The sequence below is a fragment of the Lepisma saccharinum genome, chromosome 17 (genome assembly GCF_977018435.1).
Source record: "Lepisma saccharinum chromosome 17, izLepSacc3.1, whole genome shotgun sequence".
In the NCBI taxonomy this organism is placed as follows: Eukaryota; Metazoa; Arthropoda; class Insecta; order Zygentoma; family Lepismatidae; genus Lepisma; species Lepisma saccharinum.
The window spans coordinates 65,946,287-66,090,465 of record NC_139245.1 but is presented as its reverse complement, the minus strand read 5'-3'; positions in this window follow the sequence as shown (position 1 = coordinate 66,090,465).

The window sequence follows — 144,179 nt, the reverse complement described above, 5'->3', positions numbered from 1 at the left end:
TTCAGGATGGAAAATGTAATGTTATTTAAGTTACGTGTTGTTTGTTCTTCAGTGACACCTAAAACATTGATTATTTGATTTCGATAAACTAAAAAAAAATATACAATTACGTTAAGTAGTGATGTAGTGCAGTACTGTAACGAAGGAGAGCGTTTAATGAGTTCAAATTGCTAAGATTGGTAATTTTATGTCCGTTCCTTCGTAATGACTCTTGTCAATCCCCTCACCACCATCTTACCATGCGTCTAAAACTAATAGTAATTCGCTAATTAACATAAATAAATTGTTATTGCGACGAAGGCCGATTCGATAAGAAACTACTAATAAGTATTTATATAGTGAGTAACAAACAAAAAATTCAAAACCTCATAATGATCTTTAATTCCTCACTGCTTAGTATTTAAAATGTTTGTCTTCTTTGAACAGAAAGTACGAGTATCAGATATAACAAACTTTCCGCACTAACTTTGCAATATTCGAAACCACCATTACAGACTTCGCTCTACGTAACTTGATTCCGCGCATTCCACGCGGCATGTGACTTCCTCTTATCTTCGAAATAACTTTCTCTTACCATTTCCTTTCCTCTCGTGAAATACAGATACCAATGTTAACTTCTTAGCACCAAATATGTACTCCTGAAAGAAATCCTGCCTTGGTGGAGAATCAAACCTACGACCTCCCTCGTAAGAATCAAGCACGCTACCTCTTCTCCAGGTAGCTCATGTTAAAATTTGCTACCAATTTGAAGAAACCAATTCACACATAATGTCATATCTATAATTTCCTCATGGCAATTTTCATGAGGAAACGAATTCAGATAGAATCGAGAAACGCTGAAAGGGAAAAATGATGAACATGTCTATTGGCATTTTGTCATATTTTGTAAATTGAGTAAAAACTCCGTGTTTTGAACAAGCAATCGTTTAGTTACGAAGTATTTTGTTGTTTGTTTAAAGTAGGAACAGGGGAGCGAAAAGGAGTCATTTGAACCAGACCCCATTTGACGAGAAACTTCAGCTTTTTCCGAAGACTGTATGAAAAGAGACAGGAACGTATGAAATATAAAATATGTGTGAAATTAAAACAATGGAAACCTTGAAATATAATATTAACGAACTTCAAACTATAAAAAACATATTTTCGTGGTGGAAAACTCCAAGTCATTTCCGAAATATGAACTTGATGTTTTTCTTTGTTATCAAGTGCAGATATGGGACGATATGATCCCGCATCAAGAAAATTTTAAGTAAGCTACCTCCAATTAGTTTCAATGGTCATAATTACTAATTAGGGTCCGGAATTTGATGAAAAATCAACTTTTTTCCTGACCCTTAAAAACAATGTTAAACCTGATATCATGTCCGTTTCCCTTCAGTTAGAGCCGGAAAACACTTCTTATTTTACATTTTTTTGTTTTGTTTTTGCATTTTTCTGCCATTTTTGGCTTTTAGTATATTTGTCAGTATTTTTAACAGTTTTTGTTGCATTTTTACTTACTTTTTAAATTTATTTTTCTCCTCCGCTGTTGTTTCGTGCATCTTAAATGCAATTACTAGTAAAACTTACATATTTAGATTTCTTGACGAGTTTCTTTTAGCAAATTCACCATGCATCGAAAATACGGTTAATGGAAAAGCATAATATTATTCTTAACTGAAATGTTTGGCAATGGATTAAAATACTTTGTGTGAAGATCTACTTTGAGGTTCTTTTTCTGGACACTATTTAATCTGTAGTTTTAAAGTAAAATTAGTCACAATATTAAATGCAATTATACTCTGGTATACGCGAAGCAGAACTGTATTTTCGGATGCTGGCCGACTACAGTATCATAGAAGGCCCACTCTGAAAGGAGATGAATTGGTTGATTTGGTGTTTTAAGTCAACTTTATGCATAGTAATTCTAATCGGGACTGGACCTACAGTTTAAAGTGGGATCCGAACCGAGTGCATAAAATAACGTGAACCGTGTGGTGTAGGGGGATCGTTCGCTTATGGAGTGGAAGCTCATGGGTTCAAACCTACTTCTTTGCAAAATCTTTTTCGGGAAGTAAACTGCTTTGAACGAGAATCTTATCTACGTTTCTTGGATATTACCTTTGTTATTTATGTAATTTATGTCCAGCATTTCCGGATGATGAATGTTCTTAATATCTGTTAATTTATAACAGCTGAATAAAAGGAAAAGTATTTCCTAAAATCCTGCCAATCACTGAAAGATTAAAAACATTAGTAGAGGCATGCACAGGGGCGACGATTATGGAGTGTGGACGGACAGATGACCCAGCACTATGCTAAACATTATCTACCAAGGGAAAGAAATTGTCCTTGCTCTCCTCCCTCCCACCACCTTACCCCATCAGTTTTGAAACCCAATTGCCGCCAGTGAGCATGCATCGCATAAATATTTACAGTAATATCATATAATATTCTATTACGTTATTAGAACACTTCGTACTCGGTAAATAAGAAGGAAAAAATAATTTGGAAAGGGTGGGATTTGAACCTGCGATGTTTCGACCTTGACGAGAACAAAGAAAAAGAAAGTGCTGTCATCTGACCAACTACTCCAGGAGATTGCTAACAGAAAGCTCAGTAAAACACGTTAATCTCAGTTGAAGCAACATTTTGTCGGAGTTCCGAACCATTTTTCGACAAGAACCAAGGAAAAGACACACTTTGCAGAATCGTTTGATGTTGTGCAAAGTATCTTTACTAAACATTTCGCATAAAATCATCATAAATTTGCCTTCTTGCATTCAAATGTGACCGCAATTGTTTCCAGGTGGATGAGATCCTGTTCAGTGTTTAACAGTGTACATACATTTTCCTAATTTCAAATTCAGAACGAAGAATCTTGAAATATTTTTAACATTCGTATTTCTACTTAACATTTTTTGTCTAATAATATATTTTATTACTGCTTTAGGGCATATTTACTTTATGGAATGTGAAAGAATGAAAAAATAATCACAAGAGCGTTTCCATTCAGGAAGAATAAATGTTGCAAAGTTGGCTACGCTTAGTTGGCTCTGAAGCGCTATGCTGCCAAATTTACGAATTCCGGACTTTGAAATTTTTCAGGTCGGTCAAATAAGATGTTGCTAAGTATACCAAAGAAGAATAACGAAGTACGCTTCTGTAATGAATTTAGGAAGCTTAATGCGATTGCAGAAGAAGATTGCTATCCTTTACCTCGTATAGATGATATCATACACTTTTTGGGAAACATCAAATATATAACATCGTTAGATTGTCGCTCAGGTTATTGGTCAATTCCGATCAAGAAGGAAGATCGCCCCAAGACAGCGTTTATCACGGGTGACGGATTCTTTCCTTGGAAAAGAATGCCATTCGGTTTACATCGATCTCCAACAGCTTACCAGAAATGCATGGACCAGATTTTCGCGTCCATGAAGTGGAATAGCCCCGCCGCCTATGTGGATGATTTGATAATCTTCGCAGAATATTGGAAACTATGGTATATTGTTTGTCAGAAGTTTTAAAGAGATTAAGATGTGCTAATTTAAGACTATCACCCACCGAATGTCATTTTGGTTACTTTGAAACAGAAGTGTTAGGATATATCAATAGTAGAGAAGGAGTTAAAACAGATCCGAAGAAGGTACAGGCAATAAAAGGAATTCCTGAACCGAGGAATGTTACTGAAATCCGCAGATTCTTAGGAATGTGTAGATATTACAGACGATTCGTCAAAGATTTCAGTCGGCTCGCACAACCTCTTACGAAGCTTACAAGAAAAGATCACGAATTTGTATTTGGAGAAGAACAAAGAAAATCGTTAGAGAAGCTCAAAGAATGTTTGATGAATGCGCCTGTATTAATACCTTTTGTACCAGGTATTCCTATAGAATTACACACTGACGCCTCAGAATCCGGAATAGGTGTAGTACTTTGTCAAAGTAGGCCGAATCCAAAGGATCCTCATCAAAGAAGAGAATTGTAAATCCTATAGTTTATGCTAGTAGGACCATGAATGGACCAGAGAGAAATTACTCAATTGCTGAAAAGGAAGCATTGGCAGTAGTGTTCGGAATCACACACTTTCGAACATATTAAATAGATCAGAAATTCACAGTAGTCACCGACAGCCATGCCATATGTCAGTTGAAACAATGTAAAGATCTTGTAGGGAGATTAGCAAGATGGGCAATCAGATTACAAGAATATAGCTATGACATTGTGCATAAGTCAGGTAAATTACATTGTGCACCAGATTGTCTAAGTCGCATCCCATCTACTTCATTGTCAACTCAAGAGAGAGAATACATAGAAGAAGGAGCCATTGTTGCAACCGCCCAAGTCAGATGTATGAAAGACAACCCAGAAAATGAGATAAGAGATATAAGGAAGTTACAATTAGAATATCGAGTGGTAACACAACTAATAAAAGACAAGGAAGCCGATCCAGATCAATTAAATGTACGATACTTAGAGATCAAAGATTGTATACTGTATAGAAAGTTTGGTGATCAATATCTGTTAGTTGTATCGGAAAAGTTGAAAGGAGAAATATTGAGAGAAGCCCACGATTCTCCTCTCACCGGAGCACATTTAGGAATAAGTAAAAACTCGTGGAAAAATCACGGAGCGTTATTACTGGCCAAATATGAAAAAGGAAATCATTTCATATGTGCAAGGATGTCCAACGTGCCAGCAAAGGAATCGAAATGTTGGTAAACCACAAGGTGTATTACACCCGATACCTATTGGAGAGCCATTTGCTCGTGTATCAACAGATATATTCGGACCATTGCCCAATTCTAAAGGTTTTCAGTATGTCATTACTGCGACATGTTACCTTACTAACTGGATAGAAGCAAGATGTTTAAGAAGTACAACCGCAAATACAGTATCAAAATTCGTTTTAGAAGATGTAATATGCTGACACGGATGTCCTCGAGAGATACTCTCCGATAGAGGATCAGTATACATGGCAAAAATAACAGAGGAATTAATGGAACTCATGAAAGTGAAACATGTATGTACCACCGCTTACCACCCACAGACGAATGGTAAGGTACAGAGATTTAACGCAACGCTAGCCCAGATGCTAAGTAAGTACGTTGAACATCATCAGAAAGATTGGAGTGATTATTTACGATTGTGTGTTTTCGCTTACAATTGTTCAAAGGTAGATCAAATTGGTTACTCACCTTTTGAACTGGTATACGGAAGGAAACCTGTATTTCCTTTAGAGACTATGGGAATTGAGTCACTCAAGAAGCGAGACCCTACCGCCCACACAACGCATCTATCTCAACATTTGGAGGAAATACGCCAAATAGCTAGAAAAAGACATGAACAGAGACAGTCATATGACAAGAAAAGGTATGACGAGAAAGTTAACGACGTACAATTCGTCGCAGGAGATTTGGTGTTAGTATACCAACCTGCGCATAAAATAGGCTTAACGGAAAAGTTAAGGCGAAAATGGAATGGACCATGGGAAATTTAAGGTATCTAGGAAATAACGTATTCCATGTAAGAAAACTAGTAGGACAAAAGGAGATGAACGTCAACATTAGACGTTTGAAGAAATATTATTCGCCGAACCAATGGTAATTACACTTTTAGTGTGAAAACAGTAAAGACCAAAATCACAACGACTCAGAAATGTAAGAAACTCATCCTTAACACGCATAAATTTGCACCTTCTTCAAACGAAATGCAAACTAGCGTTTAAATTAAAGATAATCCGAGAAACTCTAATACTTTACTATACATAAATGGAAGGAATGTATGTACATCTTTCATTGTATATCTCGTCTTCATTTTCATATTTTCGTTAATTGAATGAACTGGCCATTCATTTAAAAGACAATCATTTCATTCATCATCTGATCATTCATTCGTTATTTCTTTTCAAATGTATTAGTCGACGAAAATATATATTTGCTATCTCTTGCAAATCATACGTATATCTTCGCCTACATCAGGATTTATCTTTAACAGGTTCTACTTAAAGGAAAAAGATTGACACAGTTTATATCTTCACCTGAGACACGTTAGAATCTACATCCTGTTTCTTATCACGAAGAGCAATAAGAAGTTACGTGAGTTAAGAAACCTCATGAGTTGTGTCACCAAAAAGAGTGTTTGCATGACCTCTTATTTTCAAGTGTTTTGTTATCAATATCTGAATCTGAAAGAGTGTTAAGCGAATTGAATATTTTTGAAGTGTTATTAATACTAGACGCCGTCAGAAGACGAGTGCGAGAAACGATAAATGAAATCTTAGTGGAAACATTTATTGGTTATTCTTTAAGAAGAATATAGGACCAAACGCTTTTGTATTCTTAGCGCAGAGTCTTTGTTCCTCTTATTTGCTATTTGTTAACTATAAAGTTAATCCACAGATTAGTGGTGGAATTCAAGAAATCCCATATTTAGAGTGGGGTAGATTATTGCTTAATGTTAAGTGAAATAAAGTAACAATTCTATCAGAGTGGAGAAAGAAATACGGATTGAATTGGAAATTATAGGTTACCACCGAATCACAAGAACATATTAGACTTGGTAGTTTACCACTTTCCACTGAGAAAAGTACTAAGACATAAGAACCAATGTCAGTACATTACTTGAAAAAGTACCCTCATATTCCTCTAGAATTAGAGAATAGAAAGATTAAGTATTAAGAGTTTTTACTTTATTTCTTCGACACCAACAAATTTACCGTAGAGCAAGTGTTAGAAAATAAAAGTATTTCCAGATTTGAATTGGTCATGAATGACATACTTGCTAAGGTTACAGTAATAAACTTTGCAGATGTTTATTACGCACTAACAAGAAGGTTGTCTGAATTGTGCACACCGTATGGCCCACCACCATTAGTGCCTATACAAACTGTACAGGGAGTGGAACAAAACCACCTAGATATTTTATCTCAACCATTTAAGAAAAGGAAGTTAAACCAATGAACCTCCATCTTATAGCTGTTTTACAGGATCGAAATAAGGTACATTGTCCTTATTGTAAAATAAGTTTATTAGCCGAATTCCCAGATTTCGGATATAACAGATTGTATTGTCTGAATATTAATTGCTATAAATTTCAATAGTATGTGCTAAGACAGGAGAAGGATTACTTATTTAAAGCACCTGCGAGACTGCAAAATATACAAAAATATTATCTGGGTAATATCAAAGAGTTTTGTTATAAGAGTGTTCAAAAGTATACGACCTGTCCACCATTTGACGAAGAAAGAGCTTGTCATTTTCGAAAATGAGTGAATACATACCCAGAGATATGATAGTAGCTTTGAAAAGGATAATACCTTTTAGATACTGGACAAATAAATGGAGAGTGTCAATCATCGAAGTCGACAGGCTTAGACTGCCGTACTCTTGCTACCCACACAATCATCGATCAATAAGTTATACTACAAGACAACACTTTACTTTAACCGGAGAACCGTTAATCAAGATGAAAAAGGTCATAGTTAATGAAGGTGAGAATCCATTTAAAACCTTATATATATATGAATTGCGTAATATAGTTCACGGAGATGAAACCCGCATAGTACAATACTTTACAGGTCTTGAAAATGGTGTCTTAAGCGATCAACATCCTAACTTAGAGTTGAATCAACCAGGATGTCGTGTTATTGATATTTGTCTGCTTGTAAGGGACTATGGCGAGAGAACACCGAAACTGAATTTGTTTCCATATAGAAAAACTGATCAAGGACTTGTGTATCAGGGAGATGAGTAACAGTATATTTTTCTTCCTCCTCAGACACAAACCCAGAGAACCACAAGATTTTTATGGCTTTGGATCTTTCAAACCCCGACATATGGACTTGGATATTCGAAAACGTCTACGATCTTTTTAACATAGACCACTTACTATTTAGAGGAACTTCTATGATTAAAGAAGGGACATTAATCGAATGGAAACAATTTTTGACGCTAATATTCAATTTGCCATACTACATGGAATTGACATAAATGCCTTCCTTAAGAAAGTTGCACGTACTACAAAAGAATTTGTATTAGAGAATTTTCAGAAGTATGGTAGTACATGGTGTTTGCATCTATTTTTGATGGAGAAACAAACACTATCAAGTTGATAGCTCATATAAACACCGAGATGAAATTTCAAAATTTAAAGTGAATTAAAGGATTGTAAATTGTAGCATAGATTTCAGAATGGATTGTGAAAATACTTATGAAGCCCAACTCGATCAACAATTGAGACGACACGCTCAGCATGAATTATAACATTTACACCAGGAAACTATAACCATTAGTGATTCTAGTGTTAGTACTTGTTCAAGTGCCACAAATAATGAAACTTTACCCTCAGGTATCACCTATAGTGTATTTGAAATTGACTTAACTTTAGTCACTTCTAGCCCAAAACCATCTTCAAGTAAGGAGACTGCAACAATTTTAGATTCATCATGTTTTGATCACGTTGAGCAGTGATGACCCTTCTTCCAAAGGAACAATCTCAATTTCTTCAGAGGACGAGAGTGATGTTGTCGAAGTCACTTCTAAATGTTCGACCTTGTCTATCAAAACTCTCTCCTCCAAATTTTCTGATGACTTTGATTTAGGAGGAGCCCATAGTTCGATTGAATTACGGCAAGCCCAATTGGATAGAACAGAGAAAACTGAAAGTACGGAAACGGTTAACGACGGAGCAAGTAGCAGTAAAGATATTGCAATCTCAAAGGCAATAGAAAACCCAAATTTGTCAGTAGCAAATACCATAAAAGTTAAAGATATGTTAGAAATAGCTAGTCTTATTCATAAATTTATGAAAGGCCTTTTAAGAAATCTTTCATAGCTAGGGAGAATAAACATATTACATATGGAACAAATATTTTGCCTATAGTCATACCAGAATCAATTCAAGGGAAATATGTACTTGAGAGACATTACATTAATTATATTCGTTTTGGTTTAACCTTGAGACCAGATAAACAGACCGAGAAATGTGGTTAAGACAGAGTGCCATCCAGTTGGATGATTATATACAATGTAGTATTAGGATGTATGATGACAAGTGGAAATTTACCTGCCATTTTGATCCGACCATAGACAGGCTAGGATTTTACAGTCTGCCTAAAATACCATACCCTGTTGAATATACTAGTTGGATTTTGAAAGCCAGCAATGAATTGAAGTTATATAAAAGTAACTAAGTACCCTAAGACTTTAAGCTAATGTTCTTTACGTGTAAGATTTACTAATCTTGTACAAATAACTAATATGTTTTATTTTAGTCTTTCTAACCACTTTCAGAATTCTTAGTGAACGAATTGGTATAATTTCCAAAGATACCCATCAACCAGCGAGACCCAGATGAAACCGAGCCTGAAGATGTCACGTCTATTCTTTTTGGAAGTCTACTTCGGTACACTGGTAACTATCTGTTTCCAGTTTAGTATCAGGAGGATATTGAGATATAATTAGTGGAGTAACGATGTATGAAGCGACCATACCTTTAGTATATGAGAATGTTTTAGTTAAACCTAAAGATATAGAATCCAGTTTGTGGAAAATCTCAAATTCAGAAAGAAGTAATTTATGTACCCAACATGAAGAAACCGATTCATTATTTTCTTTCATTGATGAAGCCATAGGTGAGCTACAAGAAGCTTTTCTTGCTCATATAAATAAGTCATCTTTAGAATTTCCTACAGACGAATACTTTGAAAACGAACAAGCTCGTAAGAAACGAAGACTTCTACTATTTTTGGGAGATTTCCTTGGATGGTGTTGTTCAGTAGCAACAGATAAAGAAATTCAAAGTTCTAAATTGGAAAATCGTAAATTAAAGGAAGCAATTTTACAGATCACTAGAAGTTTGAAAACGTATTATAGAGATATCGTATCTATTCGACATGGTATAAAAGATATGGTTAAACAAATAAATAAATCATTAGATGCAGGTGAAGAGAAATTTGAACAAATTCGATCATTAGAAAACTTTCATTTCACTGAATTGATGAATATGTCACAAAATTTGCAATATAAAGGATTGTTAGAACAGATGAGAATGATGTTATTTCATAAGATTGTGTTAAATCAAGTAATAGAACAAGAGTATAGAGAGATTCAGAACGCATGTTTTCATAATACTCTACCCATGACATCTATTAAACCACCAACGTTAAGATATGATTTGCTAAACATAATGGATAAAGTATCGAAGAAAGGTTTTACATTAGCTATCCCACTAAATAAATTAAGTCAATATTATAGTCTTCCAATTACCCAATGTAACTTCTCAGACACAAATGTAGTTCTTCTTATCAAGATCCATATAATTAGGATAGAAGACAGAGTGTTATTAGAACAATTTCAAACTGTACAGTTTAGATGGCATAATTCTACATGTATATTGCTACATTCTACTAGTTATGCCACCACTACAAGTACCAGTGTTAGAATGTTGTCAGGAACTTTCCTTTCAACGTGTAACCCTCATACTGATAAGTTATGTTACTTACTACGTTATGGACACGATGCTGTAATAGACACCAGTTGCCCACAGAAAATTAGAGAGGGAGCTACCATAGAAGAATTAGCGAAAGTCTGTACATTCCAATGTACTCAGGGAAACCCAATAGTTATTTTTATAGTTAGTTATTTCACCAGATAAGTATGTGATAACAAATGCATTAGATGAAATTGAAGTTACATGTATTGAAAATAAACGTAAATTTCCTACTCATGGAAATCATCCAGGAGCTAGTGAGTTAAATTTACCATGCACATGTTCTGCAAAGATTAGTGATGAATTATTCATCCCTCAAACTTTCCCTTGCTCAGATAACGCTGAGTCAAATTTTCAAATATCTAGAGTAATTCTAGCCAGTTGGTCTCAAATACCCACCTTAAAAGTTCAATACATGAAGACTAAACAAGAAATGCTAGAGTTCAAATCATTTCAGGATTGTTTAGATAGTAATTGGACACAGAAATTACCACACATCTATATCAAACCTACAACTGAAAATCAATCTGTTACAGATAGAATAGACTTGTTAAATGAAGTTGAAAAGTTAGTTACCAATATAGGAAATGATATTGTACCTTCAGATACAACAAATAATTTAATATTTTATCATTGGAATGGAATTATTTCAATTCTACTGATGTGGTGTACTTTTAAATTAAATCGAACCAATCGATTAGTACAAAATGTTGCTATACCTATGAGTATGATACCAGTAAGTCAGGTAAAAGCTCATGCTTATGAACTTACACCAATCGATGAAATTGCTGTCTACATATGTGTAGTAATAGCATTGTAAGTCATTGTAGTCACATTTTACTTGATATGGATTACAACTTGTAAAGAGATTAGAGAGTTTAAGAACAGAGCAATGATAAGAGCAAAATGTAAGGTCAAGTCTCGATGAAACAAGAATAAGATTTCGTAATCCAAATTTTGAAGGAAAGCCTAGTTGTATATCATTTGAAACTAGTGCTAATCCTACTATTGAATCACAACATTTACAATTACATTCATCCTGACTATTTACATCTGTATTTCTTATGAGTTTTTCAGTATTGTCAGCATTTAAATACCTACTTATGTAAATTCTGGTTTACAAATAGAAGGGTTAAGCTCTCCTATATAATATGAAACATCATTACCTTAATATATGAAATGACTATTTCGATTCAACAACCACATGTAATTGATTGGGAGAATGTAATTTCACATGTAGGTAATCATACCTTCAATGCCGATCCTCTTACATATGGTTGGCAATATTTCAGAGTTGAAAAATTGCATGTCAAAACCCTTTTTGTAAATAGAGAAGGTTATAACATTATAAGAAGTAAGATATATGATTCACCAGCTTTGTCATGGTTAACTTTTAAAACACTATGCATTTGTACTAATGAAAACCTAATGATATTGATTAATTCATGTCAACAAAGAGTTGTTCATCCAAAGTTAATTTCATTTGCTAAGCTTCAACAAGATTTGTTGGAAGTCCAACCAAAGGTCATAAGGACTAACCATTCTATAAGTATAGATGTTAATAACTTAGGTCAATTTTAAAAATTACCTCTAGTAGAATGTACAAGGTGATCCAAAAATTCCGCCCCTTTTCAATTGGCTACTGCAAAGCCAACACTGGCCGGCGCGCGATGGCGGCAGTGAAGCGTATTCACGAATAGTGGGAGAATCAATTGCGATGGAGAAGTGGAATGTGCAAGACCGTGTTCGCGCGGTAGAGCTATTTATAAAAAGCAAGTCCATTGTTGCAACCCAACGAGCTTTCCGCCGACTAGGCCAGCGTAGAGACGCACCGGACAAACACACCATACGGCGCTGGGTAGCGAAATGGCACGTGAAGGGTTCAGTACGACACAGGTCGTCTCCTGGACGACCCCGAGCTGTAAGGACACAGGAACACATCAACCGTGTGCGGGATGACATCCAAAGAAGTCCACGAAGATCAGTGCGCCGCAGATCGCAAGCATTGCATATGACGTATGGCAGTTTACATCGCATTTTACACTTGGATTTACATACACGAGCGTATAAGGTGCAAGTAGTGCAAGCAATGACCGCAGCCGACAAAGTGGCACGTGTTCAGTTTTGTGACACGTTTCTCGACACGTGGGCACAAGATGCACGCATTGTCGACAACCTTCTGATGTCTGACGAGGCACACTTTTTGCTATCGGCGTCGGTCAACAAACAGAATTGCCGTTTCTGGTTTACAGAAAACGCGCGGCGATTGCATGAGCGTGAGTTGCACAGTCCCAACTTAACCGTGTGGTGTGGGATCAGTACATCAGGAACCATACTTCTTTCGCGATGCCACTGGTGCCACGTGTACTGTCAATTCAGAGCGTTATGTGACCATGCTCCAAGACTTTCTCGTGCCGGGGCTCCAACGCCTTCCTCTGATCACATGGTTCCAACAGGACGGTGCAACGGCACACACGGCCCGTGTGTCCATTGCCAAATTGTGCGACCTTTTTCCCGGCCACCTCATTTCCCAATATGGCGACGTGGCTTGGCCGGCACGATCGCCGGATCTGACGGCAGCTGATTTTTTCTTGTGGGGATACCTGAAGTCCAGGGTCTACGAAACCCGTCCAGGAACGATCCAGGAACTGGAGGCGAACATCCGCCGTGAAATCGCTGCTATTCCGGTTGCTATGCTGGAGAATACATTGCGGCGTAGCTTCGTGGCTCGGCTTCATGAGTGCTCCAACAACGGTGGTGCTCACCTGAGTGATGTTACATTCAAAACTTAAGTGAGACGTGATGTGATGTGACATTCACAACCTGATTGACATATCTTGTATCAAACTCCCATGTCTGTGCAACACTTCTGTCCTTGTAGCTTGCAATTATTCGCCTAAATAAAGTTATACTCACCAATTGAAAAGGGGCTGCCTTTTTGTATCACCTTGTATAATATCCAAAAGCAAAGTATTGTTTGCTATCAAAATTCCTATAATCTGAAACAAAAGATATTTAATAAGTTTTTCTGTAAAACAGATTTATTTTAGGAAACAGGCAGAGATCTGTTGTTTGTACAATGAAGATATAAATGTAGCCTATGATGATAACTCTAAGAGTTTATTAACAACTGAAGGTGATATTGTTAAATATAGTTTATGTTTCGTGAATACGAAACATGGATTTTTATGTAACTTTGAGAAGTGTATAATTGCTACCATAACACGAAATGTACAGTCATGTTCAAAAAATCTGTCGCATAGATTTTTTCTAAGTCCAAAGTCTTACGAAATTAGGTCGGTAGCTCTGAAACAAGGAAGTGTTGTGAAATATACGTTCCTCCAATCAGAGTGAAGTTCGATTCGGAGGAGCAGGAGGCGTGACTCACGGTCTTGTCCACAGGAAGATCAACGAATGCAGCAATTCCAAATATGATATAACGTCCCCATTGGTTTAATATTGTTTCAATAATGCGAATCGGCAGAAAGATTGCGCAAAAGTTTACTTGCCTTTAATCGTTTCAAATTAGTATTAAATTGTCCAAATTATAGTTCACGAGCTAAATATAATGTATTCATGTATGTGTTTGACAAACATCGCTAAAAGAGGGAACCACAGCTGAAAGAAAATATACAACTTGTGTTATTGAGGTCAAGAGTTCGTTTTAACATCACATTTTGCACACAAACGCTAATCACGACTCGGGATACATTTAAATTGGAATCTGAAACATTATGCGACCTGACTGGAACTCGGAAGAGGACACACTGTTTACAAGACGTCGATACATTACCACTTGGTTTGGCGAACGACAATAATGATGAGGAGTTGTGGGAGTGGGAGATGGGTGACGGAAAGTAGAAAATAAATAGTATTTAATGTTATATTTGTACACATACAAACCTAAGAAAATATTTATTTTGATACATGTGTGTGGGGGTTGGGGAAGGGGAAAAGAGAGGGACAGAAATATATTGGGAGAGATGGGACGAAGAGGTGATTGTGGAAAATGTTTTATTTGACGTTCAGTAAAAAAAACAATCAAATCAATGATGATTATCTTATAAATACCATATTTAATGTAAATTTGTTTTAAAAATGGGGGCGGGGAGCTGTTTCTTTTACGTTCAGTGCAGGATAACAAGTAGAGACACAGGTCTGTAACTGTAGGTCCAGGCCTCATTAGCCTATCTGTGTATAACGTGGATTTCGAATTCAGTAGAAAATAACGTCGATCTAGTATTTTGGATTTTAGATGCGTTGAGACCACTAAAATTTCCAATTCTTATAATAAGAAACGTGTCCTCATATTACCATTTTGAAAGAGAGAGAGCTAATTGTATAATCTTTCGTTGCTCGTTTCAAAGAAGACTAATTCAAATAGTAACAATGGGAACGAATAAAGATTACGAAAAGTTTTTGCCACCGTGGGGATTTGAACCTACGACCATTAGAGTGACAATCCAGTGCGATAACCACTACCCCACGAGTTCGTTCCTTCATGCAGCATGATTATGAGTTAAGACCAATTCGTTCAATATGCATTAGAAATATAATCTCCACCCGCCTCTTGATAAAGAACACACCCAAACGCTCCTTTGTAGCAAATTAAATAAAGATGTTATGAATGTCACAAAACATTTAAGCAAAATCTAATATAATTACGAAGCAATCGTTTTACATGTATAGGCTACAGCTTCGTGAATTGAGGTTGTGGTTTGACTGTAATTGTAGGATACCCCATAGGTATCGATAAGCCATGGCTCTAGTGTGCACTAAATTGGTTCATTTGTAGTGACGTGCTCAGGAATTTGTAAAGAGGTATGTGAATATAAAAATGTGTTAATGCTAATTTTTTAAACAGTGAACTCATAATTTAATATATCTCTGTCCATCTCATTATTTCACTTAGGAACTAATTAGTATTGCAGGAGTCATACTGAAGAGAAATCTCACGTGACAATGACGAGAAATTAGATTTACGGATGGAATAGTTTTCATATTTTAAAACCTCGAAGGGTCTTGGGCTATCTCCCGACTGTCAGTCTCCCTTCCACAACCCTACCTAGAGTTCTTTTTAACCTGTTAACGAGGTGACGTTGGTCAGCACGTCGAACCCTCAGCCGTTATATAAGATATCTGAAACTAGGTTACACCAGTCACTCGTAGCTCCCCAATTTCCTCACGATGGTGGGTTGCCACCGGTGCTATACAGATAACAGGCCGAGAACCCAGGACGACTCGAATCCATGCCGTCCCGCTGCAGTCGGATTTCAAAGCACAGAGTCTTAGACCGCACCTTTACGGAGGAGGAGAGTTTTCATATTTCGTTTCTTATAAATGTCGACAATACATTAAATATATTACGCACCAAAAATTATTTTTAAAAAATAGCCCGTTCTATAAGAGATTCGAACCTTCCATCTTCACTCAACTAGGCCGCTATTTTTAACAATTTTCCATTTTCTCACTCAATAACCTTCGTTGAACGTTTATCTTAAGAGTAGTTACCAATATTGTAAACCGTATTAACCTACCAGCTGTCTATCACAAATGTACTTTACAACCTGGAGTAGATTTTAATATCTGCAATTTAGAACGTGATTTTCGTGGTAAGTATTTCTCTACCGTCTACTATAATAAATAAATCAAAGTCTACATATCTCATATTTTGTAAATGCGAAATGTCATCGTTAAATATTACAAACTATTTCTTATTCCACCGTTAGTTACAGATTTAGCCACAGCATTCTGTAAACCAGCGTGAAACGTGTTTCCCACTCTTGCAAGGTCAGGTGAACCCTTATCAGTTGTATTGGATGCCTGTGAACATGTTACTTCATACGTCATGGTACTGTGGTGGATATCTTCCCCTTTTACCTTGAACGGTAGTAATCCCCGACTGGGCACGACGAATCAATCACAGAAAAGCAGACTGTCTACTAAATCGCATGCTATGTATTATTTCGAGCTCCTAGGTTTTGGAAAGTGAAATAAAAAAAAGTATGTAACATTAATTCATAATGGTTGACTTCTTTGGGTATTATTTCATGACTCTTTCCTACTTACTCCAATGAAACTTTTGTCTACTGTTTTCAGTATATCAATAGGTGTTTTGAAACATCTACTGTGTTCAGATTTTCAAAAAGATATAAATACAAAAAAATAATAAGGGGGTATGAAATTAATATTTACAGCCAAATTATTAAACTTAACATATTATACACTATACTGAATAAATTATTTTCACTTGCAGTTTCTCTACTGTACTGGTTTCAGTAGAGATGTTAAGATTTTTAAATTTGAATTACAATTTGTGTGCCTTAAAACTTAGGGTATTTTACACCCGACACGCTATACGGGGTCCAGCCCCTTTTCAATACAAAAATAAAAGCGTGTCTGAAAACTGAAATATCCTTACCTGGGTTAAAAGCTGAGCCTGTAAAGCGACAGATAGTCAGCACAAATAAGGACAACACACACACAGTCCTACAAAGATTATTCTAACAGTAGGTCCAGTCACCAGAGACTCGTTATTCTGCAAAATGCAGTTCAGGGTGTACTATATGGAAGTGAGGTTGGTTTAAATTTTAAATAGATATAAAAACAAATTGTTAGTGAGGAAGAATAAAAAGATATATTTACAGCTAACATGCTGAGCTAAACACACTACAAGGGTGTAAGGGATGACCTTCTACGAAGTATGTACACCCAATTGTTGCTTCCACGTAGTATACCCTGGACTTCAGTTTGCAGACGAACGATGTTCAGTCGACTGGCCCCATGGCCAGTATAATTTTCTGTGTTCTCCTGTGTTTGGTCCTTGTGGGTGCTGAGTGCCTCTTTACAGCCTCAGCTTTTAACCGAATTCAGAATATTTTAATATTTTAGTTACAACACGACGTTACAGTTATGTTATTTTAGTTCAAATTCAAACACACTACATGCAGTTGAATTGAAATTCAAATTCAAACAAACTATATGCAATATTACATGTAGTACTGAAGAGAATATTTCACTTGTAGTTCCTCAACTGTAATTACACATTAGGCCTACTGAAAGTGTTCAGTAGAAAATCATTGATTTTGAGTAGATTTCCGAGAGACACGGTAGAGTACTACAATTGATAACAGTAGATTCTGTCTACTGTAAACAGTAGAAATTACGTAAGTTTATAACGACGATGAGAATGAAACAGAGGTAAAAACAATGATAATGAAATAAAGAAACGACCTTAAGCAAACAGGAACGTAGAATATCTGGCAGCGAGACGCAAGAGTTGATCAAGCGACTGTAGCGTCAAATTTAACTTACAGCACATAATTGATATTTCTACATGAGCTCAACATACAAGTTACATACAATGAGAAAATTGCATTGAGGTTACATCTCACGTGGAGTGATGAGAAAGTCAAAAACATATTCTGAAAAATTATTTTCAAAATTAACATTGAAAAATCATTAGAAAGGAGTGTTATTTTTTTAAAAAAATATATAACATTTTTATTTCTTTAAATTATTAATTAAATACAATACTTAGCTGCTGTATATAATAATAATAGGGGTAATCAAACAGAAGTCAAGCCTATAATCTTCGGCGTGTAATACTGATAGCTTATCACCGAACCACTTTACCATCATAAAAAAATTGAAGTTTTTTTTTCGGAAATTACTGGCTAGTGCACGCTGGAACCTTGCCATACGAATATCTACCCTACCACTACAAGAAGCCACGTCCCAACCTCAATTCCCGAAGCTGTAGCCTCTACATGTAAAACGATTGCGTCGTAAATATAGTAGATTTTGCTTAAATGTTTTGTGACATTCATACCACCTTTATTTCATTTGCTACAAAGGAGCGTTTGGGTATGTTGTTTATAAACAGGCGGGTGGAGATTATATTTCTAATGCATATTGAACGAATTGGTCTTAACTCATAATCATGCCGTATGAAGGAACGAACTCGTGGGGTAATGGTTATCGCACTGGGTTGTCACTCTAATGGTCGTAGGTTCAAATCCCCACGTTGGCAAAAACTTTTCGTAAGCTTTATTCGTTCCCATTGTTACTATTTGAATTAGTCTTCTTTGAAACGAACAACGAAAGATTATACAATTAGCTCTCTCTCTTTCAAAATGGTAATATGAGGACACGTTTCTTATTATAAGAATTGGAAATTTTAGTGGTCTCAACGCATCTAAAATCCAAAATACTAGATCGACGTTATTTTCTACTGAATTCGAAATCCACGTTATACACAGATAGGCTAATGAGGCCTGGACCTACAGTTACAGACCTGTGTCTCACTTGTTATCCTGCACTGAACGTAAAAGAAACAGCTCCCCGCCCCCATTTTTAAAACAAATTTACATTAAATATGGTATTTATTAGATATCATCATTGATTTGATTGTTTTTTTTACTGAACGTCAAATAAAACATTTTCCACAATCACCTCTTCGTCCCATCTCTCCCAATATATTTCTGTCCCTCTCTTTTCCCCTTCCCCAACCCCCACACACATGTATCAAAATAAATATTTTCTTAGGTTTGTATGTGTACAAATATAACATTAAATACTATTTATTTTCTACTTTCCGTCACCCATCTCCCACTCCCACAACTCCTCATCATTATTGTCGTTCGCCAAACCAAGTAGTAATGTATCGACTTCTTGTAATCAGTGTGCCCTTTTCCGAGTTCCAGTCAGGTCACATAATGTTTCAGATTCCAATTTAAATGTATTCCGAGTCGTGATTAGCCTATGTGTGCAAAATGTGATGTTAAAACGAACTCTTGACCTCAATAATACAAGTTGTATGTTATCTACTATGTTTACGAAGCAATCGTTTTACATGGAGAGGCTAAAGCTTCGAGAATTGAGGTTGGGACGTGGCTTCTTGTATTGGTAGGGTAGATATTCATATGGCAAGGTTCCAGCGTGCACTAGCCAGTAATTTCCGAGAAAAAAAACTTCAATTTTTTTTATGATGGTAAAGTGGTTCTGTGATAAGCTATCAGTATTACACGCCGAAGATTATAGGTTTGACTTCTGTTTGATTACCTCTATTATTATTATATACAGCAACTAAGTATTATATTTAATTAATAATTTAAAGAAATAAAATGCTATATATTTTTTTAAAAAAATAACACTCCTTTCTAATGATTTTTCAATGTTAATTTTGAATATGATTTGTACTAGGAATAATAATGATCTAGAGTTTTACAAATTTAATGTTTCAACTCAAGCCTTTGTAGGAAACAGAGATTACAATCGTACTTTACGTATTGTATGTAAAGATATTGAATTCAACTTTCAAGTAGAATTTCAATATGGAGTTACTTTAATCCATTTAGGTTGCTCATGTCATATTAAATATGATGAAAGACTTCATATTCGAAGTACTTTCCCTCGTATCTTACCTATAGATACTACAGCAAGTATAAATCACTTAGTTCCATTAACATGGACAGATATCACAAATGAGAATGTAACTATACATTACTTATGTCATAATGAAGAATGTCTTATAAACTTAAGAAATGCTAGATACGAGATATGTGTTCTCTTATGGTTATCAATATTAATCTTACAAACTTATCTAATTATATTTTACTTAATATGGAAAGTGTATATAAACACATGTGAATATAAGAGACAAAAGTCTCATAGTGAGAGAAGGTTAAGAGTAAGAAATATGGATATTTCAAGACCATTACCTTCCTCACCATTTATTCATTTTGAATCTGAGAGAAATGATGAATAACCCATTCAGATAATGAATCCTGCAAATGAACCAGGATATATCACTATGGACCAAATTTAAAGAGTTATAAGTTCTTACGTAGTGGCCGCGGTGGCTCAGTCGGTAACGTGTCTGACTACCATGCTCAAGGTCCCGGGTTCGATCCCCGGCCGGTTCAAATCCGGGAACTTTTCTAACGGTGGAAGCGGCCCCGGCGCCCACCCAGCGTCGAATAACATGGGTACCTGGGGGAAACCCTGGGGGGTAAAGGCGGTCAGGGGCGTGATGCTGATCACATCACCCCCACTCACGACCGGATCAAGAAAGTGTGGGGCGTTACCCCCACACCCCCTATACGCCTTCATGGCGTGGTGCTATGCACAGGGGAACACTTTACCTTTTTATAAGTTCTTACGTTATGAAGTATATATGTGTACCAATAGATTGTGTATATGTTCCTTTGTACAGGATGCGAACCTGTCAATGTGTTAAAAACTTGTTGAGTTTTGCGAACTCCATTGAAACTAGAAAACTCAGATATATCAAAGAATCAGTTGACAGTATACTGTGTAGTGTTATGAGTTAACAGTGCCCGAACAATTCCACAGAAATTATAAACAGTGTTTATCACAAAATCATAAGTCAACTCATAAGGTGAAAATAGTGAAAGTTAAATTGTGTTTCCGAAAGGAAAAGACTGTGCATAAAATACTTTTCATTCTATATGTTTGTGTATAAATATTTCAAGTGTATATATACGTACAAGTGTACTAAACGTCACATATATAAGTAATCGTTTAACATGAACTAAATACATCAATATAATCATTATAGTCAATATAATAATCCTATGTAATCAACTCAATATATTGTAGAGATATGGAGATTATTAAACCGAGAGAACCTCGTCATGATAATATTTACGCTTGTTTATTTCCTGGAATTGTCTGACCAGCGGGCGATCCCAAGAATGCGCAAACTTTGTAACTTCAGTGAAGCAATGACTGAAAGGCAAACGCGTGGATCATTTGTCTCATCGAACTCAGATTAGTATCTGATTACACTTGGATTACTCTACAGCACATTACAACTTACTAAACTACGACGACGGTACACGTAGTTACGGCTGTATAGGCATGCAGACTGTCGCACGGGATCGCTCGGATCAGTGAACCAAGGGTCACTGTACCAAACCGTGGCATCAGTCACAATTCGATCTGCAAGAAGCATTTGGACAAGAACATCATTCACCTACCAGGTATGAACAAGCGTAAATAACCTTTAAATTCAACCTTCCATATCTCTCCCCTCTTAATCGGAGCAGGTTCAACTGACAAGTACAATTAAGCTCTACCTAAAATGTATTACTGAAGCATCCCTGTGACCTCAGATCCCAGGAAGGACGAGATTACAACATGGTGGAGTTGCTTCGGGCCCTTTTTGCAATTGAGTACCCTTCTGTACAAATTGCTTTGGTAACATTAGTATAAGCCGGAGACACACTAAACTCGTTTATTTTCAAATAAAAATCATTGCTACTTACCTCATATGCATACCGGAACATTTTTCAAGCTGGGGATCACTTTTTCCCATGAAAAAGCGTTATTTGTAACATTATAATCATTTATTGGTTGTTGCTAATTCGGCGGGCAAATCTTGACTCACGTTGTCTGTCGTCAGCTGATGTGCAGTATCGTCACCTGATGTGCAGTGTTTCCAAACTTATGAACCGATAAATGCCGCACAAACTATTCACAAAAGGTTTTTAAGCGAAAATTGAGGCTAGACTCTACTTTACGACCTTATCTGCATGGTGATTGCTTCTTTGCGTTCGCGGTGCGCGATCGTGGTGCGGCACCCGGCATCTCTTCGGGTAAGTACCTTTTTCTTTTTACACTTTCTGTTCATGATAGCCCCACTATCCATTCACGGGGTCGAGGTATGCCTACGAGGTTAGGCTAGGACTGTTAGGTTAGGTTCCATTAGCACTCATATCACCCCTAAATATGTGCTTCATCATCTAAAAAATTCCTCAGTACGTTCAATTACGCATATCCGGAAAACATCGGTTTTTCTCGATTCACTCCATCAGGAAATATTTTCCTCGCTTTGGTATTTACGTTGTTGAATTCCTTATAAAATAAGCTTTCCAACGATATATGACACGTATTCCTTAGGAAAAGGACGTAAACTAGAGTGTTACCTTATTTTGGAAAAAAAACGCTCACACGTCATCTTGTAAAACTTACCGCGTGGTTGCTAGACTGACAGGGGGTTACATGATCGAACGCACGGAACATTTGATTCACGTAGTCGACGGTAATGGCGGCACGAGCTTTCGTACAACGGAGATGCATGAATGACGAAAAATACCTTACTTACAGGCCAAATAAGTTGCACGATTCGAAAAAACAATTTCCCCGGCATCAGAAAGTCCACAAGAACGCAATTCCGTAAGTACTTTCTCGTCTTTTCTCCTGTAAATTTTAAGAAATCCGTCTCCGGCTTATACTATCGTTACCATTGCTTTAAATTAAATTAGTCTCCCCCTCCCACTTTGGGAGCATTTTTGAAAATAAAATTTTAGTAGTTACAATTTCATACTCCCACAGTACGCTTAAGATGCGTCAGAGCCAGTGACAATTTTGTATATTACCCTATGGAATACAACACCTCTTCTCTTTTTGTCCCGAGTCCCCCCACAAAATCTAGTTATTTTGCTTAATTTTCATCCTGTACGTATTTAAGCATCATTCGCACAGGAATGAGAACAATTGCTTATATTTATTTCACAGACGACATATTAATGGAATAAATAACTGCATACCACTACTTTCATTTATTCATTGGTCAGCACGACGAACTTTAGTCTATGAATACGTCACAGATAGCATTGCACGAACACCTAGATGCCTCCCTCGACCAAATCATAGAGTTAGCTACTGCAATTACGGCGAATCCAGTAAAATCACAACCTTTATCACCAGCCCTCTCCTCTCCACTAACACGGTTAGATCTGCTAACATAAACTACCCTCAATGCTTACTAGGATTAGAAACGCCCAGCAGAACCCGACACCAACCCTTAGCAAGCATCCCAACAAACGTTCCTACTACCTCTAACAATACTAATAGCTCTGATAACGTTACCGTAGAAATTCCCACCACTAGCATGGCCAATCCAACCCCAACTGCGTTATATCCGACACCTTTTAGCGGAAATGACACCAAGGAAGTCGAACCCTTTTTCCTGAAGATAGCAAATATACCGCACGCCGCGGGATGGTCGGAAGCAAAGAGAAAAGAGATGTTGCCTTTATTTTTGACTGACACAGCTTTGACTTACTTCCACGATATACAGAAACGACCTAACTTTGCAGACCTGACGTATACACACATCAAAAATGAACTATGTACTTTGTTCAAGGGATCTTATCTCTCTGCTGAGCCCGTCCAAATCGTTCTAGCGAGAAGACAATTAATTACAGAACCAACTCACACCTATGTTATTGCTAAGAAGGCATTAGTACAGCAATATTTCCCGAACGCCACTGAAGAACAGACTCTACCCTATATAATCACGGGACTGCGAGCCAAATACATTGGTTGTTTAACTAATAAGCACTTTGCCAAAACAGAAGAATTAATAGTTCACCTACAAAGTTTCGAACGCCAACAGTTATTGATTAAATCCCGTATGATGGAGGAGAAGTATGAAATTGATCAAGCCATAGCGCAAGCAAGCTTTCATCAGACATTGACCCAGGCGCCACTTCACAGCTGTTCTAATGCACAGGTTTACTCCCCCCTCCCAAGTAATCCGCCGATTTGTAGCATATAACCAGAATCCAACTTTTCTCCCCCCACACCCCGCTCATCAAGTCCAAAGTCTGAAATCAACTCTCGCTCCCGTTCTTCCCTCCCAGACAGTTTATCAAGGACACAATTTCTCCGCTCCACAGCCTGTCGCGGCCTCTTAACCAAGTTCCGAAAATCCCCACTGCATGGCACCACCAGCTGTGGCCAACACATGCATAATACTGCCTCTGGTGACGATGTAATTAAGCTTTCGCCACAGATGGCAAACATAGCCCTGCATTCACGGGAAGAATCATTAAATTCGAATTCCCTCCTTGCCTTCTGCTCAAATGTTCTGGAATTCGCGAAAAATGCTAATCAGAGCGCACATGATAGAGGTAATAGAGTTCAAAACAAGGAGAATAATAACTTCCCTTTCCTACAGAGGTAATTATAGGGCTAATCAAAGAGGAAATTTAGGTCGAACTCTCGAGGCCAATTTAAGGGTAGTAATAGGTTTCAACGTCGAGATCAGACTCGAAATATGTTTAATCGCGACGATACAAATCCATCGGCCTGTACCTTCTGTGGTCGCTATAATCACTCGAGCGATAACTGCTATTACAAACCACAAAGAGATAATAGTTTAAATTAAAATCATCTTTGACTTGCAGGAACGAAATCGAAGATAATGGTAGACTAGACAAAGTTCCTATCATTGAGAAAAATGGCTTGTATTATATCAATAGTAGCATACAAGGGAAAGAAGTAGATTTACTTATTGATGTGGGTTCCCAAATATCAATTTACCCCTCCCACCTCTTACCTACCGAAAGAAAAACCTACAAGGTAAAGTCCACAATCCAAGGTGTGTCCGGATCAAAACTGAGTGTGTCTGAAATTGTAGTACTTCCTGTCATAATTGGAAAGTATAAAGTTTCGCACACGTTTAGAATTATAGATTCAACAAATGTCCCTCCCCTTTTTGGAAATGACTTTTTGCGAACACAGAGGAGCTAGATGTCGTTAAAGGAAAATAGAATAACTCTTCATCATTTAGGACGTACTCCAAATTATAGTATTTTGAGGTCAAAGTACAAAACTCACCAGGTGTCGCATGACATATGCAACCAAATTGAAAATGCAAATGTGTATACGGGGAAAGCTACCCTTTCAAACACAATTCAGTTAAGTCCACGATAAAAAAAACTTATATCAATTTTAAAAGTACCACTACTACACCTAACACCCCTAAGCCTGTACTACTTACCCCATCTGCTTCCCTTATGACTCAGCATGCAGTAGTCCTTCCCAATGCTACAGTAAACCCTCAATCACCTGTCATTCACATACACAATCCTACTGAAAGCAAAATCACTTTGGACACTAACACGATATTAGGCGAAATATCGACATGTGAAATTTTAAATGACGTCACTTCCATATAGGAAAATAAAAGCGAAGATGTCGCATTTTTATTCGCTTGTAATGAAAATAGCACAGTAAAACAACATATCAGTGAAAGTCAACAGAAATTTGACCCTCCCTCCTCACAGTTAACCCTGATATTCCACTAGAAAAAAGAGAAAAAAATACTAAAGCTCGCATACACGTATGCAGAAATTTGTCTCTGGCCAGGGGATAAATTAACTAAAACTAATGTTTTGGAATATGACATCAAGCTTACAGATGACACCCCAGTGTATGCCAAGACCTACCCTATACCCTTTCATTACAGAGAACCCATGAAACAGGAAATTCAGAAATTACTAGACCAAGGTGTTATAGAACGCTGTGAAGGAAGTCCCTATCGACACCCAGTCTTATTAATCAAGAAACACAATGAGACTTATCGTTTTATTTCTGACCTCCGCGCTTTGATTGAGGTCATAGCTCCTATTTCATTGCAATCCCCAGATATCCCAACCATCATGGCAGAGATGGCTGGTAAGAAATACTACTCCATTTTGGATATGTCCAGTGCATTTTTTCAAGTTGCATTAACAGAGCGTTCTAAGGACATTACCGCCTTCTCCTTTAACTATCTTGGTAGTTTTAGATATGCTCGGTTATTCCAGGGATTGAAAACATCCCCCGGTGTAATGAACCGCGTAAGTGAGCTTGCCCTTAGTGGAATAGACTGTTCAGAACTTTCTGTTTATACTGATGACATTATTATTTACAGCTCAAATCTCCCACACATGTTTAACATACTGGACAGAGTGTTTCAAAAGTTAAGAAAAGCATCCCTTAAATTGTCAACCTCTAAGTGTAGGCTAGCCTTTACTGTAGTGAAAGTCATCGGTAACTTGGTATCTCAAAAGGGAATTAAGATTTCAGAACATATTCTTAAAGCTATTTTGGAATATCCCACCCCTAACACCAAACGTAAGCGTCTTAGTTTTCTAGGACTTGTAAATTTCATTCGGCGATTTGCGCAAGGATTTTCAGGACCGACAGAATGTTTATTCAATCTTCTCAAAAAGAATGTCAAGTTTGAATGGACTGACAAACACCAGAAATATTTCGAAACACTGAAACAAATAACTTCAGCCCCTATCCTCCGCCCTTATGACCCTAAGCGCCCCTCATATGTATTCATAGATGCAAGCGTAGAAGGAGTTGGCGGAGCGCTGTTAAAGTCTGACGAAGAAGAAAATTTACATCACTGTCCTTATTGTTCACGAGCCTTAACACCAACAGAGAGAAAGGCTGACACATTTTCTTTCGAAATTGCAGGTGCATATTATGTTTTGAAAACTCAATTTTTTCTTATGAATCAACGATTTGTGGTTCTCACAGACAACAAAGGATTATCCTATCTTCGTTCAACTAAACAACCTAGTTCTATTCTGGGAAGAAGAGCCCTTTGTTTTCAAAATTTTGATTTCGAAATAAGGCATGTCAGTGTCAGTAAAAATGAACTTCCGGATGCACTTTCCAGTGCAAGCTTACCGCTTCAAAAGACTAATCCTGACAATAAAAATGATGATGATGATGATGATGATGCTCTATTCTTTCATCAAGTATTTCATACGCAAGCAGAAGATTTTGATATTTGCACAGAACAACGTAAAGACCCCTATTTAAGAGAGAGTATTGACATTTTGGAAAACAAAAATCAAGCTAGTAATCCTAAGCTAGAAAAACTTTTTCTATTCTTATGTACTCAAAAATAGCGTCTTATACAGGACTAATAAAATCAAAGCTGGTTATCGGGATAGACTTTGTATTCCCTACGCATTAAGAAATCAAGTTTTCGATCTTATTCATGCACATAAAATGAATGGAAGTAACCAAGGCGCACAAAGGTCATATTATTTAATGCTTATGCGCTACTTTTTCCCGAATATGAAGAAATTTGTGTATGATAAGGTTCGACATTGCATCCCAGATCTCAAAGAAGCCACAAGGTTCTAAACCCCATACCCTCCAGACATTTCAACCTGCCCAAATTCCTTTTCAACGAGTTCATCTTGATGTCTGTGGACCTTTAGTCTCTTCTAAGACGCACAAATACAAATATTTTCTATCAGTAGTTGATAGTTGTACTAGATACGTCATTACATCTCCTTTGGTTAATCATGATGCACAAAACATAGCAACAGCTTTAGTTGAGAAAATCTTTCTAGTACGTGCCCTCCTGGAAACTATTTATTTAGGTGGTTCAACACCCAATTCAAGTTTACTTTTACGGGAGTTAGCTAATATTACAGGCGTATAACTAAAATATGTATATACTTGTGCACATTTCACGAATGGGCTAGTTGAGAGTTAATTTAGCTACTTAAAGAAAGTCATGAGAGTTTTTGTGTTGGAGAAGGTTTCGTGGTGTGATTAGTTAGCTATGCCACGTTCAGCTACAATATTAAAATCCATTCTGGGTCACTCCAGAGTCCATATTTTACTTTGTTTGGCTACAACCCAAGGATCCTAGTAGACGCAGTCCTTCCTTCGAATCCTGACAATGTCTCCCAGACAAACGCACACAGACTTGAACTCCTGACAACCATACGTAAGACAGCTCATGACAACTTACACAAACGTTTCGAACAACAGAAACAGTACACAGACCGCACTTCTAGGCAAATACAGTACTTACCAGGCCAACATGTGTGGATCCTAGATGCCAGTCCGATTCCCGGCGTGTCAAAAGCTTTTGCGTCCTCCTATAAGTACAAAGGAACTATTCTTCGAGAAGTTAACGAGAATTCCTATGAAGTTACTTTCATCGACGGCAGGAACAAAGAAAAAACCGACACGATTACTGTCTCTAGGCTCAAAGCCCGCTACGACTAATGCCATGAAAACCCCACTAACATATACAATAACATTCATTAACACTCCACTCCGTTATCACTCTCTTTAGCCTCCTCGCTACGTATACGTACATTGCACATGCTAACATCCCATGATCCAGCATTTTCCCACGCTTCCCCCCCCCCTTCTTCACTTCCCGTGCTCGCACTGCACTTCTGCATCAGAACGAACTCATTTTTATTTTAACAAGCCCAGGATTACAGAATACTATCCCAATCGTCGGAACATTTATAATAAATCCCTAATTAATAATAATTAATAATTAATTTCTCCTGATATTTTAATGTTATTTTATAATTTGCGATTATACGCATAGTAATAGTCAGAACATATCACTTAGCTGATTTAACTCATAAGTACTTAGCGTGTTTATGGTTCTAACTAGCAAACATTTTATTTTTTTCCCATTTGCTGGTACACATACGCTTAAATGAAAGAAAAGAGAACAAAGAAATAAAGAAAGAAAGAACTAAGAGAGAACAAGATGAACGATTTAAAGAACAAATGAACTGCGTAGAACTTGCTGAACTTTTGGCTTTTCGCCATAGCAATTTTTTTTATTTACGCTCAGGTGTAACGCTAACTGCTTCTTTGAAAGCTGCAATGCACTAAATATGTTAACAAAACATATAATATATATAGGCAAATGTTCTCACTCTCTCCTTTAAATTTATAGTTCAATTATTCATAGCATACAACATGGTGTAGCTCATATCCAATGAAATTAAAACCTACTCTCTTTTTCCATGAACTTTTATATAAATCTATTACTTATTCTTTTTCATTTATTTTTCAATTTTTTTTTTGGTTAGCAGCGAATGGAAGGCGCTTAATCCTTTGCCCACAATACATGTAAAATTCTTGAAATTATTTTATATACGACATTTACACATATTACAGACGGAAATGTCTCGTAATCACTTAGTGCGTTCTATTATCACTGAACTCCCCTTTCTTTTCTCATTTCATTCCCGGCTAGTCCGGCTATTCAACCGACTCCCCCCCCGTTGCCCCCCTGCGAAATTTCCCCTATAAACCTGTCATTCATAAACAGGTCCTCTTAAAAACTGTTCGCCGTCACTTCGATCAGATCATTAAGTATTGTAGAGTATTTAGGTAATACAATCAACTATATAATCATTGAACTATATACTAATCAACCATATATCTATCTTATATCTATATACTATAGTGTTACCTCCAGTGAAGGGTTAATAACGGATCACACAAGGTGAAAGGTTAATTAAATGTTTTATGGATAAATATTCTTTAAGTCTTTAAGTTTAATTTCTTTCTTTACATTTTTGTTTGACTTTTGAACTTCACAAGATAGAGTGATGGTCGTTGTTTCTCTCTGAAGAAAAACATAAATCATCAGTTCTACTGATTACAGTAGTCAATCATGAGTGTTCCAGGAATAGACCCTGAAACCCTCATACAACTCATGATAGCTGAGGATGATCCATATGTTAGATGGCATATAAATAAACAAGTAAGAAAAGCCAAAGATCGACGAGAACATAAATTGTTCACAGCATACATAATGCAAAACCCAATTATGTCAACCGACAAATTTATTTAATATGCGTACGATAGAGCAAATATTTTCTATCGATACGGAGAAAATGAACCAATTTGTCAGCCTTTTAAAGCAAACGTAGCAGCATTTTGCTTTAAGTAAATGTCGAAAGACAAAAGAGAGGAATTTGTTATATCAACATGTTTCAAAATGTATTTTTAGAGTTGTAGAAGAGTACCATGAAATTCTGGTACCACAAGATTACAATGGGGTTCAATAGCTTTACATTGTTATGTACGGCAGAGCAGTCCTTCCCTACATTAATTGCATATTCACATGTATCTGAAACAGAACCTAAGCCCAGTTTGCTTAGAGCTCTTCTTACAGGAAATAGTGTAAGAATCTCATTGGATCCCTTTGATCCTTGTCATACAAAGAAGAATATGTATGATGCTATGGAATTAGTATCACTTACTTTTTGGTTAGATTATACTCATAAGTATGATCGTGAAAACTAAGGGAATTCAAGTTCAAGTTCAAGATGGCGCCCAGTGCAGGTTGTGCGAAATTTGTAGCTCCGTTCTTTATCTGTTTTGGCTAGTACTAGTGCGAATTTACGTAGTGGAAAAGTGTTTTCCGCCTTGTGAAATTGCAGTAAACGATGGGAATATGTTTGGAGATCAGTTCTATGACAGATACGTGAAAACTCTGAGTGCTTTTCCAAAGCTTTGTTCTCTTCGAGGGGCGAGCGCGTGCAAGGACGCCTCGCCCGGGACCTCCGCCAGGAAGTGCGTGCTCCAGCACCTCTTCCTCCTGCTGTTGTTACACGGAGACGTCGAACTTCAGCCTGGACCAGGGACATCTATGGGGATAACAACAAGTGATACTGCCTTTCACCTATATTATCAAAACGTGCAGAGTCTAAAGAATACGTTTTTGGACTGTGAATAAATGACGACTGAGTTCTCCGAATACGACTGTGTGTGCTTTAGTGAGTCTTGGCTCAATTCTGATATCTCGTGTGTTGAAATTCCCCTCTATGAGCAGTTCGATGTTTACCGTAAAGATCGTGAAATGAGTAGTGGTGGTGGTGTAATGGTGTGTGTGAACAAGAAGTGGCACAGCAAGATACGATTGGATTTACAACGAGACTGCGAATTACTCTGGATAGAAGTAAGTACTATCCACCGTAGAAAAAACTTATAGGTTGTTTCTATCGGCCTGATAGGCGGAGTCCCAAAGAACTCTTAGAGTGTTGCTACGATTCCACTTTGGCAGCTCTGTCCAGCCACGAAGTTATTTTGTTGTGGGGATTTTAATATGCACATAAAGTGAAATAATCCTGTAATTGGCATACCAACCACTGGAGACGAAGACTGGTTCATAGACAATTTTATTCATGGACTGGGTCTTCTTCAACACAACATGTACAATACGAGAAAAGATAAAAACCTTGACTTCATATTGTCCTCGTTTGAAACCTGTGACGTCACGCCCTCTTTGAATCTGCTTCAGTCGGACCACGAGTCGCTGTGCTCTACTTTCAAAATCCCGGTGAAAGCGGGAGGCTCCCCTTCTGCACCCCCCAGGTATAAGATTCCGCTGTGGAAGAAAACGACGTGGGACGCCGTCCGTCGAACCATTGACCTTTTCAACTGGAACCTGCTTTCCGAAGGGTCCGTGACCGAGGCTGTAGAACGTTTTACAGACGTTATTCATGACCTAATTCAGGACTATGTGCCTGGTTACATTCAGGGGTGAAGAGTGCACGTGGAACAACCGAAAGCTCATAATTAGATATAGCTTCTGTGAGATCTGCAGTTGGTCTAGACTTTGCAACTAATAGCAAACTCATAAAAAATGTACGGTCATCCTTTAGCTGCAATACCTTACACTGAAGTTTCACACTTCCTGATTTGCCATTACTATTAAACATGTTAAGCTTCAACTTCGTCATTTTTGACCATAAATTAGTTACATTATTTTGTGTGCGAGTTTCAACAAACTTGGCATAAGCTCCCTAACCAATGACATTTCTGTCACAAACATCTTTCTTAATGCTGTCATTCATGACAGCCTTTGTCTAAAAATTTGTGGGATCTGTAGATGTTACTTTAAAAACATTGCCTTACTTCTCTAGCACCTCAGCAAAGTTTATTCACATTACGTTCTTGAAGATGTAAAAATGCGTTTTGTATCTTCATGATCTCCACCACGCTTTTTGGAAACAATACCTGCCGTTGATTTGCAATCTCCAGCAAGATCATCCATAACAGGTGCAATTTAGAAGAATCTTGTTCTGGCTGATGGTATTCGTGTTTTCCCAATTAATACTCCACCCACTTTCATGGTACGGTTCATATGTTCTGGAGCATGATCTGTCTCTATAGCACAGAAATGTATGTTGTTTCTATTCACAGCCCAAGTGCCTCTTGAAAACTCATGGAACAATTCTGGATTTGTTTCCGGAAGAGCTTGAATCTCTGCCAAATATAGTGTAATCATGCGAGCAGAGTGATGCTTGTCATGTGCAAAGAAGTACTTGACTAATACATCAAGGGAGGATATATAAAGTTGCCAATCAGCAGTTCCAACAGACTTTATAAATAAACACAAGCCTATCACCATTTCGATATACAGCATCACTGCCTTTGCATTTTTAACAAATTTCAATTTTTCATCAAACACTTCAATTTTTCGATAGATATCTTTTGATTAAAGAACTTGCTTAAATTGCTTCATTGCTTTCGTTATGGACTATCTTTTCCAGTACTACTGCTAAATGCGCGTTGAAGGTTTGTAAATGATCTTTGAATCTCATCTCTTAAGGTTGGGTTCTGAGTCTAAAATTCTTCCATGTACTGTGGTAAGATTACTGGACAATTATCAAATGTGCTTCAGTTCCTCTTTTCACGTATTTTTTAAGAAGAATTGAACTTGTTGTTGTAGATCCATACAAGCCACTCCGAATCCAGGCAATATCTATTCCTCTATTCTCTGCAAAACACCAATACACCTCAGTGCTGCCATTACTATGTGCAGTTCACCTGGTCTGAGCACAATATGATGATGGTAACTTCTCCCTCTTTGTAGCTGTTTTGCTGCTATATACAGACTCATTCCCAATGTAATCACTGTTTTCCTACCATTCCCCATTACTGCATAATTAATGTTCTGAGCCCAAAGTAAAACGCTAAGCAGTATACTCCATTCTGTTTATGGTGCGTGAGTCAGTGGTGCAACATGTACTCTGGTTTTTAGTAGTACATTACTCATGTCGGGATTGTATGTGGACCACGTAGGAATCAGGTTAACTGTGCATTCAGAACTGACTAGCAATATCTTCAGTTGAAGCATGTACATTTCCTTAACAACTAGATTGTCTTTCATTGATGAAAAACTAGTATAAGTTGGAAATTTTGGGGTTGGTGTGGTTGGCGTACTGCATTCTTTCAATAATGTTACGCAGTCTGGAATTTCTGTTATGGCTCTATCGTTTGATGATTTGATCAAATGTATAGCTGGTGAATTATCATCTGGTTCTTTCTGTTGATAAATGGCAAGGGCAGTTCATTGTGTGGTATTCTCCCCATCTAGTGTATCCTCCATGAAATCCACGTTGTCCGCTGCGAAGAAAATATATCTGTCCTTGATGATATCTGCCGGCACTTTCACTCCCGGGTTATTTCTGATATCGTCTATTATCATCTCAGCTCTTTGTGTTTCACATCGTCGAAATCGATCGTATCCAATTGACAGACCATAACCATGCAAACGCTCAATGACCTTCTTGTTCCGTCCTTGCCTTGTAATCAAGGGGTCCCGGTTTCGATACCCGGTGGAGGCACAAGTGGTTCGGATCCCACTTTAAACTGTAGGTCCAGTCCCGATTAGCCTTACTGTGCATAAAGTAGACTTAAAACACCAACGCAACAACAACAACAACAACAACAACCTTCTTGTTCCTTACAGATTGGTGAACTATTATCCTGTAGCTACTTGATGAAGAAATTACACGTGTAGACTGAAGAGTTGTAGTTCTTGTACATTTCTCTTGACGCTCATTATATGTTATGGATATTGCAGTTTGTGATATGCTCATGACAGCCTTGTTAACACTTGATTGCTTACGTTCTGAAGACATATGTTCAACAGTACCAGAAATAAGCCATCTGAAAACAGAATACACTTCTCGTAGCACATATTCTTCTATTGCTTCTAATGATCCTGTGAATTCCCACTTCTTAGCGTTCATTATAGACTTACGAAGATAACTAGCAGCATCATACAAACTCCTCATAATCAAGTCGAAATCTTCATCATCATTCTTTAATGTCATAGAAATATCTCATCCATGCTTCATACTAATACACGAACGTTTTCATAACTGGTTTGCACATCATGCAATACTCAAGGAACAAGTTTTTAAGCACTCTTGAATCATACATATTAATTCAATCTCTGATGCAGCTTCAGGTTCTGTAGATATATTTGGTGCACTGGTATCAGGACATTGTAGTAAATGTGTCACAATATTTGCCCAGCACGGCAAATGGTATCTATTGTCGATAGCGTGACCATCTTCAGGGTTGATTGCTGTATTGAGCTTTATCTGGAGAGCTTCATTTTCACTTTAGCACTATAATCACACAGGCTTTCTTGAACATGATCAACCGTAACCTTTCTGAGGGAATTTGCACGTGTCTAACCACCATTTCAGAAGAAGCATTCATCTTTGTTAAATGGAATACAATGCGAACGTGTTAGTCTTGGTGTGCTGCTTTCGGTCACAGTTGGTGTTTGCGTATTTTGACTTTCATAGCGCATTTACATACGCTCCAATTGTCCCTTGCGAGTGACATCTTGATAACAACTTCGGTTACATGATGCCCTGTTGTCTGCCAGCATGGCAGCAGTAATTCCACGTAGACGAATATGAGATGATACATCCTTCACGTTTTCGTATTCAGCATTCTCTTGCACACTTTGTAAAACCTTTTCATGTGTGGTAGAGTTTGTGATTAGTCCCTCTGTTAATTTCTGTTGACATATTATACACAGTGCATAGTTGACTTTTATTTTTAACCTCGTTTCTGGTTCACTTAGATCAATCTGAAAAATAAAGTTTTTTTGAATTTAATTATGCATTACATGAGCTTGTTAAAGCTTTCGAAAATAAATATGTAGAGTTACCCTAGTTTGTACACAATTCACATTATTCCTAATAATCATAATTGTATAAACTGCATCAAGAAGTATTCAAAGCTTTGAAAATTTGTTGTAGTCGTATAAATAATGAAGATATTGCTGTTTCGGTGAATCGAGTTGTCGGCCATTTTGAATCACCCCCACGCTCTGCACAATTTTTGGGAATGGCAACATCCATATTCGTTTTCCTTGTGCCAATATCTTTCAGAAAATCTAACTCCCATTATTATACCATAAAAGTCCCACGGGAAACTACATGCTCCCCTACTATAGCCAAAGTAGGCCCTTTAATCAATCGACCTTGTACAAGGTTGTCTGCAGAAGGAATCAACCTCCTCTACCCATCCCTCAATTGACGTCGGATTCCATTTCTCGACTTGCTACATGTTTATTTATACAGATTTAAAAATTTTGGACATTTCAATTATAAAGAATTTGAATTTTGTTTACTGTCACGTGTCGTAATTATGTGGTTTCCTTCCTGGATGAATGTAGGTCGTCTTAATCCCTATCCCTGGGTGAGAACTGGTGCTTCCAACTGACCAGCCGAAGCAAGAAGCGAAGTGTTGCTAATTCGGATCTCCATACCCTGGAGATACGACAGGTGGCACGTTGCATTGAATTATGAAAACAATAATTTAATCCAGGTTTTTATCTTGAAAGAATACGAATAAAATAAATGCGAATATACGACTGAAATCTGCCTAACATGGCGGTCGTTACAATGATATTAGACATTATTCTACATACAGTAATTTTAATTTAAAAGCTAGCATATCTGATAGAATCAACAGGACACTAAGTAATCATATGTCGAAACAGTTTAATTTGAGGATAACTATATGTGGGTAAACATTTTATCTAATCTTGTTCATAATTACAATAACTCTATACATAGAACCATACGTATGAAGCTTGCTGTAGTAACTAAATCTAACGAATGTCAATTGATTTATACTCTTTACTGTCCTAAATATCAACATACAACCAAGAACCCCAAGTACAAAGTAGAAGATCGAGTGTGAGATAGTAAATTGACACATCATTTTGAAAAGGGTTTTACTAAAAATTGGAGTACAGAGTTCTTCTCTGTGGTTGATGTCTTACCAGGGAACAGGCATGCATATATAAAAAAAGACAATTGCATTGAAATAATGAAAGGGAGATTTTATGAAGAAGAACTTAGTTATACTGAATAAACAGATACATATCTTATTGAAAATGTATTACGTAAAAAAAGCAAAAAGTTATTAGTGAAATGGCTGGGACTTCCAGAGAAAAGTTGGATTACCACAGACTAAATAATTATATGACAATAACATGGAATGTGGTAAGATCTTTGCCTGATTTACTTGAAACTAGAAAGAAAAATGGTTAGTTGCTACCTAACAGTATTAGGTGTCTCATTGTAGGTCCATCTGGTTGTGGAAAAACTGCACTACTTGTAGGTAATTTTCTGCTGGCTCATAATTGGTTAGACTGAATGAACAGACAATTGTATGTTTTCTCAAAAAGTTTGGAACAACCCAAATACCAGCAGCTTATGGAACTGTATGAGGTACTGGGCATAGCTACCTTTATAAAAGAAATAAAGCCACTTAATTATTGTTATGAAAACTCAGTTGTAGTTTTTGATTATGTAAGTTTAGAAAATCAAAATGAAATTCTTATTTTTTTACAAAAGGTTGACACAGGGGAATAGACAGTTTTTATCTGGCTCACATATTTCTAAGATTCCCAAACAGTTACTTCGTGATAATACAAATTTAGTTTGTCTGTTTTGTCACTACCACAAAAATCTTAAACATGCATATAATGACTATGTAGGAGGAGATTTACACTAAAGTCAATTTCCAAAATTTTGTTTTTCCTGCTGTAACAAAGATGATTTTGGATTTGTGACAATCGATATGAATCAAAAACCAAACATTGGAAAATATAGAAACAGACTTCATAATTTAACGAATCATTATAAAATACGTTGCGACGTTATAAATAACCTATGAGAAAAGAGACAAAACATAAATTTGAAGACAATTTAAATTTAAATTATGTGACTATCTGGCTAAAAGATTTAAAGGCTGGAAATCTGAGAATAGTGGATACTATGAACAACATAAATGTCATGATCAACCAATTATTGATGCTATCAGTGGTCTTGGTAGAGAAATTAAGGGTGTTACAGAACAAAATAAAAATCTCATAAATGAACAAGTGCCTCTTGCCTCTATAAATTATGCAGATTTTCCTCCTACACCATTAACCCTTTCACCCCCAGACAGAGAAACGTGAAAACCCTCTACATCCCAGGTTCTAATGTAAAATCTTCAATAATAAAATCATTTAATATTCCATGACAAATATTACCTGAATCTTCATCCCAATTAATATTGTATTTCTTTGAACTTTGTAGCAAGTTCAGTAATAACCATAATATGTTTTTGTTTTTATATACTGAGTTATGTAATAGTACATAAAGAAATAACAATACATAATAAACATTATATATAATATATATTGTATTATAAATTGCGTCGTTATTCACTCGTAGCTACACATTTTGTAAATATTACATTGTTGTATGGATATGCATAACATAATACATATAATATATAAACAAATACATATTAGTATACATAAACGAAGTAGTGAGTAGTACAGCAAGTCCAGATGAAAACTTCCTACTTATTCTTGTCCATTCTCTAATTCTTTGTTGTTTTTTGAAGTTTGTGAAATGTTCAGTGATAACGATAATATAATTTTTAGTATTTATTTTTTATATTTATATATAATAATCTTGTATAATCTCACATAATGTAATAATAATATGTAATAAAAAATATATATATATTACACATAAAAGAAATACATTGTATTACATATTGTGTCTTTACTACTTGTAGCTACAAATTTTGTAAATTTTACATTGTTATATGGATAACATAATAAATATAATACATAAAACAAGTACATAGTAGTACAACAGGTCGAAATGGAAACTTTTTACTTCTTGTTGTCCTTATGTTACTTAGCAAAGTGTTTCGGAGAGCATGAAACAGGTTTATCTGGCAAAACTTTCCACCCATCATATGATAATGGCGTCTCTTCTTCATCTTCCGAAATGGATTCCGAAGATACGTCATATTTTGTAGAGGCTCCAGAATTGTACGGAATATAGTCTGAATCACTAGAATCACTAAAATAATTCATTTTCGGAATGAAAGAAATCAACCGTCCTTTCGTCAACTCTCAACAAATAGGCACAACAAACGCTCGTTGCTTCTTTCCATATATGGTCATAAGGGGCGCCACTGTTTCACACACCTGCTGGTTATTACGGAAGGCAACAATAGAACCTTAACGGTAGAGCGTTCCAGAAAGGATTTTCCTTTTCCCTGCCTCAAACCAGATACCCACCTTTACGAAGAAAACAATACACTACTAACACATCATACGTGATGTGCTTGGTCTGCACGACCATTCTCTCAACACATCATACGTGATGTGCCTGGGGGTGAAAGGGTTAACTAGTATTCATAATCCTCTAGTACTCCAACAACCACCTACTAAGGCCATAGGAGATTCAGAAAGACATGAATTAGATCCCATGGCAACAGATTACCTGTACTGGGAAATTTGATAAAGATGAAGTGTTTGGATTATATCCAACCATGGACCCTAATGAGGGAGTAGTTTTGAAAATTGGAAAATCTAGAGTTATATTTCAAGGGGATGATGTAAAAGTCAATTTGGCTTTGCCAAACAGCTGGTCTAGATATCCTGGCACTGTAGGACTGTGGGATCTCATCACTAAGAAATATCCTAGAGATTATACAGATGAAGATTACTAGAGATACTCAGAAATTTTAATACTGTCTGATGCTCTATACCAAAACAATGTTGCTAGTAAGAACAGAGTTAAATCTAGCAATGGAGAGAAATACAAAAATCTGATTAAACCTATATGGAACCAAATTAAAAATGGTAGAGGCATTAAACACTGTAATACTCTACCCAAAGAGTTTGCGTGGGTGTATGATTTGAGGAAACTGATAGATAGCTTGTTGGTCATAGCAGGAAAAGAAAATGCTGACAATAAATAATTCTATCATGAAAAAAGTAGGCATTGTGGATATGATGAAACTATCCAATGTTATTGTAAATGACACTAAAGACATAGGATACTAAATTAAATTTAAAAATACTCTACCTCCCAAATTCTGGAAGGGTCAGGGTTTAGTTAATGACTTTATTAAAAAACTTCCTTTCGAAATGCTCTTTCCTGGTTACCACTATTGTTGTCCAGGGAATAAACTAGAACAAGGACTGAAGCAAGGAAACAAAGGACTTAATCCTTTGGATACAGCTTCTAAAGACCATGACATTGCATACAATACTCACAATGACCTTAGTGTTCTTCATAAGGCTGATCAAGAATTGGAACAAGTAGAGTTCGGAAGACTAATCAGCAAAAATGCTTCATTAGGTGAAAAATATCAGCATTAGGCATAACCATTGTCATGAATACATAACAAAAATTAGGGTGGGGACTTAAATTCTAAATATATATATATACACACACACATATATATATATATATACACATATAAATACCCATTTTGGTGAAACCTAAAGGTATTATATACCAAGTACCTTATTCAGATCTAAAATCTCTAGGATCCTTAAACAACCTCCTCACTAAAAAACAACAGGAGAAGAATAAAATCTTATTTCAGTAAAGGTCAAGGAATAAATTTAACACTTAGTACACCTTAGTTGAAAAGATTACAAAGTTCTAGAAAAAAGAATAACACTGGTGGATTTATATTCAGTATTCTAGCTATTTTAGCAGCTCTGGGTGCTGTGGGGAGTTTAGCAGGAGGTAGTGCAGCTATATCAAAAACAGTAATTGACGCAAAGAAGAACAAATCTGAACTCGAAGTGCAAAAACGTCATAATCTGGCAATGGAGAAGAAGGGTAAGGTTATTAATGCATTGACAAAACATAAAAAATAGTACCATTTTCAAACTATACTATTGAAAATATGATTAAGTTACTGAAAATTAAATACTTTAGAGGTGTTTTCTTGTCAGATTCTCCACCTATCAATGGACCATTTAAAATAGAGTGTGGAGTAGTCAATTTGGATAGTTTCAAAAATCAAAGCAATCACTGGATTTGTTATTACAATCAAAGTAACATAGCTTTTGTTTTTTATTCTTTTCGTGGAATACCAAGATCAGGCTTAGTTACTTATCTTAATACTTCTAATCTCTATTATAGTGACGAGCGTTTTCAGGGTTTGGATGATGCAAATTGTGGTAACCTATGTGTTTCTATGCTGGCCTTCCTTTATCATAAAAATATCACAACACTCAAAGATTTCCAGGAGGCTTTGTTGTACCTGAGGGATCATGGGAGAATTCCATCTCACTAGTGAGACTTCAATACTAAAACTTAGCTTACACATTATATTATCTATCCTAAATCGATACCTCTTCGTGCTTTCTACATTATGTATCTTATTCCCAATATCACTGAACACAATAATGGGGTTGCAGTAGGAATTGAAAAAAAAAAATTACTCCTAGTAAGTATAATCTATCAACATTACAAGCTCGTCTGCCTAGAGGTGTGTTGCTATCACAAAACTCTGTCACACAAAATGCTGAATTAGTTTCTGCAACTGAAACAGTAGATCTATGTACACTTGGTAACCTACTAGGTTTTGAGAAGAACCCAAAACTTGAACCTACCATTAAATATTTAGGTGACAATATTCCTTAATTCTTGGCCAAAGAGACTTTGAACATCCACTGTAATGTGGCAGAAGGAATGATTACCAATTCCGATGGCAACGTAGGTAGTCACAAACAAACTGGAATAATAGCAAATTTCATGGATCCTATAATCTACACACCTTCCTCACCTATCTATTTTCCAGTATTTCACAATCGTATAGACCACATGTAACAAATTTCGTTGTAACAAATTAAAAAGGTGAAGTAGTAGATTTTGCTGGTGTTTCTACAACAGCAATAATATACATTAATATATAAAATAACCATTATGATAAAGTATATTGAAAGTTATGAATTACAATCTTTTCCTCCCAATTGTCGTACATTTGCTAGTCTAAATGAACCCAATAGTGATATTAAATTTGACGTTCACTTGGGTGACAGTTTTGTACATCCTCAGAGGGTTGACTTGTGTATTAAATTTGAAATGGTAAGAAATGAAAAAAAATAAACATTTCCCATTTGTGCAAACATAAAAGTAGTACATAATTTTGTACCACACTTGTTCTCTCAAGTTTATATCAGAAAACATGGTACTGTGACATGTAGAATAGACTATCCTGATACATTTACTGCCATAGGAAAACTTAAATTTTCCAAAGTAGATCCAACATATTACCAATCAGGGGGATTTCAATCAGGAATAAAAATTCTGAAAAAAAACACAGTACTATTTTCCATGTGTCTGCTCCATGGTTTCTTCTCAGACTACAAGGACATCATACGAAAAGGTGGTTTGTGGGTTACTTTTCGCAGGGCAGATAATAACAATAATGCACTATTGCGTTATAGTACTTTCAATCCTGATGGTACAACATTACCCAACACATTACCTGAAACAGCCAAGTGTAACATCAAGACCATGGAGCTAATAACAGCAGTAGAAGAATTAGGAAACTAATTATGCTCTCAAATACAAAGCAAATATTCCAAGAAATCCACAATTTCCTATTGGATTTTACACTCACCAGTGTGTTAAAAAAACAACCTCTGGTGGACATTACGAATTTGACGCCACTAAAATTTTCAGTAGTATACAGTATGATATGTCAGATTTTGTAATTGCGTTGTTCCAGACTGGGAGTGAGAACAGTCAAGAGTAAGATTCTAGCAAATGTGATGATTGCAAGATTAAAAATATTTATCTTAAAAAATGGACGTAATGAGATTTTCCCCCGTGAATATTATAATCTGGACATAACACAAAATGACTTTCTTAAATTATATGAGGCTTACACTGCTTACATAAAGAGTAACTGAAGGAAACATAGATGTATACTACACTCGTAGTGAATTAAAGGCACTCAGAACAACGGTTGTTATTAACACATCAAAAAGAAGATGTGAAGAATGAAAGAGACAGAGAACAATTTTAGTTGTCAAAACTCTTCATTGTTAATATTATTTCCATCCAAATATTAAAAAACTCTTAAATAAAATTATACAATAAGTAACATACTTGTAGTAATTACTAGATCTGAGAAAATATGAGTATCTCAGAAATAATTAGTAATCAAGTAGTCTGTCGTTTTTTTCATACTTAAGAAACTACCTTGCTCCATTCTCAAATAAAACTAGCCAAGCATAAGTTGAGTACACTCACAACCAATCAACCGAGTGTCACATGACTCTGAGGGCCAAGCTAGATTCAAGAATCTTAGTGCAAGAAATTAGTATTCCTACCATGGTTAGACAATTTGCTACATCTACAGGTTAGCTAAAGCCTCCAGAAGATATAAAAATATAGCTTAATTTTGACAAAAATAGTCTACTAACATTAATCATCCTAGTACGATAATTGTATTAATCATCATAGTACGGGGCTTTAGAATTCGTAGCATGATTAGACAATTTCCTACACCTAGAAATTAGCTAAATCCACCAGAAGATATGAAAATTTAGCTTAATTTTTGCCAAAATAGGCTATGGTATCAATTGGCCTTGTACAAGGTCGTTCGCAGAATGAATATATTAGTACTACTCATGTCATCCTGAGGGGGCGTCGATCGCTGGAGCGTTTCCAACTTTTTCTGTATGCTGTCTATCAGGTGGTAGAAGTGCTAAAGTATGGATTCGGTGTTCAGACTTTCCAGCTTGGAGATATGCTGTTGAACGGAGCCTCGTTCCGGCGATACCGGGCAATTTCGATTCCAGAACTTCCTCTACGTTCGAGAGATCGCCTTTTGTGGTTACTAAGGTAACCTCGATGCGGGCTACGGTGCATTGAATTTTCCCGACATCCTCGTAAGCTTCGAGCAATGGCTTTCAGTTCGTCGGACGAAGGAAGGTTTTCTATGAAGCTTTCCAGCGTTCGGAGTTTGGCTTGGACCTTGGCTATGGCGGCGTATACTTTCGAAGTTCCATTTTCATGTTTTCCAGTGTGGGAATTTACAAGGATTGAAACTACTCGCCTAAATCTGCGATGCCTGCGTAATCATCCTGAGTTTTTATACTCTGAACGATGGATAGCAGTTCGGTCTGGATGCTGCTTGTTTGATCCTCTAATCGCTGTTTCAGTTGTTCAACGTCGTTCGTCCTTGCCTTGAGTTCGTTTTCCAAGTTGCCGATGGGCACCTCGAAGTTTCCAAGGTTGTCCACGGACACGAGATCGGTGTACTTTTACAGCAGAAATTTTGAGTTCAGCGTCCATTTTGAGGATGGGTTCCAGGCACTGAAACTGCAGGCTGGGTATCTCGGTCTGGAGGGTGGAGTATAGAGTGGACTGAGTTGTCTGCAGGTCGCTCTGCAACTTCTTGACCCTGACGTTGAGCATGAGAAGCTCGTCGCCGTTATCGTCTCGTTTTGAGTGGCCGAAGATGTCGTTAGGCATTGCTACTGTGGTTATTTATTATAGGGTAGGTGATTGGCATCTAAACGAAAAGAGGGATGAGTTTGTCGTAATCACCCAGAAGCTGGACGTACAGGAAAACTTCGGCAGACACATCGTACGTGTTGGTGTCCATCCTGTCGTACTTGATGCGAAAAATGTTTTGCCCACAAAAACTTTGACCTCCCTTTACATTCCGGATTCATTCTGAATTGTAATTTGCCGGAGATCGGAAACTTGTAAAATTTTAAGTTGTTGTTGAAAACAGAAAATATTGCCAACATTTTCATGGTATTGGCCAGGATGCTGTTCAAATTAATGATCAACAGTCCGTTGAGTTTATATAATAGGGAAGGTAACATGTTCTCCGAGCTCAGAGACAAATATATAAGCATGTTATTTTATATCTGGCGTTGCGGATACGAAGGGCGAACTCAACAAACGTACATTTAGAGGGAAATTTGTTTCGAGTTGTCACGCTCAGTGCGAACTCGACAAAAAGAACTTTACAAATCACGCATGAAATATTCGATCTACTGTTGTTATTATTATTATTATTATTATTATTATTATTTTTTGGAGTTCGCATTGTGTCTGAAAACTTAAAACGCATTTACTTCACAATGTACGTTTCTCGAGTTCACACTTTGTATCCGCAACATATCATATGTGTTTGCGTGGAGCAAGAGCGCCAAAGTATTGTCTTAAATTGTTGAAGTTTTGTCAACAGCTAGTTGCATGTTACAGTTTAACCCGTAGAAAGACAGTACGGGATAAGCGTTTGGCGGGTTGCCAGCTTCTAACTATAGATAATTATCTTAGCCTGCAAAAAACGTTGCAAAGAGGCAAGTTTTGGTATCACTGTCGTCGAAAGCAGATCAAACAATGTTGCCAACTGTAGGTTAATTTCCCCTTTCGTAAATTGTCATAAAGTTTAAAAAAATGCAAGGTGTGAATTATCCATACTCTATTTGGAAGGGTTGATATGTGTGCGGGTGTGTGTGTGTGTGAGAGAGAGAGAGTTTGCGTGTGTGTGTGTGTGTGTGTGCGTGTGTGTTTGTGTGGTTGATGTCATAAGTTAGTTTAGATTTCGATAGATTGTGTGTGTGTGTGTGTATTGGATATTGTTAGCTTACCTTACGGGTTAAAGCTACCATACTCTGTAAGGCTATGTGTGGGTGGGTGGGTGAGGTTAGTTTAGTTAATAATAGATTGTGCATGATGCAATAAGTGTTGCCCACTCACTAATTATAAGTTAGGCTAACCCGTGAAAATCAAAATGGGGAAATTTTCATGGGGTTAGCTGTCAACACTGATTGAGTGGCGTGACCTGTCTCGACCAATCAGAGATGGCTCATTTGAGGGAAAAAGGGCTAATTTGGCTATGTTGAAGCAGGGCACCCCCACTACTCTACCATAATCTGTAAGGCTGTGTGGGTGTGTTGGTGACGTTAGTGTAGTTCGTAATAGATTGTGCATGATCGAATAGGTGTTGCCAATTCACTATTTGTATGTTAGTTTAACTCGTAAAATATTATATGATGTTATTTTCATGGGGTGAGTTGGCAACACTTAGAGGGACATTATCTTGATAAAGGGATATTTTCGGGCTCATAACCCGAGCACCACCACTATTTAATCATAAATAATTTTCATACTTGCACCAGGTTGGTTGGAATGTGTTCCCCAAAAGTGCATATCTCTTTATTTGTAAAGTTTATTTTTTACCTCCCCTTTTGTGGCGTGAATTTGAAATGCATTTACTATCAAAACTTACATATATTATATGCTGACATAGTATTTTTAGCAAATTCGCCATGAATCGAGAATACGGTCAAAGGAAAGGCACAATATAATTCTTAACTGAAATGCTTGGCAATGGATTAAAATACTTTGTGAAACCTACATTGAGGTTCTTAAAACAAAATTAGTCACAATGTTAAATGAAATTATACTCTGGTAACACAGGTGCATTTTCGGATGATGGCCGACTACAGTATCGTAGAAAGCACATTCTGAAACGAGATAAACATTTATACAGAACAATTTCGTAGTGTATTTTATGTAACCTTGAAATAAGAAAAAACAAGAAATACAATATGAAATAATTGTCTCAGTAGTTTAAACCACCAAACAATCGGATGTATCGAATTATTCAACTGCTTTTGTAATTTATGAAAAAAAAATCACTATCAGAACGGAAATTATTTTTGGGTAATTTTGTACCATATTTAGGTCATTCTGTAGATCATATTTTGACATGTTTTTGGGTCATCAACTTCCTAGTCCAAGTCTTAATTTTTAATTCTGCGAGGATCCAGCCAACCTAAAGGCTCAGCAAATGTTCCCCATCTAAAACTTTCCACTTCTAACTACACTACACATCTACAGAAATGTATATGTCTTCATTTCTCCAAACGAGTGCTTAAAATAACGTGAGCAGTTTGGTGCAGGGGGTTGTGTTTGCTTGCGGAATGGAACGTCTTGAGTTCAAACCTACTTCTTTGCTAAAATGATTTCTGAAAGTAAGCGGCCTTGGATGAGAATGCTTATCTACATTTCTTGGAATTCGGATATGTATGCAATTTACTTCCAGCATTTCCAGATGATATTTTAGTACACAGCAAATCTATATTATAGTTACAGTTTTTATAAAAATAATAATTCAATAGCTAAAATAGCTATTTTATAGCCTATTTTCATACAATGATCATCTTAATCGTATTATTTTTACCCATATATTGGAATCTTGAATCTCAATTGAAGAGTGTTCTTGAGTTGCATCACATAATATTTCGCTATCATGTTAAGTCTGACCATTTTCATAGCAGCGACGAAACCTTCCCTACTATTTGTTTCGACTTTTGCGAAGGAAGAAGTAACGACTATCCTGACGTTGAGGAAAGCGAGGGGATTTTTTCCATCTAGTTGCTCTTAGCTGAGAGGAAGTTTCCGTGTGTATATATCGGAAGGTGCTATTAAGTTGCTTCACATCAAATTATATGCATTTTTAAAGTAAACCATATAAATGAAGTATTTTTAATGTCTTTAATCCGTGGATATGTTTCAAAAATGTGGTTAGTTCTAATAAATAACTCAATCAGAACGTGTGGAATGTTTCTTTTTAATTCCAAATTATTGTCCTATTTCATATTCTACTTAAATTGTCTTCCACAAGATGTAAGGGAAAGAATCAAACTTGGAATTTCCTACAAATACATTATATCCGATCGATGGCAAACGAGAATTTTACGTGCCACAGACATGCCGTGATACATTTGTCATGTGTCATGGTATTTTGTTTGATTGTTATCCTGATAAAAGTTATTGACGTATATGTAACCATTGTTGGTTTCAGAAAGACATTAACTTTTCAGAAAAACAATCAGTCAAATTGTTCTGACATGTTGTAACAAAGTTTGGATTAGAAGAGGAAGAAGTACAGGAAAAGGGAGAGGGTAAATATTGCTCGTCGGATATGTGTTCAGCCTTGACCCCTTTGCTAGGGAATGAGTAACTTGTGTTTTTGTATTCATCGCTAAGCTGCAATATCAAAAAAAGGTAGTTTTATTCAAGCTCCACATATATTTTTGATTTCTCTGTGAGGTATGACGTGAGAAATTTTATTCCTGCTGCTTATATGCTATCAATTAAATGTTCTACAATGAGCTTTGGTGATTGCAAGTAGTGAGTCATGTGAAAAAATTTATTACATATGTTGATATTAAAAGATTAATATTTTGTTGAGCAAGTTTGAATATCTAGAATAATATTTTTTATATCCATTATCAGTGTTGGTGATTTTATTCTTTTAGACTTTTAAATCTGTTTGACAGAAGAAAGTTGAGAAGGAATATTGTGTGTGTTGTAATTACTACAACGCTTTTCTGAAAGTTAATTTTTTACAATATTATAGTTGAGCTTTGAAGTGTATATTATTTGGCTAAATATATTTGTGGATGCAAACAACTTTGGTGTTTGAATTCTTTTCACATTTCTATATACTCGCGTTCTGTTTAACAGTAATAAATTTATATCTTCAAAATATTGAATTTCATTTAGCTATTGAAAACCAGTCCAAAATAATTTATATATTACGGAATTAATTTTATATGAGAGGAATACAACAAATAGAACATGCAAGTTTGTTAAATGTTTTATGCGCAAATTTTGAGACTATAACATCACTATTTTTCTCTGAGACTATATTTTTGCTATCCACTATTCAACTGTATAATTATTTTATCTTACATTATTCATGTAGACTTGAATTGATTACAAGCAACTCTCATAAAGATACAAAAGAAACTTTACGAGACTTTAAAATCATCTATTCAATTGCATAATTTTCTGAGATGTATAAAATAATGGAACATGCATATATGTGCATATACTTAAAATCATGATATATTTTTTCATTTATTCTCCTGCAGATTTTTCTGTTCCAAATGAAAATGTTTGCGGCAAATATATTTTTGAAGAAAAGAGTAAGCTTACATTCTGCATATGTAACTTGAAAGTAATTAGTTGATTGTCTTGTTGTTTGATGCAACTGATACATTGACAACTTACAATCTACAAGTAAGATTGAAATATCTTAATGCTTTGATAACGTAATATTTGGTGAATATTGCCTTTATTTTGGCATCACTCTTGCATTTATGTATTCCATTCTTTCTATGTTTTTTTTTATTTTTAAGTTTTAAAATCAGAGGGGGAGGGGAAGATGTATACTCTCTGCTTACTGACTTTCTTCATCGACTTGTGATTATTTTTTTAGATATTTATTCTGCTTGGTGCTCACGTTTTCAACCACAAAAACAGGTTTTTATATTTTAATGAATATGTATTCATGTGTTTCTACATAGAAGAGAACATGTAAGTATGTGATATTTATGAATCCTGTTAGATCAAAATAGCAATAAGATTCCAATTTACGTTTTTGGATTTAAGAAGCATAACATTCTTCAGCCGGTAGAAACTTCAGTGAACATGGATGTGATTAGATAAATGTGTCATCAATTGAATGGTTTGATCATCGTGCATTTGAACAGAATATAACAGCAAGGAGATGATGATACAGGTAAGAAATTATATACATTTAATACCAAAAAGAATTACTACAAATTTCCTGTCGGAGGAAAGCTGCAGATTTGCATTTCCCCTTAGGATGCAGCGATCGTCTATGTGGGCAAAAGTTTGTACAGAATCAAACATTCCGACATCAATTCTAAAACCACGAACATCCTAACATGTTGAACATGTTGGTGTTCCTAGTTCTGGAGCCTTGAGATTTGGTCTGTCTTGGTGTTTATTACGTTGTCACCAATTGCAGCAAATGAACTTGATTTTAGGCCAGGCATAATGTGTGACAGAGTATTGGTGTTTGATGAATGTCGATAAAATGTTAATAAAAGTTTATTTTTATTGATGACGTACTGACGTATGGGTTCATCTAGGACCTGTTTTCTTTATGTCACTATTTGAATGGGTTGAAAGAGGATACATAGTGCTTTAAATAAGTCGAGAATTTCCCTTGTAATTTGCTCATATCTTACCCCATTGAATTCTTTGCCCATTTTGACATCGTTGAACAGCCGTAAGTACTATATCAACGATTAACTACCTTATTCTGTGTTCCATCCAGGTGCATAGCGTTTGCTTTGCTTTCGAGTTAAGTAAAAAAGGTTTCGGTCACTTACGATTTCTCTGTAAAGGGTGAAGTGTAGAGAAAATATGCAACATGTCTGGTCATTATTAATGGATGAGTTGGGTTTTCTTGTTGTGGAGTATTTGCGATATAAATAGTGGGTTCTCGTTTGTGCTGTTTTTAGAAATCTTGCTTATAATCAGTGGTGATTGTTCTGGAGCATGAGAAGTGTGTTTGTAATAGGTTACCGGGGAGGTGCCTGGGTTTTCAGAGTGAGGGTTAACGATAACTATTGGTACTGATAATATTTGGTCAAGGATTCGTCAAGTTTTTGTGTAACGACTCATTCATCCATGTTTGGAGTGTGTTGTTTCCGCTGTCGAAAACTACGTTAGCACACTGTCTTTACTTACATACCTCGAATGTCGCTTGTTAAGTGGCACATCGGTGGAAACTGAGTTTCAAGGTCCCAGGGAGTTTTTCATGTCTTTCATAGAGTTTGGACTAACACGATACACAACACGTCCGTTTTCTGTACCTAAAGCTAACTGCACTTTCTTTCTAGAACTGTGTGATTTTTATTGTTGTTTGTAAGTCACACTTTTGTATCGCATTTGAAGCCTTTCCCTTCTTTACCGGGTTGCACATCTCCATGATGAACCCGATGGTGTATGAGGAATTTCCTTGTTTAGACAGCTGTATACATCTGTATACAGTATGTTGTTTGTCTAAAGGATTGGCTTAAGGTACAGTGAGAGTGGTGTATTTCATGAACTTCAATATTCACCCAATTTCTCTCTTCGATTTGTAATTGTAAATTCATGAAGATGAAAATAGTTAATTAATTGATTGAGTTGGTATTTTAAGTTTACTTTTTGCATAGCAAGATTAATGGGGACTATACCTACAGTTTAAAGTCGTATACAAATCACAGTGTGCCTCACCGAGCAGGTCAAAATAGTACAACGTATAAAATAACTATATATTTTATAAACAAAATCTACATGTTATGAAAACACATCCTTACCCACAACATCAACTGTAGTTCTGCTTCGTCTGTAGTGTAGATAAGTATCCGAATGTTCAAATACAATATTGATTTTTTTCGGTTTAGCGAAATTACTGAAAACCAAAAACAATTAAACGTATTAGACATTTCAAGTACAGTTACAAAATATTTGCGTATTTAGTTTATTATAATTGTCAGGATATTATCACTTTGCCATTTATTATTAAAATCTCTTCAGTTAAAGAAAATACCATCTACTTAAATATATAATTTGTGCTACCTTGAAATGTGTTTCCTTTCTAGACTTTTAAAACAAATTGTTTGACTATGACGAATTGGTAAAATATTTGCAAGAAGGTTATAAAATCTTATTCGTTCTTGTTACTTTAAGGGAAACTGATTTTTTAAAATAAAAAATAGATTATGATATATGCTAGTGAAGCATATAATTCCCATGTGAAATAACAATTTCTCAGTAGTTTGCCAATTAATTAGAGTATTGGAAAACAACATAACTTTGAGACACAAGGAAACCTAATATTATTAAAAAAGACGTATAACATTGAACACAACTCTTTAACGATTTAAAAATCATAACAAAACTATGGAAATCAAAATCGGGCTTCGAAATCCAAGTTACTGTTCTGGTGGTACTCTATGCACTGACCACATATAACATACGAACAAGTGGCGAGACACAACATCACCGAGGTACACAGGATTTTTATTTGCCGATACCAAAATAATAGCCAAATGTGCCGGTTACGGAGACCGACGGGTAAAGGAAGCCATAGCTATTTCAAGGGAAGGCACCAATCTCAACAGGGACGTGGGACTCCATCTCAGTCACGCTTGCAACCCACTCCTCCGTGAAAACATGACACCAGCCAATGAGAACACCAGGATCCAGAGCTAGCTAATAGGAAGAGAGAGTCCAAACTCCACCACATTATACTCACAGATACTAACCTATACCGTTCTCCATTTTTACATTCCCTAACGATGAGAGCAATGTATGCCCTTTAAAAGTTGGAAGCTAACTCCATTTTAACCTGGCTGGTAACCTGAGAACACTTGTTAGAATCACGTCGCCAGGAAAGCTATAATTCTCACATATCATTTAGTGAAAATCAATCTGGCAGGCCTTGGTAACTCAAAGAATCTGATGCCATGTAGCTTAATGTTGGTAAAATGAAGCAAATTGCACAACAAGCTTCAAGTTCATGTCAAGAATGTTGATAATTTACATGATTGTACCTTGGCGTAAGACATTATTGATATTAAATAAATATTGATTGTAGTTCAGAATTTCGATTCACGAAGAAAACCTGTTTTGGACGCACATGTGAAATATACCTTTCTTCCTGGTCAAATTGCACTGTTATCAGAGCCTCTGAATTCATCATGGTCGCAGAAAAAGACGTCATGATCTATTAAGAGTTACAATTTGTACTTAGTTTTTCAACACATTCATTGCTGTTTTATTGTTATTACATGTATTTTTACAATTTTATATGCCAAATGCAACACTATTTATCCTTGCAAAGAGGACCAAACTACAAGAGAGGTTGTCTTTTTTTATCACAGCTTCGATGACTCTGAACAAGTTTTATCCCTGTGATGGAACGGGAAAATTATTAAAAATTGTGGAGGAATACTTGCTTAGATCATTAAAAATAGTGATTGTTCAACACGGAGGCTAAGAGATAGCACGAAGGGGGAGGGTGTGAAGTTTATGCGACTGTCATCAATGGCATGCGCAAATTTTAACCTATCCACGAAATCAAGGTGCAAGTGATAGATTCGAAGTTTAGAATTTTCTTGACCCAATGTTTTGCCAAAAGCACATTTTATGTGACGATACAATACTATAATTTCTCAGCCACGTGGTGGTTCTTTGCGTGGTGCACAAATGTGATTTCTGCGATGAAGATGACGTGGGAGATTGTGTTGTCGGACAGTGCATCGTGAAACTTGCATACACTTTATATGTTTGTTCTATCAATACCGACATCTTGCTTTCCCTTGTAAATGTTGATGACAAACATTTGTCGGTACATAAACTCCCTTGGATTGTTATACATATCAATGTTGTGGCCGTCACTCTCTTCTACACCATGCTCTATTCGTAGTGTTACAGATAATCAACTTCTGAGAGTTTGAAATTCTAATTCTTGAGTAGAAAATTTCGTTCTTACCATTTTCGACACAAATGTTTTCAATATTATAGTCGTCGATATTCCTGGAATCTTTCTACTGGTTGTTATCTATCTTGCTATGATAGAGCACGACTACAAAATCGGCAATTCATATTGTAGGATATTGAACTGCGTGGTCACATCGAATGCAAAGTAGGTGGTTCATGCTGCTAATTTCTGTATGCACTGATAGATGACAAAGTTGATGGACATTTGCGGATTCCCGAGTATGACCTACTTTGCATTTGAAAGTGTAAATCAAAGATTATCAAGAAAATGCGCTACGCTTTGAAGTTTATGACCCACTTTGTAGCTTCTGGTGTAGCAGCGATTTGTATTGAGTCTGCGTTCTGTAACGCAAAGGAACGTTGTTGGCTGCTCTACGAAATATGATGCCCATTGCACACTTCTAAACAATATCTGTGTAGTTGCAAAATAAACTAAAAATCAGACGCATGGGAAAGAACAGAGTGTTAGTTTCGATTAGATTTTGTACATACATCTATACTTCTTGGTTGCAAAATTCCCAATAAGCTTCGATGGAATCCTTACAATCCAGTAGTGTCAATGACTGTACGTACCTACTTAAAAAAAACTCTTCTTTGTTGATTGAAGCGTCAACGTATGACAGTTTCAGTGTCCCCATGGTGGTCAAGGTTTTGCTGCAGTTGTAGTCAATACGATCGATGACGGTGCCATAGTGTCTAATTTTCACCTGGGAGAATAGGTTGAAGTTGTGCCTGAGTTTCAAATTCACATTTGCATTGTGATCCTTGTTACTTTCCTCTTAAATTTAACGAATTTCATGTACAGATCTGCTACGTGTGGTCTTCGCTGATGGCGCTGTGGTAGTGTTGTTGCCTTGTAATCAATGGGGCCCCAGTTTGATTCCAGGTAAAGGTACATATTGATTCGGATTACATTTTAAAGTGTAGCTTCAAGCCCGATTTAATTTTGTGTGCATAAAGTGGACATAAGATAACAACTCATTCAAGGAATCAATCAATCAATCTATACTGTGAGGGTAAACAAAGTAATCTACAATATCTACGTTGAACTCCATCTCTCTGTTCGGTTAGTCAGATTGGAGAAAGTGCAATAGTTCGAAGGCAAGAACTGCAAATTGTAACTGTCAAATTACTTCATGTTATTTACATGTTAATTTCTAATATGGCCAATGATGAACCATCACATAACACATACCCACCTATTACGGCATTAACACTATCGCTAAATACATCCCTCACAATGTCAACACCGAGTGGAGCAGTATCAACAGCCTGTGTCTGGTGGTGACGGACAAGGAGGTGTCCATACCGACGGCCTACTTCCGTTTAATCGCCCTCACACTTTCAACACCATATGCCTACATACAGACATCGGATTGTGACGTGTGGTTTTCTGACAAATCCCCCACCCCGGCACTCGTCTCCAATTTTCTTTCGACATCATGAATATTTCGGTGGCGCCCAAAATCAACATGGCCGGCACCCACTAACCCTGCATTCGATGCGCTACGACATGCACCATGTTCAATAGCGTACACAAGCCTATGATGGGACAGGTGGCCAGTACTCACGTCATGGCTTTGGTAAATTTCTGTCACACCCGAGTCCACTGGTATAGATTTAACCTCACGAATGCCGAGAATAAATTCATGCCCGAGAGTATAGATTTCACAAACTATTGCCACCCAATTATTCACGACGTCATTAAGTACCAGCAAGTGACCGATTTCATCCTCCATGTGTCAGATTTCACCCTATCAAATATTTCCCCTAACATCTCGGTACAGATTGGCTAATTGATCTACCTGGTACATAGAACCTCTGAAAGATGTCATATCGTCTGCTTTTATCGCAAAACACCATTATACCCGGCGGAGGTAGCCGACCGTTTAGGAGTATATACAATACTGCTCGTTATTGCTGCTGCTACTGGCAGAAAAACAGTAGCGGTGGTGGCAGTGGTGTTGGTGTTGGTATTGGTGGTGGTGATGTCGCAGACCCTACCGGGTAGGTAGGTTGTGAATTTGAATAAATGCACTAGCATGCTGGGCCCGTGAATTAGTAATAGTCTTATATATTTATGTAGGATTTGGTTTGCTAGATTCTCTCCCGAATATAAACACCAAGAGACGACACCATCCAATATTGTTGGGTATGGACATCATTAATTCTGGGTGACCATTGTAGTCTACCTGGAACATGATGTAATTATTAAATTTTGTGTTGAGAGCGAACGAGATACGTAGTAGATAGTAGATGGCAAAATAGCCGATGGCGAAGACCAGTCTGGGTATGGACATATAGTTACCTACGGGAGGCAGGAACATGGTTACGATCCTGTTGTTTGTCGTATCGGCGAATATAGTGTTCGTAATATGAGGTAACTTGATGTTGCACGAATACGTCGTTACTCGAGTCTGGCCAGATGTGATCGACAGAATTTATGTGTCTGTTGTAAGCCCATAGTGTAATACTGCTCATGAATGACGGATGGAGACTCAACAGACAGGTGACTCTGGAAGGTTCTGCATTGGCTGGGCTTCTGCGCTGGTCGAGCGAGAAGTTTAGCGTGGCAGATCCTTGCCGACTACGAGAGACTTCTGACGTACTGGACACTGGCTGGACAGGCTGAGTATATTGCATTACGGTCTATCGCCCTTTATAGGCCCTCATGGCCGGGTGTAATTTACCTAAAGTCCATTGATTTATTTTGAGTTCTTAAAAGTGCAAGAAAAGGAAATTGTTTTAGTTTAGATTTTTTAGGTGGATTGCTCCGGGTCATGTTGGCTGTGGGGGGGGGGTTTGGGTTGGGTTGCGATTTGCTCTGACTCGTGTAGCCTTTACTTACTGACTGCAGATTATCAAATGGGACAAATTAAACTAGGTTAACTGGGAGATAATCCATAGACATTTCTGTTGAATTAATTCTATTTGGAAAGTATAAGTACTAATATGTTTTGTAATAAATATTGGGTTAACGAATATTAAGTTCCAATTGTATACTTTAAGTACCTAATATATGATCATCCACTGCGCCGATAAGACAATCCTCGTCTCACTTCTTTGGCATTAAAGGGGAAACAAGAGACGTGTGACGACCCCCATACGATGAATATGTGATTGCCACATTGGAGCGTAGTGCATAGCTCTGCGTAGTGGTTATGGGCAGGGCCTCTACCCGTAGGGCGCGGCATTGCACGAGTAGATGCTGTATGTTGTATTGCATGTCCAGGCGACGGTCGCGATACAGTGTCAGTGACATGCTACATGAGCTGGAACACAATTTTGGGGGGGGACGAGGCTCTACGATGTTATTTTTTGGCAAGATCTCCCGGTTTTGTATAACTGGTAGGGTTCACAATTAGAATCATGAGTTTGGTGACGGTTAGGTCGACAGTGACATGTGCGTTGATGAGTTGCAAAAGTGTCAGGGTGGTGAGGCACGGAGCGTAGCACAACCCCATTCAAGACAATGTCCTTGCTCAGAAGCACCATGCTCGGGACGACCCAATTGGATGCGAAGACTCTGCTCGCGACACTCTGTCTTTCAAATGAGTCGACCTTGGGGTCTGAGATCACCATGTATGTCTGTTCGACAATGCTGTAGTCGTACTCGAAAAGTGGAATCCCAGAGACGTACAATCCATTGTTGTCAGAGTCGCCGTGGATGCGACCGCGAATCGGGTATCGACATAGTACTCTGGACAGGGCGCAATATATCTCGGGGATCCTGGTCGAGTAGTGTCCGTCCATGGGATTTATCAGGAATGAGAAATTGTCGTTGACGTCGAAGGTGATGGTGAAGGGGCAAGGCGGTTGTGGCACAATTATATGGCCACGTCTACGACCACCGTGTTCACGGCAATCACATTGGTGGGGAGGGCGTCGCCAATCTTGATTCGTACTCATATAATTTTCTTTGGTTACAGGTTATTCCATATGATCGATGCAATTGCAACAGATGGAGAAGTATATAGGCGAAGAAGGTGTGAAAGTGATCGGCTCCATGAACACGGAGCTCGGCTGCAAATGTTTTGATCATACTGTTTCTATGTGACAGGCAGTTCCACAGGACTTAGTTATCACTGGTCTATGTACAACGTACTTTCAAAATTTGACGGACAAAAAATTTCGATTAAATGCGCCGATGTGTTTAATGTCCGGCTCAAGCTTGGTGCTATCTTGGAATAAAGAAGTACACGTATGGCTTGCATGATCACGGCCCCCGTTACAGAGAGCACCTTATTTCTGTGTGTGACAGAACTTAGCAAAGGCTTATGTGTGCACGTGCTTAACTAACTAACTCTAACTAACTCCCTAGCCTTCTTAAACCCGAAGGTTCATGGCTGCAGCAACACAGGCCTTCCATCTTTCCCTATCTTGAGCAAGTTCTATATACTCTTTTCCATCCCTACCGATTTCCCTTAGGTCCATCTCAATGTTGTCCCTCCATCTTCGTCTTGGCCTTCCTACAGGTCTCTTACCATCAGGTTTCCCAACAAGAATCCTATAAACTCCTCTTTCCTCTCCCATTCGTGCCACGTGGCCTGCCCACCTAAGTCTTCTTGATTTAATTATTCTAATAATATCTGGACATGAATACAAATTATGTAGTTCTAAATTATGTAACCTTCTCCACTCACCTGTCTCGTCATCTCTTTTAGGTCCAAATATTATCCTAAGGATCTTATTTTCAAATACTCTCAATTTATGTTCCTCTTTCAATGTAAGGGACCAAGTTTCAAATCCATATAATACTACAGGCAAAATTACTGTTTTGTATATTTTAACTTTTAGTTTCTTAGATATTAAACGAGAAGAAAAAAGTTTATGAAGAGAGAAGTAACATGCATTTCCTGAATTAAGCCTACTTTTTATTTCCTCTTTAATATAATTTTCATTTGTTAATATTACTCCTAAGTATTTGAATTTGGAAACTGGTTCAAACGAGTTGTTATCAATAATTAGATTTTGATTATTACCTAACACTTGGTTTCGGCCTGTAAGCATATATTTAGTTTTCTCTTTGTTAACATCCAAACCTATCTCTTTAGCAGTTTTGAAAAATATTTTAGCATTATTCTTAATTGTATTCACATCATCCCCCAGTAAGTCTACATCATCTGCATATGCTAACAACTGAGTCACACCATTTAATTTTAGTCCTTCTTTAGTTTCTTTTACTTTCCTAACAGCATATTCTAATGCAAAATTAAAGAGCAATGGAGATAATGCATCTCCTTGTTTTAACCCATCATGAATTGTTAATTTGTCAGACATATTAATACCCACGAATTTTACTTTCTGTTTCACTGGTGCTTATTTTTATCATACTAACAAGCTTCTTAGGTATTCCAAACTCTACTAATATATTATATAATTTATCTCTTTTGACCGAATCATATGCTTTTTTGAAATCAATGAATAGCTGATGGACATTTTGATTATATTCCCACTTTTTTTCAAGTGTCTGTCTGATGTGAAAAATTTGATCTGTAGTTGATCTGTTACGTTTAAATCCACATTGATAATCACCTATAATTTCATTAGCATATGGGGTTAGTCTTGTTAAAAGAATGTTAGATAATATTTTATATGTTGTTGAGAGTAAAGAAATTCCACGGTAATTATTGCAGTTCATTTTATCACCTTTTTTAAACACAGGAACAATTATGGATTCTTTCCACTGTTTAGGGATTTCTTCTTTATTCCATATTAAACAAATTAATTTATGAATTTGACATATTAATGAATTTTCACCATATTTAATTAACTCAGCTGGTATTAAATCAATGCCAGGTGCTTTGTTATTCTTTAGCCTTTTAATAGCATCTTTAACTTCAGTCAAGTTAGGTTCTGGAACTAAAGGTTCTGCTGTGTGTACTTCATTTACTTCTGATTTATCTCCTACATGAACATTTAAAAGGTCATTAAACTAGTTCTTCCATCTATTTAGAATATCGCTTGGGTCAGCTAGAAAATCACCGTCTTTATCTTTTATCAAGTTTACTTTAGGTTGCCACCCCTTTCTAAACTCATTTACACCTTTATATAAATCTCTGATATTTTTATTTTTGCTGTTTGTTTCAATTTCGTTAATTTTGCTTTTCAAGTAATCTCTTTTTTTACTTCTAAACGTGCGGTTAACTTCTCGCTTTATTCTATTATAATTGTTTAGATTTGTATCATCAGAGTTATTTAACCACTTAAGTCTAGCCTGATTTCTTATTTCTATTAGATTATGACATTCATTATCAAACCATGGCTTACTTTTTTTCGGTTTATGGTATACTATACTTTCTTTAGCTGCTGATTCTATTGCATTACGTATGTGCTCCCAATTCTTATTTACGTCTGTTTCATTTATATTTTCATCATCATTTAAATCCTGCAAAACATCAAATCTATTTGACAGTTTAATTTGGTAATCTTTCTTAATTCTTTCATCAGTAAAATTTCCTGTATCAAATTTTATAACTTTTAGATTCTGTTGCTTATGATTTATCACTGAGAGTCTTTCTCTTAATTTAGCAATTACTAAATAATGGTCACTGGCACAGTCAGCACCTCTATGTGTACCAACGTCAATTATACTAGTATGCCTTCTCTTATCAATGAGAATATGATCTATCTGATTATGAGTTTTACCATCTGGAGAAGACGAGGTATATTTATGGATATCTTTATGTTTAAAAGTGGTACTTTTCACAATTAAATTCTTTGAGGTTGCAAAAGTAATCAATCTTATACCATTATCATTACTTAATTCATGAAGACTTTCTTTACCAATCGTGGGTTTAAATGTCTCTTCTTTGCCAATCTGTGCATTACAGTCACCTAACAGAATTTTCATATCATACTGAGAAAATTTATCAAAGACCTGTTCTAACTCTGTATAAAAATCATCTTTAGTATTATCATCTTTATCTTCGGTTGGTGCATGTATGTTTATTAAAATAATTTTTCACCACCTACCCTGTAAAACTGCATATGATATCCTATCATTAATAAATTCTACTGTTTTAAGAGCCGAGATAATTCTATTATTTATGAAAAAGCCTCTTCCAAAATTATGATTTTCAGTACCACCATATAAAAAAGTATAATTTTTAGTTTTACAATTCCCTTCTCCTGGCCACCTAACTTCCTGGACAGCTACTGCATCTAATTTATACTTAACTATCTCATTAACTGTACACTGAAATGCCCCAGGCCGGTAAAGGCTCAGAACATTCCAGCAGTAGCGGCTCGTGCCTAAAATAACAGGTGAAGAAGTATATTTATAGGCAATGAAAACAAATAGTAAGTGCCAGTGCCCCCCCCCCAATTTAAAACGCCTTTTTTGTCTTCATCCGTCCATCTGGAAAATGGTGTCTGCAACAAATTACACACTAAGTCATTTACTGGGTTCATTGTAGAAACCACAGCTCAACACATGAACACAACACACGATAGGAAACGCGAAACACACACGCGGAACAAGATCTCGCGAGAACGCGAAGATTTTGCCACAAGCACTGGATGCGATGTTTTCTCCGACGAGAGAACTGATTCACGTAGAGGGCGACACCATGTTCAAGGCCAACGCTAGGTGACGTCACCGTTGCCATGACAACCGGCTAAGTCTTCCGCAACCTAGCGGTGTTTGCTCTTGGGTTGGGACGAACTCAATACGTGCGTAGCGCCGAGCGGCGTGTTATTTGAGTATTATCGTGTGCGTTCTGCTGGGAAATAGTTTAATTTAATAAGCAAATGAAAAATGTCAATATTAATTTGAAAATTAGGTGAAAACATCTGCACTTGTTGCACTTGGCCAGCCGCCACTGCATTCCAGGTGCCTAATTTAATATCCTTATTCTTATTATAGATCTTATCCTTAGTCCAGGGACCTCCCAAAGTAGTCCCCACCCGGAGATCCGAACGGGGGACTATTTTACCTCCGGAATATTTTACCTTGGGAACATCCATGGCCTTATATTGCTGTTTCTTGACATTTGTTTTACAGTGCAGAGTCGTCAGCTCTACGCCTAACCCCCAATATGAATGGAGGAACTACTACACAAGACAAACACAAACACATTATACAGCACAATTACTACATAAGACGAACACAAACACATTAGACAGCACAACTACTACTCAAGACACACACAAACACATCACAACTATAACACAATATAAACACAAACACACCACAACTACTACACAATATAAACATAAAAAAACTACACACCACAACTACTACACAAGACAAACACAAACAAATTAGACAGCAGAACTACTACGCAAGACAAAACAAACATACTAGACAGCACAACTACTACACAAACATACTAGACAGCACAACTACTACACAAACATACTAGACAGTACAACTACAACACAAGACACATACATACATATCACCGATACTACACAAGACAAACAGAAATACATTAGACAGCATAACTACTACATAAGATAAACACAAACACACTAGACAGCACAACTACTACACAAGACAATCCCAACCACACTAAACAGCACACCTACTACACAAGACAAACCCACATACAAGCACACCACAACTACTACACAAGACAAACACAAACACATTAGACACCACAGCTACTACGCAAGACAAACTCATACACTACACAGCACAACTACTGCACAAGACACACAAAGACATAACCACTACACAAGAAAAAAACAAACGCACAAAAACAAAAATGTTCGGACACTAATTTTACAAGATCTAATTTTAAGAATGTGTTTTTGTCGACAGAATGCATAAAGTGTTTGGCAATGATACTAGTTCATTTCTTATAGTGTATGTGGATGATATTATCATATTTTCATCATCACTGTAAAGTCATTTAAAACATTTGGACTACGTGTTGAAAACTTTGAAAGAAGTAAATGTGTCCATCAAATTATCGAAGTGCACATTTTGTAAAACTGAAGTGAAGTTTCTTGGTCACATAGTATCAGGTGCACGTGCTTATCATTTGTTATTTTCATTTCTCTCTGTTGATATATTGATGCAAAATGGAGTTTCTCTTTATTCAGAATATTTTTTAAATAAATAACATTATATGAAACTAACTAGATTATATTTCCCCTGTGTAGTACAAAAATTCACGTTACCGACTATGAAAGTGTTGTTATGCATGGAAACATTTGGAATCAGGTACATATTGTAGATACCAACTATACTTAGAATTTAGGAAAAATGATGTCGCCCTGTAATGTCAGTTTCAAAGCAGAAGTCACGTTAGCTAGATTGAACACCCCAATGTTCCTATTGGACATTTCTTTCTAGAAATTTAAAGTAATAATATTTATTCCAGACAAGAATATGTGTTTTAAAATGCAGATATATCCACATTTCAAATAGTGGAAACATTGGATAATAGCGATTGCAATAGTGATCCGAGCCGAATCGAGGACGAACCACTCTGTTCCCATCTTTGTAATACCAGATCTAACGCTTGTCTGACTTTTTCGAACCTTCTAAGTTGACTCTCATTGAAATCGTCCACTGCGAGGTACAGAATAACACAGGCATCTCATGTTTCTAACTCCAAACGTAGGTTATGAGTGGTTATATTTTCAATTTGCTCAAGGCATAAGACCTTTGCCATTTCTCTCAATTTCCAGGTTATGTTGTTTCGGCTCTTCTAGTTCTGATTTGTTTATGTAGACAAGGTAACAATTTTGGCTACAACGGAGATGCTACCAGCAATGCTTTACTTGGCGCCTAATGCTCTGAGTAAGATGATCCCCAATCCCAGTAGAAAAAAAAAACAGGAAGGAAACCACTGAATTGTACTTTTCGCAACATCTTATTTCACCGCCCTGAAAAAATTCAAAGTCCGGAATTCGTAAATGTGTCAGCATAGCGCTTCAGAGCCAACTAAAAGTAGCCAACGTCGTTTCTGTGTCCAACTCGGCATTGTGATTAAAATAACTACATCTGTATGTTCACATTCGTCTTAAATAAGTTTTTCTTTCGCAAAGAAATCGTTCCATAGTTTCCAGTTGCTAACATATATTTCTATGAAGTGTTGAATATATTTCTAGCTTGCTTTCCGCAAGCTACACAACTTCTTAATCTCTCTCTCTCTCTCTCTCTCTCTCTTTCCTTCTGTCAGAGATGCAATGGAATATAATTTAACGAGGCAATTGTTGCACAAACGATAAACGAACACGTGTTAACGTCGGAGAAGGAAGCAGGTAAGAGATGCTCGATTTTAGCTGCAAATCAGTACCATCGTTATAGGAAAATCCCCAATAAAGCAAGGAAATAACTAATTAATGATTATGCTTTACGATGTTACGTTTAAAAATAGGTATTCTAAATCTTTTAAAAAGACTTTTTCTGGATGGAATAGGTGTATGCATGAATAGAAAACAAAAATTAAAATATCGTATGAGCTGTGGAGCTCATTGTGTTGTAGCTTTGTAGCGCATTCGGTAAAGGCACTCATTTCCAGTTCCACTTGTGTCTTTCATAAGGGTTCGACCCCACTTCATCTGGATGTTTATATTTATATTGAGGCCAATAAGACAATAATATGAGAAAGGTTACAAAATATTTATTACATGACCTTTTCTTTTTAAATTTGTTAGTCCTGAAAAGGACTGTCTGGGAAAATTGAACATTTATTTAGTAACTTGTCCAGTAGCCATTAGCATATATGACATGTCTCAGGCGTCGAGGTACGGATTGCACAAGATCTCGAATATATCTGTGCGAAGTGCACACTTCATTCCAGGCATTGTTGACATGGTAAAATAGTTCTTCACTTTTTCGAGATGGTGGATCAGTCCAGTTTTCTTTCAAACACCGAACGACTTCGGCCCACATATTTTCAATGGGGTTGATGTCGCATCCCATGGGTGGCCAGTCAATTAGATTGCTCCTGAACGATGGCTGAAACATGGACGGGGGAGATGTCTTGCTGGAAGTCAATATTTCCCTTGAGATACAAAGCTGGCTCGCCAGGAACCATAACATGCTCCAAAATGTGCACATACTGTATCCCGTTGAGACGTCCTTCTATGCGATGCAGGTCACCTCCGCCACTGAGAGACATCCAACCCCAGAAAGGCATGCTCACGCGCCCACGTCGACGTGAGTTAACAACAAAATAGGGATCAAATCGTTGTCCTTGACGCCGGTAGACCAGAATCGGACCATCATTTGCAGCAGATAATACTTTCTCGTATGAGAAGATTACTCTTCCCCAAACCGATCAATATTTTCTTCAGCAAATGCTAGCCTATCGGTTGTGTGCATCCGTCAAGACCTCTTTCTTTGCTGCCCTTTGTGCGTGTAAATCTGAAGCAGCCACCCTCCATCGAACTTTCTGTGGGCAACCAGGAAAATCGGTCCTTGCCTTGAGTTGAGTGGATGACTGGAAAGGATTGGCTTAACACTCCGCTATCAGCCGATCGTCTTGCACTAGTGTCGATGCACGGTCCCAGCTCTCGCGTCTTTTCCGTGATACCTCACCAGTTTCTTCGTATCGAGCACACCAGTTCTTTGCTGTCCGTGCTGGAAAACCATACTGCTAACCAGTTAAACGAGGTGACAATCCAGCTCCCTCGATTAAACATATCACAAAATTCTCTTGTGGGTTTGTTGTAGTGCTCCATTTCTTTGCGAGGTTGGAGAGAGAAATGTTGCATGTCTTCTCTTGGTATAGTTAATCACGTGATGCTGCAGTTGGTTCAAAGACAACATCCAATAACATTCAACCATGAAAAGTTTCTTACGAATTCATACCAGGAAAAAAATGTCAAGAGTAATAAAATAAATTTAACCATTATATACAATTAATATAGTTTAATTTAATAAACAAATAAAGAATAATTACAACTACAACGAGTGCTCTTAACACCCATTTGTGAAACTGTTTGATATTACTAAACACGCACACACGCTCAGCACATCTGTAGAGTAGTGGTAACGTATCAGAAGAACATTCCTCTTCTAACGTTCATCTTTTCTCTTTGAGGTATTGATTGAAACCCGGCTCTGCTTTCACGTTTTTTTATGCAATACCTAATGTAAAGTTTTGTGTCACTATTTTTCGTCCACAACAAACAAGAAAAAAAATTAAACGATCTTCTCCACCACAATAATGATTGAAACATCATATTTATTCACATAACAAACCTATTCCACTAACAAAATTAATTCCTTCGGCTCACAATGCAACATCACCGAAACATTCATGTTTCAATTTTCATGATGGAAATTGAACAATAAATAGGTTTGGGGACACATTGCTTTATATAAAACCTCATGTTATGATAGAAATATACACAAGAAGTAGAATGAAAGTGTGCGTAAGGAATACTCTTGAAACTCTAGAGTTGTAATAATGCGATTTGGTTTTCACAGAGTAATCTGTTATATACAAGAGTAAATAATATCAAAATTGTTGTATTCAGTAAATATCATACTTCCTTGTTCACTTCTACAGAAAAGAAATGAAGCGGTTAAGATTTGAAACTGTGATATTTATTTTAGATTCTTTAAAAAAATGCGCCTCTTACGAACGGTTCTACAAGGAAATGGATGAAAAGTTTCCTAACACGGTTGCGGCAACAACCACCTACCATTGTTTCAAACATTTATTTGCCACAGATTGCGGATAAGTTGCTCTCTACACTAAATGACCGGTATTGTGAAGTGTATTTTAGCTGAAATTTTGACAAAACTCATACGAAATTTGATGAAGAGGATTTATCGGGATATCAACCAGGTTATTTCCGAATAGGCTTCCGAGGTTTCGAGAGCTCATTTATCTTCAGGGATTGAAGTGATGATTGATAACGTGCTTTTTACAGGCAAGCGTGGTCGTAACTTCGATTGCTCCTGCTGCAGAATTTTATTTTCAAAAGGAGTAAGTCATCGGACGTAAAATATATATACTCTTCTTGGATGATCTCTCTGTGTATTTCACGAGGTGGAAGTAATGATGAAGCGTTTAGAATTCCCCGTAACCAATTCAATAATATTAATCAGTCACGTGCTACGTGGAATATCAGAATCAAGTAACGTATAAGCAAGTCTGAGGGTAGTTGTTTTGAATATTGCGAATTTGGTGGAATGTTCGTTAGATATAATACTTTCTGTCAAATAACACAAATATGTTGTTGAAATAAGACAAGTATTTTGGATACAAAGCTGTGGCGAATTAATGAACATTTTTAAGTATTGCATTTTGTAGATGTCATGCAATATATAAATAGTTATTAGTAGATTTTTATCACACCGGCCTCGGTTGCAATAGCCATTTACTTACTTCAATTGGGGATTTATTATTAGTTTTAGATGCATTGGAAGATCGAAGTGAGGGTAACAAGAACTGTCATTACTAAGTAAAGGACATAACATAAACAATCTTTGCGAATTGAATATATTAATCTCTCTCGTTAGTTACAAAAATTCACTACATCAATGTAGTGGATTATTTCTTATTATAATTGTGTGTTTTAGTATATTTTGAAATAATTAATATTTTTGGTGTGCAGTGAAGAGCGTACACAATACTTATCTTAAATGCCATTACTTGATTGATTATTTTGTTTAATGTACTTCGCCTTTGTGATATTTTTGGTTAATCGCGAATGTGAGAATGGGTGATGTTATGATGAAATTCACGAAGAAACACTTACAAAGAACACCCATGCCTTACGACGATTCGAACCCAGGATTAAATGCCATTACCTACAGCATCATGAATGCATATATACTATATGTTAATTAGTCAAAATCTATGTTAACTCAGCTTATAAAAAATAGCTAAAATAAATATATATATATATATATATATATATATATATATTTTAAGCTTAAATCCTGGAAAGCAACTGAATAAGCATTTACCTTCTTAGGTTAAAAATGAGCAGAAGAAATATCCCTCGAATTGCGTACCGGATATTTTCACAGTGTTGAAATATCAACTGTCTCTGTTCGGCAATCAAAAACAAAAAAAAAATAATAAAAATAAATGTATAAAAAGGAGAAGGTGGGATTTGAACTCGCGACCTTTCAAGTGTCTTGAAAAATATGGATAACAGCCTCTAACCACTACTCTAAATTAACCTACTGACTACTTTCCCTTAAAAACACGTTGATGTCTATGATAAATTCGACCTTCCCGTGTTCCGGCATGCTTTCTCCACAAGTCGCAAAATAAATTATTTTTTTAGAACTGTTCGATATTGTGCAGGGTATTGTAAATAGAATGTCGCATAAACTCCTCAGAAATTTGCCTCCTTCTACTCAAACTGGAAGCGATTTACTCCAGGTGGAAGTAATCCCTGTTCAGTGTTTCAAACCTATGTGATTTCAAGTCGAACACGCAGAATTGTTCGAATTCCGCAAGATTCTCATTATTATTATTATTTCAATTTACCATTTCTGTGTCGATGTGTATTATATTAGCGATTTATAGTATATAAGCTCACGGAATTTGCGAAATTTGAAACCTTTCACCGCAGCGTTTTTCGTCTAGTTGAATGACAGACTCAAAGTTGGCAGTGCCATGTTGCTAAGTTTACGAATTCAGTACTTAGAATTATTTCATGTCCACTGACGGTTTTGAGATCGTTGCAGACAGACTTCGTTTAGTTTCTGTATCTCTCGCCATTGCTGGATTTAACTCTGTTTTACGTGGCATGGCACTTTTCAAACAAAGCACGAGACCATTAATAATCTAAGTGTAATTTTCAAAATCTTCGGCCGTGTAATATTCAGTGTGCTTCTAACTGATAGGAACCCATAATGCTGTGTGCCAGGACACGTAACACAGCTATATCTTCCTGAAATGTCAATTCAAGCATTGTCAAGTGAAAAAGTGACTCTCGCTTCGCCAATGTTTTAAACAACACATCCATCCTCTTCTGCGCTTGAGTTCAAGCCAAGCCTCTCATCTACGTTAAATTCCAGGTGCTCAATTTTTCTGTGCATTTTGACCCAAATCAATGAGGTATGACGAGGTTCTGACGATGTCCTGATATTTTGAAAGTTGCTTTTAGAGATATCGAATTGTGTATTTTAGAAAGTGAAGAACATCTCGGATGTTTCATGCAACATACTAGTAGCCCCAACTGCGTCAATCTAGGTCAGCTTGGTTCCGATTTTTTTCCGGTAACACACTAACAAGTATTTTCTTACCTCGAAATCTACCTTATTTCAAGCCCACCCAACTGTTGAAAAATGCGTCTAAACTCATTCTTTCTCATCGCTTGTGTCATGGTAAAGCCTTCTACGAGGAGCCGTAGTTTCGTACCAGATCTTTTATTGTGTGCCTCTCAAAAGTGCAGCAGAGGGCTATAACATGTTACAAGTATCATAAAATCCCAAGCTTGTAATTAGCAATATTAGGTTACTAAAAGTATCGTGGTCCGATGTTCTGCTTTTACATTTCGCAGTCTTCAAGTGCGGGAAAAGGATTGCTTCGAGCACTCCCCACAACTCGGCATTACGGGAGAGGAAGTTGCGCTCGTAAGACTTTTAACGAATAAACTAATCTCCTTCCGTCGGGTTTAGAAGTGTGAAAGCCTAGCAGGTAGAGAGGGAATACTTACATTAAGTCTTGGAAGTGGCTAGTTTGTGGAATAAAAGAGATATATCAATCAGGTTATGAATCATTTTTTGCTTTTTTATCACCCCTCTGTATTATATCCATCCCGCCCCCCGTTTGAACACGGTCTTATCCAATTACCGCAAAAATTTGGTGCCGTAATTTTGGAAACTTAGCTAAAAGCTAAGATGAGAAAGGGGCACCCAAATTAAATTATGATTGTTCTGTTTGGCATGTATTGTTAATTTATTAAGACGTATAATACAATGCTTAGCATGATCGTCGAACGGACATAACAGTGACTTTTTGCATTAAAACAACATCATCAACATCAACAACAACAACATCCAACATCATGGCGCACCAGCACACTTATATCATGACGTCCGAAAACATCTAAATCAAACATACCGGGATAGGTTGATAGGTCGCGGTGGACCAACTATTTGGCTACCACGATCGCCGGATCTAATTCCACTTGACGTCTTCATATGTGGCCACATGAAGAGTTTTCAGACTCCTGTAGTGTTCGAGAAAGACCTGGTTTCACTAGACCTGGCAGCTGCAGAAACGATTCAGGACACACCAGTTATTTTTGATCGCCTGTATGCAAACATACTTCTTAGATATACTGTTTGCAACAAACTTCAGGGTCGCCACATCGAACATCTCTTTTGGTGGCGCAAATAAAATTAGATGTGAAATTATGAGATCATGTCATCTGTGTGGTAGCAAGACGGTATGTCTCCGGATATGGGTTCCTCTCCTAAACGTAATCTACTAATTCCCATCTAAAACCCATAAAAGTATGTTATAAGAATTCGGAATAACCCTGTATGTCGCAAAACAACTTAAACAACGCTCAGATGCTGGTAGATATAAAAATAAGTAACTTTTCTTAACAAACATTATCTCGAAAGCACTTAGTTACTACACTCAAAAGACAGTTCTGACATAATTTCCATTGCGCGCGGCAGGGTTGCCACTAGCGTCACTTGCCAGTCTTACCTGAGCAAAATACAAAAGAATAATGATACTTTCGATGTTGTAAATAGTATATACAATTCTTACCAAGGCAAAGGATATCAAATAAATGAGGACTGAAATTCAAGAATATTCATTCTAAGAAGCTTTCATCGTGTTTCGACTGTCATTAAATATCAATAATCACAAGATATATAGATGTTGATGAAATCGACGAATGAGGAATTGCTAACACCATGTTTTCGCCGTCTCGTTTCTAAAACGCATACTATAGCAATTTATTTGGAAATTATTGGTGTGTCTCAGTAGTGGTATTTGTGATAATACTGGCGCAACAAATGAAGAGCTCATATGATTAAACAGACAGATTTGGCTACACTTAAATCTATGTCAAAATGCCCATATGGCTCAATTGCCCAAGTGCGCTTTGCTGTCAATCCCAAAAATTCTGAATTCTAGTGTACATATGAAGAACCCTCAATAGATTAATTTGGCTACACTTAAAATTATGTCAAGTTGTCCATATGATCTTATTGCTTACAGTGTGCTATGCTGTCAAATCCCAAGAATCCTGAATTCTAGTGTACAAATGAAGAAGCCTCAACAGATTGATTTGGCCATGTGTGCAAAAGCTACATCTGTGAGATTGTTGTCCATAAGCTTGTCAAAAATATGCCCCTCTTGATATTGTTTTGGCTACACTTAAAACTAAGCCAAAGAGCCACCCACACTCACCCACACCCACACACACCAACACATATTTACTTCCGGTCCACTTCCAGTCCACTTCCGGTCCACTTCCGGTTTAAGTTCAGAGAATTAATATGCAGAGGCTTTCTAGAATTGCTCTGTGACACTCTCATTTCTTACATCATAAACATATGATTTTTCACATATAAGAATAACACTACATATGGTGTCATCAGGGATTGTATCATGGAATTCACAGATAATTTTAATGTTTGTCCTGTCATTAACCACAACCTGTTTCCTTTTTGAGGTGTTGATAACAAACATGGGTCTCTGTGTTTTGAATTCATCTGGTGAGTAATACATGTCGGTATTGACCCTTTTGTATGCTGTAAATGCTTCATATAATTTGAGGAAATCAAATTTGGACATGGACATGTTTAAATTATAATTTTCTCTGGGGTACACCTCATTTCTGCCATTTTTAAGATATATGTTTTTGATGTTGCAGTTATCAAATTTACTTGATTTTTTTTCTTGATTATTGTCTCTCAGTCTGAAACAGTACTACCACAAAATCTGGCATGTCATAATGTATACTGGAGAATGAGTTTGTAGCATCAAATTCATAATAGCTTCCAGTGGCAGGCTTTTGTACACATTGATATGTATAAAATTGTAAAGCCACCTGTGGATTTTTTAGTATATCTGCTTTGTATTTAAGAGCATAACTGGCTTCATATTCAACAACTGGGATTCTTAGTTCCATAGTCTGAATAAGGCATTTACCTTCATCAGGTAGAGTATTAGGCAGAGCTGCACCAGTAGAATTTAATGTACTGTACCTCATCAAAGCATTATTATCATTGGCAGCTCTTCTAAATGTAGTTCTTAAACCACCCTTCCACATAATTTCTTTGTAATCTGAGAAGAATCCAGGCAAAAGGCACATAGGAAACAATACTGTGTGGCTCTTAGATATTATTTTATCACCAGCCTCAAATCCACCTATTTTATAGTATGATGCCTCGGTTTTGGGTAATTTTAGTGTGGCCAAAGCTGTAGAGGTAATACCAGGGGTAGTCTACTGCAAGATCTTGTGTGCAAACATGCTGAAACTGAGGGCTCTGTTCAAGAAATAGTAAATTTTTTGGGGGATGGTCATCATGATTTGCAGACATAGCAATCCAGGACATATTGAGATTATCAAACCCACATACAATATAACACCAACTGTACAAATTTTAGCTGTTAACAAGATGACCTGAAGGCCTATTACAATGTAACCACAGTTTGTGAAATGAATGCTGTGCATGGACCTGGGACTATTATATTTAAAATTAGGAATGTGTTGTTTAATAGGTTCCCAGATTGCTTCAGATTGCAACAAGCTCCCGGAAGCATTGTAAGGGGGATTATGATGTTGGGCTCTACATGCACAACTATCAGAATTTCTTGTTCAAGTATGATATTGATCTTGATGGAGCTACCCCAAGAAAAAGATATATTGTGGAAAAAATGTATCCACTATGTTGAGTGGGCCATGTAAAAACCTGGTAGAATATTTTACAGATTGAGCAATAAGAATATCACAGAATTGGAAAATTTAATGACTATTCAATTGTTGGGGATGGATCTTCCTAATAATGCCTTTGTATAACTTGTTTAATCCAGAGATACAATATGTTATGAGAGATTATGCATACATGGAGGCACAAAGCTGCTTGCTTTTCTCAAACCTGGAGCACACTGATATCCCTATGGGCAAGACATATAATATTCTAGCACAACATGTATTTCAAGCTCATCCCAGAATTTGTATTCCACAGGAAGAAATATGCTTTGCAATTTTTAGCCACAGATGATTCTATAGGAAAAATTTTGGGGGGATTTCTGCACAGCAACCCTATCCTGAAAGCTGAGATTACATGCTTTCTCAGGAAATTAAGATTCACAGAGCAGCAGTTTACAGATTTTTTAATATGTGGTACAACATAATTTACAATGAGAACACACTGTTCATGTCCAAGCCACTCACTTTCAAAATAAATCCTCTAAATTTGAAAAGAGAAGTGCATTGCATCAGCTTAGAGTATGCAATTGACAACCTGTTAATGCTGATGGATAAAACTTGCCCTGAGCCAATACTGTTTGCACCCGGTACATCCAAGTTGATTGATTACTGGCTGGATGGTGCAGAAAAAAAGTTGATCACTACAAGTTGAACAGCACATGCATCCCACCACAGCTTGCCCTGGAAAGGGAAAGGGTTACAACATTGACAAGGCTGTATAATTCAAAATTAGACACACATCCCAATTATTTTAACAAAGATTTAAATTTTGAAAGCATGATAGATAGATGCAAAAATGCAAGTTTAATTCCTGTAGCAACTGGAAACAATATTAACTATTTATGCACATGCATGTGTGACATGTATCCTGGAGAGGTTGTGTATTCAAGGGGGGCATATTGTGTGCAGGTATTGCCACCTAACTGCATACACAACATCAGATTGCTGCAAATTGTGCCACAATGTTATAACTGATTATTACAAAATTAATAATTTATCATGTGCCCTGTGTTCAGAACAGGGATATTACGTTTATAAATTCACAAAACAATTTCTCTGCTACAATCATGAGATTGATGAGAGATTTGTACTCAAGCCAAAAACAGTTGATGGCTTCTTGCAAGAGAATAAAAAAATGAGGGTTAGAAATTTTAACAATTATGGGAGCTTCAACACTCTCGATGAACTCTATGAAAATCTTGACAATGAAAGCATGATTGCTGTTGTATTGCTGTGCCGTGACACTGGAAGTGTTACAATTAATTACAGAAACCAGGGTTATATGCAATCTCTTCTATATAAACATATCTCTTTGTGTACAGGAAAGATAATCTATATTACTGGATATCAGAGCCAAATGATAGGAGTGAGAAAATAAGAGAAATATACCTGCATCCTAGGGGCATTGAAGTGCAACATGATGAAAGTGTGTACAGGATAAAAATGTCTCTACTTGAAGAGAGCTTTCCTGCCAAGAAGGGCAACGTTAGATTGTACATGCCTGATTACCAGAATTCAATATTTCACACATATTTGCAATCTTTTGGGATTAAAAATTTGAAAAGATATGTGATGTACCCTGATCAGAACATGCTGATGAATCACCTGTGTGGCCCATGTGCAAGAAGGGGATTTTATTATCGGGCAACAGGCAACCTAGGAATGCTTAAGATAATGCTCAACAATCAAGTGAGATTCAGAATGTTTGATTCTTACAACAAAATTGTGCAGGTGCTCTACACAGATAGATGGGAGGATTACATGGCACAGCTGTTTAGAAACAGGCAAGAGAACAGCAGGATCGTCTACACCTTAAAACTTGTCGGTGAGATTCACAGAAACTGCTCATCTTGCCTGCCATCTGTGTGGTACAAACCTTTGCAGAATGTCAGGATAAACCCTGAAAATTACAGAAATCCCCCATGCAAATTGGAGCTGGTCAAAAATAACTTTGTAGAATTTGAAACTGATTTGACTGATGATCTGGTGAGACTGTACAACCCAGACATGGTGAGGGTTATCCAAGAGTGTAAAACAATTGAAAATAATATAATGATATACAGGTTCTGGGGAAGAATCATAAGAAACTGGGCAATAATGGTACTATTTTTGCACAACATGTTGTTTGAAGAAGTCCCTAGGCATGCAATTCAATTTGGCCGCGGTGCACATGTTGATTGGGATGATGTGTTTAAAAGCTTTTGGGATTTTCTGGATACACATCCTCTATTAACAGCAGAGGTTGCATGTTTCATAAGATCTTCAAGATTCACATAGAAAACACTTTCAAAATTTATAAATATGTGGTACTCTATCATATACAATGATCAAGAAAACAAATATATTGGAAAGAACCTGTGTCTCAGAGTTGAATTGTATGAGAAGCTATGCAATATTGATGAATCTTGTGATATTGATGTGGGCAAGTTGGAAAATGCTCTGGGTGATTTTGCAAATATGCTGGGACAATGCCTACCCACCATGCCTTCCGAGAGCATTAATATAATTGAAGATGACAAGAATTTCTGGTGGCTACCCGAGCAAGATGTTGCAAACAATCAAATGATGAAGAATATGGCTACAAACTTTGAAACATTTACACCATTCACTGTGCTCGAGAAGAGCTTGTATATTGAGATGCTCAGAAGAGTGATGCTGAATGATTTATTTGGCTGCATTTTTCACGATACTCATCCAAATTATGCAGCAGGCTCTGAGGATTTGAATATTCTTATTAGAAGAATCAAAAATTACAACAGGCACAATATTGCTGTGATTGGGACTATTGCTGAGCGGAACAACAACTCTGCACCTTGGCAGTGCCAGTGTGTTATGTTTTCTGTTGATGTTGAATTCCAAAAATTGGTAAAAATTGTAAGTATGCAGATTAAGATTGCACCTCAGCCTTACAAGAACATCCAAAATATTTTGAACCTGCCATACACAGACAACTGGGCAGTGTATGTGAATTTTATAACCCACAACAAGATGCAACATGCTATTCTATTGCCTGAAATTGTTGGGAGAGATACACAAAAATTGCAGAGTTTGTGTGGGTGCAACATGGTACAAAATTTTACAGAATGATTCTGTATCTAAACAAGATTTCAAAAATTATTACTACTTCACTCTTAACATGTACAGTAATTCTGATTCCTGTAAGGCTGAGGTGCAATCTTAATCTGCATACTTCCAATTTTTACCAATTTTATCCTGTCTCTGGATGAGAGTCCATAGTAGTATGGTCCCTTGTAACATGGACCTGACAACAATTTTGACAGGGTGTGGTAATTTGTAAAATTCACACACCTGTTTGAACACTCTACACATTCAGAGTACAGTTGTGTTTTGAATATGTTGTTTTGAAGATTCACCACAAACAGGCGAGAGGTGTGCAATGCAGGCCAGCTTCCTGTAACAAACTTGTCATCATATGTTGTCTTGTATATTGTGTTGCCTATCTGTAGAGCAAAATATCCTGGGAACAACAGAAAATCCACTGGCACATCATCAGGTAACTGTTTGTATCTGTAATTTTTCTTGTACAAGAGCTTGCAAGTGTCCCAGTTTATAGATGCATTGTACCTGTTGGGTGTGTACAGTTTCAAAACACCTGGTGCATCATAATCAGCCAGAAATATAAAATGCACATGATTGCTGATCAACTTGTCAAGATCAGCATCCACATCACTGTATAGAGCTTCTTGTATGTTGAAATAATCATTTAAATTGACGCAGTTATCAAATTTTATCAACATGTCTTCAACAGTGCAGTGTGATCACCAGGACTGCACTCTCTGCAATACAATTCCTCAGACAGTGATATGACAGGATTGCATGCCTGTTCCCGGCAGCTTGTGCCCATCCAGTTATGTATGATATAGGTCCTATTATTTGATTTGTAACATTTTGGGCAACATGCAGCTTTATTCTCAACTATCCTATTAAGAAAACAATATCTGCAAAATACATGCCCGCATTGGAATGCAACATCAACAGAAAACATAACACACTGGCACTGCCAAGGTTCAGAGTTGTTGTTCCGCTCAGCAATAGTCCCAATCACAGCAATATTGTGCCTGTTGTAATTTTTGATTCTTCTAATAAGAATATTCAAATCCTCAGAGCCTGCTGCATAATTTGGATGAGTATCGTGAAAAATGCAGCCAAATAAATCATTCAGCATCACTCTTCTGAGCATCTCAATATACAAGCTCTTCTCGAGCACAGTGAATGGTGTAAATGTTTCAAAGTTTGTAGCCATATTCTTCATCATTTGATTGTTTGCAACATCTTGCTCGGGTAGCCACCAGAAATTCTTGTCATCTTCAATTATATTAATGCTCTCGGAAGGCATGGTGGGTAGGCATTGTCCCAGCATATTTGCAAAATCACCCAGAGCATTTTCCAACTTGCCCACATCAATATCACAAGATTCATCAATATTGCATAGCTTCTCATACAATTCAACTCTGAGACACAGGTTCTTTCCAATATATTTGTTTTCTTGATCATTGTATATGATAGAGTACCACATATTTATATATTTTGAAAGTGTTTCCTTTGTGAATCTTGAAGATCTTATGAAACATGCAACCTCTGCTGTTAATAGAGGATGTGTATCCAGAAAATCCCAAAAGCTTTTAAACACATCATCCCAATCAACATGTGCACCGCGGCCAAATTGAATTGCATGCCTAGGGACTTCTTCAAACAACATGTTGTGCAAAATAGTACCATTCTTGCCCAGTTTCTTATGCTTCTTCCCCAGAACCTGTATATCATTATATTATTTTCAATTTTTTTACACTCTTGGATAACCCTCACCATGTCTGGGTTGTACAGTCTCACCAGATCATCAGTCAAATCAGTTTCAAATTCTACAAAGTTATTTTGGACGAGCTCCAATTTGCATGGGGGATTTCTGTAATTTTCAGGGTTTATCCTGACATTCTGCAAAAGTTTGTACCACACAGATGGCAGGCAAGATGAGCAGTTTTTTGTGTATCTCACCGACAAGTTTTAAGGTGTAGATGATCCTGCTGTTCTCTTGCCTGTTTCTAAACAGCTGTGCCATGTAATCCTCCCATCTATCTGTGTAGAGCACCTGCACAATTTTGTTGTAAGAATCAAACATTCTGAATCTCACTTGATTGTTGAGCATTATCTCAAGCATTCCTAGGTTGCCTGTTGCCCGATAATAAAATCCCCTTCTTGCACATGGGCCACACAGGTGATTCATCAGCATGTTCTGATCAGGGTACATCACATATCTTTTCAAATTTTTAATCCCAAAAGATTGCAAATATGTGTGAAATATTGAATTCTGGTGATCAGGCATGTACAATCCAACATTGCCCATCTTGGCAGGAAAGATCTCTACAAGTAGAGACATTTTTATCCTGTACACACTTTCATCATGTTGCACTTCAATGCCCCTAGGATGCAGGTATATTTCTCTTATTTTCTCACTCCTATCATTTGGCTCTGATATCCAGTAATATAGATTATCTTTCTTGTACACAAAAGAGATATGTTTATATAGAAGAGATTGCATATAACCCTGGTTTCTATAATTAATTGTAACACTTCTAGTGTCATGGCACAGCAATACAACAGCAATCATGCTTTCATTGTCAAGATTTTCATAGAGTTCATCGAGAGTGTTGAAGCTCCCATAATTGTTAAAATGTCTAAAACTCATTTTTTTATTCTCTTGCAAGAAGCCATCAACTGTTTTTAGCTTGAGTACAAAACTCTCATCAATCTCATGATTGTAGCATAGAAATTGTTTTGTGAATTTATAAACGTAATATCCCTGTTCTGAACACAGGGCACATGATAAATTATTAATTTTGTAATAATCAGTTATAACATTGTGGCACAATTTGCAGCAATCTGATGTTGTGTATGCAGTTAGGTGGCAATACCTGCACACAATATGCCCCCCTTTAATACACAACCTCTCCAGGATACATGGCACACATGCATGTGCATAAATAGTTAAAATTGTTTCCAGTTGCTACAGGAATTAAACTTTCATTTTTGCATCTATCTATCATGCTTTCAAAATTTAAATCTTTGTTAAAATAATTGGGATGTGTGTCTAATTTTGAATTATACAGCCTTGTCAATGTTGTAACCCTTTCCCTTTCCAGGGCAAGCTGTGGTGGGATGCATGTGCTGTTCAACTTGTAGTGATCAACTTTTTTTCTGCACCATCCAGCCAGTAATCAATCAACTTGGATGTACCGGGTGCAAACAGTATTGGCTCAGGGCAAGTTTTATCCATCAGCATTAACAGGTTGTCAATTGCATAATCTAAGCTGATGCAATGCACTTCTCTTTTCAAATTTAGAGGATTTATTTTGAAAGTGAGTGGCTTGGACATGAACAGTGTGTTCTCATTGTAAATTATGTTGTACCACATATTAAAAAAATCTGTAAACTGCTGCTCTGTGAATCTTAATTTCCTGAGAAAGCATGTAATCTCAGCTTTCAGGATAGGGTTGCTGTGCAGAAATCCCCCCAAAATTTTTCCTATAGAATCATCTGTGGCTAAAAATTGCAAAGCATATTTCTTCGTGTGGAATACAAATTCTGGGATGAGCTTGAAATACATGTTGTGCTAGAATATTATATGTTTTGCCCATAGGGATATCAGTGTGCTCCAGGTTTGAGAAAAGCAAGCAGATTTGTGCCTCCATGTATGCATAATCTCTCATAACATATTGTATCTCTGGATTAAAAAAGTTAGACAAAGGCATATCTTGCATGTTGTTCACATAAAAATCATGATTCTTGACAGGCTCAAGATAAAACCTGTGCTGAAAATCTCCACTGAATAGAGTCACATCTTGCAAAATTTTGTACCATATGGCACTGCTGCATCTTAGGCAATTCTTGTGTATTTCACCTGCCAGCTTTAGATAATACAGCACATAATTCTGCATTTTTCTGCACTTTAAATAATTAACAAAATTAATGCATAAATCTGTAAATGGCAACATTGATAATTTTTTTATTAGGAAGATCCATCTCCAACAATTGAATAGTCATTAAATTTTCTAATTCTGTGATATTATTATTGCTCAATCTGTAAAATATACTACCAGGTTTTTACATGGCCCACTCAACATAGTGGATACATTTTTTCCACAATATATTTTTTCTTGGGGTAGCTCCATAAAGATCAATATCATACTTGAACAAGAAATTCTGATAGTTGTGAATGTAGAGCCCAACATCATAATCACCCTTACAATGCTTCCGGGAGCTTGTTGCAATCTAAAGCAATCTGGGTACCTATTAAACAACACATTCCTAATTTTAAATATAATAGTCCCAGGTCCATGCACAGCATTCATTTCACAAACTGTGGTTACATTGTAATAGGCCTTCAGGTCATCTTGATAAACAGCTAAAATTTGTACAGTTGGTTTTATATTGTATGGGGGTTTGATATTCTCAATATGTCCTGGATTGCTATGTCTGCAAATCATGATGACCTTATCAAAAAAATTACTATTTCTTGAACAGAGCCCTCAGTTTCAGCATGTTTGCACACAAGATCTTGCAGTAGACTACCCCTGATATTACCTCTACAGCTTTGGCCACACTAAAATTATCCAAAACCGAGCCATCATACTATAAAATAGGTGGATTTGAGGCTGGTGATAAAATAATATCTAAGAGCCACACAGTATTGTTTCCTATGCGCCTTTTGCCTGGATTCTTCTCAGATTACAAAGAAATTATGTGGAAGCGTGGTTTAAGAACTACATTTAGAAGAGCTGCCAATGAAATAATGCTTTGATGAGGTACAGTACATTAAATTCTACTGGTGCAGCTCTGCCTAATACTCTACCTGATGAAGGTAAATGCCTTATTCAGACTATGGAACTAAGAATCCCAGTTGTTGAATATGAAGCCAGTTATGCTCTTAAATACAAAGCAGATATACTAAAAAATCCACAGGTGCCTTTACAATTTTATACATATCAATGTGTACAAAAGCCTGCCACTGGAAGCTATTATGAATTTGATGCTACAAACTCATTCTCCAGTATACATTATGACATGCCAGATTTTGTGGTAGTACTGTTTCAGACTGAGACACAATAATCATGAAAAAAAATCAAGTAAATTTGATAACTGCAACATCAAAAACATATATCTTAAAAATGGCAGAAATGAGGTGTTCCCCTGAGAAAATTATAATTTAAACATGTCCAAGAATGATTTCCTCAAATTATATGAAGCATTTACAGCATACAAAAGGGTCACAACTGGCAATACCGACATGTATTACTCACCAGATGAATTCAAAACACAGAGACCCATGTTTGTTATCAACACCTCAAAAAGGAAACAGGTTGTGGTTAATGACAGGACAAACATTAAAATTATCTGTGAATTCCATGATACACTCCCTGATGACACCATATGTAGTGTTATTCTTATAGGTGAAAAATCATATGTTTATGATGTAAGAAATGAGAGAGTCACAGAGCAATTCTAGAAGGCCTCTGCAAAATACATTGTCTTAGTACTAGATATACAAGTTGAGCCTGGTGCCCAATTAAAATATTCATGTTAACATATTAATTCTCTGAACTTAAACCGGAAGTGGCCGGAAGTAGGCCAGAAGTGAACCGGAAGTGGACTAGAAGTGGACCGGAAGTGGATCGGAAGTGGGCCGGAAGTGGACCGGAAGTGGACCGGATGTAAATAAGTGTGGGTTTGTGTGGATGTGGGTGTATGTGGGTGGGTGTGGGTGAGTGTGGGTGGCTCTTTGGCTTAGTTTTAAGTGTGGCCAAAACAATATCAAGAGGGGCATATTTTTGACAAGCTTATGGACAACAATCTCACAGATTCAGCTTTTGCACACATGGCCAAATCAACCTGTTGAGGCTTCTTCATTTGTACACTAGAATTCAGGATTCTTGGGATTTTGACAGAGTAGCACACTGTAAGGTAAGCAATAAGATCATATGGACAACTTGACTTAATTTTAAGTGTAGCCAAATTAATCTATTGAGGGTTCTTCATTTGTACACTAGGGCTCAGATTCTTGTGATTTGAGAGCATAGCACACTTGGGCAATTGAGCCATATGGGCATCTTGACATAGTTTAAATGTAGCCAAATCGGGTCTGTTAATCAAATGAGCTCTTAATTTGTTGCGCCAGTATTATCACAAATACCACTATTTGTCTCAACTACGCCACAAACTTTTGCATTGTTGCTTCAAAAAGCCAGGATTCAAACAATTCTTGTAAGCATACAGATTTCAATCTGGCGGGCAGGAGATAGTAACACAGATAATCGTGTCTTAATACAAATTTGAAGTGATTGAACATATAACGAATTTTACGTGGTGGATATTTCTTTGCAAACAACAAATAATCGAAATCAGTACCTATAATTTATATGGGACAGAAAAACTTTTCTCTTCCTGCCGGAACAGGAATAGATAAATTAGAAAAAACTTAAGGGCAACCGACTTCATGTTGTGCCGTGGATCAAGGTGTCCTTCATAGTGGAACCACCCTTGGAAGATAAACATGATCTAGAGAAGGAATTGCACATTAATCCAGAGTTAACTTCTTAACAGCGCAAGGAACATTTAGACTTAGTATGAAGTTACAAGCATTATCTAGCGTGGACAGCAGATCAATTAGGCGAGACAGATTTGTATGAATTCTCTTCACATTTCAAAACAGAGACTCCTGTAAGTCAACAGCCTTACAGAACTAGTCTAGCACAGCGAGTATTTATCAAGCAAGAAGTTCAAAATATGTTAGGCATAGGTGTTATTGAACCTAGCAGGTCCCCATATGCTTCACCTTTCGTTTAGTGCCTAAGAAGAATAGAGAAGTTTGACTCGCGTGGAGTACAGAAAATTGAACAACATAGCTGAGGAGGATAATTACCCGCTTCCTCGAATAGATGATATAATCCATTTCTTAGGAAATATCAATTATATCACATCTTCAGACTATAGGTTAAAATTTTGGTCAATTCCAATCAAGGAAGAAGACTGAAGACAGCGTTCATAGAGTGATGGACTTTTTAATTGGAAAATAATGCCTTTTGGTTTACACCGAGCCCCAGCAGCTTATCAAAGATATATGGATCAATTTCTTTCTTCTATGAAATAGAACAGTCTAGCCGTATATCATGATGATCTGATTGTTTTCGTCAAGATTGGGGAACCATGATGAAACGTCTGTCAGAAGTGTTACGTAGTTTACGAGACGCAAGACTTAAATTATCAAAATAAAATGTCATTTTGGATATTATGAAACTGAATTTTTAGGTTTTATTGTCGGAAGAGATGGAGTAAAAACCTACCCCAAGAAAGTGCAAGCTACAAATGAAATTCCCGAGGCTACAAATGTAACAAAAATCCGTAGATTCCTAGATATGTGTGGATATTATAGAAGATTAGTGACAGACTTAAGCGTTTTTGCTCAAACACTTACTAAACTCACCAGAAGGGATCAAGAATTCGTTTTTGGCGAAGAACACAAGAAAGCGTTTCAATCACTTAAAGAATGTTTAAGGCATGCACCCCTTTTGGGACATTTTGAACCTGAAATCCTGATTGAATTACATACTGATGCATCTAACACCGGAATTGGAATAGAACTTTGCCAAAGTAGACCCAATCCGAAGAATTCATTAGGAAAGAAGAAAATAGCGAATGCAATAGCTTATGCCAGAAGAACTCTTTAACACATCTGAAATAAACTATAATATAGCCGAGAAAGGCGCTTTAGCAGTAGCATTTGGAATTATATATTTCAGGACATATCTAATTGATGAGAAATTTACAGTTGTTACGGATAGCTATACTTTATGCTGGTTAAAGAAATGCGTAGATTTAGTTGGAAAATTATGTAGATGGGCAATCCACCTGGAAGAATATAGCTACGATGTAGTTCACAAATCAGGAAAATTGTATTGCGTACCTGATTCTTTGAGTCGAATACCTTAAACAGCATTTTCCGCCAAAGGGAAGGAATGCATTGAAAAAGGAACGGTTGTTTTTACAGATGTAAAAAATCCTTGACTTTTGATTTCAATGTTTGGAAACTCCAAACAGAAGATCCAATCATATGTCAATTGGTGAAAGGAAAGAAATTCTGAACAGCTCCGAGTTCGATATTTTTAGTTAAAATTTGGAATTCTTCATCTTAAATTTGGAGACCAATATATGCTAGTAGCCCCAGATGGATTAAAAGAAGAAATCTTAAGAGATGATCATGATTCTCATACCACCGGAGCTCATTTAGGAATGAGTGAAACTAAAGAAAAAATCACCGAACGATAATATTGGCCCAATATGAAGAAATAAATAAACGCGTATGTGGAAGGTTGCCCTACGTGTCAACAGAGGAATAGAAGTGTTGTTAAACCAACAGGACTTTTACATGCTATACCTGTAGGAGAACCGTTTGCTAGAGTGTCTACAGGCATACTAGAGCCTCTACCTACCTCAAAAGAATTTCAGTACGTAATTTCTGAAACCTGATATCTACCCAATTGGATAGAAGCTAGATGTTTACTTATTACTACTGCGAGAACAGTAGCAATTTTTTTGCTAGAAGATGTCATATGTCGACATGGATGTCCGCGAGAAATACTATCGCACAGAGGATTTCTGTATATGACAAAGGTGACCGAAGAACTTTTAGAATTAATGAAAATCAAACATGTGTGTACTACAGCGTATCATCCACAGACAAATGAAAAAGTTGAAAGGTTCAATGCAACCTTAGCACAAATGGTAAGCAAGTATGTCGAGTACCGTCAAAAGATTGAAGTGACTACCTGTTTTTTTGCCTATAATTGTTAAAAGAAGATCAAGATGGATATTCACCTTTTGAACTAGTATATGGTAGAAAAACTTTTTTCTGTTGGAAACTCTGGGAATTGAATACCTAAAGACAGAAGATCCTACATCGTATAAAATTATATTTTTCCAGCAATGGTAGACAGAAGGGAATTAGTGTAAAAGAAACAGGAACAAAGACAGCGATATGACAAGAAGCGTCATGATGAAAAAGTAGACGAATTGAAAATCGTTGCAGGAGTTTTGGTTATTTTATACCGACCTGCGCATAAAATAGGACTGACAGAAAAAACTCCGAAGAAAATGGGATGGACCATGGAAAATTGTCAGCAGATACCTTGGAAATAACTTGTTTCGTATGAAGAAATTGGTTGGTCAAAGAGAAACAAACGCTAATGTACAGCGTATGAAGAAGTATCATTCGGCCAACCAATTGGAAATATACTCTTCGTACAATGTTAATTGACCGCCCCAAAGTAATTCTAAATCCTGAATTCGTAAACTTAGCAATATTGCACTTCAGTGCCAGCTGAGAGTACCCAACTTTGAATCGGTCTTTCAACTAGATGAAAAACTCTGTGGTGCAAGGTTTCCAATATAGCAAATTCCATGTATTGATAAACTATAAATCGCTAAAATAAAACACAATCAAACAGGAACAGTAAATAGAAATAAGAATAAGAATAAGAATCTTGCGGAAAGTTAACAATTTTGCCTGCTCGACTTGAAATCACATAGTTTTGAAACACTGAACAGGGGTTTTCTTCACCTGGAGAAAATCAACAAGAAGTTTAAGTAGAAAACGGCAAATTTCTGAGGAGTTAATGCGACATTTTTTTTACAATAACCTGCACAATATCGAACAGATCTCTTAAAATTATTTATTTCACGACTTGTGGAGGAAACGTCCTGGAACACAGGAAGGTCGATTTTATCATAAAGGTAAACGTGTTTTTAAGGGGGTGTTGTCAGTAAGTTAATGTAGAGCACTTGGTTAGACGCTGGTATTCTTATTTTTCAACACGCGTGAAAGTTCGCGGGTTCAAATCCCACCGTCTCTTTTTTTCTTTTTTAGCTGAACAGAGGGAGTTGATATTTCAACACTGTAAAAATATAAGATGCACACTTCGAGGGATGTCTCTTCTGCTCATTTTTACACAAAGAAGGTTAATGCTTATTCACTTGCTTTCAAATATATAAGCTTAAAACATTTTGTATGTTAGCTATTATCCATAAGCTGAGTTAACACAATTTATGACTAATTTTCATGTCATATATGTGCATTCAGCATTCTGTAGGTAATGGTATTTAATCCTGGGTTCGAATTATGGTCAATCATGGGTGTTATTTGTGTTTTTCATAAATATCATCATACCATCTTCCATTTTCATCTTCGCGATTAACAAAAATTGTCACAAAGGCGAAGTAAATTAAAAAATCATCAATCAAGTAATAAAATTTGAGATAAGTACTGTCTATGCTCTTCACTGCAAACCTAAAACATTAATTATTTCGAAACACTAACACACAAATACATACAGTTATAGTAGGAAATAATCTAATACTTTGATGTTGTGAATTTTTGTAACGAACGAGAGAGTTTAATTTGTTCAATTCGATAAGATCTGTTATGTTGTGTCTTTTTTTTAGTAATGACTGTTCTTAATCCATTCACTAACATCTTCCAATGCATCTAGAACAAATAATAAATCCCCAATTGAAGTAAGTAAATGGCTATTGCAACCGAGGCCGATGTGATAAAAATCTACTAATAACTATTTATATATTGCATGACATCTACAAAATGCAATTCTTAAAAATGTTCATTAATTCGCCACAGCTTTGTATCCAAAATACTTGTCTTATTTCAACAACATATTTGTGTTATTTGACAGAAAGTATTATATCTAACGAACATTCCACCAAATTCACAATATTCAAAACAACTACCCTCAGACTTGCTTGTACGTTACTTGATTCTGATATTCCACGTAGCACGTGACTGATTAATATTATTGAATTGGTTACGGGGAATTCTAAACGCTTCATCATTACTTCCACCTCGTGAAATACACAGAGAGATCATCCAAGAAGAGTATATATATTTTACGTCCGATGACTTACTCCTTTTGAAAATAAAATTCTGCAGCAGGAGCAATCGAAGTAACGACCACGCTTGCCTGTAAAAAGCACGTTATCAATCATCACTTCAATCCCTGAAGGTAAATGAGCTCTCGAAACCTCGGAAGCCTATTCGGAAATAACCTGGTTGATATCCCGATAAATCCTCTTCATCAAATTTCGTATGAGTTTAGTCAAAATTTCAGCTAAAATACACTTCACAATACCGGTCATTTAGTGTAGAGAGCAACTTATCCACAATCTGTGGCAAATAAATGTTTGGAACAATGGCAGGTGGTTGTTGCCGCAACCGTGTTAGGAAACTTTTCATCCATTTCCTTGTAGAACTGTTCGTAAGAGGCGCAATTTTTTAATATAAAATGAAAGATCACAGGTTCAAATCCCAGCCGCTTCCATTTCTTTTCTGTATAGGTGAAGACAGAACTTTGAAATAATTTAGCCTTTATTATATCAGATTACTCTGCGAAAAAAAAATCGCAAGATTACAACTCTAGAGTTTCAAGAGTAATTCTTACGAATACTTTCATGACTTCTTATTCATATTTCTATAATAACATGAGGTTGCATATAAAGCATTGTGTCCCCAAAACTGTTTATCGTTCAATTTCCAAGATGAACATTGAAACAAGAATGTTTTGGTGATGTTGCATTGAGAGCAGATGTAATGTTTTTTGTGAGTGAAATATAATTTTATGTGAATAGATATGATGTTTCAATCATTGTCTTGGGAAAAGAGCTTTTAATAGTTGCTTTTCTTGTTTGTTGTGGACGAAATATTGTGACAAGAAATTTACATTCTGTATTACATAAAAAAAGGGAATGCTGACCCGGGATTGAACCAACATTTCAAAGAGAAAAGATGAACTTAAGAAGAGGTATGATCGTCTGACACGTTACAACTACGCTTCAGATGTTCTGAGCGTGTGTTCGTGTTTAATAATACCAAATACTTTTAAACATGGACGTAAAGTGAACTACTCGTTGTAGCACATTTGTCATAATTATTTTTTATTTGTTCATTAAATTAACCTAATGTAATTGTAAATAATGGTTAATTTATTTTGTTATTCTTGACATATTTTTCTGGTATAAATTCGTACTAAACGTTTGATGGTTGAATGTTATTGGATGGAGTCTTTAAACCACCTTCAACATAACGTGATTAACTATACCAATAGAAGACCTTTTTTCCTTTGAACTAATCTCTAAACAGAGGCATGCAACATTTTTTTCTTCAACCTCGAGAAAAATTGAGCTCTACGACAAATCCACAAGAGAAAAGGTGATTGGTTTAATCGAGGGAGCTGGATCGTTACCTCGTTTAGCTGTATTGATCGAGTTTGGAATAGAGTAATCTTCTCAGACGAGAAAGTATTTTCTATTGCAAATGATGTTCCGGTTGTGGTCTACCGGTGTCAGGGACAACGATTTGATCCCCGTTTTGTTGCGAACTCACGTCACGTGAGAGTGCCTGTCTGGGGTTGGATATCTCTCGGTGGTGGAGGTGACCTGTACCGCATAGGACGTCTCAACGGGATACAGTATGTGCACATTTTGGAGCATGTTATGGTTGCTGACGTGCGAGCTTTGTATCCCGAAGTAACTATTAACTTCCAGCAAGACCGCTCCCCCGTCCATGATTCAGTCATTGTTCGTTGTTGGTTTTCTGAACGAAACGACATAAATCTAATTGACGGGCCATCCATGTGATGTGATATCAACCCCATTGAAAATATGTGGGCCGAAGTCGTTCGTTGTTTGAAAGAAAACTGGATTGATCCACCACCTCGAAGAAGTGAAGAACTATTTTACCCCGTCAACAATGTTTGGAATGACGTGTGCATTTCACACAGGTATATTCGACATATTGTGCAATCAGTTCATCGACGCCTGTGACATGTCATAGATGCGAGTGGCTACTGGACAATATATTAAATAAATGTTCAATTTTCCCAAACAATCCTTTCAGTACTAACAAATTAAAAAAATACACCCATGTAATAAATATTTTGGAACCTTTCATATTATTGTCTTATATTCCTTAATATAAATGAAAATATCCAGATGAACTGAGGGTCGAATCTTTATCACATACACAAGTTGAACTGGAAATGCCACAAAGCTACAACAGAGTGAACTCCACAGCTAATACGATATCTTACGTTTTCTTTGCAATTCATGCATACACCTATTCCATCTGAAAAAACTGTTTTCTTTTAAAGATTTAGATCGAAAGAGTTTCGTTCACTAATTTTATCCAAGAAGATCATAAAGCGCAGTCATTCATTAGTTACTTCCTTGCTTTGTTGGGGATTTTCCTGTAACGAAACCACTGATTTGCAGCTAAAATCGAGCCTCCGTTACCTGCTTCTGAGTCATTCCATGCCAAATCAACACAGATATGTGCAATTTTTAACCTGACCATCTCCGATTTTCATGAAATTTGGGGAGTTGAAACTATGCATAGAACTTAGTAACTATGAAAATTTTTAGTCTCGTGCGTCTTGTAATTGTTAAATTATTCAAGGTCAAATTTGCAGAAATTGCCTTTTTTGAGCCTCCTTAGCCATACTAAATCTGCTGTAACTCCGCCCTTATTTTGCCTAGGAAGCTCAAATAAAGCTTATTGTACAGGGAATTGAACAAGCTTTCCAGTGATATATAACAAGATACGTAAGATACGTTGGAAAATCTTTCGTCACTTCATTTCTCGTGAAATTCTAGCCTCATTTGATATATCACATAACCCCCTTTCCTTTGAAATTTTTGCGTTGAATTCAATATGGCGGTCAACAATATACCGGATCTGCGCTTGACGCACATGGCTAGAAATCTCCCTGTGCCTAACCTATTTCTTTTATGACCAATTATACCCAGGATAACTCCTTCACATTTTGTAGGGAGTGCTAAGGGACATTTGACTCTTCATAGTTCATGTAATGGGGCTTTTATCAGTCACATAGTTACACATATTATTTTGTATCTTCTGATCCCATTGCAGTCCCAGAATGATCTTTTGGTATGTTTTAGAGTGTGGTATGAGGGACCAAATATATTTTTTCAATATTTTTGGTGATGACATGTTTTGAGATATTCAAGGTCAAAGCCGAGGTCACGTGACAAAATTATATTTTTATCCAAAGGTAGGCTTGTTACATATCACTGGAAAGCTTGTTCAATTCCCTGTACAATAAGCTTTATTTGAGCTTCCTAGGCAAAAATAGGAGCGGAGTTACAGCAGATTTAGTATAGCTAAGCGGGCTCAAAAAGGGCAATTTCTGCTAACTTTGACCTTGAATAATTTAACAATTACAAGACGCACGAAACTAAAAATTTTTATACTTACTAAGTTCTATGCATAGTTTCAATTCCCCAAATGTCATGAAAATCGGAGATGGTCAGGTCAAAGGCTGTGTTGATTTTGCATGGAATGACTCTTCTCCTACCGACTTTAACACGCGTGCGTTTATTGTCTGTGCAATTGCCTTGTTAAATTATGTTACATTGAACCTCCCGGAGAGAGAGAGAGAGACAGAGAGAGAGCGAGAGAGAGAGAGTGAGAAATTGTGTAGCTTGTGGAAAGCAGACTAGAAATATATTCAACGCTTCATAGATATATATGTTAACAACTGGAAAGTATGGAACGATTTTTTCGCGAAAGAAAAACTGATGTAAGAGTAAAGTGAACATACATATCGTAACGCAACTCCCATGCTGCGTTTGGGATCGAACCAAGAACCTTTATATTCTATTGGGTGGTGTAGTTATTCATCGTTCATCTTTCCGATGGTTGTCACTCGCTTAGCCTAAAGTATAATGTATAATGTATGCGAAAGGTTACATCCAAAGTTATGGCACAAGAATTCACACGTACAGTAATTGAGCTTCTGTACTCTCCATGACTGAACCGATATGGATATTGATAAGAAAAGGATAATACTTGACTCACAAATATATGAATGTTGTTCCATAGATTGTCCTCTCAATAATGTTAATTGACACACATCTGATCTTCCAGTTGGAGTTCACTCTCCTCATGCACCACTGTCCAATAATCGTCCCTCTTTGCTCCTCTCTCACAATCCGTAGTCCTTACTCTCTCTCCTATTCTCGCCAACTGATCACACCTCCTGACAATCCCAACACTCACCTCACGTTTGCCTAATTGCTTATTCTGCATTCCTTTCTCTGCTTCCTGCTATCCTAAGACTTTATACTTCTTACCCAATACCTTGGGTACGATACGCTCCTCTACCCCTAATGAAAATCTTTTGATTTTCACCTAAAGATGAAAAATTTAAAGTTGTATTCCATATCGATCCTTTCTATGGAGAGATTTTTTTTATTACAAAATATAGTCCCAAAATTATTGAATTAACATACCATAACCGAAAATATGAAATTTGAGTAATATTGTTCTTGAAAGAGGAAAAGGAATGGAGAAAAATAAACAATAAATAAACAAAATAAATAAACAATACTTGTCAGCGTATGAAAGGTGAACACTGACATGTGAGCTTGGTATGCTGACTCATGTATGCAATGATTGAAAGTTTTACGTCACACACGTTGACGTTATGATTGTCTATGCATAAATTATGTAAACACACAAAACGTGACACAATTATAAGGTTATTGTTCCATCCGTATCGACCTAGTTAAAAGGTGTATGGCACAGTAACACACTAATGAGGTAATATGTCATCAATCCTGTAAACACTAACACTGCACAACACTATTAAATATTTTGAAGTTAATTATTTACAAAATCAGCAAAGTTTGTGATACTCATCCGAGTTACACTTGCACACATATGTCATATTATCGATGTAAATTTCACCGTCTCTTACTTTAGTGTATCATGTAAATATCGCTGTCGTTTTTATTTATAATATATGTCAATTATCACAGTAAATATTTAATTAAAAAAAATTGAAGTTAATCAAAATATATACACTGTATCAATAACTGTCCTTGAATAATAATATATGTACATGAATTTATGTATTTGAAGATAAGAATATAATAGTGTTCGATAGATAAAATCACAGCACTAACATTTGTCCATAAAATAATCCTTGAGTTATCCTGATTCTCACAAAGAGTTCAAGTAAAATACCATAATTGTACTCTTGTTATCATCACTTAAGAGTCTCTGCGTATAGCAATGAAGTTTCTTCTTGAACCAAACCATGTATATATATATGTATGTAGTCAATTCCTTGTGGCCGTGAAAAATGTGATGCATTAACTTTGCAGCTACAAATATTGTCATTGATGAAAAACGTACAGTAGAGAAATGCATATCATCGAATTGTAAATGTGAAGTATTTAGTTGTATGTAAATATTCCTTCAAATCGATGTATATATTATCAGCGTTGAATATCGGGTCTCACTACTACTTGACTTCAGTAGGAGTTAATTAGAATAGAATGAAGGAGATCCGTGTTAAACGATTTGGTGCTTATCAACTGATTTCGCTGAACTGCGTAATTAAAATTGATGAAAGGTCTAATTGTAATTCCTGTTTCCACGTGTCGAAAAAATAAAATAAAAATCTCAGAAATAAAAATCTTGAGAAATTCTCAAACAAAATCGTAGGACAAATAATTCCTCTGCGTCCTTCAGGTGTAATTCGTGTTGATTTCTTATTTCTCCAAGGTTTTAGCTGGTGACCGTCTCTAGACATTGACATCTGTGAAAAAGTTGAACTGAGGACTGTTAATATGGTTTCATAATATTGTTAAAATGTTCATTTCACCGTTAAAATTTGAATTATCTGTGAGGCAATTCAGGTAGGTTTTGGAAAGGAAATTTGCTTCATATACCGAACAGGCATTTCCTCCTGATCGTTAGTGTAATGTTGTGTGTGTGAGAGAACTTAATATGTCGGTATGTGTAGAGGTTTTGTTGAGACAAGGGCGCCTCTAAGTCACCCTTATTTTAATAAAGTAGTACTTTTAAATATTACAAGTATGAAAAATCTTGTAGTTGAGGGTTGTTATATTTGAGGAAATGGAATTTGAAAAGGAGTACCGATTCAGTCATAACATTTACTCTTACTAAAAATTACCCAAATTCTAAATAATGCCATCCTTTACACACCAAATATAATTACAATCTGGAGAAGAGAAAATAAATAAATATAACTACTAATAATTACTAAAAGCAAATTGAACTTTACATATGAATGTAATGTAATGCTGTAAATACTCTTGAAGATTTAATGAGTGTATACTGTATACTACTGCAAAATTTAAATTATAATTGGTTTCTGAAAATATATGAATGCTTAAATTGACTGAAAATATCTATAAATAACAATTGAATTGAATGAAATACTTTAAATATTACTAAAAATTCTGTGTCGAACGATCGTCCTTCTGTTAGTATAATTGTTAAAAATAACGTCATTACTAAAGATTAATTGTAAAATACACAACTTGGTGATAGTGTCCATGACAGTTGGAATACGTAAAATAATATTCTAAGAATCCGAAATTTCGTTGTCCATTATAGACTCTTTCTCTCCTAATGATATTGCAATCAGCCTAAAAATACAAAAAAATATGGAGAAAAAAAATGAAAGTTGACAATTCGTAGTGTGTAACTATATGCATATGCACCTAACATTAAATAACATAAAAATGAAAACTTAATTGCAATTTATATTCCAAATGTTGCCAGATGAAGAAATATCGTTCTGAACAGACATAAAATTCCATGTTCCCTTGTATCTTTCGATCTGATAACCTGAGTTGAAAGAATGCTCTGTCGCAGTTTATTCAGTTCCCCGGCTAATGTGGAATGTAAGATATCTGCTGTTTAATTTGCAACGTGTTGGTTACTTCATGTTAAGAGAGAATTTTGCTTCTGTCGATGTAAATAGATATCGTTGTCGGAAGAAACGAATAGAATGCCTCACTTGCATATTTCTTGAGTTGTTCTGTCTTCCTGAATGTCACTCCAGTTTCCCCATTGCTTAAAGAGGAAGGAATTTTCTCGGTGCATCCAAGTTGAACTTTATCCTTTTGCTGACGAAAGACATTTTACCATGAAGGCAGTTGAAATTGACTTTGGATATCGCTTCGAGAAGTATAAAATACATGTGAGGGAAATTTTAAGTGGGAATTTTACAAGATGGGAAATTTCTACCATGCGGAAAAAAATTAGGAAGTACTCTAAGTAACTTGATTATAACATTGAATAAACTAATTGAGTCGTATTTGGAATGAAGTATCCTAAATTAGATGGATCAATGTAATGTCTACATGTTTAATGAAAGATACTTTACTTCTGCAAAACTGTCGTAATTCATCTCATGACTGTGTCGTTAAATTGTTAATAAAATGTGACAAGTGGCTGCTGATAACTCATGATCGTAACTGTATGTGTAAAATACTACTTATTTCTTCTATGCTCTTAATTGACTTATTACTCTTCATATTAGATTTCAAATCTAGCTTTTATGTAAAGTTATGTAAGAAAAATATACAAAATAATTAAATCTCAATGTAAAATGCGTATAATTATAAAGGTAATCTTAATATTTATATTATTTCCATGTGATACATTTTATTACAAATATCAAAGAACTCAATATGTTCACTATTCTCTTCGTTATTATAATTATCTATATTATAATTCTTATTATCGCTCTTATTTAGTTATTATTGATCTGTAGCTCGTTTAATTGAATAATTTACTGGCTGTATGCCTAGTCAGCTCTTATTATAACTGTTCTCTTTATTTAACATTATTTAAAACTTATAAAACTGATAATCTCATATTTCTGTCATTTATTTAGTTATTAAAATTATAAATGTAATTAACTTAAATTTAACAATTGAAATATTAAAATGTGTACTTGTTTAAACCCTATTTTGACTAACCACGCTAAATCATAGAGAATTTTAATTCTCATTTTTCCTTACCGAATGTGTTTAACACATTTTATTCATAAAAAAAAATACTAAAGTCTATTATCGACTTACACTATTTATCTTTTGTAGTTCACAAAAGATTATTTCCATCAGTTCTCTGCAGGCCTACAAAAATCTGAGGAAAATTCCTTGCGCGCAATTTATGTTCATCACCATTTCCTTTGTTCACTATCCGTGAATACAATAATATTAATTATTATTATTATTGCGCGTTACTGTACTTGTTGTTCATTATTATGAAACCTCGATGTCTACATGTTATAACTAATGATTTTAGTGTGGTAATAACTAGTTTTACACTTTCGTGCAATTATTAAGGGCTAAACAATAATATTTCACATAATTTTAGTGTTTGTTAGTTTAAAAAAAATATTTGCAAGACGTAAAATTTATTTAGTGCATAAGAGTACTGAAAAGGAAGTTACGTACAGGGTAAAAGGTATGTTCTCACTCATTCACTCCTGACTGTTCCTGTTCTTCAGTCTCATCATCACCATTTACATTCTCATCGCCGCTACCGTGTTCCGAAGCATAGTATTTCTTCAATCTCTGGACCGAAATTGAGTCTACGACTGTCTGTCCCCGTTGTGTCTTATATTCCACTTTGTAAACATTGGGATTTTCTTTTGCTATAATTTTACAAGGTCCTTTATATACTCCCGAAAAGCATTTAGCGGTGTGTACACGATGACTGCCATCGTATACTAGAACCAATTCTCCTGGCGTAAATTCAATGGACTGATGACGTTTATAGTAGTACTTCTTTGCTTGTCGGTGGCGTTTCTGTAGAGACTCATAAGCTGCTTCTCGTGCTTTTTCGAGAATCTTGAATCTCATCCGTTGTTTACATTCACACTGGGCGTTAAATGTAGTCCGCTCTCCCAGACTAATCTAGGCGTAAATCCATGAAGAAGAAAAAATGGACTGTTCTTCAAATTCTCCTGGTAATTAACATTGTACGACCACACTGCCGATTGCAAGTATAAAAGCCAATCTGTGTGTTTTGAGTTCACGAAGTTTTTCATAAGTCCCTGTAAAATAGCATGTGATCGTTCCAATAATCCAATTAAATTGTGATTAGCTGCTGGAGCGAATTTAAGTTGGATTCCACATTTCTCCGATAGTTCTTTAAATAAACTAGCTGTGAATGAAGTACCTCTGTCTGTATCTAAATGAGACGGACATCCGTAGCGTAAAATTACATTTTCAAAAAGGAAGTTACCTGCTGTCTCACTTGAAGTATCTGCTACTGATTGAGCAATTAAAAATCGAGTACCATGATCGATTGCACTTAGTATATATTTATGGCGGAACAAACCACTTGGTGAATACGGTCCGCTAAAATCTAAAGCGATTCTATCGAATGGTTTATGTGAGTTGAACGTTAAAAGTTCTCCATATGGCGCTCCTTTTATGCGCTTATTCTGCTGACAAATTACACACTCCTTGACCATTTTCTGAATATGGTTCTTCATAAATGGAAAGTAAATCCTATCTAGTGCATTTTTGTATGTTTTAGTGAAGCCGTAATGCGCTCCTCCAGCTGGTAAACTATGCAATGTCTCAATGACAGTGTTGCGAAGTGACTTCGGTATACATAATAATTTCTTAGTCGTAGCTCCCAGTTTATGTTGTCTATAAAGAAGTCCATTTTCAATAACATAATAGCAAGCTTGCCTCTGCAGGGAGGGGTTGGGTGGGTTGTTGCCCCCCTCGTCTTCTTTTCCTTCCAAAATATTTATGATATTTCCAAAATAAGAATCCTCTCGTTGGTGTATAGCAACATCAATTGTCTCATCAAACAATAACAATGTACGTGGCTCTGGAAGCTCCTCGTCTTCATCCTTTGGATCATGTTCTGTTTCCCTGCTGATAGCATCCGCCATATTTTGTGTAGTTTTACAGTGAATTGGCGTAAAATCGAACTCGGCCATCAACGTGTACCATCTAAATAATTTGTTTGAAAGTTGCGTTGAGGAGCGAATGAATGTGATTGCTTGGTTGTCGGTAAATAATTCGAAATGTCTGCCCAGTAAGAAGAATCTGAATGATTTAAATGCGTATATGATTGCCAACAATTCTTGCTCGATGGTTGAAAGTCGAGTTTCATGGTCTTTTAAAACTCTACTGCAATAGGAAATAGGCTGAAAATCACCGTTCGCATTCGGTTGTAAAATCACCGCGCCAATAGCCTTACTGCTTGCATCCGTATATACCCTTACTTCTTTTGATGGATCATATGCCATTAATACAGGAGCTGTAAGTAAAGCCTCTTTCAACCTCTCAAACGCAGTTTGCTGTTCTTCCCCCCAGAGAAATTTCTTCTTTTTTTCCTATCAATTTTTGCAAGGGAAGTGCCATCTCGGAATAAGATTTTAAAAACTTCCTGACATAAGATGTTAATCCGAGAAATGTGCGAACTTGTTTCACAGTTGTCGGTGTCTTATATTTCTTGATAGAATCAATGATTTTGTCATTGATCCGATAGCCAAATTTTGAAATTTTATGTCCTAAAGCAATGATCTCAGTGTAGCCGAAGTGACATTTTTCTATTGCAAGTTTCAATCCCGCGGCCTGTAAACATTGTAACATTTTCTCCAGAGTCACGAGCATTTCTTCAAAGGTATTTCCGAAGCAAAATAAATCGTCGACATAAAGGGCAAAGTGATTGGGATCCAAATTTGAGCACGCTAGGTGAATGCAACGAGACATTGCACTTGATGAACTGACGTGGCCCTGTGGCACGACGTTCATTTGATACTGTGACATTCCTGGTATTGTAAATGCTGTATATTTCTTACTGTCCTCGGTGAGAGGAATATTAAAGAATCCGCTCTTCAAGTCTGCCGTACAGTAGTATTTCTTGCCCCCCATATTGTATAATATTTCATTGATGTTATTCACACCCAGAGCGTCAAATACAGACGAAACATTCAATCTGCGATAATCCTGGCATAATCTATAACCCCCCTTTGCCTTCTTTACAAGGATAACTGGAGAGTTAAAGGCTGATTTTGTAGGAGAAATAACACCTTGCTTTAATAAAGTCTCAATCTGATCTTTAATTTCATCACGAAGGTGAACTGGAATCGGGTAGGATTTTAAGTGAAATTCTGTGTCATCTTTTAGTTGAATTCTATGTTTATAATTCGTGGCTCTACCTATATCATCCTTTGACCACGCAAAAACATGTGGATATTTCATTAAAACAGCCAAAAGTTGCTCTTTTTGCTGAGGTTCTAAATTCGGATTCACATAAAACAGACTAGGGTCCGCCCGTTCGTCACTGACGTTCCCTAACTCTTCCGTCGCAAAAACCTGTGCCTGTTCACCAATTTCATCCTTATTCTCATCATTATTGTTACTCATGATTGGCCTATCCCATGTTTCAGCTTTCCCGATAATAGTGCCTTTCTTAATTGTAACATTATTATTTAAAGGATTTGTGATCCAAATGAGATTCGAATCCGGATTAATAATTGCTCTGGCAACCATCAATCCCGTTTTCTCTTGAAACTGTAGGTCCGGTTCCAAGAGTGTTCTATCCTTGTCATATGAATTAGCCAATTTCAATGGAATGCACAAATGTGTCCTGGGTTTCACTTTTATCTTTTTAGCAGCTACAAATTCTGGTTGCAAAACATGCTGTAATAAATGGAAAACCTTGATTGACACGACAAAAGCTTTCTTATTCTCATTTTTAATTTGATTTCTAGGAGGTGTGCCGAATCTATGCAATGTAAGCTTATTTTCCTCAAAATCTAACTTAGCCTTTTGTCCCTTCAAGAAATCATTTCCTAATATGGTAATTTGATTAAAATCCTTAACGATTCTAAATGGATGAACAAATGTTTGGTTATGTATAGAAAATGGTAGTAACACAATTTCCTTAACCGTCAGTTGACTATTGGTGACCCCTCTAATCGCAGTATTTATATTAAATCGCTTGGCATTGACTGGTATGTTCTTATCTCCCGTTACCGAAATTTGACTTCCACTATCCAGGATGAACTGTCGAATTTCCCCATCTACTTTCACATTGATGTAAATCAGATCTTCAGAAGGAAAAGTAGAGACCGTTAGAGTTTTTCCCGAAGGTCCTACACCTAGGTCCCCGTCATATGCAGGTCTTACTCGTTTAAAATTGCTTCTGTTCTGACGAAAAGTAGAATGATTTGTATTTACAACCTGATTAGTATGGTTATTTGGATATTCGCGTCCCTGTTGTTGCTCCAAAAATGTTCGGGGCGATGAAGATGAAAAATGCGAACGCTGAAATCGAGGGTTACCGCCATTGCGGCATCGCCCCCTATGCGAGCTTTACGACTGTGTGTCGAGATTATCATTGTGGTTATTATGCCATGTATTTCTATTCTGAGCTCTATGATTACTATTATGATAATAGGTTCTTCTATTGTTTCTATCTCTATGTTCATATTCTCTAACTGGATATGAGAATGATGACTCAGTGAATGAATGTTTTTTCCGATGTTCTGCAAGTGCATTTACTTTAGCCTCAAGATTCTGAAATTGCGAAACTAAATCTGACTCATGAGACTGGAGTCCCGCGTTCGACTGTAATTGATCAAGGTCTTGTTGTAGTGCATTTAATCTTTCCTCGATCTCCCGATTAGCCTGAGAATAACTTATGTCAACATGATCATTGACCGTGCGCTGCAACGTGATAGCTTGCTGAGTCGGCATGTAGGCTCGACTCGATTCAGAACATGACAGAGCTTTCATTGTCTCACATTCAGTTTCTAGAATTTTACGTTTTTGCACAAGATATTTGAATTGTTCAACATGTTTCAGGTCTCGTAACATTTCATGCACTGAATCATATTCCCTGTTATAAACTTCTTTCATAAAGTTAGGTTGTAAACCCCCGCTTATTTGCTTAATTTGCTCACTAGTTTCCATGGCAGGATCTAATTTTAATAACAATAACTGTTTTTCTCTCACATATTTTGAAACAGGTTCATTTTCCTGATGGAAGCGTAATCTGATTTGTTCCTCTAATTGAAAAGTGTCCCCCGGTTCCGTAAATTCTTCCACAATTTTAGTTTTTAAAGTTACAAAATCTATATCCTGTGCTTCCTGAGTTCGACTCCAAGTATTGAACCATTCCAATGCTGAATCAGCCAAAAATGCCGGTAGCATTTGCCTTTTCTTTGAGTCATTCCACTCATTAAGAATAGCTAAACTTTCAAATTTGTCAATGAATTTTAATACATCCTCGTGAATGTTACCTTGAAACTGGATAGTTTTGAAAATGTCGGGGTGGATAAATCTAGATTGCGCCATAATTCTATGATTAGCCTATGCGCAGGAAAAATGCTTGATTAGCTTCAAATTAGCACTAAGTTGCTTGTTTTCTTTTCTCATCCCCCCGTGGCTTTGACAGGACATTATCAGCAATTCAATTGTTTACTCTCCCGGAAATTTGATAAGTTAGGTTCAACAATCGCGTAACAGAGTGACGACAGTACCGAACACATCTTTAAAATATTTAACCAACCTTTATGCAACATCCTAATGTTAATTCTCATCTTTTCACAAGCCAATCGCCGAATAACCTAGTTAAAACTCTACTTTTATTTATTTGCGCCTTACCGCGTAGCATATTGCTAGGCCTACCTTTTGCTTTCTTTTCTTGATCTTTGGTAACAATTGATAATTAACACAACGTGAAGCGCTAACAAGTGAAAATTCCGGCGCCATATCTCACGTACGTAATTATAAAAGCTAGAAGGCTCTATTATGTTCATCATATTTCGGGATGAAATAGATGAAAATTGCAGTATTTCACGTACTGCAGTGTTTTCTCATCATATTTGCAAAAAATGGATGAGAAGCCCTAAGCAGCCTCCACCACGTAACGCAACTCCCATTCTGCGTTTGGGATCGAACCAAGAACCTTTATATTCTATTGGGTGGTGTAGTTATTCATCGTTCATCTTTCCGATGGTTGTCACTCGCTTAGCCTAAAGTATAATGTATAATGTATGCGAAAGGTTACATCCAAAGTTATGGCACAAGAATTCACACGTACAGTAATTGAGCTTCTGTACTCTCCATGACTGAACCGATATGGATATTGATAAGAAAAGGATAATACTTGACTCACAAATATATGAATGTTGTTCCATAGATTGTCCTCTCAATAATGTTAATTGACACACATCTGATCTTCCAGTTGGAGTTCACTCTCCTCATGCACCACTGTCCAATAATCGTCCCTCTTTGCTCCTCTCTCACAATCCGTAGTCCTTACTCTCTCTCCTATTCTCGCCAACTGATCACACCTCCTGACAATCCCAACACTCACCTCACGTTTGCCTAATTGCTTATTCTGCATTCCTTTCTCTCCTTCCTGCTATCCTAAGACTTTATACTTCTTACCCAATACCTTGGGTACGATACGATATAGAGTTTTTTTAAAATCACAAGACCAAGTTGGACACAACAACGGCGTTACAAGAAAACAATCCCTAGTTACCTTCAGTCCAGAAACGTCTTGTCAATTTCTTAACTTATTAATATTGACTCATAATGTGTGTTAACACAACATATGACACAAAACCGAATTAAATAACATTTCGTGTCTAAAATATTGCCAATCAACCGAATTTGATTGAATTTCTGACGAGTATTGAGTCAGAGGAAATCAACCTGAGCTAAAGGAACCTTCCTCGATGTATAGCTCTATATATAATAACCCATGGCGCGACATCCCTAGAAGGGTCTTGGCCTATCTCCCAACTGCCGGTCTCCCTCCCACATCCCTACCTAGTGGTGTGGAGTTCTTGAAACGGTAATGAGGTGGCGTGGGGTCAGCACGTCGAACCCTCAGCAGTCATAGTAGATTTTTATGACCGGATTACGCTACTCACTCGTGACTTCCTAATTTCCTCACGTTGGTGTGCTGCCATATACACAGGACGAATACCCAACGACTGAACCCAGGCGGACTCAAACCCATGTGTGAAGTTAAAACAATGCAAAATCTTCCGTTCATCCACCTACAATTTTCCACTTTACACTACACCTCTACAGAAATGTCTATGTCTTCATCTCTCGAACAGAGTACATAAAATAACGTGAGTATGTCGGCGTGGTGTAGGAGGATCGTGTTTGTTTGTGGAATCAATGTTCGTTGATTCAAACTTTCTTTGCGGACACTTTTTCAGAAAGTAAACGGCCTTGGACGAGAATACATATATTCATTTATGAGAAATTTCCGTTTATATTTTTGCAATTTACTTCCATTATTTCCTGAAGACATTTTAATCGTAGTAAGCAATATGCAGCGTGGAATAAGTAGAAGCATGTGATGTTAATTCTGAGGTGGGTAGTTTCAATCGCAAAATATAGCATAAAATGTGTGGTTGTATTTTGGAAAACAAATTGAAGAGCAAACAACATTCTATTCGTATATATATTTGTATTGTTTTATTAAAACTACTTTATGCACATTCAGACTTATCGGAACTCAACCTACATTATAAATTTTGTATTGTTTTATTAACACTACTTTATGCACATACAGACTTATCGGGACTCAACCTACATTATAAACTGGAATCCGAACCAATGTGTAATGTGACTCCACCGGGTGTCGAGTCCGGAACCCATTGATTACAACATGCTGTCAAGATCAGATGTTAATGACATGAAAGTTGTTAATATGTGTTAACTTATGATAGCTGAAGGAAAGGAAAAGTTTTTCCTGAAATCCTGCCAATCACTGAGAGATTAAGAACATTAGTAGAAGTATTACTTGAGGCATGCACAGTGGCGACGATCAGGGAGGTGTGGAGGTGAAGTTGAATCCGCACTATGCTAAACCTTATCTACTAAGGGAAGAAAGTAAACTGTCCTTGCCCTCCACCAGTTTTGGCACTTTACCCCATCAGTTTTGGAACTCAATCGCCGCCACTGAGTATGCATCGCATAAATATTTACAGTAATATCATATAATCTTATATTACGTTATTACAACACTTCGTACTCGGTAAATAAAATGAAAAAAAAGTGATAAGGACTGGGTGAGATGTGAACCTACGATGTTTCGATCTTGACGAAAAATGTAAAAAATGAAAAGTGCTGTCAACTACTCCATTAGCCAACTAACCAACTACTCCATTAGATTACTAACGGAGAACTCAGTAAAGCACTTTGATCTCAGTTGAAGCAACCTTGTGTTTGAACCATTTTTCGCCAAGAACCAAGTAAAAGGCACACTTTGCAGAATCGTTTGGTGTTGTGCATGGTCCTACAGATTTCGTATAAATCATCAGAAACTTTCCTGTTTGCATTGAAATGTGGCGGAAATTCCTCCTCGTGGATGAGAACCTGTTCACTGTTTCAAAATGCATATAAATTTCCCTATTTTCAAATTCAGAGCGAAGAATCGTGAAATATTTGCACTATTTGTATTTCTATTTAAGTTTCTTTTTTTGTCTACTCATGTCTTTTATTACTGCTATAGGGTATCTTAACTGCATGGAATATGGAAGTAATGACAAAAAAATCACAAGAGCGTTTCCATTTAAGAAGAAGAAATGTTGCAAAGTTGGCTACTTTTAGTTGGCTCCGAAGCGCTATGCTGTCAAATTTACGAATTTCGGACTTTGAAATTTTTCAGGTCGGTCAAATAAGATGTTGCGAAGTGTACAAGTATTGAAGTAAACAGATGTAAATCGCAAAATTTAATAAAGATTATTACAAAATCATGAATTTTCTAAATGAAAAATATTTCGCTGACATAACAAGATACGTTTTGACCTTTGTTTAAAGAAGGAAATTAATATCGTATAAATGAAGACAAATCCTTAATCTTTTAGCACTAAAGGAATAATATAATTGGAAGCAATGTATGTACTTGTTTCAAATTTGTTATTCCTTACCTTTTCTATAAAATATACAAAGTCAATTGAATGAACTGGCCATTCATTTACGAAGACAAATTTCGTACTTCACACTAGAACCGCGGGGATTCAGCTACACCCTAGAACCCCCTATGGGTCATTTTTGACTCACTATTGAAAATTGTGTGTTAACTTACTTTCTTAGTGAAACATCGGATTCGTGTACTGATGTTCCTCCAGATGTATCAAATATCATGTTTTTATTTATATTATTTATTTATTTATTTATTTATTGAAATTTCCAGTACAGCAGAAGCCATTTTAAACAGGAAAGAAACAACAGTAAACAGTACACTAGTGTTAAAATGAACACACGAAACAAGATAAAATAAAATATACAAAACATAAATATGAACATAAACAAGTCGAGACAGTTTCAAGGTAAACAGATGTGTTTCACAAGAGCGTTACTTATATACAATTTTTTCTATGTTGGTGATAATAGATGGATATGATCTGAATATATCGGTTTGGTTTGAGATTACATTGAACTGATTTGGTAGCCTATGAAATAGTGAACGTTGAATGAGTGATAGTCTTCGAGTTGCAGTGTGGAAAGTTTCCTTGCTCCGGGTTTTGTGTCTAGGCATTCCTTGGGAGAGTTCGTGGAGTGGGATGCTGCATCTTAGGTTTCCATTAATTATCTTATGTAGTAATTTCATATCTGCAACGTATCTACGTGATTCTGGAGTATTTATGTTTACGTTTATAAGCAGATCTCTCTTAGGTAGGTGTCTCACGGCCGGCACTCTATATCAAACTAAGGAGAGGAAAAAGCTGAGAACACTGTCAATCTTGGAGGTATGAGAAGTCGCAGCCATGTTCCAGATGGGTGAAAAGTATTCTAGAATGGGGGACACAAAAGTTTTGAAGTAAATGGAAAGTGCTTTCGGGTTATGGATTTCGGTGAATCTGTAAAGTAAGCCTAGCAAACGCATTGCTTTTTTTGTGATGGTTGATATGTGATTATCGAAAGTTAGGTTAGAATCTATGAGGATACCTAGATCTCGGTGTTGCGCTTCTTTTGTTAAAGTGATGTCGGTGAGTGTATAATTACCTTCAAGGATTTTTTGCTTAAATGAAATTGTTACGTAAGAGCATTTCAAAGGGTTTGTGGTCAGTTTCCATCGCTTACACCATTCAGAGAATCTATTTATGTCATTTTGGAGAAGGTGCATGTCTGATGGTTGTTTCATTTCTCTCATAATCTTGCAATCATCAGCGAATATTAGAATTGTGCTTGAGAAGGGTGAATTAAAAAGGTCTGTGAGATTATCCAGATATAATACAAAAAATCAGAGGGCCAAGAATGCTTCCTTGCGGCACACCAGATAGAATGAGTTCCAGGAAGTATAACACATTATTGTCTATTTCGTAGATAGTCTTTCACTATATTTAACGTGTTTCCAGTGATATTAAATATGTTAGCTAATTTATGCAATAAATAATGGTGATCCACTGAATCAAAAGCTTTGGACAGATCAAAGTACACAACATCCAACTGATTACGATTAGTAATTGCTTTTATGGCATAAGATTGCATGGAACACAGATTGGTAAGGCATGAAGAAATTGGAAGAAAGCCGTGTTGTGCTGGGTTAATGTAAGGGGATGTGAATTTCAGAAGTCTATTTTTTAGAACCTTTTCACAGACAATAGCACCTTCAGAGAAGCACCTATTGTATAACATTGCAAGAGGAGTAGCTAGCGAGTGAGCTGTTTTTTGAAGGAAAATAGTAGGATTATTGTCTGGTCCAGATGCTCGGTGAGAAGAAAGGGAGGTAAAAAAGTGCAATACTTCACATGGCTCTGTAAAGACGGTAGAAAGAGAGTGAGAACAGATAGATTTGATGCGCGGGTGATCTGAAACATAATTTGAAACAAAATTATTTTTAAAAGTTTTATTGAATAGTTCAGCTCTATCATTACCAACAGCTGAAATGCCATTGTGTGTTGCTTGCAAAGGGATGAGTTTGATTTGTCTCCGTAAATTTGTCAATGTCCAGAAACTCTTCGGATTAGTAAGTAGTTCATTTGTGCAGAATCCGGCAACATATCATTGGTGCTATAGGAGCTGGGGGCTTAGATCTTGACTCATTTTGGTCAGAGAAGTGTGGCAAACCTTTTGTAAAGGCGACAATGTATTTTTACACATTTAAGAAAATAATGCGTTTCTTGATATTACCTACATAGATACACAAGGAAAGGATTCGTTTCAGAAATCTGGTATGAGTTCATTGCAAATGCACAATATAGTAACCCAATAGCGCTACAGCCCAATATTGGGCCCTGGCTTACCCACCGACTGCTGGCCTCCCTCCCACGCGGGCCACCAGGGGTGCGTGGAAATCTGGAGCCAGACTAGGGGGACGGGTGGTCGGCCTGACTAACCCCCAGCCGTTGTAGGACTTCGCGGCTGGATTACACTCACTCACTCGGAGCTCCCCAATTTCCTCACGATGGTGGGTTGCCACCGGCCCTATACACAGGCCGAAAATTCCCGGAGACTGAACCCGGGATCGAACCGATGCCGTCCCGCAACCGCCGTGCGATTAACTAAAAGTGGAAGAAAAGCAGAACCTAACAGAAATAAATACAATTGACGTTCTAGATGCGGACGTTAAAAAATAAACAATCCAATGCAATAAGAATATATATCACGGCCAGATAGATGTGACTTTAGGATTACTTTTGCTACTTTCTCTTACGTATGGAAACGGAATTTTATAGCTTGTAATTTGAACACGAAAGTAGGATAAAAAGTCTCCCAAAATCAATACAGGCTGGATGAATGTCTTTATACTTTCCTGAAAAGTCAGTCTTCTTCGTCAATTATTTAGTTTATAAATACAAAGTATGTTATGTCCCATTGACATATAAGATTCGTCGCCACATATCAGAATCTTCTATGTTGACACAAGCTAGAGCACTAAGATTATTATGGGTTGGAAACACTAATCTTGCGCAATGCACGTCATCGATTGTCTTCCATCGTCTTCATTTATATACACACACAACATTAACTTATAGTCTGTCAGCAATGTGTGCACATCTTAGAGACACTATACCATGAAGCGTATTGATTCCAAATTAATGAAATTAGAGAGAAGGGACATTGAAAGTTTGGAGCCGAACAGATAAAAGTGAAATCTTCAGGAGAAGTCTCCCTAATATGATGCTTTTATTCGCACAATGACTTGTGACCATGTAGGTAAAACTCCAGCTTCGTACGCTGAAGTCCTAGGTTTGATTCCCCGAGTATTCAAAGTTTTTGTTTCCTTTTTCTGCCAAATGGGTGCCACGAAAGTGATTTAACTAAGTCACAGTCTTATACTTTGTTCTTGTTCTTGTGGCTAGGATAAAATAATTAATGAAAGGACTATGTGTGTGGTATAATGTTGATTTGGAACGATTCTCTTTTATTGCGTTGTTACTGAAACTCCGTGTATGAAACAACCACTCCTGGTGATTTTCTGGTAACACATTCCACTGTAGGATCAAACGGTCTACTTCTGTGAAAGAAACAAATCACAGAATTTAAGCTCAAACCTTTTCATTTCATCGCTATGTGAATATTAATGTTTTCCGTAATTCATTTGTCACTTCCCTCGTTTCACCTTCCCCCCTCCACACACACATCCAAACACTGACAGGCTGGTTGCACGATGGATTTTATATCAGTAAAATCTGGATGAATGGAGATATATCTTTGTAAAAATTGTAAAAAAAGTTGTTTTTTTATGTCTAGTTGAAGGTGATATTACTATAAATATAGTAAATTTATTTTGTATCGTCCAAGATGATAGTCATTTTGCGTTTGCTTGAAGAAAAGGTTAAAAAATCTTTTTGTTTGAGAAAAGGATAATTAAATTTTAAAAATTATAGAACTGTTAGTTTTAAAAGTGTTATTTGTTTTGCACTTTCGGATGTACTACGTTTAGCATTATGATACAAGAGAGGAAGTTTTATTCATGAGATGTAGCAGAATCCACCACATATAAATGCTCACAATAGAAAATTTCGTACGTTTGCACAAGACTGTAATTGGAGGTTTCACCTCTAATAAGGGGATTACACGAACCTATCTATTTGTGTTAAAAATAATGCACTTATTGCTACAAAGTTGGATCTCATCTAAAATGTGTATACTTTAAAAAAAAACGGTGATGTGTGCTGTTGTCTGGCACAGACATTACAATATTCGATAAACTTTATTTCTTAACTCCATTTTAAATAGTATAAGGGAAAGAAACTTGGGTCAACCCAATCAGGAAACTAAAATTTTACACAATGATGGCAACTCTTAAATAATATGTTTCTTCATGTTGCAGTCGCAATTTAGCTGACACTAATTCAAACGCGACTACAATTTTGAGTTTGGCGTCTATATGCACTCATCAAGTTTGTAATAGTTTGTGAGCATTTAATTAAAACCGTTATAACCATGATATAAATTTTCATACTTTCTTGCCTCCTTTCTATGCAGCAGCACTTCTTCAATATTGAACTTTTTTTGTTACATGAATTTATTTACAGAATCAATTTTATACATCCCTAACTTAATCGTGCCTACAAACATTATAGAAACAAATGCCTCCATGATGGCTGAGTGGTAAAGTCATCACCTTGCAATCTTTCGGTCCGGGTTGGATATCCAGTGGAGGTATGCAGTGGTTCGGATCCACCTCAAACTGTAGGCCATGCCCCTATTAGACTGTATTTGCATGAGCAGGCTTAACAAAAAATCAAGCTCATGATGGAAGAACTATAAAATATATCAGCCCAGATCTGTATTGAAAGTTCTAACGTTTTAACATCTAGTGCCTTAAACTCTCCAACATTGAAGTGTTACATTCCGACAGATTTCCGAGACATTATCCAGGCAAATAAAGTATTTTCCAGTTTGCATGTCACTTTTAAAATTAAATATATTTTTTAAAAAATAAAGTTATTATAATATTCTTTTTGGTGTATTTTCACCTAAAAACGAAAAATATAGGTTTCGCTTTGGCACAACTTTTTGACATCTAAATTGATGTTTGCTATTGAATTGATGGTTCGCAATTATGTTATGCATTAATCAAATTCGTAAATGCCAAATTCAGCCGAAAAATTTATTCTAATTTCTATACATGTCGCATGTAACTTTTCACCTTGAGAATAAAAATATATATATATTGGTCTCACTAGCATTCGAATTCACGTCATGAAGTTTCAGACTTCTAATTTAAAGAGTAAAACGAGACACAGACCCACAACGCCTCATAGTAGTAGGTAAATAGTAATTGTATTTGTTTTTAATAAAAAACACCTTCATGGAGACAGTAATGTCTTCATATTACAATTTTAACAGTAAATTCCTCATCTTATTCAGAGATTACTGATATGGAATCGATCTTGAAACCAAACTGTCAGTGATTGCTTGTGTGTTTGTGTGTGTGTGTGTGTGTGTGTGTGTGTTGAGGGGATGGAATGATGGAAGTGGCAAATGACGAAAAACCTTAATTTTCACTTATGTAATAACGTTCGATTTTACAGTGGGATTTGTTAAAAGAAGAAAACATCAGAAGTGGTTGTTATATACACGGAGTTTCAGTAACAACGCAAGAAAGAAAAAGTACTTTCCAAATAAAAAATATGCCACACGCATAGTCCTTTCTATAATTATTTTCTGCTTGCCACACGGACAAGAACAAGGTATAAAGCTGAGGCTCGGTGAAATACTTTTCGTGGCACCCGTTTGGCAGAAAAAGGGAAAAAAAAGTTTGAGCACACGGAGAATCAGACCTAGGATTTCAGCTTACGAAGCTGGCGTTATGCCGACATGGATACAATCCGCTGTGGGAACAAATGCATGCTATAAGGAGATTTCTCCTGAAGTATTCACTTTTACCTGTCCGGCTGCAAACTTTCAATGTCCCTTCTCCCTAATTCCATTCATTTGGAAGCAATACGCTTCATGGTATAGCGTCTCTAAGCTGTACACACATTGCTGACAGGCTATAATGTAATGTTGTGCGTGTATGTTAATGAGGACGACCGAAGACAATCGAAGACTGGTTTTTAAGCAACGTCTTTCCAACCCCTAATAAACTTAGTGCTCTAGCTTGTGTCAACATAGGAGATTCTGATATGTGGCGTCGAATCTTACATGCCAATGGGACATACATAGTGTGTATTTTTAAACTAAGTATTTGACGAAGAAGAGTGACTTTTGAGGAAAATATGAAGATATTCATCCAGCTTTTATTTATTTTGGGAGCCTTTTTTTCCTACTTTCGTGTTCAAATTACAAGCTAGAAAAACAGTTTTCATACGTTAGAAAAAGTAATAAAAGTGATAGTTATTCTTATTGCTTTGGATTGTTTATTTTCTCCTGTCCGCGACGAACAAGATAAGTTAAGATTTTAGACAATTGATGAAGGGACACTCGGCAAGAGCATACCCACTCTCAGGTCGGAATTCGAACCTGGGTCCTTTTGGTGAACGTTGACTTTGCTGTTATGTTAATCTAGGAAAAGATGTAATTGAACCCACAACCACAACCCTCTGTTTTCAAATGAACATAAGCTTTTCGCAAACGAGGGGAATGATTCAGTTGTTGTTTTTTTTTTTGGATTAGTTATGGGATACTGATTATCTCGAACATATTTTCCTGAATTTATTCCCGCCATTCTCTTTTAAAATTGGACAATGAATTGAAATTAATAATTAAAATGCAAACTTTCCAATAACAGTTTCTTTTGACTTGGCACGTCAGAAAATTCCCTGCATCCGGTGAAGAACTCTCGTATTAAGAAACGCTGGAGAGACTGTTTTCCCCAACTTTTCTTCAGCTTTACTGCCACACCCGATCGGCTCTGATGCTGATCTTTAACTCAAAGTTAAAGTCAAAGGTTAGGATTCTCAAGACATTAAACTAGATCATTTGTACAGTTTTCACGATTGTTCAGGCGAAGAAGTCACTACCATAATAGGACCAGTCTCACTTGCAAGAATAACTCAAGGTCTTGCCACACGTTATTGGATGTGTGAGAACTTATGGAATCCTAATAATGATCCAGATTACCATTCAAGTCAGTTAAGTATTGCGTTACGAGACCGACTTCCTTACGGAAAGTGGGAAGCACTTGTCCACGAATTTAAATTAAAGACAATAGTAAAGTTGAAATTATTTAAGAGAAAGTACGGATTGAATTTACCACAAGTTCTAACGCCAACCTAACTCTTAAGCCTCTCACCCTTCAATTGAAGATGTTTCTGAAGTTAAGATAAATGTCAGTGCATTATCTTACTGTAGCTCATCAGTACCTTCCGCTAGAAATACAGAAATGAAAGGTGAAATGTAGAGAGTTTTTAAGTCATTTTTATGATACTAGGAAGTATACATTTTACCAGGTCATAGCCGATCCAAGTATTTGTAGATTTGAGTACATCTTGAATGAAGTGTTAAGAAAGACTAATATCATTGAATTTTACCCTATCTGTGATTCATTAATCTCACGATTGTTTAATTTGTGTGTTACATTTGGACCCCCAGCTTTGTTACGCTTCTGTTCACAAAAAGTGGCACACCCGTTTGAGTTGAAGTCCAGCTTCGTGGCCGGAAGTACAGCCGAATGAAGTGTTCGGAAAGCAGTAGTGTTGCTTACTATCAAACAATGTAACCATATGCAGAGAATTTTGTGACTCAGAATCAAAGGAAAGGCCTAACGGAAAGATTGCAGCGTAAGTGTTAATTAACTGGAATTTCCACCTTTACAATCAAAGTAATGTAAATGTGAAATATACCTTAAATTTATTTGAAGAAGAAACGCGTTTTTGACGTTCGTGACGAAAAAGTTATCACAAATCGTTAGAATGTGAGGGTATCGGGTTAGAATTTGGCCTGAGCATGGGTGTTCTTTTTGATCTCTCTTCATCGTTGCGAGAAGCCGAAGATCGAAGAAAAGCAACAATAAATTATGAAAAGGAAAAAAACACAATATGAGCAATCGAGACAGAAATACTGCTGTTGCAATTCCTGAAAATGAAGCAAGAAGATTTCTCTCGGAAATAGTGTTATCCTAGTCAAGGAGAAGGCTTGAAGAACAAATATACTCCTTCTCAATACACCTTGGAAAACAGAATCGTAAAGACGGCACTGAATATGCCATCGGACAAAATATAGAAATCCTAAAGGAAGAAGAGTTTATGTCACAGACAGGGGACTGATGCAAGAAGGTACCACCCCCCCCCCCCCACACACACACACACACATCAGTCATCCAGGCTTATTAAAAATAAGTCAATGCTTGTCCTCTCATTTAACTTTAACAGTAAATATAATTTTTGTAAAATAAAAATTGTCGCGCTTTACTTGCTTTAAACTTGAACAATGGTTTCGGAATGGAGCACAGAAATAGAATTGTGACTCGTAAACATCGTACCGAATTAATTAATATCTCCGTAGATTATCACTATATGGGTGAAAACAAGAGAAATGTTATCATTTAGGTTTGCAAACACTAACGTTCCACAAAATCACGATTTTGCAAAATCTTCATTAATTTTCATGCACAAGCTTCACTTGTATTTTGTCAGCAATGTGTACAGCATATGGACCCTATCGCATGAAGCGAGTTGCTTTCAAGTTTATGTAAGTAGCGAGAAGAAGCGACATCAAAATTTTGAGCTGGACAGGAAAAGATGCAATCTTATGAATAAATTACTCGAATAGCTTGGTTTCTTCACCGTGGCTTGTGGCCATGTCGGTTAAAGGCCAGCTTTGTAAGCTGAAATTCAAGCTTGGAATCCCTGTGTCTCCAAAACGTTTATTTTTTACCAAATAGGTGCTACCTGATGTATTTTATTCTGGTCACACAAATGTCAGCCTGAAACTTTGTTGTTTTTTGCGTGCCAATACGAAAATATGTATTGAAACTATTACTCATTCAGAAAAATTGATTGTTACTCGAGACTACTTGATATTGAAAATTTTGAGTTTCTGCTCGATATTTAAATGAAAAATGCTAAGTGCTAAAATGAAAAATGTTTGTGTGATAAAACAAAACCGTTAATATTCTGGAAAAGAAAACCACTGAAATTAAATGAGTAAGTTGTGAAGAACATCAGGAAATGCATTTTAAGATTTTCCGTCATTCACGTGTCACTCTCCTAGTTTTATACATAGATAGATATTTCCAAGTGAGCCACTCGATGAGTACTAATCAGATGGGAAAGAAACGAAGCCTGGTCCAAATTGTAATGTCAAGATGTGTACAGATTGTAGGTATTACTAACAGAATACAAAACAGAATTAATCAGTAACTACAATTATTTACCTAATCATCTCTCATATGGCACCTTGAACAGAGATCTAAAATATGAATTTTGCATAATTAGCTGGTTGAATTATTCTTCTATAATTACACTTCTGCATACTTCTGCTTTCGATGTGCAGTTTTAGCAAAACAGCTGAATGCGGACTGCAATCTAATGTTAAAAGCAATACAACCTATGCAGTATATAGAGATGAAAGGGATGAATTTGTCGTTTCCATTCACATTATACTACGCAGGTAACGTCTGGGGTAAGTTATCGTTTGAATTGATTTTAAGTAAATTCGACGTTATGTTCCATGGAAAGTTTCTTTCCTTGTTACGAACTATCTGAATGAAAGCTTCCTCTTGTCTGTTGGCTTTCGCGTGAACTGCTTGAGGCTGCGAAGTTCAAGTATTCGTCGTGTTCAGTAAGGTAAGCACCAGTGACGTAGTCACGTGAACCTGTCAATCCGAGAAGCAGGAACTATTCATTTTAAAACCCTTCAGCGCTACAGCCCAATATTGGGGCCCTGGCTTACCTACCGACTGCTTGCCTCCCTCCCACGCGGGCCACCAGGGGTGCGTGGAGATCTGCAGCCAGACTTGGGGAACGGGTGGTCGGCCCGACCAACCACCAGCCGTTGTAGGACTTCGCGACTGGATTACACTCACTCAGTCGGAGCTCCCCAATTTCCTCACGATGGTGGGTTGCCACAGGCCCTGTACAGAGGCCGAAGATTCCGGAGACTGAACCCGGGATTGAACCCACGGTGTCTTAGATCGAGCAATGTGCCTTAGACCGCACGGCCACGGAGGAGGACAACAATTTATTTTGCTTTGGTAGTAGTGCAGGTGCCCGGGTTCTAAGCCCTAATTTGGGGCTCGAATCATCATGTGGGGCTCAGTGTTGCCAACTCACCCCACGAAAATTTCACCAACTGATATTTTGAAGCCTTTTATGATGTATTTGAGGGCAGAGTTGGCAACACTGTGGGCCCTTACTGTAGCTTTTCATGTCTGGCAACACTGCCGTAGACAGAGTTGGCAACACTGTGGGCTCACTGTAGCCTTTTATGATGTATTTTGAGGACAAAGTTGGCAACACTGTGGGCTCACTGTAGCCTTTTATGAGGGGCTTATGTACTGTCTGGCAACACTGGGGGCACAGAGTTGGCCTGTGGGCCCACTGTAGCTTTTTGAGAGGGGCCTATGTGCGCCCAGAGTTGGCCTGTGGGCCCACTGTAGCCTTATGATGTATTTGAGGACAGAGTTGGCCTGTTGGCTTTTACTGTAAACTTTCAAAGGGCCTGAGGGGCCCATGTACCTATGTCTGGCAACACTGTGGGCCCTTGTCGTAGCCTTTTATGAGGGGGGTCTATGGCCCTCTGTTTATATTTGCCAACCCATCCGAAGACCACTATCTTTCACTGGCTAAGCTAACCTACAAATAGTGGCAGCACTGACGAGGCTCGAATTATTATTTCCGGCTCGAATCATCATTTGACGCTCGAATCATTATTTGAGGCTCGAAACGAATCACTAAATATAAAATAAAATAACAATGCCTATGAACCTGTTTGGCTTCAGGAAGCAAGCTATGGAGGTATTCGCCCAAAGCGCACCATCGCCTCCTGCAAGCTGGGACCTGTTACCCTCCCTATTATCTAAACTCAACGGTTTGTTGATTATACACTTGAATAGCATCCTGACCCAGTACGACGAGGATGTGGGCAAGACTTTCTACATATTCAACAACAACTTAAATTATTACCAATTCCCAATCTCCGGCAAACTGCAGTTTGACATGAATCCCGAGAATAAAGGAGAGGCCAAAATTTCCTCCGGCAAGAACATCTATCGCATCAAACACGATAGGATGAACAGTACCACCACGTACGATGTATCTGCTGGCGATCGCCTGTACATAGAGCTCTTGGACGACTACGACAAACTTATTCCTCTTTTCATAGAAATGAAAATTAGCTATCCTATAATAAATAACAATGCCTAACGATATTTTTGGCCATACGAAACGCGACGACCATGGCGACGAGCTTCTCATGCTCGACGTCAGGGTCAAGAAGCTGCGAAGCGATCTGCAGGCCCTCCAGTCCACGCTCAACTCCAGCCTCCAGTCCGAGATAGCCAGCTTGCAGTCTCAGTGCTTGGACCCTGTACTCAAGATTGATGCAGAGCTAAAATCGCTGCTGCAAAAATACACTGACCTCGCGTCGATAGACAATCTCGACAAGCTGGCACTGAGTGTGGGCAATCTGCAGAACGAACTTCTGAAGCTGCAACAAACGCAAACCTCAGACGTCGAACAGCTGAAACAACGCTTGCAGGACCAAACAAGCAACATCCAGACCGAACTGCAAACTATCATCCAAAGCATTAAAACACAAGACGACTACGATCGCGTGAACGCTAGTATTGCTAAATTGCGCGAACAGTTTCAATCTTTCGAAATCCCTACGTTGGAAAGCATCAAGGCTGAGCTTCAAACGGACGCTTTGCATGCGGCCATCAACGAAGTAAAAACTAAACTCCAAACGCTGGAGGATTTTATCAACAATTTACCGTCGTCCAGCGAACTGAACGCCATTGCCCGTAGCGTGGCCAACATCAAAATCCAACTTGAGACCTACGAGGATTTCGGGAAGCTGCAAGGCACCATAACCCATATTGAGGATGCTCTTGCTGTTATTAGAAATGATCTGGCGAATGTTCACGATGAGCTGGAAACCAAACTGCCGGGCATCAGGGATACACTGGCCAACGTCCAACAGCAAATCGCCAAACTGGAAAATCTGAATGCAGAATCCGAGTTGTCTCATTTCCATCACTTGATCGACGACATACAGACTAAGTTGGAAACCCTGCAGCAATCTACCCCCACCCAGGATGACATAACGCAACTGCAAGAAGGCATACGTGCTGCTGCCGATGCCTCCGAGTTGGACGCGGTGAAAAAAGCTTTGGAATCGCTCCAAAACACGGTGGCCACCCTGCCTACCTCTCAGGAACTGAAAAACGTGAAGAGAACTCTCAACCGAATACTCAAATCCGATGACATCAAAAACATCCAATCCGAAATTGAATCGATACGGGGGTCTGTCGCGACTTTACCTACCAACCAGAACATCACCGAGCTGCATGAATTGTTTGCGGAAATTAGAACGCAGGTCCACGACCTTGTAATACAGAGCTCCAAGTTGACGCTTGTAGAAAGCCTGCAGCAGATTATTGCCAGCGTGAAAGAGCAAATTGGGAGTATCGAGGCAAGTCAGGAATCGACTATAGCTAATTTCAGCACCCAACTACATGACTTAAATGAAAAATTCAAGAGCCTTATTGTCGATGTGAAGATCAAACCAAACTACGACACTGTTGTTCATGCTATCGAGGAACACCTGGAATCGGTGAATGGCAGATTGGGGGATGTGGAGACTGAGGTTCGAACCAACGTAAACACTCTGAACGCCAGCATCGACAATCTCAAGTCTACGATTGTCATCGAACTGTACAGCATACCAAACAGAGAGTTCTCCTCCCCTTTCAATTCAGGTTACAAACTCTACATGTTGACTCCTGCAAAAGCCTATCATCAATTTTTTCTTGCTGGCACACTTCAGTTCGTCAAGGTTTCCTACTGGTCTTTGCCTCACGCAACCCACTACCCAACCATGACTGTGACGAACATTGGCGACGAGCCTAAAATAAGAGGAGTTGAGCTGGTCGATTTCACACACCCCGAAAGTCGCGAGACTGCCTATGCCGAAGATGCTACTCAAATTATCGACATAGAAATAGGTGACAAGCTGTATATAGAAAACCCAGCATTGTCTGCAGCCAGAAATCCCATCCAGGTTATATTCTTATTTTCGCGCCATGTCTAGGCAGGGTATCGTGAACGAGCTGCATAAACCTGCACGACGAAACTACAAACGACTGGCGGTGGTGACCAAAGGCGTGGATGACCTTTGGCAGGCTGACCTTGTGGAAATGAGTAGCGGCAACCTAAAAAATTTACATAAAATCAACAAAGGATACAAGTATCTTCTTACTGTTATAGATACATTTTCAAAATTTGCGTGGGCTTTGCCCCTCAAGGCTAAAACAGGTGTGTGCGTAATGGAAGCATTCAAAACTATTTTCAATGAAAGTGGCAGGCGACCTCGATTTCTTCAAACGGATAACGGAAAGGAATTTTACAACTCGATATTTCAACGGTTTGTTCAGAAGCAAAATATTCAACATTACTCGACTTTCAGTCACATCAAAGCCAGCGTAGTGGAACGTTTTAACCGTACTCTCAAAACACGCATGTGGAAACGATTCACGCTTCAAGGTAACCACAAGTGGGTCAATGTGCTTCCGGAACTCGTAAACGACTATAATCACAGTTTGCATAGCACGATACGCATGAAGCCTGCCGATGTCAGCAAGTCTGATGAGGCACGACTGATCTCTACTGTTTATTGCCCCAAGTACTGGCCCACTAACAAAAAACCGAAATTCAAAATTGGAGACCAAGTAAGAATTAGTAAATTTAAGCGCATGTTTGAAAAAGGCTTTACCAAAAACTGGAGTACGGAATTTTTCACTGTTGCTCGATTGTTACCCGGTAACCGTCACACGTATATAATAAAAGATAATCGCGACGAAATTTTGAAAGGGCGATTCTACGAGGAGGAACTCTCCAAAACAAAATACCCCAATACGTATCTTATCGAAAAAGTATTACGTAGAAAAGGTGACAAACTGTTGGTGAAATGGTTGGGACTCGAGGAAAAAAGTTGGATCGACGCAAACGAGGTGATTGTGTAACGGGTGCTTGGGATGTGGTGAGGCGACTGCCAGATTTTCCCCCGGAGCGTCAGGCTAGGAAAAACGGCGAACTGTTGCCGGACAATATTCGCTGCCTTATTGTCGGACCTTCAGGGTGCGGGAAAACAACTTTACTTATTGATAATTTTCTTCTTGCCCCCGACTGGTTAGATTGGAAGAACAGGCACTTGTATGTTTTTTCAAAAGTTTGGAGCAAGCAAAATATCAACAGCTGACAAAACTGTACGAAGGGCTGAGCATAGCTACTTTTGCCTCCGAAGTAATGCCACTAGACTGCTGCCATGAAAATTCGGTGGTGGTCTTCGACGATGTCATCCTGGAGAATCATAACGAAATTCGCAATTTTTTTACACAGGGGCGGCACAGAGGCATAGACTGCTTCTACCTTGCTCAGACTTTTTCTAAAATTCCCAAGCAGCTTCTCCGAGACAACGCTAATTTTATTTGCTTGTTTCGTCAAGACAACACCAATTTAAAACACGCCTACGATGATTATGTAGGCGGGGACATGAACTACAATCAGTTTTCCAAATTTTGCTCTTCATGCTGGAATCAAGATGATTTCGGATTCGCCACGATAGACATGACGAGGAAACCCAATGACGGAAAATACAGAAACAAAATAAACAACTTTCTAAACGTTGCGACGTTACAAGAAACGTCTTGACGTATTATAAATAACAAATAATGAAACGCAAACTCGCAGACGACAACTTGAAGCTGCGCGACTACCTGGCCAAACGCTTCAGGGGTTGGAAATCAGAGAATCGCGGAATTTACGAAGAGAAAAAGCGACAGGACCAACCTATTATTGATGCTATAAGTGGACTAGGTAAAGACATCAAAGATGTTACCGAGCAAAATAAAGATTTAATCAACGAACTCGTACCACTTGCTGCTCGAAATTATGCTGTGCCTACACCGATATCCAGTATTCACACTACCCCGTTCGAACTTGGAGCTGCACCTCTGAGACGTCAGGTTCTAGGCAGTACCTCTTCGGACAAGGTAGTTGAATTAGGTCCGTTGGCGAGAGATTACCTGAGCACCGGGAAATTTGAAAAGGATGAGGTGTTTGGATTGTACCCCTCTGTGGAACTTAACGAGGGTGTGGTTTGGAAAATTGGAAAGTCAAAAGTTACGTTCGAAGGTGACGACGTGAAAATTAATTTGGGCGAGAAGAACAGCTGGACTAGGTATCCTGGCACTGTGGGCCTGTGGGAACTTATCACCAAAAAGCAACCTAAAGATTACACAGACGAGGATTACCAAAGTTACACAGAAATTTTAATCATAACGGATGCCCTGTACCAAAACAACGATGCAACACAGAATCGCGTAAAATCAAGCAGTGGAGAAAAATACAGGAACCTCATCAAGCCAATATGGAACCAACTCAAAACTGGCAGCGGTGTCAAACTCTACAATAGCCTACCTAAAGAGTTTGTTTGGGTAGACGACGTAAGGAAGCTTGTAGATCGATTGCTGGTTATCGCAGGCGAAGAAAATGCAGGCAATCGCAACTTCCACAACGAGAAGGTGGGCATCATGGACATGATTAGCACCAAGCTTAGCAACTTTATTGTCAACGACAACAAAGGTATAGGTTACCTTATCAAAATCATCAACACCCTGCCTCCCAAATTCTGGAATGTGGCCGAGGGTCGAGGTCTCGTGAACGACATCATCAACAAGCTACCCTTCGAGATGCACCTACCAGGTTACCAATACTGCGGACCGGGTACGAAACTGGAACGGCGACTGGAGAGAGGAGACAAGGGGGTAAATCTGCTGGATGCTGCATGCAAGGATCACGACATTGCTTACAACACATATACGAATTTAGATGCGCGTCACGATGCTGATAGAAAATTGGAGCATGTCGCGTTCGGGAGACTCGTCAGCAGAGACGCCTCGCTGGGTGAACGGGTTGCAGCATTGGGCACGACCATTGCCATGAATACAAAACGAAAATTGGGGTGGGGGCTGTAATTAAATAACATACAGTAAAAAAAATATCTACGCATATAACAGATTTACCAACAGAAGTGTTATACAAAATATTTATATTTACCTTCGACGATAGTCACGAGGCTTATTGATTTAGTTAAAATAACACCACAATTTCGCTTGCCCTGTGAAATGCTACTTCTGGATCATCTGAGAAAAATAAGCGGTGTAAAATCTTCTTCTTCTCCCTATGCTTTTTTCTTCGGGCTGCTGATGAAAAATTGGCTGATAAGATGGACGAACTTCACGAGTGGAGACAGGGGAGGAGACGATATACAGACGACTGGTATGCTTCAAATGCTGAAACCAGCAGGATCATCGATCACCTCATCGCATTAGGCAACGCCGAAATTTTTTCTATAAATAACACACTGTAAAAAAATCTACGAGACCAAAAAAATATTTCTTCGATATGAGTGAAAAAATTAGTGACGTCCAGGCATTAAAACAAATGCTAAATTTGTCAGTCGAATATATAAAAATTCAGGAATTGGAAGTGGACAAACCTTACGTAATAACTTCCGGTTCAATTGTTGCAACCCAGTATGGTCCGAAAGTACGTCTGTTGCTCAACGGACAATACAGCCTATTTTTACCAGATCGATACGCTAGCATGTTATCCGACGAGAAGCTATCTATTTTAATCGAGAACACAACTCGAATCGTGTACAAGGGGACAAAAGAACTTCTTGGTAAGAAAACAAAGCACATAATCGAATTTGTTTAATAGCTGCAAAGTATATATAAATAACATACCGTAAAAAAATTACACGGGAGGGAAAACAAAAAATCTTTGAACATATATAAAATAACATATCGTAAAAAAAAAAAATACATCATGAAGCCCAAGGGCGTCGTGTACCAGATACCATATTCGAATCTGAAAACGCTGGGTGCCCTCAATGGGTTACTCACCAAGAAACAACGCGAGAAGAAACGTTCATGCTTGTCTAAAGGACACGGAATGAAATTGTTGCTCAGCACTCCACAATTGAAAAAGTTGCAGCATTCGCGGAAGCAGCAGAAGATTGGAGGTTTCATATTCAGCATTCCGGCCATCTTGGCAGCTTTGGGTGCAGTGGGCAGCTTGGCAGGAGGCAGTGCCGCTATCGCCAAAACCGTCATCGATGCAAAAAAGAACAAGGCCGAGCTGGAAGAACAGAAACGTCACAACCTGGCTATGGAGAAGAAGGGGAAAGGTGTGACCAAAAAGCGAAAAAACAACCTCGATGCTTTGAAGAAATATAAAAAAAAGAGAAAGCCCTGTCCAACTTCGATATTGAATCTCTGATCGAACCGTTGGGAATAAGGAACTTCAGGGGTGTTTTCATGTCCGATTCTCTACCCTCTGCTGTGAAGAAAAAGGAGTATGGCGTGGTCAACCTGGACAGTTACAAAAATCCTGGTACACATTGGATATGCTACCTCAAAATTGACGATGACAATGCATTTGTTTTCGATTCGTTCGGTGGCACACCGCCTGCCAGGTTGGTGAAGTATCTCAGTGTTGCCAACCTCTACTACAATGACAAACGCATCCAGGGTTTCACCGATGTTAACTGCGGCCACCTATGCCTTTCCGTTCTCGCATACATGTCTAAAATAAATAACCCCTCGGTGGAGCATTTTCAGAAAGCATTGTGGTACCTAAAACACCATGGGAGTGTTCCATCTCACCAGCGAGACTTCGGTCTTGAAACTCGCGTTGCATGACGACATCATCTATCCTAAATCTATTGCTCTTCGTGCATTCTACAGCATGTACCTGATACCCAATGTCACGGAGCACAATAACAAAATTACTGTTGGAAATGAAAAAATAGTTATCACGCCAGGACAGTACAATCTGTCTACCTTGCAAGCCCAATTGCCAAGAAATATACTGCTATCTCAAAATTCTGTAACTCACAGAGTTGAAATTGTGTCTGCTACGGAAACAGTAGACCTAGGCACTGTTGGAGAGCTTCTGGGATTCGAGAACAACACAAAGCTCGAACCTGGCATCAAGCACATCGGTGCCAACATTCCTAAATTTCTAGCCATCGAGACTCTGAACATACATTGCAACGTGGCAGAAGGCATGATCACCAAATCCTCGGATGGTATCCCAGGCAGCCACAAGCAGACAGGTATCATCGCTACGTTCAAACCAAACTCTGAATTCATGGAACCGATTATATACACACCCTCACCACCGATATACTTCCCTATATCTCGTAATCGCATAGACAACATAGAATTGGCAGTGACAAACGAAAAAAATGAGGTGGTGAATTTTGCCGGAGCTACTACCACCGCCGTCGTGGAGATTAACGTATAATAAATAACAATCATGGAGCAAATCGAAAGTTACGAGTTGCAGTCCTTCCCACCCAATCGTCGCACGTTCGCCAATTTGAACGAGCCGAACAGGGAGATCGAATACGATGTGGACGTTGGGGATGGGTTCATTCACCCTCACAGAGCTGATTTGTATATCAAGTTTGATGTGGTGAAGAGAGACAACGGGGAAGCATTTAACGCCAATGCAAATTTAAAACTTGTGGACAATTTTGTACCGCATCTGTTCTCGCAAGTGGAAGTTAGAAAGCATGGCACCGTCATCGATAGGGTTGACTACCCCGGGATTACTTCTACAGCTGTGGGAACACTGAAGCTCTCCAAGACCGATGCAGCATACTACCAAGCAGGAGGATTCGAAGCCGGGACCAAAATATCGACAACAAGTCACACAGTACTGTTTCCCATGCGCTTGCTGCCGGGATTCTTCTCCGACTACACAGAGATTATGTGGAAGGGTGGCTTGCGCGTCACTTTTCGCAGAAGCGCCAACGACAACGATGTGCTGATGCGTTACAGCACCTTGGGTGCAGACGGTGCGGCACTTGCCAACACACTACCCGACGCAGCCAAGTGCGTCATCCAGTTCATGGAGCTGCGCATGCCTGTGGTGGAATACGAATCTAACTACGGTCTCAAGTACAAAGCCGACATTTTGAAGAACCCCCAAGTACCCATCCAATTTTACGGTTACCAGTGTGTGCAGAAACCTGCTTCCGGCAGCCATTTTGAATTTGATGTTACTACGCAGTTCAACAGTATCCGGTACGATATGCCTGAGTTTACGGTTGTGCTCTTCCAGACGGGGAAAGATAATAACCAAGAGAAAGATTCTAGCCAGTTTGATAATTGCAAAATTAAAAATGTTTACCTCAAAAATGGCAGGAATGAAGTTTTTCCACGCGAGAATTATAACTTAAACATTACGAACAACGATTACCTGAAACTTTACGAGGCGTACACAGCTTACAAGAGAGTGACCTCCGGCAATGTGGACGTGTACTACAACCCCAACGAGTTCATAGCTCGCAGACCCATGTTTGTCATCAACACATCTAAAAGAAAACAGGTGGTTGTTAACGATCGTACCAACATCAAGATTGTATGCGAGTTCCACGACGCCTTGCCTGCAGATACTCTGTGCAGTGTCATTCTTATTGCAGAGAAAACATTTGTGTATGACGTCAAGAATGAAAGAGTAACTGAACAGTTTTAGATACAAAAAAAAAATTAAAAAAAATAGCACGCAATAAGAAATGTGGAATTTTATATACACAAGTAAAAACTACAATAAGCAGTTTCCCAGAAGTTTAATTTTGCTGTGCCATGCATGCATGTAATCGAGGAAGTTGAAGTAAATTAATTTTTTTTTTTCATTTTGCATTGCCTATTACTCTTTGTTACACTCTGGGCAGGCCTTACTAGTCTGGAGGCGATAGTGGCCCCACGGAAGTGTATGGACCCCACATTCAAGAATACACCTCTTGTCGTCGTGTGCATCCAGAGCAACTTTCCTGACAATATTAGTTGTAAGCACATGATCGACGCTTTGGATACGATGCTCTTTTTGTAGAATGGGCGATTTTGTTCTGAGGCACTCGAGGTAATCCTCAAACTTGAGGTGCTCCCGAACCACTTGCCTGCTTACACCCTTTGCCTTTTTTGTTATAGAACCCTCAGCCCGGATCGCATAGGCTTTGGCACGAAGTCCAGCAAAGTCCACAATCACATCCCCGTTTTTCTCGTCCTTGAGTTTCCCGGGTATTTTTTTGATCAGGGGCAGAATTCCATACCGGTTTAGCTGGGGATAGCCCGATGTGTCGAAGAGCTCATTAAGAGCTGGAACTTTGGCTATATCACCATACGCATCGGCCGTGCGAACATGGTACACCAAGCTGTCTGTGTCTGTGTAGAGGAGCGAGATATTGTGGTTGTAGTGTGCACGTAGTATGTCGTAATATGTCTCGAACATGCACAACTTGCTCAGATCCAAAACTGCAGCTCCCACATAGATGGGCTTGTTGAGTAGCACCTCGCCCTGCTTCATGTGAACCAGAGACATCTGTTCATTATAAATTGTTCGAGATCTGAACAGCGAGCTTGCAACAAGTCGACGACACTGTGTTTTCTTCGTCACCAACCTCACATCAACGCGATTTCGCACATTCTCCATGGTCTTCCCAAATACCGCATTGTTCATTAATTTGAAAAAATCGCGATCAAGTTCCGAAGTGGCATCAGTGCGATGTTTGGTGTTCAGTTTGATGTACGGCTTCAACCATGGAGACTGCCTGAACAAGAGCACGCGGTGAACTGCTTTGACCGAGACCTCTTGCTGCATTAACCACTGGAGGTTCCGGTAGTGTAGCACATAACGTTTTTTGGGCTCCAAGTCCATGACGAGCTTCGGTTGATCCGAGCCAGGTGGACATTTGAATTCCGGAGCAGGCGAAAGGTCACAGAATGTATCCTGCAGTTTTTCGGGGAAGTCAAGGTCCACCTCGGCAAAAAACCCAAACTCGTCGCACTCTTTTTCGATGTCGTGGTATAAAGGATCAACCCACTCAAACTGTCCTGTTGGGAGTGGCTGCATCATGGAGTGCCCGTAAAGATTATTCACGTCAGTGTACATGATGTAGCTTGATGGTTGGGAGGGGTCGTAACCAGTGGCCATGTGGTGATTGTTGGCGTGTGCTAAGCGTTGCGACACTTGGACCATGCCGCCCCGGATAGCTCTCTCGATGAAAAGCATGATATCAACATCGGAGATAAGTGAAAGTTTAACTTTAGTCAGCAGGAGCATAGCCGACCATGCCAGTCCAGGAAGGCTGTAAAAATATACAGGGTCCAGGTTGTAAATATTTATCGCAGTCGCCCGAAACGCCTGGAACACATCGGCAAGAAGCGTCACATCAAGCTTCAGGTATGCATCGTGGTAATCACCGAAAGTTCGGCAACCCAACTCGACCCACATAGACTGAGCATGCTTGTACTCCTCGTCGGTAATACCTGAACCTCTCAGCTGGCTGTAGAATTTATCCTGGGGAGGCAGCAACTCTTCTTCGAACTTGGAAGGGTCGGTGACGTATTCGTAGGGGTAGACCCCTTTACGTCTGATGAGTGCGACATCTAAGTTCGGGAATCTTGATGTGGTAATGGCTAGTTGGTCGTTTTTGAGCTTCCCAGCAAGAGCATCCAGGCTTGCCTGGAGAAACCTCAGAGAGTCGAGGAACCGAAGCTCGATGCTCCTGCTTTTTGAGTCGGGGATCGGCACCGACTTGCTGACGCTAATATAACGCTCCTCGTTTTGTGCCAGGACATTGATTCTCGCATTGTCGTACCCTAGATGTGTGACCAAGTGATGGAAATCATATCCCGAGCCATTGTGAAAAAAGACCGGTATGAAGCGCGGGTCCCTGGCTTTCAAGTTACACCTGTTGCACCACGGGCCAATGTAGCTTCCGGTCCCATAATGGTCATGGTGGTGGACCTTTTTGTTATCGTCAGTGAAGACTGAGTTGCAAACAGGACAATTTAGAGCTATTTCGTGCTGATGCTTGTCTTCCGGAGACAGAGGCAGCATGGGCTTGGGGGCCAACAGCACCTTCCCTATCTTGATGGCTTCCTGTTGCATTCTCTCCAGGAAGTGTTTGACCGGGTCGGGACCGCAATACACATAGGGCTCGGAGGCAATATGGTCTCGCCACACCACAACATAGGAGTAACTCGAGGCCTCGTGGATTTGGAAAGGAATGGTAGAGGATGTTTCGGGGTTGGGCTCGCAATTAGACAGAGGTTGAAAAAAGGCCTCGAAGTCTGCTACAATATAGGCAGGATGCTTCACCATAGCACTGTGCATGCGAAAGCACTCTACTGCACCAGGTTCGGGCAGGATAGTTCGTGCAGGCTTGTTGGTACCACAGTAGAGCATGTGGCGAGCTAGCTTCTTAGCAGCAATATTGGGACCTCTGATGCGCCGGTAATCCTGCTGTTCTCGATTATGAAATGTAGACAAGCACCTGCGACACACCTCGACGTGGGTTTTCTCTTTGCTCCGTTGGCTCGAAACAAGCCGAGAGAGCGAGCGAATGAGGGTGTAGTGGTGATGGGTTTCGTCCTTGATGAGCAGGAGGTTGATTTCTCGTGCCTTGTTGTTGTTGCTCATGTTGCTCACTCGGATGGGGTGGACCTCATGTTTGTTCTCGGTGAGACCGTAAACATTGATGGCTAATTGCAGGCCCAACAAGTCACGAGCACGAACCTCAAACTTGCGAATATGCGAGACTTCTACAGGGTAGGCAATCCCGGCCATTGCATCCTTCAGTTCCGACTCATACTGCGTGTAGTGGTTAACACGGTACGAGTGGTTTTTCCAGTGAACAGGGTGCAATGCTGCCAGCACCGACCAGAGGAAGCATTTGGTGTCTTTGTTCCGAATATTGAGAACAGCTTTTCTTGCTTTAACCTCGGGTGGCAGGGCAATATAGCTAGACCCTGCCAGTGGCAGGAACTTGTTAAGTGTCAGACAAAGTTCGTGGGGGTCGCCACACAGCGAACCGCCCGAGCCTTCAGCCTGATGCTCCTCGTGCTTTGCCACAAGTTCCTCGACAAACTTGTTGTAGATGCTGTCGAGGTTAGTGACATCTGCCTGATGTAGTGTTTTTGCTTTTGTGGCATGGAAGAATTTATATATTTCATCAGACGGTTTTTTATACTTGCAGCATAGCACAGCATAGAATTTAGTGGAGTGTGTGGCCAATGCATCGTTGAGGATGGATATTATCTTAGCTCGTTCGCTCCCCAAAAAACTGCGCACATCACAGAAGCTGTCTGATGTTATGTCAAAGTCTTCTAATAAATGCTCAAACGCAAACCGGTCTGCTTTCTTCGCCAACTTGACGCGTTTGGCAGGTGGCGATGCATCGAGGGAGGTTACTTCTACCTTTCGCTTGGAAGGTTGCGGTAGAGATGTTCCAGTGCTCTTGCAACTAAGCTGGTGTCGCTTGAAGTTGGCAATAGAAATATTTTTTCCACACTTAGAGCACAGTTTGGTCGCACATATTCGCTTTCCCGGCACACAAGTACGACAGTGCCTTTGAAAATGTTTACTTGACACAGCAGTTTGGCACGTAGGACAATTTTTTACAGAACGCATAATGCAGAGATTTTTTGGGGGTATGTTATTTAATACCCAATGCCGTGCAATACAAAATATAATTGTTAACTTTTTTTTTAAAAAAAAATCTATTTTTAAATATTCTCTATGATCTTACTTAGGTTTTTCCGCCAAATTATATACTTCTAGTATAACAAAATAGGAAGGCATTCATTACACAATCAATAGTAGATGCATATCTCCATGAATTATAAAAAAGAACAAAAAAAACAGTCACATGAAAGTAGCGTTATTATAATTTTGTACTAAGTACATCAAAATAAGTAAAATATTGCACTATTCACCATCTGATTTGGATGAATCATTACTTCCACTGAAAAAGTGGAAAAAATAAACACACTTTTTCTAATATGGGAAAAAACATAATTTTACCTACTGTAAGTATATTTGGTATGAAAGAGACTACCTACAATAATTATTTGGTAGGTGGGTTCTAACTACTATACTGTCATTATTTTGTTATAATGAATAATTGGTAATGCTTGGGAGAGAGTCATATAATAAATAAATAATAAAAAAGATGAAAATTATGAGAGAAAAACATGAAATTGACGATAGAACGAATGTAATTTTGGTAAAAAACTCTTGGTGATAGCACATAATAATTGTGATCCTGTTGGGTCCTAGTATGGTGCAAAGCACTGTAAAACTATAGTTTATTATTGCTTATACTCGTACATGCAATAAAACAAAAAAAAGCGAAATTAAATACTCACATTTTTTTCGAAAAGTCGGAGAAATTGTCCCAGTACCGGGCACACGGCGGTAGATTACCGACTACCTCACCCTTCCACCTTTTGATGATGACTGGCACGCGCGATATGGCGATCCGACAAGTGACTTCAGTACTTCAGTGCTATATTGCGTAATATAGAGTAAATAGAGAATACAAATACCTCCCGCGCTTCGGGACACTCGTAGGTTGTAGATATTTCTGTTTTTGTGCCGTGGGCGGTAAACTACCGCCTACGCACCCGCATGAAGGTTAAGAGCGTCAGTTTCCGTAGAGCTCTCTTTTTCCATCGGGTTCCTGATTTTTTCATCACGTAGTTCCTTTTTCATTCAATAGATGGCAGATGAACACGGGGGTTTATTTTATATTATTGAAATTGAAGAATATAGTGAAAGTGACAAAGAGGTGGCTGTGGCAGGAAAAATATAAAAAATTCAGGAATAGAAATAGAATGCAAAATATGTGTGATCAAATTTATTAGGTGAGTTTTCTAATTATCTTTCAAGTAAACTGCATATGTGCAAACTTATTACTGTACTTCCACTTCAATATATAAAATTGCTTGAATAGTTTTCACAATATTTGACATCTTGTTTTGCTGTGCACGGGAGATAGCCAAATTTAAATAGTATTTCATGGCAAAAAATTGTCATTTAAGGTATGCGAATAGGTTAATATGGATATTGTCACACATTTCTCTTATTTTATACTGTTGTAAATGGAAAAGATTATGTACAGTAAATGTTTTGTATATTATAGGGAAAAAATGCAAAATATCCCCCAATTTTAATTCAATCCACCTCTGAATCGAATTTTTACATATTCTCACGCCGCCATATGTTGTTCTAGTTGACTTCTTTTACTTGCCTTGCTTAATTAACTCTCGCTAATTAGCATTTTTTTGGAAGAAGTCAACTAGAACAACATATGGCGGTATGAGAAATATGCAAATTAAAGAATATTTTAGTAATATAAGGGCCCTAGCAATTAGCTTCGTCGACTAAGAGTACTCTTTTAAACGCCTTCAGCTAGATCGTATTACTACGCGAGGACGTTTAAAATGTTTGGGTGTTGAAAAAGTTTGACCTACTTTTTATTTCTATTGTTTGCTAATACATGGCGCTGATAGTACCTCCTCTCTCTCTCCCCTTTTCTCCTCTGCTGTATGATCAAGATTTTGGAAAGCAAAACATAAAATTTGCATGCATCTGATGTCGAACTAGAAACTTTCGGGGAGTCAACATTATTTTTTTACTCAGTCGTCATATAACATGAACACACGCAAACATTCACATGTGCTTTTATTATTTTGTGTTCGGTAAGTACAAGTATATTCTTACATAAATTATTGTTTAATTTAATAAATTGTAAACTCAGTGCTATACTAACACTCCTTCTGCTTCTGAGCGATAATACTATTGAAAGCGAATGTTGCGTGCATACGGAAATAACACAGAAAAAAAAAGCGGATGGAAGCAATTTAAAATCAGTGGAGCAAGGTTAGTATTACGAGAACGTAAAAACACGTGCTTTCATTGTTGTCCGAATTCGCGGCAAACGTGGAGTTGGAGGGGAGAGCAGAGAGGCGCGACAGATGCACGCTTGAACTCGCCGTGACCCTGCGCTTGGCAGCCATATTCTTACTTTCACTTTGTACAAACAACATTTACTGATTAGACGATGTAAAACTCAATGATACTTTAACAGTTTATCGATAATACTGAATGTAGAAAAATTGTAAATAATGAAGTAGCACGTTACATTTTTAATATAACTAGTAAATAGGTGGAAATCATTGTGACGTTTGTTTAGCGTCTGCCTTCTGCTTTCGCACTGTGCGCCTGCGCCCCAGAGCGCTGTGGGTGAAGTTCGGGCTGACACCTGGCGGGAAAAATAACAACCATACTACAAGAGGACATGCAGATTCGGACGACTTGGACGTGACTTCGACGGCACGCGAGAACAACAGGAGAGAACAGTACGGAGCGCTTGCCAATCCGGACACGGCCTAAGTTGTACAATTAGGTACAAGTATTGTACAATTAGGTACAAATTGTTGTACAATTATTTCCTCTCTAGTTGCCCAGTTGGAGTTGCGGGCATAACACTAGTACTATTTGTACTCACAGTGCTTACTCATGTATTTTGTTTAATATTTTATTTCAAATTCACTGTCAGAAACTAGTGTTGCCAGTTCCTGGATGTAGGTTTACCTACTCTGTTGGTTGTCACTGTCAAGCTTCCAGTATTCGTACAGCATAAAAAGCCATAACCCCCCTCTCAAAATATATATATTGTATACGCCAAGATGCTCAATAGCCTAGCAACACATCATGAAAAAACATGCCAAGAGGACCCAGTGGGTTTATAAATCAGTGCTGCCAATTCCTATTTGTAGGTTAGCTTAGCCTGTGAAAGATCATATAGTGGAATTTTTGTAGAGTGGGTAGGCAAATGTAAACAGAGGGCAACAGGTCCCCCTCATAAAAAGCTACAGTAAGGACCCACAGTGTCGCCAACTCTGTGCCCCCAACAGTGTTGCCAGACATAGGTACATGGGCCCCTCAGGTCCTTTGAAAGTTTACAGTGAACCCAGTAGGTTGACAACACTGTCAAAAAATCTACGGCAGTGTTGCCAGATATAAACAGGGGGCAAACCCCCCTCATAAAAGGCTACAGTGAGCCCACAGTGTTGCCAACTCTGTCTACGGCAGTGTTGCCAGACATGAAAAGCTACAGTAAGGGCCCACAGTGTTGCCAACTCTGCCCTCAAATACATCATAAAAGGCTTCAAAATATCAGTTGGTGAAATTTTCGTGGGGTGAGTTGGCAACACTGAGCCCCACATGATGATTCGAGCCCCAAATTAGGGCTTAGAACCCGGGCACCTGCACTACTTTTGGTATAAATTAACAAACTGCAAGGGTGGCGAGTTCGAACCCTCTCAGGATAATATTTTTTTTCTTCTCTTTATTTACGCGTTAAACGGTGACGTGTATCAAGATTCGAAAGTAGATTTCGATATTTCTGTTCATTTTGGTCATCGACGTATAATATGTAATTTCGAAAACCGCCAACTTTCATTTCATTAGCGAATAATCAGATGTGAAAACATATGGTGCTAACGGGAAACGTATATTCTGCGCTTTTAATTTTAAATTTGTAAATTTATTGCAAATATCTCTTGAATTTTTGCAGGGCACATGGGAAAGTATTTTTTTTTCAAACCGTGTCAAACGTCTGTGGATACGTCACAGTCACGCTTCAATTATACTCGGGACGTGACTCACAGTTGCAAGTGAGAACTGAACCACTATGTACCTGCCACCTGCTATCGATCCCAGAGCCACTCTATTACAAGGGGACTCATTTAAACGCAACATACGAAAGTCTCTCTCTTATGTCACGAAATTTATCAATTTATAATTTAGTTCACGATTAATTTATTTATTTATTTATTTATTTATTTATTCAAAGTTTCAGATACAGCACTTTTAAGGCCATTTTACACTGAAAACTCTAACAAATAACAAGAACAAGTCAAGATGGTTTAAGGTAAAAACAAGAATAGTTAAATATAAACATAAGGCATAAACAAGGAAACAAACAAAGATTTACATATTCATTTTTAGGGAAGATCGGAAAATGCTTTCAGTAGCAAAAATGTCTATGTTTGTGGGTAAATTATTGTAGAACTGGGGCAGCCTGTGGAATAGAGCGCGCTGTATAAGAGAAAGCCTAGCTGTGGAGGTGTGGAACAATTCAGTGTTTCGGGTCGATCGAGAGGGAACTCTGAAGTTGAATTCTGTAAGAAGAGATTCAGATCTTAATTTCCCATTGATGATTTTATAGAAAAAATTCATATCGGCCATATCGCGTCGGGTCTGCAGTAACTGAATGTTCAAAGTAGTCAGGATATCAGGTTTCTGAAGATGCCGCAAAGAAGGAATTCTATGACGAACAATGGCGGTAAAGAAGCTGAGGACGGAATCCATGCTAGAAAGATTTGTATTGGAAGCCATGGCCCAGACTGGAGAAGAGTATTCGAGAATCGGAGAAATGAATGACTTGAAAAACAGGCTAAGAGAAGTTGGAGTATCAATTTCAGTGAATCTGTAGAGGAGACCTAAGAGGCGCATTGCACTTTTAGTTGTAGCTGCGATGTGTTCCTTAAAGTTCAATTTTTCATCTATGATAACACCTAGATCTTTTTGGGCCGCAACTGTAGTAATATAATTGTTTTCAAGAACATAATGAGAATGTATTTTTTTCTTTTTTAAAGAGACTGTGAGGGAGGAACATTTCTGTGGGTTAAGTTGTAGATTCCACTGGTTACACCATGTGACAAGTTCGGAAAGAGCATTCTGGAGAATCACAGCATCTTGCGTGGTTGAGATTTCTTTGAAAAGTTTACAGTCGTCAGCAAACATGAGTAAATTGACAGGAAATGAGGAAAGTCTTTGAGGGAGATCGTCCATGTATAGGATGAACAAGAGAGGGCCCAAGACGCTCCCTTGTGGTACCCCAGACAGGACAGGAAGAAAATCAGAAGAGGCGCCTGAAAGGGTGACACGCTGTGTCCGTGAGTGTAAATAATCCTGGATTAAGGAGAGAAATTTGCCATGTATGTTAAATCTAGTTCGTAATTTGTGAATAAGAAGAGCATGGTTTATTTTGTCAAAGGCTTTTGAAATATCCAAGTATATCACATCTAGCTGAACTAGATGTGATATACTAGAACTGAACTAGAACTATAAAATTAACTCTCCAAACAAAAATGAATTAAATTATTCATTTTCCTGGAATATAAAAATCAAGTAATCCACATTTCTAGATAAAAAAGAGACACTGAAACTTTCGATCATGTTTATGAATTATATGGTCACCGAAAATAGTGCTCTCGTTTTAAAAATACACTACTAGAAAGCACTTTTGGTCGATAATTTTAGTTAAAAGTAGTTTTCTTTTTTAATTCTTAGTACTTACTCATGCAAACGGATCAAATGATATTCCCTGACATTTACAAAATTACAGATTTAGAAGAGAGGGTTGATCCAAACACTTACTCGTGCACTTCGATATAACTCAAATAGCTAATCATCCAAAATACATATTTCACAGCTCTATTCTAAGTGCCATATTAGTGATGTTTAGGTAAATAATTGTTGTTACTGATTAATTCTTTTCGTTTCTGATCGTAACATCTACAATCTGCGCAAGCCTTGACTTTAAAATTTGGACCAGGCTTTCTTTCTTTCTCATCTAAAAAGTACTCTTAATGTGCGAGCATTCATCGAGTGGGTCACTCGTAAATATCTATCTATGTATGTATAAAACTAGAAGAGTGACACGTGAATGACGGAACACCTTAAAATGAATCTGCTGATGTTCCTCACATTACTCATTTAATTTCAGTAGCTTTCTTCTTGAAAATATTAACGGTGTGTTTTATCACAGAAAAAATCCATTTTACTACTTGTTTTAAATAACGAGGCATATCCAAGTGTTCTCGTGTAACAGTCACGTTCTCTGAACGAGCAATAGTTTCAATACATATTTTCTTTTGGCACGCAAACAATAACAAAGGTTGAGGCTGCAATTGGTGTGACGAGAATAAAATACATTTTGTAGCACCCATTTGGTAAGCAGTAAATGTTTTGGAGACACTGGGATTCCAACCTAGGATTTCAGCTTACAGAGCTGGCTTTTAACCGACATGGCCACAAGCCACGGCGAAGAAACCAAGCTATTCGAGTAATTTATCCATAAGATTGCATCTTTTCTTGTCCAGCTCAAAATTTTGATGTTGTTTCTCGCTAATTACATTAATTTGAAAGCAATACGCTTCATCAGATAGGGTTCATATGGTGTACAATAGTGGAAACAAGTTCTTCCCCATAAGACTTTAATAGCAGTAAATAATGTCGGAAAGGTAGACAACACACATAGCACGTTTAGGTGATCGGGTGATTCTGTCTTTCTCAAGAGCAACCCGTCTTTCATGCAATAGCCAACAGACACAGGAAATGTACGAAAATCACGTGACTTGTCAGGTGAAATGTTGTTTGTCAGAATATCGCCTGTTCTCAAGCCAAGTCGCAGAATTGAAATGAGCTACACGTTACATGTCCGAAAATGATTCTCCTAAAAGCGTTGAACGAAACGCTAAAACAATTATTGCCTTAATTACAAAGGCTACTATACTATATGTGCCGCAGTAGCTCGGTCGTTAGGGCGTTTGATTACCATGCGAGAGATCTGAGTTCGATCCCCGATTGGGGAGAATTGGAATTTTGTCCACCTGTTCAAGTGACTCCGGTGCACTTCCTATATCTTAGCATGCAAATATCTAGTAGCAGAGTGATGTGCAAGCGCATAGTGGTTCGGATCCCACTTAAAACTCTAGGTACATTCCTGATTAGCCTTACTGTGCATAAAGTGGACTCAAGACACAAAATAGTAGTTGTATTGGTCCAATTATAAACTCAGGAAAGTATGACCCCCTCTCAGGCAGATTTGCTTACACTTAAAACTTGCTCAACATGTCCATATGAGCTTTTTGCTCAAGTGTGGAACCCTGTCTAATCCAAGATTTTTGTAAAAAATGCTCTCAGGAATTTTCCGGAAAGTATGACCCCCCTCAGATTGATTTGCCTACACTTACAAAAGGCACTTCTGTGAGATTGTTGTCCATAAATTTGTTAAAAATATGCCCCTCTTGATATTTTTTGGATACACACACACACACACACACACACACACACACACACACAAAGCACATTGTTGAACCCAACTGATATTTTTTATTAAGTATAGAGTTTTGATTTGAATCCCAAGAAATTTTATATAAATACCAAAACCAAAAATATTAACACACATACACACACATATACACTAAATATACAAAGCACAGTGCTGAACCCAACTGATATTTTTTTATTAAGCATAGAATTTTGATTTGAACCCCAAGAAATTTTATATAATAAACCAACAATAAAAAATGCCAAATCAAAAATATTGTAATCAATGCAATAAGAATATATCCAGCCCTAATTGGGTTAAGCACCAAAAGAATTGTAATCCAGATAAAAGCAGAATTCTCACTAAAACATGCCCAAAATGCCATAGAGAATATAACATGAAATATTTCTCTTATACTTGTTCTGCACAGTCATCAACATTTCCAAACAAAATTGATTGGAAATATTTGTGTGATTGCACTCTATAATTTAGATTGCAAGACCATATTTTGTAATTTTCTAGATCAGGAACTTGATCCTCTGCACCAGAAACAGGCCATAAGATGTTTATCTACAAATTAAGCAAATATCATGGAGCATATAATACATTTTACAATTTTGATCACAGAGGATGAGAAGGCATCACTGTTTCGCTTGGCTTTCTCTTTCCTCTAATTCTGTTATTTTATCATACATGTATATTTAAAATGGATTTGAGAAAATACGTATGTTGCGATACATAACTTTGTTGGTTAGATGCTACAGATGTGAACTCCAACATGGAATAAATTATTATTATTTGTTTCGTATGTGGTTGAACATGAAATTTTCTTACACTGAAAATTTATTATTTTAGTTTTTGTTTTGTGCACAGATAAGCTAATCGGGACTGGACCTTCAGTTTAACTTCGGATACGAACCACTTTGTGCCTCCACCATGTATCGAACCAGGATCCCATGATTACAAGGTGACGACGTTATCATTATGCCATCGAGGAGGCTTAATGACAAAATGTTATTTACCCGATCTCAACAATAATTTATTTCAACATTTACATTTTCGTTTTCTTTTTCTTCTTTTCTTTGTTAACTAATCTTAAACGGCTCTTTTTTACGGCTTTGAATTTCTTCTTGTTTCAGGAAAAGAAAAATAATACATGCAGGCTGTATAGAAAACAAACGTGCATATAGATAGAAAGCTCACTCTCAAGAACTAATTTATAAATAACGTAACCATTAGGAAACTATTCGAACGTTAACTGATATAATTTCAGATGAAACAATACTTACAGACGCTAACGAAATATCTATTCTTGTATAAGCTCACAGGCAACAGGTATCTGGTAAGTCATTCACTCTTGCTAACTACGAGCGAAGTTCACTGAACCAAAGGGTGGCAAAGAGGCGTCTGCTCTGCGAAACTAGGGTTACAGATGAGGCCACGTGTTCCTGTTATCAATGTCGTACGAAATAAGGAGGAACGCAGCTTTCGTATCAAATTATTTTTTTAGACGTATCTTTTGGTCCCGTCATTGCATGTAGAATACTTTCAAGTCGTGGCCTTGAAGGCCTACGTAAAGGCTTCTCTGCAAGAAGGATATCTTTCCATTGAAGGAGAGGAAAAGTGTGTGTGTATATCGAGGTCCTTCAACTTTTGTATTCTTGTTCATTTCAGATCGCGTGCTGTATCGTAGAGTTAATCCAATCAATCCGTTGTAGGTTTTAGGTCCTGTTTCTGTTCGTTAATTTCACATTGTCTTCCTGCTTATGTTATTCGCGACGAAGCTTCTGGTTTCGATAATCTGTACAATAACGGGATTGTGTTGGTTGGTTGATTTTGAGTAGTTGTATTGGTCCTATTATAAACTCAGGAAAGTATGACCCCCTATCAGGCAGATTTGCTTACACTTAAAACTTGCTCAACATGTCCATATGAGCTTTTTGCTCAAGTGTGGAACCCTGTCTAATCCAAGATTTTTGTAAAAAATGCTCTCAGGAATTTTCCGGAAAGTATGACCCCCCTCAGATTGATTTGTCTACACTTACAAAAGGCACTTCTGTGAGATTGTTGTCCATAAATTTGTTAAAAATATGCCCCTCTTGATATTTTTTGGATACACACACACACACACACAAACACACACACACACACACACACACACACACACACACACACACACACACACACACACACACACACACACACAAAGCACATTGTTGAACCCAACTGATATTTTTTATTAAGTATAGAGTTTTGATTTGAATCCCAAGAAATTTTATATAAATACCAAAACCAAAAATATTAACACACATACACACACATATACACTAAATATACAAAGCACAGTGCTGAACCCAACTGATATTTTTTTTATTAAGCATAGAATTTTGATTTGAACCCCAAGAAATTTTATATAATAAACCAACAATAAAAAATGCCAAATCAAAAATATTGTAATCAATGCAATAAGAATATATCCAGCCCTAATTGTGTTAAGCACCAAAAGAATTGTAATCCAGATAAAAGCAGAATTCTCACTAAAACATGCCCAAAATGCCATAGAGAATATAACATGAAATATTTCTCTTATACTTGTTCTGCACAGTCATCAACATTTCCAAACAAAATTGATTGGAAATATTTGTGTGATTGCACTCTATAATTTAGATTGCAAGACCATATTTTGTAATTTTCTAGATCAGGAACTTGATCCTCTGCACCAGAAACAGGCCATAAGATGTTTATCTACAAATTAAGCAAATATCATGGAGCATATAATACATTTTACAATTTTGATCACAGAGGATGATTAAAAATATAGTGTTGTTCCCCTATTACCCAGGCTGTGCTCAAACATACAATATGAGTACCTGATGATGTGCATGCATTTCCAGGATGACAACAAAACAATTACAGATGTAAGCAGGTGCGGAATGTGCCAAACATTGAATCGGCCAAGCTCATGAGGGCTGTAAATTTCAGGATGACATGTTACAATTTGAGAAATTTGATCCTGGCTCCTTTAAAACAATCCTGTGGTGCAGTGCTGTTCTGGATTATTTTCCTGAGTTTCACAAATATCTGCATTCTTAATGTATATTTATAATTGCTGCTTCCCTATCAGAGTTGTGCTGTGATGCTTTTATTAGGAATAGGCTTCAAAAAATTATACCCAAACAGATTTCAAAATGTTATTTGTCTCTACAAATATCTTGTTTGTTCCTGCACACAGAGCAGAGCCTGGCCGATATTTCTACAGCACTGATGGGTATTGATTTGGAACTGTTGTGCATTACATGTAAAACAAGGCAGGAAATTTGTTACACTGATGTGAAGAGCCTATTGAAAATTAAACTTGTTAGAATTGACAATGTTTGTATTATTGACAAGAATAATTATTATATGATTACAGATATGTTTTCAGGTTTATTTTTTGCCTAGATTATGAAGTTGTTAGGGCATATAATCACAGAACATGTGGCAAATATTATTATAGCGAGGGTCCATATGTTGCTGAGTACATATACAGGGACAAGACTGAAGTGTTTGTAACAGCAGAGCTTGAAAAATACAGAAACATAAAATCAATAAAACATCTCATACATCCAAATTGTTGCAGGTTGTCATATCTTATAGAGGTTTGTTCTGAGTACAATTATATCTTATCAATTATGAACAGCTCTGCTGCATGTTGTGATGATGAATATCTAGTCCCTAAACCTAACAGAGCTGTGCAGTGATGTTGTTATTGGGAACAGGATTCAAATCCTACACAGATTTATGGATAGGAGTGAAGAATTAATTTTTGCCATGAAATTATATCTAGATACTCAATATCTCTGTGCAATAATGCTGTTATTGGGAACAGGATTCAAATCCTACACAGATACAGATTCTTGCTGAGTTTAATAGGTGATTGTCATGGAAGATACTCAATATTTCTGCTGTTATTAGGTACAAAATTCAATTACACAGACACAGATATAATATCTAGATAAATAATAATGCATATAGAACTGTGGTTTCTATAAATCTATACTCAATATCCCTATACCTGACAGCTGTGCGGTGATGCTGTTATTGGGAACAAGATTCAAATCCCGCACAGAAACAGATTTTTGCTGGGCTTAGAACTATTATGGATAGGTGACTGCCATGAAATAATAACCCTATACCTGACAGAGCTGTGCAGTGATGCTGTTATTGGGAACAATTTTAACAGAGCTGTGGTTTCCATAAATCTATACTCAATATCTCTATACCTGACAGAGCTGTGCAGTGATGCTGTTATTGGAACAGGATTCAAATATACAGATCCTTGCTAAACTTAGAACTATGCCATGAACAAAACTGTGCGGTGATATAATTATTGGGAACAAGCTTCAAATCCCCGCACAAATACAGATTCTTGCTGAGCTTAAAGTGAAGATACCAGTGATATAATTATTGGGAACAGGATTCAAATTTTGGAACTATTATGGATAGGTGATTACCATGAAGATACTCAATATTTTTTGTTATTAGGTACAAGATTCAATTAAACAGATACAAAAATATTCATTAACAGACCTGTGCGGTGATGTTGTTATTGGGAACAGGATTCAAATCCTACACAGATACAGAGCCTTGGAATTAATATGGATTGGTGATTGCCATGAAGATAGGTACTCAATATCCCTATACATGACAGAGCTGTGCAATAATGTTATTATTGGGAATTGGAACTTAGGTACAAGATTCAATTACACAGATACAGACACAGAAATAATATCTAGATAATAATTTTTAACAGAGCTGTAGTTTCCATAAATGTATACTCAATATCCTATACCGTGCAGTGATGCTGTTATTGGGAACAAGCTTCAAATCTCACACAGATATAGAGCTTTGGAATTATTATAGATAAGTGATTGCCATGAAGATAGATATTCAATATCCTATTAGACACATTTAACAGAACTGTGCTGTGATGCTGTTATTGGGAACAAGATTCAAATCATAAATAAGTGATTGCCATGAGGATAGATATTAGACACAGACACAGAAATAATATTTATCAATAAATTTATAATATCCCTATACCTGACAAAACTATGCAGTGATGCTATTATTGGGAACAAGCTTTATTATGGATAGGTGATTGTCATGAGGATAGATATTAGACACAGACACAGAAATAATATTTTCCATAAATCTATACTCAATATTCTTATACCTGACAGAGCTGTGCGGTGATGTTGTTATTGGGAACAGGATTCAAATCATGGATAGGTGATTGTCATGAGGATAGATATTAGACACAGACACAGAAATAATATTTTCCATAAATCTATAGTCAATATCCTTATACCTGACAGAGCTGTGTGGTGATGTTGTTATTGGGAACAGGATTCAAATCATGGATAGGTGATTGTCATGAAGATAGATATTAGATACAGATACAGAAATAATATTTTCCATCAATCTATACTCAATATTCTTATACCTGACAGAACTGTGTGGTTAATATTATTAGGAACAAGCTTTAAATCTTACACAGATATAGAGCGGAATTATTATGGATAGGTGATTGCCATGAGGATAGATACTCAATATCTCTGCTGTTATTGGACACAAACACAGAGAATGAAATAATATTTAATAACATAAATCTATACTCAATATCCCTATATTTAATAGAGCTGTGTAGTGATGCTGTTATTGGGAACAGGATTCAAATCATGGATAGGTGATTGCCCTATACCTAACAAAGCTGTGCGGTGATATAATTATTGGGAACAGGATTCAAATCTTACACAGATACAGAGCGGAATTATTATGGATAGGTGATTGTCATGAAGATAGATATTAGACACAAACACAAACAGATACAGAGCCTTGCTGAGCTTGGAATTATTATAGATAGGTAATTGTCATAAAGAACACAGAGAATGAAATAATATCTAGTAAATAAATTTTTGTAAATCTATACTCAATATCCTTTTGACAGAGCTGTGCGGTCATAATGTTATTGGGAACAGGATTCAAATCATGGATAGGTGATTGCCATGAAGAGGTAAATAATATTTATCTATAAATCTATACTCAATATCCCTATACCTGACAGAGCTGTGCGGTGAAGCTGTTATTGATAGGATTCAAATCCTACACAGATACAAATCCTTGCTGAGCTTAGAATTATTATAGATAGGTGTGTTATTGAGAACAGCATTCAAATCCTACACAGATACAAATCCTTGCTGTGCTTAGAATTATTATGGATAAGTGATTGTCATGAAGATAGATATTAGATACAAATTTTATAAATCTATACTCAATATCCCTATACCTGACAGAGCTGTGTGGTGATGCTGTTATTGGGAAGAAGCTTTAATATTGTGCTTGGAATTATTATGGATAAGTGATTGCCATGAAGATAGATATTAGACACAAATTTTATAAATCTATACTCAATATCCCTATACCTGACAGAGCTGTGCGGTGATGCTGTTATTGGGAACAAGCTTTAATACTGAGCTTGGAATTATTATAGAAAGGCATGAAGATAGATATTAGATACAGACACAGAAAATAAAATAATATTTAGTATTAATTCTATACTTAATATCCCTATCTCTAACAATTACAAATCCCACACAGATACAGAGCCTTGCTGAGCTTGGAATTATTATGGACAGGTGATTACTATGGAAATAACATCTAATAGAGCCTTGCTGATATTTCTACGGCATGGAACTCTTATGAATCCCTAACTGAGCTGTGTTGTGCAGGTACAAATCTCACACATAGATATAGAGCCTTGTTGTTATTGTTATTGTCATAATCCATATCTCTAACAGAGCTGTGTTGTGTAGGCTGCCTTGAAAATATTATTTACTCTTGCTGATATGTTATTGATAAGATGTGAATAATACTTACCCAAACAGTTCCAGCAAAGCTGTTTCAACATATGTTGAAACGTTTATATAGGAACAATGGTGGAAAATATCAGAATCAGATTATCTGGATTCTCTGAAACATATGTTGAAACTCAGAGAATCCAGATAATCTGATTCTGATATTTTCCACCTTTGTTCCTATATAAACGTTTCAACATATGTTGAAACAGCTTTGCTGGAACTGTTAGGGTATGTATTATTCACATCTTATCAATAACATATCAGCAAGAGTAAATAATATTTTCAAGGCAGCCTACACAACACAGCTCTGTTAGAGATATGGATTATGACAATAACAATAACAACAAGGCTCTATATCTATGTGTGAGATTTGTACCTACACAACACAGCTCAGTTAGGGATTCATAAGAGTTCCATGCTGTAGAAATATCAGCAAGGCTCTATTAGATGTTATTTCCATAGTAATCACCTGTCCATAATAATTCCAAGCTCAGCAAGGCTCTGTATCTGTGTGGGATTTGTAATTGTTAGAGATAGGGATATTAAGTATAGAATTAATACTAAATATTATTTTATTTTCTGTGTCTGTATCTAATATCTATCTTCATGCCTTTCTATAATAATTCCAAGCTCAGTATTAAAGCTTGTTCCCAATAACAGCATCACCGCACAGCTCTGTCAGGTATAGGGATATTGAGTATAGATTTATAAAATTTGTGTCTAATATCTATCTTCATGGCAATCACTTATCCATAATAATTCCAAGCACAATATTAAAGCTTCTTCCCAATAACAGCATCACCACACAGCTCTGTCAGGTATAGGGATATTGAGTATAGATTTATAAAATTTGTATCTAATATCTATCTTCATGACAATCACTTATCCATAATAATTCTAAGCACAGCAAGGATTTGTATCTGTGTAGGATTTGAATGCTGTTCTCAATAACACACCTATCTATAATAATTCTAAGCTCAGCAAGGATTTGTATCTGTGTAGGATTTGAATCCTATCAATAACAGCTTCACCGCACAGCTCTGTCAGGTATAGGGATATTGAGTATAGATTTATAGATAAATATTATTTACCTCTTCATGGCAATCACCTATCCATGATTTGAATCCTGTTCCCAATAACATTATGACCGCACAGCTCTGTCAAAAGGATATTGAGTATAGATTTACAAAAATTTATTTACTAGATATTATTTCATTCTCTGTGTTCTTTATGACAATTACCTATCTATAATAATTCCAAGCTCAGCAAGGCTCTGTATCTGTTTGTGTTTGTGTCTAATATCTATCTTCATGACAATCACCTATCCATAATAATTCCGCTCTGTATCTGTGTAAGATTTGAATCCTGTTCCCAATAATTATATCACCGCACAGCTTTGTTAGGTATAGGGCAATCACCTATCCATGATTTGAATCCTGTTCCCAATAACAGCATCACTACACAGCTCTATTAAATATAGGGATATTGAGTATAGATTTATGTTATTAAATATTATTTCATTCTCTGTGTTTGTGTCCAATAACAGCAGAGATATTGAGTATCTATCCTCATGGCAATCACCTATCCATAATAATTCCGCTCTATATCTGTGTAAGATTTAAAGCTTGTTCCTAATAATATTAACCACACAGTTCTGTCAGGTATAAGAATATTGAGTATAGATTGATGGAAAATATTATTTCTGTATCTGTATCTAATATCTATCTTCATGACAATCACCTATCCATGATTTGAATCCTGTTCCCAATAACAACATCACCACACAGCTCTGTCAGGTATAAGGATATTGACTATAGATTTATGGAAAATATTATTTCTGTGTCTGTGTCTAATATCTATCCTCATGACAATCACCTATCCATGATTTGAATCCTGTTCCCAATAACAACATCACCGCACAGCTCTGTCAGGTATAAGAATATTGAGTATAGATTTATGGAAAATATTATTTCTGTGTCTGTGTCTAATATCTATCCTCATGACAATCACCTATCCATAATTTGAAGCTTGTTCCCAATAATAGCATCAGTGCATAGTTTTGTCAGGTATAGGGATATTATAAATTTATTGATAAATATTATTTCTGTGTCTGTGTCTAATATCTATCCTCATGGCAATCACTTATTTATGATTTGAATCTTGTTCCCAATAACAGCATCACAGCACAGTTCTGTTAAATGTGTCTAATAGGATATTGAATATCTATCTTCATGGCAATCACTTATCTATAATAATTCCAAAGCTCTATATCTGTGTGAGATTTGAAGCTTGTTCCCAATAACAGCATCACTGCACGGTATAGGATATTGAGTATACATTTATGGAAACTACAGCTCTGTTAAAAATTATTATCTAGATATTATTTCTGTGTCTGTATCTGTGTAATTGAATCTTGTACCTAAGTTCCAATTCCCAATAATAACATTATTGCACAGCTCTGTCATGTATAGGGATATTGAGTACCTATCTTCATGGCAATCACCCATCCATAATAATTCCAAGGCTCTGTATCTGTGTAGGATTTGAATCCTGTTCCCAATAACAACATCACCGCACAGGTCTGTTAATGAATATTTTTGTATCTGTTTAATTGAATCTTGTACCTAATAACAAAAATATTGAGTATCTTCATGGTAATCACCTATCCATAATAGTTCCAAAATTTGAATCCTGTTCCCAATAATTATATCACTGGTATCTTCACTTTAAGCTCAGCAAGAATCTGTATTTGTGCGGGGATTTGAAGCTTGTTCCCAATAATTATATCACCGCACAGTTTTGTTCATGGCATAGTTCTAAGTTTAGCAAGGATCTGTATATTTGAATCCTGTTCCAATAACAGCATCACTGCACAGCTCTGTCAGGTATAGAGATATTGAGTATAGATTTATGGAAACCACAGCTCTGTTAAAATTGTTCCCAATAACAGCATCACTGCACAGCTCTGTCAGGTATAGGGTTATTATTTCATGGCAATCACCTATCCATAATAGTTCTAAGCCCAGCAAAAATCTGTTTCTGTGTGGGATTTGAATCTTGTTCCCAATAACAGCATCACCGCACAGCTGTCAGGTATAGGGATATTGAGTATAGATTTATAGAAACCACAGTTCTGTATGCATAATTATTTATCTAGATATTATATCTGTGTCTGTGTAATTGAATTTTGTACCTAATAACAGCAGAAATATTGAGTATCTTCCATGACAATCACCTATTAAACTCAGCAAGAATCTGTATCTGTGTAGGATTTGAATCCTGTTCCCAATAACAGCATTATTGCACAGAGATATTGAGTATCTAGATATAATTTCATGGCAAAAATTAATTCTTCACTCCTATCCATAAATCTGTGTAGGATTTGAATCCTGTTCCCAATAACAACATCACTGCACAGCTCTGTTAGGTTTAGGGACTAGATATTCATCATCACAACATGCAGCAGAGCTGTTCATAATTGATAAGATATAATTGTACTCAGAACAAACCTCTATAAGATATGACAACCTGCAACAATTTGGATGTATGAGATGTTTTATTGATTTTATGTTTCTGTATTTTTCAAGCTCTGCTGTTACACACACTTCAGTCTTGTCCCTGTATATGTACTCAGCAACATATAGACCCTCGCTATAATAATATTTGCCACATGTTCTGTGATTATATGCCCTAACAACTTCATAATCTAGGCAAAAAATAAACCTGAAAACATATCTGTAATCATATAATAATTATTCTTGTCAATAATACAAACATTGTCAATTCTAACAAGTTTAATTTTCAATAGGCTCTTCACATCAGTGTAACAAATTTCCTGTCTTGTTTTACATGTAATGCA